The following is a 108,610-nucleotide window of genomic DNA, read 5'->3' on the forward strand; positions in this document are numbered from 1 at the left end:
AAAGTGGAAGTTACCATACAAACTGTAAGAGGCTAATTAATTAAGATGAGCTATTATCAGCAGGAGAAAAAAAACTTTTGTAGTGATCATCAGGATGGCCCATTTAGACAGTTGACAAGAAGGTGTGAGAATACTGAACATGGGGAAATAGATTCAATACGTATAATGACCCAACCACTCCCAGTCTCTATTCAAATCCAAGTTAATGGTATCTAGTTTGCATATTAATTCAAGCTCAGCAGTTTCTCGTTGGAGTCTGTTTTTGAAGCTTTTCTGTTGCAGAATTGCCACCCTTAAGTCTTTTACTGAGTGGCCAGAGTGGTTGAAGTGTTCTCCTATCTGTTTTTGAATGTTATGATTTGTGTCCATTTATTCTTTTATGTAGAGACTGTCCGGTTTGACCAATGTACATGGCAGAGGGGCATTGCTGGCACATGATGGCATATATCACATTGGTAGATGTGCAGGTAAGTGTAGGTCCTGGTTCGTGTTTTATATTGCAACCATTTGTTTCCATCACCCTCTTTTGTTTCTAGTGGAACCTCAATCCCTTCTAAAATAAAACTTCCTTTTGTTTTATCGTAAGTGCTCACAAGTGGCATGTGAGAGACAGGAGCAGGGATTTAAGGTCAAACCAGTAAACTGGGGTACACTGCACCTATGGGTTCAGAGGATCTGGTATTTCTCTGAGTAGCCAGGGCTGGATATTGCAGGGGAACGATTCAAAGGGGCTCAGGGACTGGGGTTCACCAATTGTTAACTTGCAAGTCAAAGTCAGGGCTGGCATAGCCCAGAGGAGAGTGCCTGAAAGGCTGCTGGTAGCAAGGTACTGACACTCAGTTACCACAGATACCACTCCCTCCAGTGTGAGGGAGTCCTAACAAAGTGACTCTCAGTCCTGGCTACCCGGAGAACTATCTGGCACAAGTTAAACTGGCAGAAACACTTTTTTGCTGGTATAAGATGTGTCTCTATTAGGAGGGTTTGCTGGTATAAAGTGTGGTGTATTAAAAATTACAAGCTATCACTTTAAGTCAAGGGGGTTTCCTAGTTCTGCTTGCAGGCTAGGCAAGTATGCATGCTGTGTCTTCAACAGTCAGTCTGCAAAGAGCCAGCCCAGAGCAAGGTAGGGGGAGTTATAACTTGCTGCCTTAGGGAGCAGCCTGCTTTGTCTCTCTCTGTTTTTAGTTCTTCTGTGTTAAGATTCTGGATTCTAAGAAGTAGAGTATTTTTTACTTAACTGGTCTGAATGTACACTGTGAACAAAAAGGACCAGCAAACCTTTTCTAGCATAGACTAAGGCTATGAAAGTCTCCAGTTTAGCCTGGCATAATTCCATTCCTGTGAAGCAGACACTAAAGGTCCCAGCTCAGCTGCCAGTGAGGGGGTTGCTTGTGTGAGGAGAGAGCCCTGAAGTTCCCTTCTGAGCACTGCATCATATTTAAAGACACACACACACAGATTACAAACCAAAGAAGCCAGTGAACCATTTCTCTCTTCACCTCCAGTGGGTTGATTTAATCAACCTTCAATCTGACATTTAAATCGGTTAAGAGCTGAGAACAGCCTCAGTCTCTCTCCCCGTCACACTCACATGACAATGTTGTAGGTGGACAGCTGGGTAATGAACTCAGCAGGGGTGCCTTTATCAGCCCTGCCAGCCTCCTAGGTGGCCCCTCCTGGACAGATTGCATTTGATAAGGCAGAGGAACAGAATTAGAAACATGTTATTAAAGCTGTCTCCACTCAGACAGAGCATGGTGGCTCAAATCCATTAACCACTCAGATGAGCATTGTGATTCATCACAGTGGTGCTACCGGGCCATTAACATCATGCTTGGGAGTGGAAAGCTTCTGAGAGCATCAGATCACAGGGCACCTGCCTAGTGACAAGGAAACTGGAACACCCAACCACTAATGCACAAAAACACCTTTGCAGTGAGGCCTTAAGGGTTGCTATACACACAACATACCTGACACAAAGGCAAGGAAATGAAAAGATAATGCACCCAGCAGTACATATCCTCTGCTCCTCCATCTGCCTTCACATGACCACATACGTAACCCCACAGACCGCCCATCGCAACCTGAACCCTGCCCCCACCCCTTTACTGAAGTTGTGGGCGCTTGGCAGAGTAGTTTGTGCTGGGAGAGGGTAGTCTGGGAAAGGGTTGTGTGTGCAAGAGTGGAGAAAGAGGATGCTGGGATCTTTAGTGGGGCAAAGGATTGCCGCATATGATCTGGGGTGCATGGTAGTGGAGGGCAATGGATTGCAAAGTCTCATACAGAGAGGTGCGCGTACTGTGTGTGAAATACACTGGCGTAGTATGTGTAATCATGTTGCCCTCTAGTGGCTGGCCCCGTGATGCAACAGCCTGCTGCTTACCCATGGTTCAAGGAATTCTCCTTTAGCTCAAGGAGTGGAGGCCTGTGTTTTTGCCCCTGAAGATCCCAGGTTCTGTCCTCATTGCTAACCATGGTATCCGCACATATGGGGTCATGGTTTAGGACAGCTGGGTGTTGCGCTATCAAGAAGGAGCCATGCTCAAAGACAGGAGATCGTACTAGACTGACAGTTAATCAGTGCTGATGCCGCAATTCTTAACTTACCAGAAAACAACTGGCCAACCAAGATACTTTGTCTGTGCGCATTTCCCTGGCTTTCAGCATACCATCGTTATCCATATTGTGGCAAAGCCCGCAATGTGCTAGGTGCTGTACAGACATATCAAGGAAGACAGTCCCTGCTCCAAAGACTCTGAAAGACAAAGAACAGATGATGCAGCACAGGGAGCAGGCACGAGCAGAGAGCTTGTGAGACCATCTCCGTGGGGCTGATTTGACTAGTCATAGCCCCACAGAAACCTGTGCTCCTGCTCTCTGCCTGTTCCCTCCACTGCCTGCAGCCCCCTGCTGGCAGCCACGCAGCTGCAGCCTCTAGTGGCTGGAGCAGCTCCCCTGCACAAGGAGACCTTCAGTGGTAGTTGACAAGAACGGCTGGAAATGGCCCACCTTGATCATCACTACAAAAGGTCCACCTCCCCTCTCCCCACCCCGCTCTCCTGCTGGTAATAGCTCACCTTCCCTGATCACGCTCCTTACAGTGTGTATGGTAACACCCATTGTTTCATGATCTCTGTGTATATAAATCTCCCCACTGTATTTTCCACTGCATGCATCCAATGAAGTGAGCTGTAGCTCACGAAAGCTTATGCTCAAATAAATTGGTTAGTCTCTAAGGTGCCACAAGTCCTCCTGTTCTTTTTGCGGATACAGACGAACACGGTTGCTACTCTGAAACCTTCCTTGTGAAGAATTCCCTTTAACACGACAATTAGGCAGCCTGACAAGTCCTCTCCTTGGCACATGAGGGGATGAGCTCAGGTCCTCTGAAGGGGTCATGGCTATTTTTGCTGCAAGAGGACCGCTCTTGTAATGACATAAGCATTTCTATAATTCAGGGGTACACACTTTCATTTGTGCAAGACACAATATATCCAACATCAACAGGCTTCTGGGGTTTGTTTGTTTGCTTAACCTGTGGCCAATAAGTATTTTGGTTTCAGGTCAGCCGCTCCAGTTGTCATTCCCAGTCTGCAGGATATGATCTGCTTCATTACCTTACTGCACTCTGAAGGAGTTCAGACTAAGGGAAATGCAAACCCAGGAGGATACAAGAAAGCATTCCCTCCTATAAGCCGTAACACAAGTGTTTCAGATCTCAGGGTACCACAGTTAAAAACACACACAGAAAGCAGAATAAGGAGCTATGAAGTGACAGGTGATCTTTGTAACAACAATGTGTCCATGGGCCAGCTGCCTCCCAAACGTGGCTTCATGTCCCAAGGCTACACTGCAGCCACCCTGCCTCAGTTTTCCCCCTTTTCAGGGTTCTCTCAAAAGGGACTCCCAAAACAAACTCTTCTCTGCTTCAGCCTCCTAGGGGCTGGATTTATTAACATAACAAAAATCAACCCCCCCCCCCCCCCATTTCTCACCTCTTCAGAGAGTCCATACACCCAGTCTTTCCTTTTGAGGCCTCCCAGGCCTTTCCTGCTTGCAATCTTTTCTCTGAAGACTCAGGTTCCCTTGCTGAACTCCTAGCAGTCTCTGTGGTCATTCTAAATTCCTACCTGGTTCCTCATGGTTCCCTGCTGAAGCCTACTCACTCCCAGCACCCATTCTCTACCTTAATGCATCTCTGCTGAAGTCTCTCACTCCAACTTCCCACCACTTGTTTCTCCCTGCTGCTCTTTATAGCATAATCAGCTTCTCCACACTCAGCTGGTTCTCCTAATTAAACCCCACACCCCATCCCAGGTGTGGCAGGCAGGGTTAATCGTAGGGGGCTGGCCAGCTCCAGGCCACCAGCCCTTACACAATGACTTATACTTCCAAAGTACCTGGATCTCAAAAGCATCCAAAGCACTTTACCAATGATAGGCGTACAGAACTAACTTCACCCCTGCTGGAATGCGCCCACCTCTGGGGTGAGACACGACAATGCACAGCAAACTAGAGAACAACTGACTGTAAGAAATACAGAATGCTTTATGAAATGAAAGCGAAGGGAGAATTTTAAGTAAGCAGACTGAGATGACCTCTGACAAAGTGTGGGGAGCAGAAAGGGCTAATACGCTTGCAAAAAAATAAAAAAAGGATCTTTGATCACGAAGCGCTCGGGATCTCTGCTTTTACATCTCATACAAAAGGCAAAGCCTCCGACAGCATGGGGCTTTGCAGCACCATGCCAGGGCATTGCTTCATTATGAAATCAGAGGGAAGAGCAACCCCTACGGAGCCACCAGCACTGTTGCCTGCAGCCCCCTCTGTCTCCTTGGCAGTCTCCCATCCTGGCACCTTCCTAACCCGGCTTTGCTTGCAGCAGTTAACAGGAGGAGCTGGAGTGGCTGCAGACACTGCTCAGGGGCTCAAAAGTTTTCTTTAACTTCGGCATCAAGCTGATCCGGCAGCACCCTTGGGCAGCAACGAGCAGCGACAGGACAGCCGGCATGTTTGGGAGGGAGGCCTATCTGGGGCTAATGCGTGCGCCGTAACTGTCGGCTTTGTGATATCTGCTGATCATGTCACAAGCTTGGCTCAGCGCCGCAGGGGCTCAGGATGGCAAGGTGCCTTCTCTAACTAGAAAGCTCAGTCCCCATATCATCACCCCACATTGTGCATTTAGCATGCAAGTGTTATTGTGCAGAATGGCTCCTAGCGCTGTTAAAGCTACAGCCTCCATGCTAGGTACAAGGGGAACACGCAGCAGGATGAAATGGAGAGGTATATTATTAGGGTCAGGCTGGGGGAACAAAAGGGCTGGTACTCAGGCTCCGCCCATTATCCTAAATACCACCCGCAGTGTCATCGCAGCTGGATGCTGCTGCAAACATGCTTGGTAGTGAAGCAGTTGAAGTTGACATTGAAAAAAAAATCCATTATTAGGATCCAGAGTTAACATGATTAAGCTGAATGGAGGTAATACACAGGGCCGTCCTTACCCACATGCAAACTACGCAGCCGCGTAGGGCACCAGGAAATTTGGGGCAATAAATTTCCTGGTGCCCTACACAGCTGCATGCTGCTCCAGCGGCCAGCCCAATCCCCGCCTCTGCTCCGCCTCTTCCCCAAAGCCCCTGCCCCTGCTCCACCTCTTTCCACCCCCACTCCACGCCTTCCCCAAAGCCCCTGCCCCGGCCCCAGCCCCATCTCTTCCCACCCCTGCTCCGCTCCAGCCCTGCCCCCACATCACCCCTTCCCCTGAGCTACATCCCGGGGGACTGCAGCAGGGGTCAGGCCTGACCCTGCACTCACGGGGTGGCGGGAAGTGGAGCGACCAGGCCCCAGTCTGCTCTGCTCCGCCAGCTCCCAGCCGTGCCGCCGGTGAGTGCTGGGGGGCAGTTCCCCCTTGCCCCCCGAGTCCCAAGGCTGGGAGCCAGGGGAGCAGAGCGGAGCGGGCTGGGGCCAGGTCGCTCCACTTCCCGCCACCCCGTGAGTGCGGGGTCGGGCCCGCCCTACAATCACCGGGCAGCAGGAAGTGGAGTGACCCGGCCCCAACCTGCTCCACTCCGCTGGCTCGTGCTGGGGGGCGGTTTCCCCCCTGCCCCCCAAGCCTGCTCCTGGCCCCCTGCGGAGCCGAGGGGGGGGGCGCTGCGTAGGGCACCAAAATGTCTAGGGACAGCCCTGGTAATAATCCCTCTTTTAGGACCAAATGCTGTCCCTAGCACAATCTCTGAGTGTAGAGGCTTTCCACAAAGGCTCTAAGAGACAGTGTAGAGGGGAAAAAGAATCTTTTTCTTCCTCCAACCCAGCAACTTGCTGCAGAGCAGTTATGTACCAGCTTCACTATCATTACTATGGTCTATGGGCTGCAGTAGCAGCTGGGAACCCTGTTTGTCCCTCCATAGGGGTATGAAGCCTCAAATCTGCCCTGCCACTTCAACAAACCCCTCCTCCATGCCCAGTCCCCCGGCAAAACCGTAACAGCTCTGCTACCTGCGGGGGCTTGGTGCCTGGGCCGGGGAGGGGAAGCAGCATTTGCCCCTTAAACCAGGTGTCGGTCTGTGTAATCAGTACTGCATTGCGTCACGGCCTGACTCACCTCTTCACCAGCCTAAGGGCTAGGGATGGATTTTTAAAAGGTATTCAGGTGGTGAGGAGCTTTACGTTTCTTAATACCTTGACGTTTAGATTCTGGAGACGCTGTTGGGGCCCTGAGAGGGGTGCTGGTCTGGTGCACCTCCCCGGATTGCCTCCCTCCAACCCCTCGAATGTTATGGAGCATGTTCATCCACAAGGCACCCGGTTTTCTTTCCATACCCTCATGCATGCTTCTCTCATCATAAAGAAACTCAGAGGCCCAAGGCCTAACAAATGTGAGATCTGGACGAAGGTCTTGTAACTCTCACGAACAGTTGCGGCCAGTTCACCTATGGCGTGAACTGAAACCGATGTAGTTAAACAGGTGCAAACCCCTGCATGGATGCTCCGATTTCCGTTTCAGAGGAGGGGCTTTTTCCGGTTCAGTGTAAGTCCTTTGGGAGCAAGTTTCAGCTACATCAAAATCAGACCTTGTCTACACTCAGAAGTTGCACAGGTTTAATTTAATCAGTTCACAGAATATCAGGGTTGGAAGGGACCTCAGGAGGTCATCTAGTCCAACCCCCTGCTCAAAGCAGGGCCAATCCCCAACTAAATCAAGTTCAGTTGTAATGACTACTGTGGATGGACTGTCTGAGGGCTTGGCTACACTTGCAAGTTACAGCGCATTAAAGCAGCCCCGGGCGCCCTAACTCCTGATGTGTCCACACTGGCAAGGCACGTAGAGTGCCTGGACTCTGCAGCTGGAGTGCTCCTGGTAATCCACCTCCACGAGAAGCATAACGCTTGATGTGCCCTGGCAGAAATGCCTGGGTGTTAGTGTGAACGAGGTGTTGCATTACTGCACTGTGATTGGCCTCCGGAAACGTCCCATAGTCCCCTGAAGTCAAATGGCCACTCTTGTCATTGTTTTGAACTCGGCTGCAGGAATGCGGATATGCCCTTTCAAAGCTCCGTGTCTGACAGCTGGCATGCTTATCTGCTCTGGGACAAAGCAGCCATTAGTGCGGAATGCTGTTGTTGTGAGTGTGTGTGACAAAGGGGGGCTGGGGAGGGGGGGTCTGCTCCTGTCTGAATTTACAAGACATCATGCTGACACAGTCTCTCCCCCCACATACACACAACACATTCCCTGTCACACTCCCCCCCCCCATTTGAAAAGCACGTTGCAGCCACTTGCACACTGGCATAGCTACCACAATGCACTGCTCTTTGTGGCGTTGCAAGAGTGGCTAATGTGGCCACACCAGTGCGCTTGCAGCTGTCAGTGTAAACACACAGCAGCGTTTTCCCTGCTGCGGTCTCTGAAGGCCGGTCTATCTCCCAGCGCTCTACATTTGCAAGTGTAGCCATGCCCTTAGACTGGTTTAAAATTGGTTGTAGGAGTTTAGCTTGCACATTACACTGACGCAACCAACTTTATACTGATACCAGAGTCCACATAAAAGTTGTACCAGGTTAACTAAATTGGTATAAAATCCCAGCATTAGTTGTAGCGGTACAGGTGTGGGTCTAGACCAGACCTGAGTCACTTTGATAGCAAAACGCAGCCTGATGTTTACACAAAAGTTATGCTTCTTTAACTGAACTGATAGAATTAAAGCGGAACAAGCCTCTAGTATGGACACAATTATCCTGGAATAAAAGTTCTTACACAAGCATAGCTATTCCCATATGGGAAGGGGAATAGGCTATATTGGTATTAGACACCTTTCTAACGGTATAACCGAGTCCACACTAGAGGTTGTACCAGTATAACTGGATCGCTACAGAGGCACCGATATGGGCCTGCAGCAATGCTGCTGTAGCAGTATAGTGTAGACCAGAGGTCCCCAAACTGTGGACCGCCCCCCTCTAGGGCATCACAGAGGAATGTTTGGGGGCGGGGCCGAACACCAACAAGCATAGCAATCAATTGCTTAATTATCTTCTCTATCACTCAGGCTGATGGTGCACAGCAATTTGAAAAAAAGTCATTCACTGACTGTTATTTGTAAACTTCCTCACAGCCGTTGACACCCTCCCCCCCCCGCCCCCCGCAACCCTCTCTTTTAATTGACTTCCTGGAGTATTCAGACCTCCAACGGCCAAGACAAAGGATGAGTTTTAATTATCTACCAAATTTTTGGAGACCTAGAATGTCTTTCCTGCGTCGTGCCAAGCACATAAAGATAATTAGCTTCTAAAATCACTTTAACACATGGGGATGGGGGGGACCTTCTTTCACCTTTCTATTGTCATTCTTGAACTGATTTCACACACCTGCTCCCTGTACACTGCCATCCTTTTCTTTGTTTAGTTAACTCCTGCAGCAGTTTGACCAGTTATCTTTCATGCGATTGTTTTTATTATTATCCCTCTAATGGTTTTCTCTACACCAAGATGATACACTCTTTGGGGAAGGCGTTGTCTTTGCTATGCATCAACACAGTCTGTTCTGCAAAGCAAATAATAATTCTCTTCCAACTGCTACTTATCGTTGCTCAAGATGCACAGATGGAACGGTGCCTCTGTGCATGGGGTTCCTCTGCCCTTATCTATGGATTCACAAATCTTCTTAAACAGCAGACATTTATTATAGACACAAATAAAATAGGCTTCCACACAGAGTGGGTCCCAGCTTTGTCTCCCTTGTTTACCAGGGACCACACCCAGCGTGGAACTGTACGCAGCACCGAGAGACATCTACTGGCTGAATAATGTACCGTGGGGGTCCTAGTGGATCACACACTAAATATGAGCCAACAGTGTAACACTGTTGCAAAAAAAGCAGACATCAATCTGGGATGGGTATTAGCAGGAGTGTTGTAAGCAAGACACAAGACGTAATTCTTCCTCTGCGGAAAAGGACCTAGGGGTGACAGTGGACGAGAAGCTGGATATGAGTCAGCAGTGTGCCCTTGTTGCCAAGAAGGCCAAAGGCATTTTGGGATGTATAAGTAGGGGCATAGCGAGCAGATCGAGGGATGTGATCGTTCCCCTCTATTCGACATTGGTGAGGCCTCATCTGGAGTACTGTGTCCAGTTCTGGGCCCCACACTACAAGAAGGATGTGGATAAATTGGAGAGAGTCCAGCGAAGGGCAACAAAAATGATTAGGGGTCTAGAACACATAACTTATGAGGAGAGGCTGAGGGAACTGGGATTGTTTAGCCTGCAGAAGAGAAGAATGAGGGGGGATTTGATAGCTGCTTTCAACTACCTGAAAGGGGGTTCCAAAGAGGATGGCTCTAGACTGTTCTCAATGGTAGCAGATGACAGAACGAGGAGTAATGGTCTCAAGTTGCAGTGGGGGAGGTTTAGATTGGATATTAGGAAAAACTTTTTCACTAAGAGGGTGGTGAAACACTGGAATGCGTTACCTAGGGAGGTGGTAGAATCTCCTTCCTTAGAGGTTTTTAAGGTCAGGCTTGACAAAGCCCTGGCTGGGATGATTTAACTGGGAATTGGTCCTGCTTCGAGCAGGGGGTTGGACTAGATGACCTTCTGGGGTCCCTTCCAACCCTGATATTCTATGATTCGAGGATTCTCTCTACTCAGCACTGATAAAACCTCAGCTGGAGTGTTTTGTCCTGTTCTGGGCACCACACCTCAGGAAAGATGTGGACAAATTGGAGAAAGTCCAGAGAAGAGCAACAAAAATGATTAAAGGTCTAGAAAACATGACCTATGAGGGAAGATTGAAAAAAAATTAGGTTAGTTTACTGCAAAGAAGAGAAGTCTGAGGGGGGACACAATAACAAGTTCAAGTGCACAAAAGATTTTTATAAAAGGGAGGGTGATCAATTGGTCACCTTAACGACAAGTACAGGACAAGAAGCAATGGGTTTAAATTGCAACAAGGGAGATTTAGGTTAGACATGAGGAAGAACTTCCTAACCATGAGGGTGGTTAAACACTGGAATAAATTACTTAGGGAGATAGTGGAATCTCCGTCACTGGAGATTTTTAAAGAGCAGGATAGACAAACACCTGTCAGGGATGGTCTAAATAATACTTAGTCCTGTCTCAGTGCAGGGAACTAGTAGATGACCTATTGAGGTCCCTTCCAGTCCTAGTTTTCTATGATTCTATGTCAGAGAGACAGGCAGAGGTTTTAGTTTGGACAGGAGACAGGTCTGGAGTAGAGAGGTAGAACTGGGAGTCCCCACTGCCCTACCAGGAGAAAGAAAGTGTTCTTAGTGTTCTGAAAAGCAAGTTGCTCTCTCCCCTGATGGCATTCCAGCCCCCGCACTCAAGTGTGAAAAGCCAGAACCTCTTGCCTTTATTTTTAGTCTTTACCCATGGCAGTTTTGCCACCTAGAAGCAAACACACTGGGTTTGCTGCCGCTCACCAGACAGATGATGAACCTTCCGCTGCAAGCAAGAGGCCGTAATCTGCCTTTCCAGCCAAGCGTTTCCACAGTAAGGGAACGACCACTGGGCAAACACATTTCATGGCAAGATACGTCCTCTCCCCTATGGTTAGCTTGGTTTCCTACTCATTAACTCCAGGACAGCTGATCCTTCATCCTCAGGCCTCCCTTGCCGGCATACGAGTTCAGGATCCTATTGCAGCTTCTCTGTTATTCAGAAGAGCCCTTCAGTATCTGAATTAAACTCTGAATACCATGTCGCCCACACGCCAGTTGATAAAGTTCGCAAATAAAATGAATTTGTCCTCCTTTCTCCTTGGCTAAAAAGAAATGGGAAGCATCATTCCTTATTCTTGCGAAGTGATAGAAATTAGAAATGCAGACGATCTGTGAGTTCATCTAGGCACTCTTCCAACCAACACAGGATTGTTCCCTGTGGAAATATATCCTAGTGGTTTTTCCCAGTGTAGTTTTAAATACCCTAAGAGGCAGGGATTCCACCATTTCTTTTGGGAGGCTATTTCACATGTTTATACTCTGCTGAGCTAGGGATTAATCTGCAGCCACTTTATTAATGTGTACACTGAGTTACAGGGCAGTTAAGTGACTAGCCCAAGGTGTCACACACTTCCCAGTGGCAAAGCAAGGAAGAAAACTCAGGAATCTTAATAGATTCATACTTTCAAAGGCCAGAGGGGACCATCATAACCATCTAGTCTGACCTCCTGCTTAACTCAGGCCAGAGAATTTCATCCAGTAATTCCTGTTTTGAGTCCAATATCTTGTGGTTGAACTTGAACATCTCATTTAGAAAGGCATCTGATTTTGATTTGAAAGCTTCAAGTGGAGAATACACCATATCCCTTGATGTGTTGGTTCACTGGCCAATTACCCTCACTGTTAAAAGACCCGCATTGTATTTCAGCTTGAATGTTTCTAACTTCAATATACATTCACCGGAGCTTATTATACCTTTGTCTCCTGGATTAAAGGGCAGAACTAGGAACAGACACCAAGTTTCCAGATTCCCAGTCCAATTTTCTAGCCATTGGATTAAGCTGGCTACTATTCCAGAAACTTTACTAAGGCCTTGTCTACACTACCAAGTTTTGTCACCAAAACTGTCATTTGTCGACCCAAACAGTGAGTGCGTATACACTGCAAGGCGACTTTTGTTGGGGAAAATGCTTGGTTTTGGCGACAAAATACATCCACCCTCACGAGAGATTTACATCTTTTTCCTCTACATTTTTCTTGAGAAAGTGCAAGTGTAGACACCACGCTTCATTTCATCGCTTTAATGGCCTCCAGGAGGTATCCCACAGTGCTGTTCCTGACCGCTCTGGTCAGCAGTTTGAACTCCACTGCCCTGCAGCCAGGTAAACAACCATCTGACCCTCCCCATTAGAAGCCCCAGGAATGTTTGAAATTCCATTTCCTGCTGACTCGGCATGGAGAGGTCTCATCGCATCTTCCCAGGTGACCATGGCGGGTTATCGCAGCAAACGCTCTTCCGCTTGGACCACTGCAGAGCTGTTGGATCTTCTCAGTATATGGGGAGAGGAGGCTCTGCAGTCCCAGCTGCGCTTGAGCCGTAGGAATTGGGATACCAACGGGCAGATTTCTCGAGGCTTGTGTGAAAAGGGCTATGATCGGGACACACTGCAGTGCAGAGCAAAGATAAAGGAGCTGAGGCCGGCGTACCATAAGGCGAGGGAGGCAAACCGTCGCTCTGGCGCTTCACTTAAGACTTGCCGGTTCTACAAGGAGCTGGATGCTATCCTCGGTGGCGACCCCAGCTCCATCACGAACAGCCCTGTGGATACTTCGGAGGGCACAGAGGTGGCGGAAAGAGGACCTAGCCCAGAGGAAGAAGTTTTGGATGAAGAGGTGGAGTTAGACGACGATGTGCAGCTCCCAGCGGAGTCACCCGGTGGGTCGGGCAGGCAGCCAGGAACTGTTCCGCACTTAAGAGGTGGCTCGCCAGCCTCAGCAGTCGCTCTCCGGGGAGCAAGAAGCAGGAGATGAGAAGCCTGGTAAGTGTCTGTGACTTGCGTAGTGCTGAGATAGGTTTAGGGCATAGAAATGTGGGAGGCTGTCTGTGTTTCTGTGAGCCGGACATTTCCCTGTTTAGCTAATCAGTACGGTGGAACAGGGTGTTGATGCATGCCGAGATCTCATGGGAATCCTCCCGAGAGATCTCCAGGAAAGGTTCCTGGAGGTACTTGGTAATCCGCTGCTGAAGGTTCTGTGGCAGAGCAGCTTTGTTCCTTCCCCCATTGTAGGAAACTTTCCACGCCATTCGGCAATCACTTCTGCAGAGATCAAAGCGGCACACAGGCGAGCAGCATAGGGATCAGGGCAGAAGCCACAAGCATGGAGTCGATGTAGCCTCATTTCCCCACTTACCCTTAGTAGTGAGATGTCTGCTAGAATGACCCCCACCTGTGGAAAAGTGTGGGAGAATTTTAGAATTTGTTCCCTAGAATGCTGCACCACAACCCTTGCAAAGAGCGTGTGTTCTTTTACCCATGTGAAGCACCACCACCATCCCCTGCCAACACTCACCATGCTTTGGGTGTTCACAGAGATGCGTGCCTGGCTAGGCTCAGCAAGAAAGTGATGGCAATGTTGCAAAAGAAATGGTTCAGTGCTGTGTGTCAGTTTAACAATCCTGCTTCTGTGCATTGTCCCCTGTGCTTCACCAGATCTGGCCTTCAGGAACACCACACGTACCCTGGCCGAGCATCTCCTCCAGATAAGAAAGCGCCCAAGACGCAGCAAAGACGACAAGTTCCAGGAGGTCCTGCAGTGCTCCAATGCAGAAAAAAAAGAGAAGGAAAGGAGTGCTGAGAAGCCGAAAGGCAGGACAGAAAAGAGAATCACATGTTTGTTAAAAGGAGGACTTGGGGCACCTTAGAGGCTAACCAATTTATTTGAGCATAAGCTTTCGTGAGCTACAGCTCACTTCATCGGATGCATCCAATTAGTTTCTAAGGTGCCACAAGTACTCCTTTTCTTTTTGCGAATACAGACTAACACGGCTGTTACTCTGAAACATGTTTGTTAGGGATGCTACTGAGCGGATGCTTAAAGTAATGGAGGAGCAAACACAGATGCTAAAGTCCTTAATAATGATGCAGAATCAGCTGATCAGTGATCAACCTCCACTGCAGCACATTCAGAACCCTTTTCCCTGCTCTCCTCCCAAACTCCGTCCGCACGTTCCTTCCCACCTTCCAGGACTTCTCGGTTTCCCCTTCACTCCACCCCCTCGGACAACTTTCACAATGATAGCTGGACCTACATACAGCTGTGAGAATCTGCCCTTCCCTGGTTCCTCCTTGCTCACCAAGCAACTGTATGTTTGTTTGTGCTGTTTCTTGTGCAATAAAAGCAAACTTTCATAACGGTAAATCATCTTGATTTTTTTTCTACATGGCGAGATTACAGGCACTATCAATACGGGCAAAGGCATTTTAATCACTTTATTACAGGAATATAAGGTCCCAAATGTCACCATTGCCCCCTAGGAAAACTACATGCATGTAACATTGAAGCAATTCAGACACAGATATATGTTACTGAAGGTCACTGTCAAACTGCTGCCTCAAAGCCTCCCTGGTTCGAATAGCTCCCCTCTGGGCTCCTCTGACAATCCTGGTATCTGGCTGCTCAAAATCAGCGGCCAAGTGGTCTGCCTCAGCACTCCACCCCTGAGCAAACCTTTCACCCTTAGCTTCACAGAGATTATGCAACGTACAGCATGCAGCTATGACCATAGGAATATTATCCTCAGTGAGGTCCAACCTGCCATAAAGGCATCACCAGCGCACCTTTAATCTGCCAAACATTAAACTGTCATCCGGCACCTACTGAGCCTGTTGTTGAACCACTCCTTACTGCTGCCCAGGTGTCCCGTGTAAGGTCTCATGAGCCACGGCTAACGGGGTATACAGGGTTCCCAAGGATCACTATGGGCATTTCAACACCCCGACTGTAATCTTGTGGTTAGGAAAGAAAGTCCCTGCTTGCAACTTTCTATAGAGGCCGGTGGTCCTGAAGATGAATGCGTCATGCACCTTCCGAGACCACCCCACGTTGATGTCAGTGAAACATCCAGGATGATCCACAAGCACCTGCAACACCATGGAGAAATCCCCTTCCTACTAATGTATTCTGTTGCAAGGTGGTCTGGTGCCAAAATTGGAATGTGTGTGCCATCTATCGCCCCCTCCAGAGTTAGGGAAATCCATTTCTGCAAAGCTGTCCACTATTTCAAGCACATTTCCCAGATTCGTGGTCCTTCATAGCAGGATACGATTTATGGCCCTGCACACTTGCATTAACTCAGCCCCTATGGTTGAGTTCCCCACTCCAAATTGATTCGCGACCAACTGGTAGCAGTCTGGAGTTGCAAGCTTCCACATAGCAATTGCCACATGCTTCTCTAACCAAGGGGGCAGCTTTCATTCTGATGTCCTTGCGCTGCAAGTCTGGGGTGAGCTCCTCCCACAGTTCCAGGAAGGTGGCTTTCCGCATCCGAAAGTTCTGTAGCCACTGCTCATCATCCCACACCTGCATGACGATATGATCCCACCATTCAGTTCTTGTTTCACGAGCCCAAAACTGATGGTTTACCTTATGCAGCTGCTCCATGAAATCCAAAAACAATCTAAAGTTCCTCCTATCCATGTCATGCAGAACGTTGGGTGCCTGCATGTTGTCTTCATTTAGGAACTTCATGATTAACTGCACTGCCATCCATGATGTCTTCATGACAGTTAACAGAGCATAGGAGATCAGTGAGGGATCCATCCCTTCCCACAAAGATTCCGGGGTGCACAGCAAAGGAGAACCATTGAAAAGATGCCACAAAAGAAAGCTGGAAGCCCAGGGAGTGCTGGGACAGAAAGCAATGTATCATGGGACATTTAGCACTGTCCCAAGATGCGCCGTGATCTGCTCCGTCATCCCGCAACACCTAGCAACAGAAGGACTGTGATATAGGTACCCACAGTGCATTGCTCACACTGTTGATGATGGTGCCCCCACTGTGCATCAGATCTGCTGACAAAGGGAGCAAGCACGAACAGGAAATTGCAATTTTTATTATGTCACTTTTGTCGACACAAATTGGTATTGTGGACATGGCCTTAGTCATATTCCCCTTCTCTCCTGTCTCATGCACACACAGCCCCACAACTGCTTCATCACAGAAATGTAGGGCTGGAAGGAAGTTTGAGAGGTCATCAAGTCCAGCCTCTTGTGCTGAGGCAGGACCAAGTAAACCTAGACCATCCCTGACCGGTGTTTGTCCAACCTGTTCTTAAAAACCTCCAATGACAGGGATTCCACAACCTGCCTTGGAAGCCTGTTCCAGAGTTTAACTACGCATATAGCTAGAAAGTTTTTCCTAATATCCAAACTAAAACACCCTTGCTGCAGATGAAGCTGTTTACTTCTCCTACCTTCCATGGACACAGAGAACAATCTAAACAATCTATCCCCATCCTCTTCATAACAGTCCCTAACATACTTGAAGACTATTATCAGGTCTCCCCACATTCGTCTTGTCTCAAGACTAAATATGCCATTTTTTTAACCTTTCCTCATAGATCAGGTTTTCTCAACTTTCATTTTTGTTGTTTTTTTGCTCCCCTCTGGACTCTAGTCATTTCCCAAATGATTACAGTCCCTCATCTGATCACTACACTCTGCTCCCACGAGTGTGTTAAAGTGGTTTTCTGAGGTGGGCTTCCCTCCCCAGTAACGTAATGTACCACAGGTTCTGGGATCCTGTGAAGCTCTACAACAGAACTGAGACCGGAATTATTCTTTCTAACCATCCCCCTGACTGTAGCCTTGAGGGAATCAATCATAGAATATCAGGGTTGGAAGGGACCTCAGGGGGTCATCTAGTCCAATCCCCTGCTCAAAGCAGGACCAATCCCCAACTAAATCATCCCAGCCAGGGCTTCGTCAAGCCAGACCTTAAAAATCTCAAAGGAAGGAGATTCCACCACCTCCCTAGGTAACGCATTCCAGTGCTTCACCACCCTCCTAGTGAAAAAGTGTTTCCTAATATCCACCCTAAACCTCCCCCGCCGCAACTTGAGACCGTTACTCCTTGTGCTGTCATCTATTACCACTGAGGACGGTCTAGATCCATCCTCTTTGGAACCCCCTTTCAGGTAGTTGAAAGCAACTGTCAAATCCCCCCTCATTCTTCTCTTCCGCAGACTAAATAATCCCAATTCCCTCAGCCTCTCCTCATAAGTCATGTGCTCCAGCCCCCTAATCATTTTTGTTGCCCTCCGCTGGACTCTTTCCTATTTTTCCACATCCTTCTTGTAATGTGGGGCCCAGAACTGGACACAGTACTCCAGATGAGGCCTCACCAATGCCAAATAGAGGGGAACGATCATGTCCCTTGATCTGCTGGCAATGCTCCTACTTATACAGCCCGAAATGTCGTTAGCTTTCTTGGCAATAAAGGCACACTGTTGACTCATATCCAGCTTCTCATCCACTGTAACCCCTACGTCCTTTTCTGCAGAACTGCTGCCTAGCCATTCAGTCCCTAGTCTGTAGCAGTGCATGGGATTCTTCCGTCCTAAGTGCAGGACTCTGCACTTGTCCTTGTTGAACCTCATCAGATTTCTTTTGGCCCAATCCTCTAATTTGTCTAGGTCCCTCTGTATCCTATCCCTACCCTCCAGCGTATCTATCACTCCTCCCAGTTTAGTGTCATCTGCAAACTTGCTGAGGGTGCAATCCACACCATCTTCCAGATCATTAGTGAAAATATTGAACAAAACCAGCCCCAGGACCGACCCTTGGGGCACTCCGCTTGATACTGGCTGCCAACTAGACATGGAGCCATTTATCATAGAATCATAGAATATCAGGGTTGGAAGGGACCCCAGAAGGTCATCTAGTCCAACCCCCTGCTCGAAGCAGGACCAATTCCCAGTTAAATCATCCCAGCCAGGGCTTTGTCAAGCCTGACCTTAAAAACCTCTAAGGAAAGAGATTCTACCACCTCCCTAGGTAACGCATTCCAGTGTTTCACCACCCTCCTAGTGAAAAAGTTTTTCCTAATATCCAATCTAAATCTCCCCCACTGCAACTTGAGACCATTACTCCTCGTTCTGTCATCTGCTATCATTGAGAACAGTCTAGAGCCATCCTCTTTGGAACCCCCTTTCAGGTAGTTGAAAGCAGCTATCAAATCCCCCCTCATTCTTCTCTTCTGCAGACTAAACAATCCCAGCTCCCTCAGCCTCTCCTCATAACTCATGTGTTCCAGTCCCCTAATCATTTTTGTTGCCCTTCGCTGGACTCTCTCCAATTTATCCACATCCTTCTTGTAGTGTGGGGCCCAAAACTGGACACAGTACTCCAGATGAGGCCTCACCAATGTCGAATAGAGGGGAACGATCACGTCCCTCGATCTGCTCGCTATGCCCCTACTTATACATCCCAAAATGCCATTGGCCTTCTTGGCAACAAGGGCACACTGCTGACTCATATCCAGCTTCTCGTCCACTGTCACCCCTAGGTCCTTTTCCGCAGAACTGCTGCCTAGCCATTCGGCCCCTAGTATGTAGCGGTGCACTGGATTCTTCCGTCTTAAGTGCAGGACCCTGCACTTATCCTTCTTGAACCTCATCAGATTTCTTTTGGCCCAATCCTCCAATTTGTCTAGGTCCTTCTGTATCCTATCCCTCCCCTCCAGCGTATCTACCACTCCTCCCAGTTTAGTATCATCCGCAAATTTGCTGAGAGTGCAATCTACACCATCCTCCAGATCATTTATGAAGATATTGAACAAAACCGGCCCCAGGACCGACCCTTGGAGTACTCCACTTGACACCGGCTGCCAACTAGAGATGGAGCCATTGATCGCTACCTGTTTACAACGGAACATTGACTTAATATAGCTTTGAAACTTTAGTATGCAGAAGAAAAATGCTACTTTCCCTTTTTTTTTTGAGTAGTTTACGTTTAACACAGCACTGTACTGTATTTGCTTTTTTTTTTTTTTTTTGGTCTCTGCTGCTGCCTGATTGTGGAAGTCCACTTCCAAATGAGGTGTGTGGTTGACTGGTCAGTTCATGACTCTGGTGTTCGTAACTCTGAGGTTCCTCTGTAATCATGATTTATGTGTGAGCCCCACACCCTTTCTTTGCCAGCCACACAAGTGGCTCAGCGCACACTCTCTTCTTTGCCTTCCTCCTTGTGCTTTCCTATTTATTTATTTAGATGGCTATTGAGCTCAGGAATGATGCTTCCAAGTCTAGTTTGACTCCTTGATCAATTTGGATCAGCCTTCATCCCTATCATTAATCTACGCTTGCTTCCAGCCATTGTGTATGGCTCATCGATCATTGTTCCTTTATAATCAAATGTGTCAGTCCCCTCAAATCCCAGCCTGTGAAATAGCCAGCTGCTCATGTGACTGCTTCAGATAATCTCTGGTCTTTTTGGAAAACCAGAATGGAGATACATCATCCTTCTGCGTGGCCAACGACTGTGGCAGGTGTAAGGTAGATTGCTGCAATAGATGAACAGACATAAAGGACACAAACCCAGAGAAGTCAGTCTGCTTCGTGCTCAAGGGAAACAAACAGAATACCAAATATATTCTCCCCACAGAACTATGAATGACCAGGCTATTGCCCTGCTGTTCAGTGGGAGTAAGATTGGGCCCTAAAGTGGATCGAGCACTTGGCTGGGATTCGGGTGATCTGGGTTTTAGTCCCAGTTCTGCCACTGGCCTGTTGGGTGGCCTTGGGCAAGTCACTTCCCCTCTCCGTGCTACAGCTGGGGATAACAATACTGACCTCCTTTGCATAGTGCTTTGAGATCTGTGGCTGAACAGTGCTATGTAAGAGGTAGGTATTATCATAACTCACATTGAATAGTACCTTACTACACCCACACCTGCCACATTGATGTACATCACAACTCACCGCGAGTGAGGGCGGCACAACTGGGGGCTAGGGTTGAGATGCACTCCCATACGGGGGGAGGGGGGCTACCCAAAGACCAACACAACACCTCATTTCCATTCAGTCGCAACGTCATCTCACCTTTGCCCCATCCGTCTTCTGACTCTTTCCCTGGCCCTCTCTCCATATATGGAACCCAAGACCCTCTGAAGGGGGCTGTGCAGTTCAGGGCAAAAGGGGATGGGTGGGTCAATACTGCGAAGAATGCAGATTTCTTGTGCCTACAGGGGAGTGAGAGCTACGTGCAGGTCTAGAATGAGTCTACCCCCCGCCTGCAATTAACAGGGCTTGTACCTTTAGAGCACCTGTCCTGGGAGTAAAAAACTGGTTAAGAAACTGGAGACAAAGAGGAGAAATAAGCGACTCTACGTGGAATGGGGTTAATATTGGGGCATGCTGGGGCTTGAACTACACATCATGGTGGTTAGGGTTTCTGGCCTGGCTCCCCAGCCCAGGAAAGACTGACACTGGGCTCACACTCTGTTCAGCCCTTTCCTTCGGGGCACAGCTTATTCTTCAGACACAGTAAAACAGTTCAGTGTAAACTCCACATATAAACTTAGTCTCCCCCACCCCATTGACCTGAGGTCTTCTGCAGGAGCCCAGAGACCTGTCCCCTTGCATGTCTCTGTCCCTGCTCCAAGGCCAGGCACAGGAGCAATCTTCCTCCTGCAATTCTCCCTCACCTGAGCCACTTTCTGGCTTTTACAATCCCTTGATCCGTCTCAGCTGAGATGCAGCTGATCAGCCACCAGTGAGGCTAGGCTCCATTCTCCATAAAGGGCCAGCCACCTTGGCACACAGTGTTCAGTACCTACACTAATGAGGTAAAAGAGGATTGACTAACAAGGAAGCGACGCGGAATTGCGAGGAAGCCCAGGAGCTCCTTCAGAACACAGAAATGGTTCGCCTTGTGTTAGCCATGCCTGCTCGGTTTGGCACTCTGTCCCCCTCTAGTGGTGACTAGGCCAACCAGAGATTAATGAGCTTGCTCAGTTTGGCACTCTGTCCCCCTCTAGTGGTGACTAGACCAACCAGAGATTAATGAGCCTGCTACAGCTTTGGCTAACAGAGCAGGGTCTTTTAGCTCAGGCAGTAGAGGCTTGTGCATTCAGATCCAGAGGGTCCAGGTTTGAGCCCCGTTGCCGACAATCCACCCAGGGGCATCAGCATTATAGTTGATGATTAGTTGTCGCTTGTATTACGATAGTGCCTGGAGATCCCAAGCAAGATGGGAGACCCATTGGGGCTAAGCATGGCGACAGATTCAGCTGAACATAGGGTAACATGAACTGAAAGGAACAATTTAGGCTATTTGTACACGCTGATGATTTCTGAATTAGTCCCAACCTGTCTGGGAAAATGATCTAGCTGTCATCACAGAGAGCTCAGTGAAGACATCAGCTAAATGTGCGGGAGTTTTCAGGGAAGCGACTAACCAGCTGAGAAAGTACAGCATCCCTGGGCAAATGGATAGGGTAGCATTACCTTGAGCAATGCGTTCAGTTTGGGTCACTGCATGTCAGAAAGACCAGCCATAGCAGGCCCGGAAAGGGCTCACCCAGGACGATGATTGTTAGAGGAGCAGGGGATGGGCAGAAGGGCTCTACCAGACAATAAGATTACCAGCTTTGGCCTATCAAATTGGACATTAGGAGGAGGAGATCAGATGCAACCCTGATGTAAGTGGCTGATGCCGACGGAAGTTGCATTTGCTCAAGCCCTGTTCCAGCAAAACACTTAAGCACATGCTTAACTTTAAGCACATGGTGCAATCCTATTGACTTCATATGCTTAAGTGCTTGCTGGATTAGAATATTACGGCAGGGCTCAATTTGGCATCAGATGAGCACAGGACTGGGAGCCAGGATCCCTGGGTACTGTTGAGAGCTCTGACACAGACTCACTGTTTGTCCTTTGTCATGTCACTTTCCCTCTCTGTCCCCCAACCTCTGGAATGGGGGTAATGACACTGCACAGCTTTAATCACACAGCAGTTCCTGCAAGAGCAGGGGTCTTGGCTCTGGGGTTACAGGGTAGTTATGTTCTGCCTGTTTGCGCTGAAGCTCCAGTTAGGAATTGCATTCTTCTCATGTCCTGTCTTAAGTGTTATGTGGTAACAAGAGAGGCAGATTATTTCAGTAGTGGGTGCAATGATACCCCTTGGATGAAAGGTGCCATGCCAATACCAGCTACTATGCCAGCTATCCCCGCATTGTGTGTGTACTTATCTGTTTGTTCTTACTGTACAAGAGGGAATGACTACATGGAAATACACCAGGACGGACACCTGAGGCAGAGAGACAGAAAGATGTAAGATGCTTTGAATCTAACAAGCTTATGTAGCTCAATCATAGATTCATAGAATATCAGGGTTGGAAGGGACCTCAGGAGGTCATCTAGTCCAACCCTCTGCTGAAAGCAGTACCAATCCCCAAATAAATGTGTAAGTCAATCCCATTCCTGGACGTAAAGTCAGCAATGATCCATCCAGTGAGCTCTGCTTAGATATTGTATTAAACTGCAGCCAGTAATGCGCACATCAACACTGACCAGATCTAAGTATCTAGTAACGGGTTAATTAATCAAATCTCACTTAAAGGAGACCAGAAACAGAGTCTGGCTCTCTGTGCTTAGCTATCTAATTCATTTCAGGTGAAATGTGTTCAGAAAGTCAGAGGAGGCTAGGTGGATCATAGCTTCAAATGACTCCTTTCCATTCAATGGGAAGTTAATTCATAGTAGGAGTGATTGCCTCGCTAAAACCTACAGGGGAGTTCACTGGATTATTCATCTTAAAATATTCATTGCAAATGCATTTTTCATTTCCAGGCTTTAAAACTGAGAAGCGACAAGGCTGCTGCTAGTGCCGAAGCCCCGCACCTCGAAGCCAAAACAAAATGTAGCAGCCTTGCCCTTAATGAGAACAACAGCACGTTCAGAGAGAGACTGTGCCACAGTGATTTGCAGCAAGGGCCCCTAAAGCAGAACATGCTACAAATTAACACCCACAGCACTTGGTGGGTTGGCTTCGAGTGAACGGCCGAGAGGCTCTTACGTAACCCCCTTCATCCGTAATGCATGAGGCTCATCAAAATTCAATGGCAGCCACTGGGGTATTTCTGGTGCCTCGCCTCAAAGTTCTCCAGGGGCCTGTCTACTTCCATTTCAGCATTTCAAGTCCATTTGGAAGACACCTAGTCGCTCACTCTCTGATGCTTGCTGCTGAGTGAGTTCCGGTTCTTAGAGGTCTTCAATTGCAATCTTTTTTTTTTTTTAAACATGTGCAGGCTTCCACTGCAGTGCAGCCCCAAGTCCAAGCTTTCCCAAACTCGTGGCTAAGTGTGCATTTTCTGATCAGACTGCTATAGTATAGGTGAGACAAACAGCATCCCCTATGGTTAAGAGTGCTCAACATTTCCCATTATTTAACCTTGTTTTCAGTTGCTTGACAATATTGCCAAACTTAAAACCCATTTAGGCTGACGTTTCCCACGCCGGCTGTCTGCCTCAGGATGAATTCTTCTGAGAAGTTTCAGCTAAAACAAAGTTAGAGGAAAATATGTTTTGCCCAAGTTAAAAAAACAAAAAACCTCTTACCATTTTACTGAGAACCTCTAACATCTCCATGCTTTAGAACAGGGACTTGGAATTTGGCAGGGGGGCACCCTGGGATCCGCCTTTATTGTCCCCATGAAAATTTACATAAGTGTGGCCACATGATCAGCCTCTGAAAACAAAACAACAACAACAAAAACCCCTCTCAGTTCGCACATGCTCAGTAGAGAATTGTTGGCGTTTGGCTGCTAAATTCACTGAAGATGCCAGCTGCACTGAGCATGCTTCAGCATCTCTCAGCTCCTAGGTGTGACTAGGCGGCACCTGAGCATGCTCCAGCCCAGGGATACAGGAGATCAGTGGGAATTTCCCTGCAGTTGCTGCTCCCAGCCCTAGGGGACAACTGTGGGACCAGGCACAGGGAGACTGACTGGTGCTCTCAGTGCTCTGCAGTGGGTGCAAAGGCAGAAGGGCAGGGAAGGAGCCAGAGATGGGGGTGGGAGGGAGGCGAGGATGAAATGGGGACACTGGCAGGAGCAGGAGCACAAGTGTTCAGATGTTAGGAGATATCAGAAATTAAGCTGGCTCTGAGAAACACTCCCAGGTTGCATATAGAATCATAGAATATTAGGGTTGGAAGAGACCTCAGGAGGTCATCTAGTCCAATCCCCTGCTCAAAGCAGGACCAGCACCAACTAAATCATCCCAGCCAGGGCTTTGTCAAGCCAGGCCTTAAAAACCTCTAAGGATGGAGATTCTACCACCTCCTTAGGTAACCCATTCCAGTGCTTCACCACCCTCCTAGTGAAATAGTTTTTCCTAATATCCAACCTAGTCCTCCTTCACTGTAACTTGAGACCATTGCTCTTTGTTCTGTCATCTGCCACCACTGAGAACAGCCGAGCTCCATCCTCTTTGGAACCCCCCTTCAGGTAACTGAAGGCTGCAATCAAATCCCACCTCACTCTTCTCTTCTGCAGACTAAATAACCCCAGTTCCCTCAGCCTCTCCTGATAAATCATGTGCCCCAGCCCCCTAATCATTTTCGTTGCCCTCCGCTGGACTCTCTCCTCTTTGTCCACATCCCTTCTATAATGGGGGGACCAAAACTGGACACAATACTCCAGGTGTGGCCTCACCAGTGCCGAACAGAGCGGAACAATCACTTCCCTCCATCTGCTGGCAATGCTCCTACTAATACAGCCCAATATGCCATTGGCCTTCTTGGCTAAGTCTACACTGCAATTAGACACAGCGCTCAGCTGCGGGGCTGTTTCACTGCAGTGTAGACTTCTGGGCTTGGGCTGGATGTCAGACTGTAGGACCCTATGAGGCGAGAGTCCTAGAGCTCGGGCCACAGACAGGGAAGGGAAGTCTACACTGCAATGAAACAGCCTCGCAGCCCGGGGCAGCTAGCAGGGGGCAGCTGCAGGTTTTTATTTGCAGTGTAGACATATCCTAAGTGTGTAGCAGGTTTATACCATGGCTTGCTGCGAACTGTTTGGATAGACCAGCCCGTGTCGTCAGATGTTCAGCTGTGTGCATGTGTTCTCTCTGTGTGCTGCACTGGCTCTGACCAGATAGATTGAAGCCTGCTGTACGGGCTAACTGCCCAGCGAGCACAAGCCTTGGTTTAATAGCGAAAGTGCCCGGCCAGGTTTACTGCCGACGAAGCACAGTCCTAGCTCCCCGGATCAATGTCTACAGTTACACTAGTACACGTATGTCCATGACAATGGATGCAGCTCAGTCAGTGGCGGGAGTTTCCACTGCCCCCTAAGGCCAGACGGAGGGTTAAGGCGAGGTAGCCCAACATTTATAGACTGAGACAAACAATCTGGGATAAACAATTTATGTCTCACCTTACGCGTTTTGGGACATGTTTGATACCTCTTCCTTGGACTTTCCGCCTGATATTTCAGACAAAACATCCTTATTCACCACCTCTCTTTGTCCTTTCACTCCTGATGTTTCAGACAAAATATCACCATTCATCACTTTTGTCAAACCATTTTATCGTGTGCTAGGCTGGGGGGTTCTTATGCTGTGTTGACATATTCAGTGTGTTTTAGCAATGCAAGTGCCGCGTTCGTGTACCGGACATTGGCTTGCAGGGGAGCATCTGCTCTTGACAGGGCCTGTCTGTGCGCAGAGCGTAACTTTGGCTGACTTTGGTTCAGGCTTCAGGCCTTGCACCAGGCCCATGCTTCAGGCTCTTTCTTTCTACTACAACCCGGAGTGTCCCTGGGTGGACAAGCCCTCGGAGAGCGCTGTAATGTTTTCATTTTTAATTCCACAATTTTTCATTATACATAATTTTTAAGACCGTACATCATCCCAGGGAGGCCCTTCAGCACTGTGTTTTGGTGAGGGATGTCAGAGGCTGTCTCATTGCTGAGTCTTCTGCTTTTCATCATCTCATTATTATTATAGCAGTGCCCCAGGGGTGCATCTACACTGCAAATCCAGGTGTGATTGTGTACCCATGCTAACCTCAACCTAGCTAGTGCAGGTAACAATAGCAGTGCAGATGAGGTAGCACAGACTTCAGCATGGGTACATGCCGGTCAGGGACCCTGGGCACGTGCTCTGGTTGCTAGCCCATGCCGCAGCCCATACTGTCATGGGTTAATTGCTACTGTAACCCATGACAGCTAGATTAAAACTAGTAATGGATATGCCAACCGGTGCTACAATCGTACCTTCAGTTGCAGTGTAGACAGACCGAAGGCGCAAGGTGCTGTCCACTTACACACAGTCCCCATCTTGAAAAGCTCACGATGTATTCTGATGTGTGGTGTTGCCCGATTTCTCTAAGTGGTGACTGATTCTGTTACTGATTTCCAATTAATGACTGGGCTCTATGGGCTACGGTGGTCAGGCCAGATACCGTCACTTGTGTTAAAAGAGCGTAAGTGCGATACAATAAAACTCACTTGCCCCTCTTTGCAAGTGTTCAACCCTCACAGCACCCCCGTGAGGTCCAGTCTATAAGTACTATAGCACTTGGTTTACAGGTGGGGAAACGGGGGCACAGAGCAGTTACAGGGATCAGACGTCAAGAATTATAGCATTCAAAAACCAGTCAGAGAACACTTCAATCTCTCTGGTCACTCGATTACAGACCTAAAAGTCGCAATATTACAACAAAAAAACTTCAAAAACAGACTCCAACGAGAGACTGCTGAATTGGAATTAATTTGCAAACTGGACACCATTACATTAGGCTTGAATAAAGACTGGGAGTGGATGGGTCATTACACAGAGTAAAACTATTTCCCCATGTTTATTTTTCCCCCCTACTGTTCCTCACACGTTCTTGTCAACTGCTGGAAATGGCCCACCTTGATTATCACTACAAAAGGTTTTTTTTCTCTCCTGCTGGTAATAGCTCACCTTACCTGATCATTCTCCTTACAGGGTGTATGGTAACACCCATTGTTTCATGTTCTCTGTGTATACAAAATCCTCCTCCTGTATTTTCCACTGCATGCATCCGATGAAGTGAGCTGTAGCTCACGAACGCTTATGCTCAAATAAATTTGGTAGTCTCTAAGGTGCCATGAGTCCTCCTTTTCTTTTTGTGGACACAGACTAACACGGCTGCTACTCTGAAACCAGACAGCAGTAGAGCCAAAAATAGAACCCAGGAATCCTGTCTCTATTTTTAAGGTTGCCCATCACCAGGGTGTCTGAGTTGTTCTTAAGACCTGGAGAGCTCTTGTTTGGTTGTTATTTTTATTTCAACATTGTGTGGGACAGCAACAAAAATCTACAGTAAAAACTGCCGCCTACGACAATGTTCTGCCCCCTGCAGTCCAGAGCTAGTATCGCCAACTCCAGCTGTTGAAAAATCACGAGTCAGGGCCCCCCCAGATCATGAGAAATTTAATTTAATTTAATTTTTTCTTGCCTGGTTCTGATTTTTGAACTTTGAGGATACACTGGGTGGTCACATTTTCAACCCTTTCTTCACAATCAGGAGGGCTAGAAACGTTAACATTCTCTCAAAATAACATGCCTCCGGGAGCAGGGGCTTTAAAAAACCTGCCAGTTATCACAAGAAAAATCATAAGAGTTGGCAACCGTGACCCCACCTTCCCTCCAAAATGGCAGATGACCTTTGGTCTCTGCAGCTACACATCCTTACATAGCAGCCACCGCTCCTGCATAGCATCTGAATACCTAGGCACTAAACCATCTGGGATCACAACTTCCCTTTTTCTTGCCCAGCTGTTTGCTTTCTATAAGTGAGCTGAATAAGTGAGGCATTTACACAGAGCTCCCCAAATGTGTCTGCTAAACAAACTGGATTCATGCCTCAAATATATGCAATGTGGATTTTTAGAACACTTAGGAGTCAATCTTTAAACAGAAAGCTGGTCTAAACCTAAGTTCTAGTAGACCTATTGGTCCACCATCATAAAGAGCTTCCGGAGGCGCTGCAGATGCAGGGGGAGATCAGAACCCACCTACCTGTGAGAACTTGCACGAGTTCCCTCGGACCCGAGGGAAGACTGACTATCACATCAGAGATGCACGTGTTCGCTGAAACGTTCCTTGCTGCAAACACAAGTGGCGAGAACTGGACGTGGGTTGTCGTGGGAACAGCATTGCTAAGTATCCCCCATCAGCCTGCAAATGGAGCAGGGAAATAACATTAGCATTCTGAAGCATGCCGATTATGTTTACATGATGAGCAAGAGCAGGTCACGGTCAGCTTCTAGGCGGAGCAACTGGCAAGTCAGAAGTGCCGCTGGCATCTTGCCCTTGCTATTGCTCGCACCCTGTATTCGGGGAAACATTCTCTATAGAAGCTGTGCCTTGCTTCACTTTCTGCTCACGCTGTCTCCATCTTCTTTCCTCTGCCATAAAACCAAGGTCCTGGCTGTTTGTTATCCATAAAGATCCCTAGGCACTTCTCTCAGGAGATGGAGTATTGAAACGCAGTTTCTTGGACAACTCCCTTGAGAGGTATAGCAACTGCTATCCTGGATTGGAGTAGGAGTCCGTGAAGCCCGGCATCCCACCTCCAGCGCCAGCCGAGTCACAGGACGGTGTCAGACACCTCAAAATGGGCGGTTCTGACTTGGATAAAGCTGTTCTACCTGACTACATTTCCTGTGCCATTTCATTTGGCAACAGCAGTCTAACCCACAGCCGCATCCTACCCCAGAGGTGGCTGCTTTTCTCTGGCACAAGACATGATTCCAATGTCGAATCTGCAAAAAAGCCAGGTTTTGTCCTGCTTTATACCCTCGTTGCACATAAATCAGGATGCAAATTTGACCCAGTCTGGGAGTTTGGCTGACGTGCTTTGGGATGGCAACGGTTACATTATTATAATTTGACATCGGTGTGCACGACACCTTCCAGAGAGTGTACAATCTAATCCCTGCCCTGAGGAGTTCACCAGCCAATGTAAATAGAAAAAAAAACCCCTATGGTGAAAGATTATTATTAAAGTTGCATGGGGGAGCACTTTTCACAGGTGGTCACTAATGACATATTCCTGGCTACCAGCCTTGAGACCTTGAGGTCTGATTTGTAGAAGGGCTGAGCATTCACAGCTGCACCCAAAGTCAATGGGAGCTGCGCTTTGAAAGTCTAAAGTGCTATGGACTGCTAAGGACTGTGAAAAATCAGGTGTGAGGCATCGCACATTGGGCACCCAAAATGAGGGGGATACTTTTCACCTTAATCTCGCTGGGCCTCATTTTCCTACCCGTAAAATGGGGCAACACCAGCTAATGCCGCCAGCCCTGCCTGGAACACAGAAGGTGTCCGTGTGGCCCAGTGACTAGTCAGACAACCTGGGTTCTATTCCCAGCTCTGCTACTGCTGTGACACCTTAGGCAAATCACGGACACGCTATGTCCCCCTCCATCCTTTATCTATTTAGATCGTAAGATCTTCAGGACATAGGTGCTCTGCAAACACCTTATTAGAGACAATCTAACACAGTGGAGCTCCCAAGGTGAGTTGGGGCTTCTACATGCTATTGTAATATAGATGACAGCATATCGCAAACATGCTACTGTTTGATGATCGTGCATGAGTTCTTAGAGACATATATTATTATTTAGGTAGAGATGGCATAGTGGAGGGAGGTAGCGTTACCTAGGGGATAGAGCACTGCACTGACACTCAGGGAACAGAGGCTATATTCCCAGCTTGGGCACGAGCCTGCTGGGTGACTTTGGGGCAAATCACTTCCAGCAATCTGTGCCTCAGTTTTCCGATCTGTAAAATGGAGATGACGCTTCCCTCCTTTGTAAAGTGCTGATAAAAAGCACTATATATGACCTAGATGTTACATAGATCTCTGTCAAGTCTATTGACCTTGTGGGACTACTTAGTATCATCCCAAAGAGAAAGCGGTGACATTTCATAAAACAATTAGTGATGGAGGTGATAGCTGTAAACCCATCTTGTCATTAGTAACAAATGCCATCTCAGCCTTTTCCAGAATTTGCTGGGGAGACTCATGTTTTCATCGTTAGTTACCACATGACAATGTTGGGCAAACATCCTCTCTCATCTGCTGTATTTACATTCAGCAACAACGTAGCAGGCTACAGCCTGTCACTTGTAGTTTGTGATTAGAAGCAAACTCTGTAATTATGCTGCCTTTTATTTCTGTGGTTAAAAACGATGCTGATTAAAAAGTTAGCGTTAATATTGATGTGCGGGCCTGACAATATCCAAGCTTCAGGGAACAGCTCTCCCTATTACTCTGGAGATGTGGAAATTAACCCACCGGAGTAAGTCTTGTCCTGCTCTCTCTAAATCATTTTATGTGCTGTTTTCTATACAGTCCATATCACAACCATAGGTAAAGGGTTTATTGGAGAGGTGTTTGCTGCAGGAGACAGAGCTGAGCAGGTATGGGACAGTATTGGGAACTGGACACACATTTTGCATTTCAGTTTTGAGTATCATGTAGGATCATATAATTTATCCCAACTCGGAGCAATGGTTCATTTAATCTCTGACAGTGGTTAGGATCAGAAAATTTGTGGGGAAAAATGTGTGTGCACCTGCATCCACCCCACTTTCCTCTCACTTTCCAAAGGTTTTATGAAATTCGCCTCCTCCCTCAATGTGGAGGGAGATATGCACAACTTTTTGCCCCCCGCCCCCAGGTTAGAAATTACATAAACTGGGTTATATTATAAACAAGCAATACATTTATTAACTACAAAAGGTGAATTTTAAGTGAATATAAGAGATAACAGATAGGACAAAGCAGATTACTGACCAAATAAAACAAAGTATGCAAGCTAAACTCAATATACTTAAGAAATGGGTTAAAAATGTATTTTCTTACCCTAAATATTATTTTAGGCAGGTTGCAAAGTTTCTGTGGTTCAGAGTTCCAGTTATATATCTTTTCAGACTGGACCCTGTCTCAGTCTGGACACCTCTCTGCCTTCCCTTCCGGTGGCTTTAGAAGTCTTTTTTCTTGGGCAGACAGGCCATGGAGAGGAGGAGTCTGTTTACCTTCCTCTCCACCGTTAAATAGGATTTACATAAGGTGGGAATCTTTTCTTTCCCAAACTAGAAAATAGGGTCGGTCCTGGGGCCGGTTTTGTTCAATATCTTCATAAATGATCTGGAGGATGGTGTGGATTGCACTCTCAGCAAATTTGCGGATGATACTAAACTGGGAGGAGTGGTAGATATGCTGGAGGGGAGGGATAGGATACAGAAGGACCTAGACAAATTGGAGGATTGGGCCAAAAGAAATCTGATGAGGTTTAATAAGGATAAGTGCAGGGTCCTGCACTTAGGATGGAAGAACCCAATGCACAGCTACAGACTAGGGACCGAATGGCTAGGCAGCAGTTCTGCGGAAAAGGACCTAGGGGTGACAGTGGACGAGAAGCTGGATATGAGTCAGCAGTGTGCCCTTGTTGCCAAGAAGGCCAATGGCATTTTGGGATGTATAAGTAGGGGCATAGCGAGCAGATCGAGGGACGTGATCGTTCCCCTCTATTCGACATTGGTGAGGTCTCATCTGGAGTACTGTGTCCAGTTTTGGGCCCCACACTACAAGAAGGATGTGGATAAATTGGAGAGAGTCCAGCGAAGGGCAACAAAAATGATTAGGGGTCTAGAACACATGACTTATGAGGAGAGGCTGAGGGAGCTGGGATTGTTTAGTCTGCAGAAGAGAAGAATGAGGGGGGATTTGATAGCTGCTTTCAACTACCTGAAAGGGGGTTCCAAAGAGGATGGCTCTAGACTGTTCTCAATGATAGCAGATGACAGAACGAGGAGTAATGGTCTCAAGTTGCAGTGGGGGAGATTTAGATTGGATATTAGGAAAAAACTTTTTCACTAGGAGGGTGGTGAAACACTAGAATGCGTTACCTAGGGAGGTGGTAGAATCTCCTTCCTTAGAGGTTTTTAAGGTCAGGCTTGACAAAGCCCTGGCTGGGATGATTTAACTGGGAATTGGTCCTGCTTCGAGCAGGGGGTTGGACTAGATGACCTTCTGGGGTCCCTTCCAACCCTGATATTCTATGATTCTAGACCCTCCCTTCCCTTCCAGTGGGAAGTTACAAGAAGCCCCAGGTAATTAGGTGACAAGACCACATGACTCTGTAGTATCACAGAGTCCATAAGTCAGTGGCAGTTTGGAGCATTCACAGTCCATTGTCCTTACTGATGGGTCATCAGCCCTGTCAGGCTTTTCCATTGTTGTACCTGAAGTGTTAGCAGTGGGAGTCACCCAAAGTTGCACAGTTGAAATACAGATACATAGTCAATATCCCTAACTTCAGATACAGAAATGATACAGGCATGTAAATTGGATAATCACATTCAGTAAATTATAACCTTTCCAATGATATTTTACAAGACCCATCTCGCATAAAGTACACCTCAGCGATGTCATAATCATATCATAAGCATATTTTCATAAAGAATATAGAGTGAAATGTCACAATCACAATGATCCCTTCTGGCTTTAAAATACATGAATTCCTTAATTCTACATTGTAGTGTATAGAAATCAGGTAGAATCCTTTAAGGAGTTTGTGAGCCCTCCACTGATGCTCACTGTGTTCTGTTTCTAGAAGCCTTCAGCAACCAATCAGAGAAGCAGTATCTATGTGACTAGGCCATTTATGATTGTGTACAGTTAGTAAATACAGATGTTTGGGACCCAACTTTGCATGTGTTGTTTCTTCATACCATTTTGTTATGTAAAGAACAATAGACACAATATAGACACTACCTGGTCCCATTTGGGGCTCAGGAACTAGTGCCCTGAAGCATCCTATTGTTGTTTACGTGAGCACTTCCCTCCAGCTTCACGCTAAGAATGGAGTCCCTCCAGCTCATACTGGTGAAGGTCTAATGAAATCCAGGGAGTCTCTCCCGATTTTCAGCAGGGTAACAGAGCAGAATTTGGCTCATTTCCACTGCAGAGAGAGGATAAAGCAGAGTATCTTTAACATCTGTACATAAAGGAAAGAGAAAATGTACTGCCTAGATTAGAAAGTTCCCTCTCATTCCAGAGACTTGGGCCACAGTATTTGTTTGCATTGATGGCCAAGTAGTTGCTTTCTATTGTGGTTTGGAAATTCTTTTTGTCACTCACATTCCAAAGCACATTGCAGCAGTATCTAGCCGTTCTGATACAATCTCTGTCCAGTGTGTTTCAGTTGTGATTCAAGCGGTCTCAATGGTCAAAAGAAAAAAAAATCTTGTTGCTCTCTTTCCCTGGCTCCAAGCAGATACCCCAGCCAAAGTTCAGACTTGAAATAACTGATTTCAGTTGAAAGGAACCTACATTTATGTTGTCTGAATTTATGCCTCCACCCCACATGGGACATAATTCTTCTCTCAGCCACACTGATGTACTGCTGAAGTTAGTGAAGTGAATGGAATCATTCAGATTTACCCTGATATGACTGAGCGCAGAATCTGACCCTCTCTCTAAGACAGAAAATCTCATATTGCCTCTATATGAATCCATGGTACTCCCACATCTTGAATACTGCGTGCAGATGTGGTTGCCCCATCTCAAAAAAGATATATTGGAATTGGAAAAGGTTTCAGAAAAAGGCAACAAAAATGATTGGGGTATGGAATAGCTTCCACATAAGGAGAGAACAACAACACAGGGATTTTTCAGCTTGGAAAAGAGACAACTAAGGGGGGATATGATAGAGGTCTATAAAATTACTTTCTCCACACCAGTCATGAATAAGGAAGTGTTATTTATTCCTTCTTGTAACACAAGAACTTAGGGTCACTCAATGAAATTAAAAGGCAACGGGTATTAAAAATAAACAAAAGGAAATATTTCTTCACACAACGCACAGTCAACCTGTGGAACTCTTTGCCAGAGGATGTTGTGAAGGCCAAGACTATAACACAGTTCAAAAAAAGAACAAGATAAATTCATGGAGGATAGGTCCATCAATGGCTATTAGCCAGGATGGGCAGGGATGGTGTCCCTCGCCTCTGACTCCCTGACACTGGGAATGGGCAACAGGGGACGGATCACTTGATGATAACCTATTCTGTTCGTTTCCTCTGGGGCACCTGGCATTGGTCACTGTCAGAAGACAGGATACTGGACTAGATGGACATTTGGTCTGACCCAGTATGGCCATTCTTATGATCAATAAGATATAGGGTGGTCTCCCACAGAGAGAAAGCCTCTTTCCCTCTTGTATCCAGTGGAATGGTGCATGAACACACAGAAGGTGATTGGAGAACACTGGTGCAGTGAGTCCTTGCTAGAAATATATAGGGTACCTTCTGATTGTATTAGCATAGTCACTCCCATCACTGCAGCATGATACCTATCTACCCAGGAGTCCCTAGATCTGAGTATTCACAGGTTCATAGAGATTATGGCCAGAAAGGATCATTAGATCACCTAATGTGGCCTCCAGCATATCACGGGCCATTAAATTTCACCAAGTTACCTCTGTATTGAGCCTAATACTTGTGTTTGGTTGAAGTATAACACCCAAAAAAGGCAGACAGTCTTGAACCGAAGATATCAAGAGTTGGAGAATCTGTGGCCTGGGGGAAGGTCTTTCTCAACGAAGCACCCTCAGGTTTGGAATTTGCATTCCTGCTGCACCAACAGAATTGGAGTCAACCTTACCATTGGTGTAAAGAGGTGCACCTCCATTCGTGTTAGCACGCTGGCACCTGCTTACCCTAGCACTGAATTTGGCTGGAATACAGTCAGTCAACCAGTGGGGCACGGTATAAGGCCTCTTTTCTCTCAGACTTCTCCCTGAAGAAGCAGGAATTAGTCATTGCTCAATGACACTCAGGCACTGGTTTTAAATATAGAACATCATGGCCTATGGACCATGAGATCGGCATGTTTTGTATATTAAAAATTCAGCAGTTAAGGCTTTAAGGCCTGTGGTGATGTGCAAAATGGCATTTTGACCCCTTACCTGAACTTTCCCTGAGTTTTTTGCTGAATGTTCAAGCTGGTTTCCTCAGACCTACAGGCTAATGGCAGGGAAGCATCATAAGGTTCAGTAGCTTAGTTAAATGCTCAGAAGTTTGGATGCTTGTCTGAACTATCTAAGTTCCTTGGATCTGCCCTGTTAAGATGGAAGCCTTGCAAGAACAGGCTCTCTCCTGGGATTTCTGATACTTTCTGCTTCCCCATCAGTCCCAATCCACTGAGAACTCACGTCATCCTGGCACATCAGCTTCCAGCTGCTATTATTTCTTAAGTGCAAGGCAAAGTAGAAGATAGGACAGCTGTCCCGATGCATTTTCAATGTAACTAGACAGATGACACCAATCAGACATGATGGGAAAGCAGAGGGTGGGTCAAAGCTTCAGCATTTATTACAGTGCGTGGGAGAAGGCACTTTTTGGAAGTGGTTGGCGCTGACAGTCTACAAGGAAGAGGCAAGGTCTCAGAAGGGGTCTGAAGTAGGAAGGTAGGGCAGCCACACCAGGATGGGGAGGGCATTTCGGGAATAAGGGAGAGCATGAAAGGAAGTGGGGAGTTGAGAGTAGGACAAGGGGATGGAAGTGTAACTGGAACAGAGAAAGGGGTGGCAGCATTATGCTTATAAGAAGCACACGGGATCTTTTTCAGGGGGAAAGGCAATATGCTACGTTTACTGAAGATACAACAATTAGCATATGCATTCAATCACATCACATCACATCCACACACACAGTCCCGCCAGTCGATGTTAGAGTTACCAGTCCAGAGTCCGGATCAATCTAGTGGCCAGCTAGGTTGATCATGGGTAGGTAGGAGTCGGGTTCTGTGGGTCACGACACGATGCTCCAGGGAAGTCTTGGCAGGACAACCCAAAGTTTCATGGCAAGGCACTCTGTTTATATAGTGATTTTTTTTTTATTGGGACCAATGAGTTTTGCACCATCATGCTGTAATTACTCGTTGTTTGATGAGTGTTTGTTTTTTTAAATTCTTTTAAAATTAATTTTGGTTTTTTTAATTAAGTTTTTTAGGGAGTTACCTCATGCTCATTTTGGTTAAAGCTATTTTGTCCCCATTGATAGGTACCGGTCTCACTTTTAGAGTTGTTAATCTGCCCTCCTCTGACATTTGAACATTGAAGGTGTTGCAACCTTCTGGCACCTTTGTGTCGGTCTTCGGTTCCTTCCTAGAACATTTGGTCCGGTAATGGCCTTTAGACTTATCTTTTAACACACACATTTCTCATTTACACACAACACAGAACTGATTTACACAGAGCATTTGAACAGGAACATTAAATCGCAATGCAAGAGAAAACAATCATGGCATTCTTTTACTTATTTTAAAATACTAAACCTACAACAAAGTGGTGACCCTAAAAGGCCTGTTACTGCCTTGAAATCAGCTCAGATAAAGAATTATACAAATACAGACATAAAATCCTACTACTACAGCAGGACATGAGATCAGAGATGTAGGTGAACTTGTCCAAGACAACAGGAAGCCCGTGGAGGAAACTGAAATGAAAGCAGGTAGATTGATGGCCTCAGAGGCGATAATTTGGACACAGGGTAGCCAAATGGGAACTGACCCTGGCAGACACAGACAAGGCTACAGGCAGGAGATAGTGAGGTGCCTCCCAAATCAGGGGACCCCCAGGAAGCATCATAGTGGACAATTACCTAACTAGGTCAGAGCAATTTGAGTTTGGGGCAATGACCTGGAGGTTTTTGTTTTATCTGAACCAATATGCCAAAACAATATGTAGACTGGGGCCTAGTACAAAACAATTCAGTAAAGTAGACTGGCAAAGCTAATGAACAGCACTGTTCTAAGAGATCAAACTGCATGCTGCAGTTTGATCAGTTAACCAGTGACTAGCTAACAAGATTCCCATAGAGGGGTGCGTATTCCATTCGTACGGGTAGCAGCTGAATTCATCCTGACCAATGCTATGACACAGCAACGTATGGCAAAGGAACCCTCACCATCTGTTCCATTAGAATACCAATGGCATTTTTAATACTTAGCCATGTAGTATGAACTGCTGTCCAAATCATCATTTTGTTATCATGCCGCTGGGTTTAACCCAGTAGCTAGCTGATAAACTAGCTAACAAGCCCTGTCTGGCAGGGACTTAAGGATCAATACAGGGAGGCACTCGGAACATGTTCATTGACATTAGGAGAATGTAATCACTGGGATATCAAGCTCCTGAGGGGAATGAGGATCATGTATTTAAAATTATAAAGGCTCCGTGCTTAAGCTGTTATACCACACAACTGATCAGTAAAGTGTACAAAATACAGCATGCAGCATATCCAACCATGGTCAGCTCACAGATTGGGGTGTTACAATATTTGTTCTAATTCTACCCCACCCTCCTTTTTTCTTGGTTAGATTCAGTCTAAAATTGCATGAAACAGGCCCCATCTGGTCTCTTGTGCATGTGAGCCACTCCGTTTTCAATGGAATTGGTTTTCAAGAGTAGTTAAACAGCCAAGCAAAGGCCCTTTTCATCCCAGACAGAACCACCATTGTCTTTATTTTGACATGTGCGAGGGAAGGCGTATCCATGATTCTAACCCCCAATCCCAAATATGAGCCCTCCACACGTGGGGATAGTCCAGATTTGAGCCAAACTTTGTCTGGGGCCTATTGCATGGCATAGCAAAGGGTTAAGAGTAAAACAAGTTTGATTTTTAAAAATTTTAGATCTTGTCCAATCCCAATTCACTTACCACCTGATGGTTGAAGATCCCCGTTCACTCCCTGCTGATGACTGTGGTGTTTCCATGGAGTGGTCTTGGGTGGTTATTGAGAGATGGATCAAGGTTGGAAAAAAATCTGGATCCCCCAGATATGGGTTGTTTGGATCCAGATTCAGGAGTGATGGGATCAGGTCTTGAACCCACATCTACTAAAAATCCCAGCAGAGGGGAAAATACAGCTACTGACTATTAATTTGTTGAGTTCCGGAAGACAGCAGCTGTGGTAATTGCAGTGTCTAAGAAGTGTGAAATTGGATTGTTTTATTTAAACTTGAAATGTCATGTCCTGGTTTGGGGGAGGATGGACGCAGGGGTCTGTGACCAGAAAAGACTTATGAGAACCTAGCTGAACCAGTGAGTCCTTAAAAGGATTACCACTTTCTTTCAGAGAAATGTAAGGGGAAGAGATTCACTTTCCTTTAAATTCTTCTTGGCCGGCAGGAAGTTTGCATGGTGCATACACACCCACCTCCCCCACCCTCTTCAGATCAGAAGGCAAACACAATAACGGATTAAGCTTAAAGATACAGGGCTGCATATGATGTGATTGTTTTTCCACTAGTCTATTCAGCTGATGGGGATTAAGATTCTGAACTGGCCCCAGTCACACATGAAACAACTCACCTGGTTTCAATTTATGGTAGTCTCATAGCTCATCATGGCAAAAGTGGCTGATTATTAAGAGGACAAGGAGCAGGATTGGGAGAAGGTAAACTTTGTTCTTCGTTTGTAGAGCACCAAGCATAATAGGTTCCTGGGCCATGACTGGCACTCCCTTGTGATTCTTAATAAATATTATCAGAATGAGAAGATGAAAAATCAGGGATTGTAACCTCTGGCGGAGTCACAGACAAAAATGGATCCCTTCTTGGGTACTAAAGAGTTCAAACTGTCAGTCTTCCCCTCACCATGGCCTTTAGCCCTATCTCTGGGCCCTATAAGTCCAGCTCTTCACTTGAGTTTCTCTGATTGGCTGTTTCCACAAGGCCCCTTTATGTAGGCCTGGAAGACCCACCTCTGCTGCTCCTTTCTGGGGTAGGGTGTGGTAGTACTGTGGGGCCTCCAGCAGAGGGCCACGAAGGGCCAGGTTCACCCCATCACAGGGATACTGAGGCACAGTGAAACATTGAGGTGCAAAGCAAATTTTGCAGTCTGGCACTACAACTCGAGGTTTGCACAAATGTTTTCAGTTAAAAAGGAGAAGGAAGTTGTGTGGTAGAACCAAGCTGCAGTGATATGTGACATTCAGCCAACATCCTGGATGCCTCACAATTATGTTTCATAGAATCATAGAATACCAGGGTTGGAAGGGACCCCAGAAGGTCATCTAGTCCAACCCCCTGCTCGAAGCAGGACCAATTCCCAGTTAAATCATCCCAGCCAGGGCTTTGTCAAGCCTGACCTTAAAAACCTCTAAGGAAGGAGATTCCACCACCTCCCCAGGTAACGCATTCCAGTGTTTCACCACCCTCTTAGTGAAAAAGTTTTTCCTAATATCCAATCTAAACCTCCCCCACTGCAACTTGAGACCATTACTCCTCGTTCTGTCATCTGCTACCATTGAGAACAGTCTAGAGCCATCCTCTTTGGAACCCCCTTTCAGGTAGTTGAAAGCAGCTATCAAATCCCCCCTCATTCTTCTCTTCTGCAGGCTAAACAATCCCAGCTCCCTCAGCCTCTCCTCATAAGTCATGTGTTCTAGACCCCTAATCATTTTCAGACCAGGGCTCAGCACAGAGAAGGTTCTAGTGGCACTAAAACCAACTACCTTGTGGCCATGGATGCAGATAAGATCTCCATGCTCACACTGCTGGGCCTCTCTGCAGCCTTTGGCACAGTGGACCACACCGTATTAACCAATCCACCTACGTGACACAGCAGTAGATGGCCTAGCAGTGCAGTGGGGCCAGTCACTTCTCTCCAGTAGAACTTGGAGTGGTGCTGGGTAACATCTCCTCTGAGAGCCCTCCCGGGTCCTGCAGGGATCCATACTATCCCTGTTTCTCTACACTATCTACAGGAGACCCCTGGGAGAGTAAGTGAGAGGCCATGGGCTCTGCTGCTGACAGGATGGTGATGATACTCTGCTATGTAATTCACTCTCAGCAGATGCAGCCGCTGCCTCTGCTAACATGTCAATGCATCTACAGGAAGTGAGCTCTTGGATGAAGAGCGGCTGACTCAAACTGAATCCAGGCAAGTCCAAAGTGATGCTGAAAGGAGATACACTTCAAAGAATTTGCCAAGATGTCTCCCACCTCCCATCATAGGCATAGATTCCATTCATCAACATGGGTCAAAGGCTCCAGGTCTGGTTTGACTTCTCGCTTAGCTTGGAGAACCGGTAGCCTTTTGTCCCCCCAAAAAGACCTTCTTTCATCTCCCGCTCACTAGGAATCCTCCTCCCAACAAAGATCTGGCCCAGTAATCCAGGCATTTGTCACCTTCCGTTTGGAACACTGTAATTCACAGCATCTCAAGCCGAAAGTGAAGACGATGCACAGGCTCCAGCTGGTACAGAACGCAGCTACTCACCCTCCTCCATGGCTCAGGCCGCCATGAGTACATCAAGCCTGGCCTCAAGTCCCTCCACTGGCTCCCAGTCAGCTACAGGCCTTGGTCCTAACTTTCAAAGCAGCTAATGGATCACGCCCCAGCTACACCACAGGTGCAGTTTCAATGTATGAATCACTCCGACAGCAGCGCTGCTCTGGGTGAGTATAGATCTCAGAGCCTAGGGTGACGTATTCTCCGGCAATGTTCTGGCAGTTGTGTAGAAGGGACTTGTTGTAGGGGAGGTGCCTGCTGATCCCTCCCTGTTTCTCCTCATCCACACCTTACCAGCCACATACCCCCTCCCGATCCCCAACTTCCTAGGTCCTGTCAGTACCTCCCCCAACTTCCCAGGTCTGGTCAGTCCTTGAAGTGGTAAGTGCCAAAATACATCAGCAGAGGCTACTCAAGAGGCATTCTCCAGAAGCAGGAATCTCTGAGGAGTGGCCCCTTCTCACCAGTTTTTGGAGCATTCAAAGATGCGTTGAAACTTGTGGGTGCTCACCTGATGTACTGGACAATTGGAAGCTCCCCGGCTCCTCCTCTTGCCCCATGTGCCTGGAATACCAGGCAACACCAAAGAGGTCACCAGAGAGACACAAAATTGGAAGAACCAGCTCCATTGACTTTGCAGCTTTATTATTATTTTCAGTCCTCAGAGGGGGACTTTGTGCTGTGGCAAGCAAAATCCAGCTGACAGGTTGTGATGCTGTGGGGTTCAACTCAGACCAGTAAGGGGTTGTGTCATCACCTGCCGTGCAGCTCTGCAACCCTTACGCGCTATGTGGTCAAGGCTATGAGCTACAGCATCAACAGCCAGCTGACAAGCATCCAAGTCACACCCTGACTTCCCCCGCCCACTTACTTTTTGCTGAGTGACCCCAACACCCTCCCAGTCCCACTTTTCCCCAGAATTGTCTGCCAGTTTGACAATCTATTGGGGTTCTCAAAATTGTGAGGTAGGGTGTTATCCCTCCCAGCCCCAGGAAATGAGAGTTTTGCTACTCCTAAACGGTGTGACAACTCCCTGACACACCAGCTTGTCTGCCCTGCCAACAAACTCTTCAGGGCTCTGCCAGTCCAAACCTTGCCTTGCAGGTAACAAACAGCACACTGCAACTCCCAAGTTCCCCAGAGAAGTCTCCCTGAAGTATGCAGCCCTCTTCTGCAACACTCATAGAAGCTATTATTAATTCGTTGCTTCTTTAAAGGGACAATAAATTACAGCTAATTAATTTAACTGGGGTATGGCAAATGCTCATTTCAGTCACCACACTAAATCACAGGAGATTAGGGCTGGAAGAGACCGCATTGGAAAACATAATCCCAACTATACTTACAAAATGATGGGCTCTAAATTAGCTGTTACCACTCAAGAAAGGTTTTGGAGTCATCATGGATAGTTCTGTGAAAACATCCACTCAATGTGCAGCAGCAAAGAAGCTAGCAGAATGTTAGGAGCCAGTAGGACAGGGATAGATAATAAGACAGAAAATACCATAAAGCCACTATATAACTCCCTGGTACGCCCACACCTTGAACACTGCAGGCAGTTCTGGTCACCCCATCTCAAAAAAGATCTTTTAGAATAGGAAAAAGTACAGAGAAGGGCAACAAAAATGATTGAGGGTAGGGTACAGCTTCCATTTGAGGAGAGATCTAATAGACTGGGACTGTTCCATTTAGAAAAGAGACGACTAAGGGGGAGAAAGATATGAAAGAGAATCAAATAATGAATGGTTTGGAGAAAGTGAAAGTGTTATTTAGCCCTTCACATAATGCAAAAACCAGGGGTCAACCAACAACGTTAATAGGCAACAAGGTTTGAAATATACATAAGGAAGTACTTCTTCACACAACACACAGTGCACAGTGGAATTAGTTGATCGGGGAAGTTGTGAAGGCCAAAACTATAACTGGATTAAAAAAAAGAATTAGAGAAGTTCATGAAGGATAGACTCATCAATGGCTATTAGCCAAGATGGTCAGGGACAACCCCACGCTCTGGGTGTCCCTAAACCTCCAACTGCTAGAAGCAGGGAATGGATGGCAAGGAATGGATCACTTGCTGATTGCCCTGTTCTGTTCATTCCTTCTGAAGCATCTGGCACCAGCCACTGTCCAAAGACAGGATATTGGGCTAGATGGACCATTTTTCTAGAATCATAGAAGATTAGGGTTGGAAGAGACCTCAGGAGGTCATCTAGTCCAACCCCCTGCTCAAAGCAGCACCAACCCCAACTAAATCATCCCAGCCAGGACTTTGTCAAGCCGGGCCTTAAAAACCTCTAAGGATGGAGATTCCACCACCTCCCTAGGTAACCCATTCCAGTGCTTCACCACCCTCCTAACAAAATAGTGTTTCCTAATATCCAACCTAGACCTCCCCCACTGCAACTTGAGACCATTGCTTCTTGTTCTGTCATCTGCCACCACTGAGAACAGCCTAGCTCCATCCTCTTTGGAACCCCCCTTCAGGTAGTTGAAGGCTGCTATCAAATCCCTCCTCACTCTTCTCTTCTGCAGACTAAATAAGCCCACTTCCCTCAGCATCTCCTCATAATTCATGTGCCCCAGCCCCCTAATCATTTTCATTGCCTTCCACTGGACTCTCTCCAATTTGTCCGCATCCTTTCTGTAGTGGGGGCCCAGTATAGCCATTCTTATTATGTTCTTCAGCATCAAAAGCACAAGCTTCTACTCCTTGAGTTAAAGGAGGAAATCAATTAGTCAGTACTCAGTTATAGGCATTTATCTTTGCTCTGGCTAGCCAGGCACTAAAGAGAGACATGATCACATGTGCTCAATCAGGGTAAACTTTCCAGAACAGATATGATCTGGACAAGCTTTTCATGAATTTTAAAGGCCCAAATGTGTGATCATCTAGTCTGACCACCTACATAATACCGGCCATAGAACCTTACTCAGTACTTTCTACATCAAGCTCATAACTTCTAGGTGAGCTAGAGCAAATCTTTTAGAAAAATAGCAGTCTTGATTTAAAGACTTCAAATGACACAGACCCCATCACATCCCTGGTAAGTTGTTCCAACGATTAATTACTCTCACTGTTAAAAATGTCTGCCTTTATTTATAACCTGAATGTGTCTAGCTTCAGTTTCCAGCCACTGGATCTTGTTATGCCTCTGTTTGCTAGACTGAAGAGCCCTCTCCTTCTCTCCATAGAGGTATTTTCCCTAGGCATCTCTGTCAAATGGACAATTGCAAATATTGCCCAGAGAATGAAAACAAGGATGTAGCAGGGATCATACTATTATGCCAATGGTGCTAGGGTCTATCAGCAAGCATGGCCTTGGTCTCCAGCCTTGCTAACATGAGTGGGCATGGCATCAACCTTTATTCAAGATACATGTAAGAAGCAGTTAAGCTCCTTTTGAAGTAAAATAGCTCTGTCAAACCTGCAGCTAAGAGTCACAGAGGAGTTTGTAGTCAAGTTCCAGGCCAGGGTCAATATGAAGGACCAGAGTCCAAGACAGGTTTCAGGGTCTGGGTCAGAAGGCAAGGTCCAAATCAAGCTGAGGTCAATACCAGGAGCTCAAGAACAGGAACAGTCATGGCCACTACACCAAAAAAAAATCCACTCTCTTACCTGGACACTTCCTAGAATGCCCCTTGGTTTTATATAGAGCAGAGAGCCAATCAGGAGCAATGAGGCTGCTGCCTGTCAGACGCCTTGAGGCGGGACTTCCTGTGGGTTATGTCCTCACCAGGTTGCAGAGAGTGGAGTGCAAACTAGCTGTAGCAGCATGGAGATGTCTGCTGCCTACCATGTCTGCAGGCCACAGTTTGAGACCTGCTGGGCCTTACAGATGCCAGAGACCTGCATCTAACTCCTCTCCCATCCTTGGTATGATTTCAGCCTGTCCCTAGCCCAGGCAGTATGTTCCTTCTTTCCCAGATCTGACACTGCAATCTGAAGTAGTACAATAGAAAATCAAGCAACCATTGTCTGCTTTCTCTTTCATGGGCAGGTTAGCTATCAGATAATTATCCTTTCTTGCTTTTTTCTGTCCTCAAAACGACAGAAATGTTTCTTTTGTGGAGCTGCTGCTATCTGATAAGCAATATAAATAACTGCCCTGGGCACCTCCTTATTCTCACTTGTCTCTCTTCCCTCTGTTCTATGAAAGATGGCAGTTTTTCAAAGAGACATTATTAAGGGCACAAAAGGAAACTATCCCACTGCGTAGGAAAGATAGGAAGTATGGCAAGAGACCACCCTGGCTTATCCAGGAGGTCTTCAATGATCTGAAACAAAAAACAAAAAGAGTCCTCCAAAAAGGTGGAAACTCAGTGAAATTACAAAGGATGAATATAAACAAATAACACACATATGTAGGGACAAAATCAGAAAGGCCAAGGCACAAAACGAGATTAAATGAGCTAGAGACATAAAGGGTAACAAGAAACATTCTACAAATACATTAGAAGCAAGAGGAAGACCAAGAACAGGGTAGACCCGTTATTCAGCGTGGGAGGAAAAACAATAACAGGAAATGTGGAAATGGCACAAGTGCTAAATGACCTTTTTGTTTCAGTTTTCACCAAAAAGGTTAGTAGCGATTGGACGTCTAACATAGTGAATGCCAGTGAAAATGAGGTAGGATCAGAGGCTAAAATGCAGAAAGAACAAGTTAAAAATTACTTAGACCAGTTAGATGTCTTCAAGTCACCAGGGCCTAATGAAATACATCCTAGAATACTCAAGGATCTGACTGAGGAGATATTGGAGCCATTAGTGATTATCTTCTAAAAGTAATGGAAAATAGAAGAGATTCTAGAAACTGGAAAAGGGAAAATATAGTGCACATCTATAAAAAGGGAAATAAGGACAACCTGGGGAATTACAGACCAGTTAGTTTAACTTCAGTGCCTGGAAAGATAATGGAGCAAATAATTACGGTAAGCAATCAATGTTTTTAGGGGGGCGGGGGGGGGGAAGCAAACATCACTCTGGAATGTATTAGGAGGAGTGTTGTAAATAAGACATGAGAAGTAATTCTTCCACTCTACTCCCCGCTGATTAGGCCTCAAATGGAGTATTGGGTCCAGTTCTGGGTGCCACATTTCAGGAAAGATGTGGACAAATTGGAAAAGTCCAGAGAAGAACAACAAAAAGGATGAAAGGTCTAGAAAACATGATCTATGAGGGAAGATTGAAAAAATTGGGTTTGTTTAGTCTGGAGAAGAGAAGACAGAGGGGACATGATAACAGTTTTCAAGTACATAAAAGGTTGTTGCAAGGAGGAGGGAGAAACATTCTCCATAACCTCTGAGGATAGGACAAAAAGCAATGGGCTTAAATTGCAGCCAGGGTGGCTTAGGTTGGACATTAGGAAAAACTTCCTAACTATCAGGGTGGCTAAGCACGGGAATAAATTGGCTAGGGAGGTTGTGGAATCTGGAGTTTTTAAGAGTAGATTAGACAAACACCTATCAGGGATGGTCTAGATAATACTTAGTCCTGCCTTAAGTGTAGGAGACTGGACTAGATGACCTCGAGGTCCCTTCCAGTTCTACAATTCTATGATTCTTCTGCCAACATAGCTGTGTCTACACTTGGGGTTAAACTGACATAGCTACAGCGCTCAGGAGGGTGGATTTTTCACCCCTCTCAATGCCATAGTTACGCTGACCTAAATTTAAGTGTAGACCAGGCCTGAGTCTCATCTGTATGCAGATCTCCCCATTTCTGCATTAAAAAGGGCAGTGGCCAGCCCGTACTATGGTACATGCACCCCATACTGTTTTTTGTAAGTGTGTCCAGCCAGGCTAAAATACAGACCATTTTCCAGACAGGCCAAAATGATTCCAGGTTCCCAAGCACCCTGGGACAGTCCTGTGGTTAAATCCCCCACACCTGGCATTCTCCCTGTGTCTGCTCAGAACACTTCATTCAATGCAGCTGGGAAGGTTGCCATTAAGTGACAAGCCCATCTGAGTGCTGGGAAGGGCAGGGAGACAACCTAAAGATTAACACAATGGAGCATTTTCTGGAGGTGAAGGCTCAAGCCTAGATATTCCTGCAGACCCTGACGTTGCTGCTTAAATTGAAAGGGATGAGGGGAGGGTAATGCTGGTTCAAGAGGAGAGGTGACTAAGACAGAAGGAATTGTCTGATGGGGAATTCTAGCAGCCCTAGAGCTGCCCTTCAGCATGCTGGCCTGGACATGGCGGGCACACAGGCCTAGCCATATGTCTTAAATATAAGAGGGGAGAGGAACAACTCCTCTTTGACTGGGGCTTTCAGCGTAGCTTTTGATTGCCTACAGGGGGGAACTGCTCGGCTGAACAGCTGTGGTGAGAGATGTCCTCGATTCATGGGAGCAGCTTTAGTGTCTTCTGCACTTCTGACTTCTTCTTGAGAGCGTCAGCTGATGTGCTTCTCCCCCAGCCTCTCAACGGGTACCCATTACCTCTCTGCTGAGATGCCCAGTGACAATGTTTTGTATGATGTGGGCACTTGCTCAGTGGGAACTAGGCTAAGAATCCCTGAACTCATTGCACAAAAGCCTACACGCATTGTGCAAGTGGTAATAGTCCGCATTCAATAACTTTTTCTTTAATACAGGCTTTCAGGGTTTTTCTTTGGCTAATGAGAATAATGATTGGAAACTAGACTAGGGACCAGACAAGCCCACTCTGATAGCAATATTTACATACAGGATGTCCCACGTGCCCGTAAATAATTTTTGCTCGGAAAGGGACCCAACACTTGTTCTGCGGCTAGCACACACTGGGGTTTTATCCTATGCCTGTTGGAGGTGCTGCTTTCCAGCTGGGATTTAAAATCTAAGCCAAGATTTTCAAAAGTGACCTAGTGATTTTGGGTGCCCTACTTGGGACACCATAAAATCTCCCAACGCGCAACAAAATCACATGCTGCAAACAGACCTAATTAAGGTAGATAAATCAGATCCACACATATAACTGGGGAGTCAGCATTAGAACTGGGGTCCTTCAGCACCAAACACACAGGCTTTTATCGCTTGAGCTAAATGAATTCTTTTAAAGCAAGTAGGTTTTAGGGCTGTCCCCATAATGAATCTCTACTTTGCTACTTGCAAAGTTGTGTAGAAAAAAATAAATTTCACTAGATGCCACTATATTGCTCGCTACTTCTGACGTGGAAGAAACCAGTCTGAACTCTCACTACTCTTCTCCTAAGAAAGCTTTTACTGGGAAAGTTCCCAAACTGATCTCTCTTATCTCACAGTTCTGTACTGCTGCCCATCACCACAGGACCTGATACCTCTTTTCCAGGCCAAAGGGTTTCAGCTAGGGATCTGAACTTCTAGTCAGCCTCTTGAAATTCACCCATTGCTAGCTCCTGATCTGGCTAAGCCATGAAAATGTTATTGCTCTCTTCCTTTGGGGTGGAGGCAGATCAGCCAGCCCAGATCTTTACGCACTACTGTCAGCGGGCTTATTCCTTCACCCGCTTACTTCTCGCATGAACAGAGAGCAACAATACCTGAAGTCCAAAGGTGCAAACAATTCAATGTTTATTGGGGTGAACTTCCAGCAAGCATGATTCCAGTTTCCTTCCTTAGTGTCCCCCTTCCCAGCTCTAACACCACAGAGCCTTACCTGTGACCCTGTTCCCATTCCCCCCCTTAGCAAAACAGGATTCCATTCCCCGCCCCCCCCAAACACACTTCCTGATTGACTGCAGACTATATAGTAAAATTTGAGTTCTGCTTAGTTATACCTTAACCAGTCATTTTCCTGAAATTTAACTAACTAATCCTAACCTATTGTAACATGATTATTTAACCAATTATATCCCACCACCTTAATTAGTTTACACCCAGCAAAATTAATTATACAGCAGACAGAAACAATCACAGAACTAGACAGAGACCATGCAAATAAAGAATAGCAAAGTGGGAACTATAATAACAAAACAATACAGAAGTGAGGATTTCACAACTACATCTATAAAGACATAAGGGTTTCCCAGCTGTGTCTATTGATAAGTGACTTCTTATCGAACAGAAAACTATCAAACTAAACTTCCTTTTACATCCTCTAGGCTCTTCCCTTTCTCTGGAGGGGATAGATCAGCTCACCTTTCTAACAGCCCCAGATTGCCTTATTTCAATGTGACTAGTTAGGAATGTGAGGATGTGACCCGTAGCTTCCCAGCTTACGGCTGCCTCTGCTGCTTAGCCAGAGATCTTAGCCTAAGCACAGGGCCTCAGGCTGTCACAGTAAGAGAAGGCCCTTACACCAGCAGACGGTGATTTTGATTCTTTCTTTTATACCTCTGTAACTAGCTAAGTGATAAGAATACACCTAAATTCTTAGCGTATAGGCCTTCACAGACAGGCTGGAATATCTATATCCTAACAACTACCAATAGGCATCGGAACAGCCTTATGTTTCCAGTTAGGCACTTCAGGATAAATTGTCTATTCCTCTGTGATACTCACACAGGAGATAATGTTAAGGAAATGTGATGAGATTTATTCATACAGGCAATAAGTATTGACATTATCATTCTAACTTACTCCTTAGACCATCTCCAGATGTAACTGAGCGCAATTACTTGAGCATAATTTCCCCTCACTTGCACTCTAGGGGGGAGTTCTCAAATTCTTTAGCTGACAGCGTGATCAGCTGACGACAACTTAAGCTTCTTGGTGTGACAAAAACAGTCTCATATTTGGTGTGCTGGTGCGGCGGGGCTGTAGAATGCAAATATTCCCTGGCTGCAGAGCCGACAGTCCCCGATGCTCAGAGAAATGTGCTTCTGGAACAGGCTCTCACAGTAACAATACATACATTTACTACCCAGGTCATGTCACATCCCAAAGTGTAATGCAAATGAGTAACAATGATAATAAATCACAATTACACCAAAAGAAAGTATCGAAGCACTTTGCAGACATGAATGGGGTATTTTTCATAAACACATATATACTGCTGCATATTGACAGGTTACTTTGCAGCCACCGATCCGATATATACCCAAGAACTTAAATTGGGTAGAAGCTACTAAGCACCATCAGCTCCCACTGATCTCAGCGTAAGACTCAGCAACTCACAGGATTGGGCTCTAACAACCCCTGGCCTCACCCTGGTGAAATGAATAAGCAGCATTGATCCCATTTTATAGAGAGGGGAAACTGAGGAAACCAAAAGGTGGAGTGATTTGCCCAGCATCACACGGAGTCACTTAGGATACGTCTACACAGCAGCTGCGAGGTGAAGCCAGACACGTGCCAGGGCTGCTCGAGCTAACCCGAGAAATGGCAGCGGGATGCAGTGGCGTGAGTGCCGATGCAGGCTAGCTGCCCAAGTATGTACCCAGAGACTTGGGTGGGATTGTACTGGCACAGCTAGCCCACGCTATTGCCTGGGCCACCATGGCCACGCTGCTATTTTTAGCTGGATCAAGCAAGCACGCATCTCTCTACCCGTACTGGGAATCGCACCTCCCAGGTGCTCCGTAGATAGTCTCTTACAAGATGAGTTCCTGGCTGCCCATCCCATGCTCAGGCTTCTGGACTACAGTGTCTCTGAAACATCCATTAAATGCCCTTCTTTTTTCACATCCAGCCATCTTGCCTGCTTCCCCTTATGTTTTACGCTGCCTGCTGCCTCTGCAAAGCCAGCCCTGGTTACTGAATCCTTCAAGGAGCCCTCCAACCTGTTTCTGTATTAGCATGCAAACGTTTCCTAGGTTTCCCATCCCCAGGCTGAAGTTTGGGGAAATCACACACTGCTTGCCATGGTTCCCCTACGACAGGGGTTCTCAAACTGGGGGTCAGAACCCCTCAGGGGGTCATGAGGTTATTCCTTGGGGGGTCATGAGCTGTCAACCTCCATCCCAAACCCCGCTTTGCCTCCAGCATTTATAATGGTGTTAAATATACAAAACAGTGTTCTTAATTTATAAGGGGGGTCGCTCTGAGAGGTTTGCTATGTGAAAGGGGTCACCAGTAAAAAAAGTTTGAGAGCCACTGCCCTAAGGGATATTAGCATGGCAAGAAAGGCCCAGGAGGAGGCCAAGAGTTAGATTTACACAGTGTGTAAAACATTCAGGTCAAAAGATCTGGCGACAGATCTCTTCCCTTGGTTTTGCTATTCTATCCTGTTTAGGACAGGGCACCTACCCAAGCCCACTGCTTTGGTTCCTCAACATCTAATGAAGATTAAGAGCTAGCATCACTGACCTCTGCAAAGGGGACTCTGTATTCTTCACTTCGTGTCCCCAGCTGTCGGGCAGCGCTGCGGTGGCCAACTCAGCAACTAGCAAAGCTACCGGAAAAATTTCACTAGCCCTCAGGGAAGGCTGATATGTGGCACCATTTGAGGCCCAGGAGAATCCAAGAATTTTCTCAAGCTCTTCAACTTGACAGCCTGGGGACTGGTTTTCAGAGCATCTGCAGAGGCTGCTGAAGTCAGCAGGAGATGCTGGCATTCAGCACTTGGGATGCCTTACATGGGCCAGATTTTCACAAGCTGAGCACGCAAAAACGAGGCCACCAAAATCAGAGCCCGCTTTTGAAGATTGGGACCATTCTCCTTTGATATTACTTTTAGTCTCTCACATTATCATATTCACATGACTGATGGTGCACAAAGATACTTTATCTCCCGTGGGGCAAATGAACACACGTTTCTTATTTTCACAGTGGTGCAGCAAACACCAGGGTGTGGTCCCCTGAGAGTCTTTTCGGCCACAGTGATTGACTCCGCCACAACTCCCTGTGGTCTTAATCACCCCTGTGCTTTATTATATCCCACAGCCTGGAGTGTTATTTACATACTACTTACAGCCAGCCAGCCAGCCAGCCAGCCAGCCGCTGCTGCTTCTTCTTCCCCCCCACAGTACTTCTGGGGAAAGCAGCCAGTATACTCTCCTCCCTAGCACCTCCTTCCTGTCTGCTTATATAGTTCCAGCTGCTGGGGTTCCTTCCGTCCAATTAGCTCCTCAGCTGCAACTCTATGTAGTTAATTGGCATCCGCTGCCTGTCTTGCAAACAGGTCTCCGTTGATGGATACTGAGGGGATTTGAATGACGGGGTGCTAAACCAGCTTCTGCCCCAGCACACCCTCGTATAGATGGATTTATAAGACACCCCAGGAAAAAATAAACGCCAGACTCAAAAGGACCTAGAGAGATTTCAGGAGGGCTGCCTTGTTTTGGCTGGTACTGGCAAAGTTCCAAGGAAAAAATCTTCTCTTTGGTCAGAGCAATCACAAAAGGCAAATCCATCTTAGCTTGTGATTTCTTTGGGGGTACCCTGCTCAGTTTCGGTGCATTTGCAAGACACAAATACTACTGAAAAGAAGAAAATATGATTGATGTGTGCACCACTGATTAGCATGTACAAATTGCCATGACCTTTCTCCAAACAATCATTTGTACAAAGAGGTTTTTTTCCTCTTTCATATCTGAAAAAAACCCGAAACAATTACTAAGCAGATGATTGACTTTCCATAGGTCACTGAGTTAATCCCACTGTTCTAGCCAAACCCAAGACCATGTGCAGTCAGTAGCCATGGAATCCACCCCTTGCCTCTGAATTGTCCTCCAGGATCCAAGCTTACTTAAAAAAAAAATCTTTACTTATGGCTGTGAATAATGTTTGAAAATCTAACCCTCATGTTACTAATGCAGTGTTGTCTTCCTGAGTCTGTAAAGAGCCTGAAACAATAGCTTTTGCAAAAGAGAACTGTATTATTTATCTGAATGGTTTGATAACTCTGGAACCTAAGGATGGTAGCTCAAATGTCAACACCATTGACTATTTCACCACTGATCATTTTTACAGAAACATTTAGCCACGGTGCTTTAGTCCACAATCCCCATTTGTCTCCAATCCCTTCCTAGGAGCTGAAATCCATCCCTAATCCAGCTATTAAATCCTGTAGCTTTCACCTCCTGACAACTTCTAAGAAGCATTTATGCACCAATACAAAATTGAAACTGTGAGGATACGGTAAAATAAATTGAATTCAACAGCAAACAAGATCCAGGGCCTTCTATGCTTTGTGCATTATTCATTTTCCCCTTAAAACCCAGGCTCACACGGGGTGACTCTCAATCCTGCTCTTGCAGCTCGACCATACAGAGGTTTGTGATTGGCCTTCTGCCTGAATTTAAGAGAGGTGATGGTTTTAGCTCAGGTAGTGGAGGCTCATGCTTTTAAATCTACGGCTCTGGGATTCAATTCTTTCTGCCACCAACCCAGCCGGGGGAGTCAAACTATATATAGGTTTGTCAGAATTCAATTCTTATTTCAGTGGAGAAGATCACTGTTTATTTTTAAACGTTTTTATTTTTATCAATTTATATTTTCACAGGAAATTCTGGGGGGCAGACAATGGAGGAGGTCAGACAATTATTTTAATGACAGTAGGCAATGAGATTCGAAAAGTGAAGGCTTTATAATCGTTAAAACAAACTGTCAACATCACCTGTCAAAATACACAAAGTAAATCTCTTCAAATCAAACGAATACGCAATTTTTTCTTCCTTTCCCTACTGTAAATTTGGATTATTATTGACGGAAACATTTTTCAGTCAGGTCTGTGTGACATTTACTGCTAAAAAGCTCATCCTTTCAAACCTAGTTATATCCACGTCCTCAATGAAAACCTCAATTTTTAACAGACAGAAGCTGCTGCTTCAGAATCTTGCTGCAGAATTCAGGTGCAATCTGCCACAGAGTAGGCAGACATCCTCCTCCTGTGAGCATCAACGAATTTTTGCCCTTGCCCTCTAACTCCAATACTGTTCAGCCCCATGCTGCCCCATTCGGTACACACCGAGCGTCCCCCTGTGATGAGTTGGGTGGGTTTGGTGCTCAGCTGTCAATCTTTTGAATAAAATATTTTGTTGTTGCAAAGTATCTTTTCCTCCTGTCGTCCTCCACCCAAAACCCAGATTTTTTTTTACCATTAAAAACTCTGCTTTCTCAACTTTTTTTTTTTGCAGGGGGGAGGGGTTCCACATTTTTTTTAGATTGGAAACCATTCCCCAATTTTTTCTATGACTCAGTTTTTTGGTAGATGAAAAATCTTGGTGTAATCCCATAGCATAGACACTTCCTATGTAGATAGGTGGCTGTTGCGGTTGTTGGGGTTTTTGTTGTTTGTTTTTTGGCTCTGGTTGATATAGTTAACACACCTCTCTGAGAAACAGTAGCTAGGTGATGAAAGAATTCTCCCATCGACCTAGCCATGTCTAGGGGTTACGTTGACCTGATCATGGCGCTCGGAGGGGAAGAGGGGATTTTGCACAGCCATGAGTGACGTAGCTAGGTTGATCTTGTTTTTAAGTGTAGAACAGGTCTTAGTCTCTCTATGCCTCAGTTCTCCATCTGTAAAATGGGGATACTAATATAGGTTTCCTCCCATCTTTTTCTCTCTCCTGTCTGTGTCCATTGTTAACTCTCCCAGGCAGCGACGGTCTGTTACTATGGGCATGTACAGTGCCTAGCACAATAGGTGCTACGGCAATATAAATAATAGGGGTCATGCCATAGAGAAAAGGGCCTACAATGTGCAAATTAGAAGCCCCCACCACTGAAAGCCAGGACCTGAGGATCAGCAGCTCATTGGGACACTACAGTTTCCACAGGGACTAACTAATACCGGGGCCACTCAGGTCCAGAGGCCCGTGTGAAAGGCATGTGATGACACAGCCTGCTCCAGGCAAGCTGGCTCTGCTTAGCCGCAGCCTTTCCCCGTTGGGCTCCAATGTCTCCTAGTCCCCTGTGATGACCTATTTATAACAGATCCAGCTACTCAGCCTACAAGAGTGGCCCGTCTGCAGAGGCAAGGGCGTGGAGGGGCCTCCAGAGGGCAGGACAGGCGTTGTCTAGTTACAGGTAGCTGCTGACAATAAGAGCCCCAGACAATGTGGGGCCAGAGGTAGCTGCCCAACTGCCTTTCCCTTGGGATAGATCTGGAGCCAGGTGCATTTTGCTACAGATCCGCTAGGAAGCACTGAAGCAGGCCGGGGCTGAAATCCTGGCCCTACTGAAGCCAATGGAAGTTTTGCCAGTGATAGCCAGAATGTCACCCCAGGCATTTCACACTCATTGGTTTCGACCCCACAACCGCAGCACTTTGTAAAACATCCCACCCACGTTTCATCGGCTTCCGGAGCGGTAGCAGCAGCCTCTTAACTCAGTTTACAAATGCCAAACTGGTTTCCGGCTACAGCCTTAATGAATGCCTCTCACACTGGGATAAATACATAATTCTCTTTTAAGTCTGAGGCCCTTTTCCCTTGACAGACTCTGCCTCGCTGCGTGAAGGGGGCATGGAGCGTTTGTCTCAGAGGGGAAGCTGGCGAGGGCATGTCCCTCCATGCGGCATTAACACATTTAAACCCCAGAGCTATCCACGGCCTGGAAACTTCACGGCTGGAGTTGATTTCATAGCTTCTTAAGTGGTACTCCTCGCAGATATTTTCCCCTCCTCGTCTATTTTCTTGAGGCTAAAACAAATAACGAGTACGAGCAATCTGTTCTTTTGCCCCACATTCTGAGTAATAAAAATCTTCCATTGATCTGAGGATTATAGAGTGCTGTTCATCCAATGATCTCAAAGCACTTCTCTAAATAAATAGTAGAGCTTCCCAAGTGCTAAGAAATTCAAAAGCCATTAGCCATCTTTGGGATACACGAATAACTACTCTGTTCTGTAATTAACAGTCAGATTGCTGCTTAATTGAGTTTGTTCCAGCTTCCGCCCCGTCAATTATACTCAGAGTGGAGGGAGCTGCAGCCAGCCTGAGGCTAGGTCTGCTGGCCCCCGAGAGGAGACCCCCATTTGCTACTGGAAGAGTGGTCAGTGAACCAGCTGGCATTGGTCACCAGGGAAGCTTTGGCTCCGGGACTGAAAAAAACAGAGGGATTTCCCCCATGAGGAGCCATTACGTTCTGCTGACATGGGAGGTTGCGTCAGTGAAGGGAGCACTAGCAGCTGTTACCGTGCTATGCCTGGCTCCAGCCAACGTCACTCTCCTCCTCTCCCCGCATCTACACCAAAGCCACTTCGAGAAATCCTGAGTAAAGGTTACCCCTGACGAGCAACGAACAACGTGCTGTGCTTATTCCGTTTGTCCATCGGCTCTAGCACGAACGCCGAGGGTGCTACACTGACAACTGCTTCTCTTGTCTAACGTTGGCTTTTGCGTCAGAACCACAGCCCCCAGGACTCCACTCTCTCTCTTGCCAAAACCTTTAGAGATTTTAGAGGAGAGAATCTGAAGCCAACTGTGCTCGGGGTGGAGAGCTGCATCTGAGTTTTCATTGGTCATCCTCAGCGAGCTGTGGGGTAAAACCTCACAATTGTAACTTCGGGGACATTTGGCCCCTACTTCCAAAACTAAAAAGAGGAAAATCGGAATTGAGCAGAGTGGACTGGTTGGGTGAGTAAATGGTCCTCCAATGGCACTGTACAAATGGTATAGCTACCCAGAGGCAACATCCGGAGAAAATCACCACCCACTGTAACCAGCTAGCCATTTTGAACACAATAAATGATCCATTCAGTTAAGAAATAAATGAATATTTTATATATATATATAATGTCTGGTCTGAGTCCTGCTCTCAGCTACATCTATGGAACATTTGTCATTGCCTCAAATGAGAGCAGGATCAGGCCCTTTTTGATTAGCTGGTTATAAAAAGCAGAATTTCATATTTGCTCAGTGAATAAGCCTATTTTGTCAGTGGGAAAATCCAGAAACTTATTGAAAAGGTGACCTTTAAAAATATATACAAATTGCTTTCCTCTATTATGCCTCCTACTAGTTCAATCAGAATACACCTTTATTAGCCCTGTTATCTGGTGATGAGTCCCACTTAGCAGTATGACAAGCACACTTCTGCATTGCCAACTTCATTTCAGTCTCTGTTCTGTCTCCCTTTGCTCCACTTAAATGCTTCTCTGTTCTCCAGATGTACAATTACATAGGGTAGGTAACAGAAAAAGCACAAATTTATACTATTGGATTTCCACTGGGCCACCTTCATCCCTGGTGAAATTCCATTGACTGAAGCGGAGTATGCCAGAGATTAATTTGCTTGTAGTGTTCACTGGTGGTTGCACAACAAAGGGCTCTATTACAGCAGGGCAGGAACTGGACTTTCCGTTTTGTGGGAATCATAGAATCATAGAATATCAGGGTTGGAAGGGAACTCAGGAGGTCATCTAGTCCAACCCCCTGCTCAAAGCAGGACCAATCCCCAATTAAATCATCCCAGCCAGGGCTTTGTCAAGCCTGACCTTAAAAAGTTCTAAGGAAGGAGATTCTACCACCTCCCTAGGTAATGCATTCCAGTGTTTCACCACCCTCCTAGTGAAGAAGTTTTTCCTAATATCCAACCTAAACCTCCCCCACTGCAACTTGAGACCATTACTCCTTGTCCTGTCCTCTTCTACCACTGAGAATAGTCTAGAACCATCCTCTCTGGAACCACCTCTCAGGTAGTTGAAAGCAGCTATCAAATCCCCTCTCATTCTTCTCTTCTGCAGACTAAACAATCCCAGTTCCCTCAGCCTCTCCTCATAAGTCATGTGTTCCAGACCCCTAATCATTTTTGTTGCCCTTCGCTGGACTCTCTCCAATTTATCCACATCCTTCTTGTAGTGTGGGGCCCAAAACTGGACACAGTACTCCAGATGAGGCCTCACCAATGTCCAATAGAGGGGAACGATCACGTCCCTCGATCTGCTCGCTAAGCCCCTACTTATACATCCCAAAATGCCATTGGCCTTCTTGGCAACAAGGGCACACTGCTGACTCATATCCAGCTTCTCGTCCACTGTCACCCCTAGGTCCTTTTCCACAGAACTGCTGCCTAGCCATTCGGTCCCTAGTCTGTAGCTGTGCATTGGGTTCTTCCATCCTAAGTGCAGGACGCTGCACTTATCCTTATTGAACCTCATCAGATTTCTTTTGGCCCAATCCTCCAATTTGTCTAGGTCCCTCTGTATCCTATCCCTGCCCTCCAGCGTATCAACCACTCCTTCCAGTTTAGTATCATCCGCAAATTTGCTGAGAGTGCAATCCACACCATCCTCCAGATCATTTATGAAGATATTGAACAAAACCGGCCCCAGGACCGACCCCTGGGGCACTCCACTTGACACCGGCTGCCAACTAGACATGGAGCCATTGATCACTACCCGTTGAGCCCAACAATCTAGCCAACTTTCTACCCACCTTATAGTGCATTCATCTAGCCCGTACTTCTTTAACTTGCTGACAAGAATACTGTGGGAGACAGTGTCAAAAGCTTTGCTAAAGTCAAGAAACAATACCATCCACTGCTTTCCCTTCAGCCACAGAACCAGTAATCTCATCATAGAAGGCGATTAGATTAGTCAGGCATGACCTTCCCTTGGTGAATCCATGCTGACTGTTCCTGATCACTTTCCTCTCATGCAAGTGCTTCAGGATTGATTCCTTGAGGACCTGCTCCATGATTTTTCCAGGGACTGAGGTGAGGCTGACTGGCCTGTAGTTCCCAGGATCCTCCTTCTTCCCTTTTTTAAAGATTGGCACTACATTAGCCTTTTTCCAGTCATCTGGGACTTCCCCCGTTCGCCACGGGTTTTCAAAGATAATGGCCAATGGCTCTGCAATCACAGCTGCCAATTCCTTTAGCACTCTCGGATGCAACTCGTCCGGCCCCATGGATTTGTGCACGACCAGCTTTTCTAAATAGTCCCTAACCACCTCTTTCTCCACAGAGGGCTGGCCATCTCTTCCCCATTTTGTGATGCCCAGCGCAGCAGTCTGGGAGCTGTCCTTGTTAGTGAAGACAGAGGCAAAAAAAGCATTGAGCACATTAGCTTTTTCCACATCCTCTGTCACTAGGTTGCCTCCCTCATTCAGCAAGGGGCCCACACTTTCCTTGGCTTTCTTCTTGAAATTTCACAATTGCAAAAACTTGTATGTTCAGAAAGGGAAAATCTAAAGAACAAATTTCCCATGAAACAAAGTTCTGGGGAAAAACATTTTTTCATGTTTCATTTTGATAAAATGGCAATTTTTCATGCCATTTTTTACTTAAATTTTTACATTATATACCCTATAATAGAAAATAGAAATAAAACTTGAAACAAAAGGACTCTCTGAAATGGAAAAATTAAAACATTCGGCTCTGAAAAGGCCTGTTCCCTTTCCCCCTCCAAAAAAAGTTATCAAAATGGACACGGATGTCCTCAAAACATTTTGCTTTTGACAAATCGACATGTTCTGATGGAAAATATTCTGTACAAGCATTCCTGACCAGCTCTAGTCCCTATGAAACTGCTGTCCTAGAGCCTTCCTGCCCTCCAGGAAAGTAGTTCCTTTTTGTTACAGGAATGCATTTTTCGTCTGTGGAATGCACTCTGCCAGACAGCTGGAAATTCAAGGTATCCAACGTAAGGAGAGGAAGGTTGGTCCAGAGGTCAGGGTGCAGGCTAGGACTCAGAAGACCTCCGGCAATTCACTTAATCTCTCTGTGTCTGTAAAATGGGGATAACAGCACTGCCTTAACTCACAGGGATGTTGTGGGGATAAATACATTAAAGATCATCACATGCTTAGATACTATGTGTAAGAATCAAATATTGTTCCTAGTGATGAGCCTCAAACTCAAAAATATGCGGCGGTTCAATCCAGGTGCTTGCATGAGCCTCTGTTGTGGATGAAATGACTAGGCTGCTCCTGCTGCTGCCCGGGTTCGACATACCATGAGAGTTGCGTCTCTCGCTGTGATCGGTTCCTACGGCTTCTTGGTGAACTCAGAAATGCAGAGGGGCAGGAATAAGAAAGAAAAACTTAACAAGACTCTGATTAATGCGAACAAAAGGCAGGAAGCTGCAAGTCCTACCATCAACAACTAGAATGCACGCAAGGTGGAAGTGTCTATTCCACAGTTCAGACCACGGGGAGAGGAACTCAGAACAAGGATGATTTAGGAGTGTCACTGAAGGGAACCCACTAGTAGCCTGGACCGATCAAAACAGCATGCTTCCCATGATCCCAAATGGGTGTAAAACCACCCATTATGATGTGCACACAATTTGTCACTAGTGTCAATACCAGACACTTGTCTGAAACCCCAGGAGCATCCGCTCCCCACTGCCCTCCATTGGCAGGCATCAGATCTGCTTGTGTGTTTAGGATTATGCCCCCTCTACTGGCTGGTCACCAGAAACCATACAAAAATCCGATTATTTCTGACAGCTAATGGAGACTTTCCTTTGGTTCAAGTGGTAGAGATCAGCAAACTTTTAGCAGAAGGTAATTCTGCCCGCCGGCCTGCACACTTGCAGATAAGTTGAGCACAGCAACAGCATGTATAGTTGGCCAATGATTTGTTACATCATAGCTAAGCTTGGAAGGTTTAGATTTTTCTCAGTAAGTGTCAATTTCACCATATGCATGCAAATTGACGGGAAAATATTTCCTTTGGAAATCATCAGAATTTACAGATAGGGAAAGTATGACAAATGCTGCTTGAGAAAACATATTAGAGTTTGTTTTAAAGATATTTACTTTGTTTGTTTTGACATGTGACATCAACAATTTGTGTTTTATCAGTTATAAATCTTTAACCTTTTGAATCTCAATGTCTGCTGTCATTAAAGTATAGTCTGCCCCACCCACCCAATTTCCCACGATGGTGGAAAGGTAACTTTGATGAAAATAAAAAAAAATGCTTAAAAACAAACATTGATATCTGTCAAAATTATAAAAAAATAAAAATCGAATTCTGCCAAGCCAAACAATAACTACCGTAGCGTTGAGCAGTGCTAGGCTTGCTTTGTACGAAGCCCAAAAGGACTGGCCTCATTTAAAAGCCCGCCCCAATGAGCTGCAAGCGGATACTAATCTTTCTGCAATATTTAATCCTTCTCCATGGATCTTGTGGTAAATCTGCCCAGTTGATCACGAATAATAATGTGTTGCCGGGGACACAGTCTTGACTAAATGCTTTTAATTGTTAACGAATTGAACCCTTAGGTTTAGTACAGCCTATTCCCTCTATGTTAATTAGCAACACACGGTCTCTCATTGTGTCAGAGAGATTAAAAAAGCCTGGCTACGGTGCTTGGAAAATGGCATTCGAGCTGGGTCATTTCTGTGCACTCTAAACTGGGATCCTAAATGAAGGGTGTTTCATCTGACTGACTACAATGATAGGAACGTGTGTGACATGGTGATAACCTGAGGTTATAAGCTCCTTAAGCCATTATTCTTTACAAATCGGAGATTATTGCTATAATGTGATTCCCGCTATGATTCTATGATGGCCAGGAATAATATGTTTGTAGCTGTCTGAATGATTAAGTTTTTGCATATAGTATTTTTCCCCTCTTTCCGCCCCAACGTTTCTGGGCTTTGTACTTGAATTTATTTTGTGTGCTGCTTTCCTAGGCACTCCAGCTGAAATTTAATCAAGCAAAAACAGTTTATTGCATAAACTATAAATAGTTTATCGCATCGAGCAATAGATTGCTATGATGCAGATTTGCTCTAGATCAGGAGCAGCCCCTAAATGTAGAAGGCAAGGATCACTTCCACAGGCTTGTAGATGGCTCCAAAATCTCAAAGATGTTCTCAGCAGCATGGAAATCCAGGAAGGAATCAGGATAGTTTGATGGAATTTGGCTGCCTTTCAAAGAGTATGACGTAGAGAACAGCTTGGACATCAGTCTACAATACGTAAAACAAAAACAAAAACAAAACCACCCCTCCTGACTCTGTGACTTTTTACTGACATCTCTGAGAACTCCGTCATCTGCGTTAATCGGGGACAGCCTGGCACTGCGGCATTACCAACGCTTACGATTTTGTGGCGAGTCTCATGATCGTTTGTGTTTTTCTTAAAGCCCCCCTTCTGGATTCTGCTGATAACATGAGACTATCAGCCTTGATTTAAAAAAGTATGTTTCTAGCCCTCATGGTTGCATAGAAAAAGCTTGAAAATGTGACAAGTGGGCACTAAAGGCTCAGAAAGCAGAAGACAAATAAATCTGACTGGAAATGGGGCACAGGTTTTCAACGGGGAGGGTAATTAACCACAAGAACAACTTACCAAGGGTTGTTGTGGAGTCTCCATCACCCACACTTTTTAAATCAAGACTGGATGTTTTTCTAAGAGATCTGCTCGTGTTCAAACTATGGCCAGTGTTATACAGGAAGTTACGCCTGGATAATCACAGTGGTCCTTTCTGACGCTATAATCGATGACCTGGCCTTTAATGGTCCCAGGTCAAATGGGTAAGCGGATGGGTTGGTGAGTGGGCATACACTGGCAACGAAGAGCATGTTTCATACACACGATTTGCTCCAGCCAAACATTTTCATGCACTGTCGCCGAGCCCCTGGATAACGCTTTCATATACAGTGCAAGCCCTTCAGATTTAGAATTACATGGCTCACAAAAGCACACAGCATCAAATGTCAGGGTGGTGGCCTTGAGAGAGAACTGCTGACTTGCACATCAAAAGCAACAGCAGGTGCATCCAAAATTCTCTGCGGCAAAGTTCCCAAATTCCCCGACATGCAAGAGTCCCTGGTGGGGGGATGGGAGCCTATGTAGGAAAAAGTAATATGACTGGTATTGTGTAATTCTCTCAGGGCCTGTTTTTTGTTAACACGTTTTCCCCGTGGCACAGTCTCCAGAAAATTGTTGTCTTATTTAGTACAAGGTCTTCACCAGCAAAAAAGCAGCAATGCTCTTGGGATACCACGTGAGGAGTGGTTGCCAGAAGCTATTAGGCCTGCAGGTTATTCACAGTGCCTGGGACAAACACTTTGGTAAGGGAGGGTTTCAGCAACTGGAGAAAAGCTCCCCCCCCATCCCATCACCAGTATTGCCAACCCCAAATGGTCAAACATCATGAGCCAGGCTCCCCAAAAATCATGAGATTATGTAAAAATAATAGATTTGGGATTTTTATTTGCCTTCTGCTTTTTGAGCTTTTAGGGGGTCACATGTTGAAGCTTTCTCCACAGCCACAAGGGCTAGAAACTTACTTTTTCTTTAAAAATGAAGGCTGAAAGCATCCCATCTCCACTTGACTCCAGGAGCTAGGGATTTAAGAAAAACAATAATTATCATGAGACTTATCACAAAAGCATGAGAGTCGGCAACACTGGGAACTAGGAACAGAGCTATTCCTTGGGAAATCTGAAAAAAAATAACCTCGTTCCGAATCCGAATGAAAACCCAATGTTTTTAAATTTCCTGCAGAATTAAGGGTCTGAAAAATTCCTATTTGGAATCATTGAAATAGTGTGATAATGTTGAACCATTATCACAGTATATAAAATATTAAATAGGACATATACGCTAAATTAGTAGACATGCAAATGTAATTGACTATTAACATTAATATTTTAATATAATATAAAAGTTGAAATGAAATGAATTGTATTGATAAAGTCAAAAGAACATGTTTTTTCTTATAGAAACGATCATCTAAACATTTCATTTTGACTTCTTCCCATCAAAAATGTGGTCATTGAAACATTCCTGCAAAACGTTTAGATTTCTCTGAAACTCTATTTTCTGATAAAAAACGGTTCCATCGTGCATGACATCAAAATTGTTTGTATCCAGCTCTAGCTACTAAGCATGAAAAGCCGAACATCATGCAGAACGGTATGCAAGATACTGTACGCAGGGGAATAGATACAGCAGGATCACGATACAGGGCATGTGCTGCATAATTAGAAGCAAGTGTATCTAGCGTTGAACCCAGTCCTGTGAGGTGCTGAGCAGCTTCAAGTGCCAACACAGCACAGGATGAAGCCCCTTGGCTGTCCTGATAGCAGCTGTCTGTGTTATGTGTCCCCAGATATTATGTATAGGGCACCTGGGCTACATGTCTGTCTGCCACTTTCTGTAGTGGGAACTGATCAGGAGTGTAATAAGGTATCAAATAGCCTCTCGTCTTTCTACAGATATCAGCCTGTCAGAGCAAAGATCGCAAGATTAATCAAGGCCCATCACTACCTATGTAACCCGAGTTTTATGTCTTGCAGCTAACGCAAACAAGCAGACTACCTTTTGATTCTGTGACAGGCCTGCAGCTCATGCAGGGGCGGTGATGTGCTGTTTAAAGATGAATTATTATTAAATAGGCATGTTACAAAGCTGCATGTCATTTACCTTTTGGTATTTTTTTTATTGTTTCTTTATGAAAATTAATAACAAAAAATGGGCGTGTTGCTTAGATGGAGAGGAAAACAAATGCTTTCCCCCTTGATCTGGAAGTATCACTTGCACCGTTCTTTTCCTATGAGGGTTGATAATGGGAGTTCTGGAAATATCAGTGGGAAGATCACCGTAACAACGTAAGAATGGCCATACTGGGTCAGCCCAATGATCATCTAGCCCAGTATCCGGTCTTCTGACAGTGGCCAATGGTAGGTGCTTTAGAAGGAGTAAACAGAAAAGGCAATAACTGAGTGATCCATCCCCTGTCATCCATTACCAGCTTCTAGCAAACAGAGGCTAGGGACACAGAGCATGGGGTGCATCCCTGCCCATCTTGGCTAATAGCCATGGTTGGACGTATCCTCCGTGAACTTATCTAGTTCTTTTTTGAATTCTGTTACTGTTTTGCCCTTCACAACATCCCCTGGCAATGAGTTCCACAAGTTGACTGTGCGTTGTCTGAAGAAGTACTTCCTTTTGTTTGTTTTAAACCTGCTGCCTATTAATTTCATTGGGTTCCTGTGTTATGGGAAGGGATAAGATAACACTTCCTTAATCACTTTCTCCACCCCAGTCAAGATTTTATAGGCAATGCGTGGGGCCCACGGGAATCACATGCCCCTCCAGATTTCTGCCAGGGTGGGAATTAGGCTGAGCGTGGCTGAAGGGACATGCCTGAGAAAGGCGCCAGTAGGTGCTGCCCAGAGCAGGGAAGCGACACTGGGTTGGCAGCACAGCTCTGCGCCAGAAGGGGCCCAGGGAAACCTGCTAGGTCACATGTCTACCTTGCCGACTGGCAGCCACAGCTACCTGCTCGAGTATGGGTCTTGACTAGCCTGCCTGGAGCTCGGGGAGTCAGTAGGGAAAATGGGGGGAGGCAGCAGGAGCTGGGGGTTGGGTGGGGAGCCCAGGGAAACAGCGCGGGCCAGGAGCGATGGGGGGTGGGTCAGGAGTCTGGGGAGGCAGTGGGGGGGGGGCAGGGACATTGGTTGGGGGAAGCAGTGGTGGCCAGGGAGCCAAAATACTTGAATCCCCATCCTTTGTTGAATAAACTTTTACTTGTTTTCACTATCAACATATCTAAGTGCTGTGTGTTAAGCAGAGTGGTGATCTGAGATAGAACTAGTAAGCCGAGATGTTACGGCTTCTTTAGAAGCAACAAATCTGTGAATAGGACAAGTGTCCCATGGACCAGGGGCTGGATACTCCAGGGAGATGCTTGGTGAGCTTATGGGCAGAACTGCGCCTATTGCTAACCTGTAGAGAGAGAGGGAAGCCTGTGTAGGCCTGGTGGGGAAATGTTTGTGTTGTCCAGGGTGTCAGGGAATTGAAATTGGGCAGGCACAGACAAGGCTCCCTCACACTAAGGGTAGGTGGTAGCAAGGTGCCTCCAAGCCCTGGATACCCCGGGAGCATCACAATGGCTAAATGTAAATGTACACATCTAGGCACAAAGAATACAGGCCACACTTACAGGATGGAGGACACTATCCTGGTAAGTGGTGACTCTGAAAAAGATTGGGGGGTTGTGATGGATAATCAGCTGAACATTTGCTCCCGGTGCAACACTGTAGCCAAAAGGGCTAATGTAATCCTGTGTGTATAAATTTGGGGAATTTCGAGTAGGAGTAAGGTGGTTATATTACCTCTGTATTTGACACTGGTGCGACCACTGCTGGAATCCTGTGCCCAGTTCTGATGTCCACAATTCAAGAAGGACGTTGCTAGATTGAAGACGGTTCAGAGAAGAGCCACAAGACATCATTAAGGGATTAGAAAACATGCCTTTATAGTGATAGACTCAAGGAGCTCAGTCTATTTAGCGTAACAAAGACAAGGTTCAAGGGTGACTTGATTATAGTCTATAAGTACCTACATGAGAAAAATATTTGATAATGGTCTCTTCAGTCTAGCAGAGAAAGTCTAATATGATCCAATGACTGGAAGTTGAAGCTAGATAAATTCAGATTGGAAATAGGATGTAATTTTTTAACAGCGAGGGTAATTAACCATTAGGACAACTTCCCAAGGGTTGAGGTGGATTTTTCATTACTGACCATTTTAAAATCAAGATTGGATATTTTTTCTAAAAGATCTGCTGTAGGAATTATTTGGGGAAGTTCTCCGGCTTGTGTTATGCAGGAGGTCAGACTAGATGATCACAACGGTCTCTTCTAGGCTTGGAATCTATGAACTTTTGTAGTCACTATGAACTGAAGACAACACCTGGATGGAGGATTCCCAGTGCAGTGTTTGTATAGAATACACGCGAGTCCAGTGGATCATCCCTGCTCAGTGCTCAGAAGAGAGATACAAGCTAAGGGTGAAATTCACTTCTTCCATCCAAAACCCCAGGCCAAACTTTTCAAACTTGGGGAACTACAGGTAGGAACTTAAAACACAAGTCACCTGATTTTTCAGAAGTGCTCCCATTAAAATAAGTGGAGGTAAATGTAGACAGAAATAAGTGGAATTGGAAACTGGCCTTTCCAATTTTTAAAAAATATTTGCTAGATGTTGCTTATACTGCAGCCTCAGCTAAGGAGAGCTCATAAGTGGGTTTGTGAATGCTAAGGATATGAGGGATAGCTTAAAAAAACCCTTCAAGATAAGATGAAAACCAGAATCAAATCAGAATCAAAAGAAAAAAAAATCCCCAAATGGAGAGATATCATTGCCAAATCTAGGTCAAACAAACGGATTTCAGGAAATGGTCTCACAGAAGCCAGTCTCCAAGCCAAGCTCTAAAGCAAAAGGGATCTGATCCTGCAACCCTGACTCCTGAAAGTGGTCCTTACTCATGAAAGTAGCCTCCATGATTGCAGTGGAAACATGCACATAAACAAGGGTTGCAGTTATTACTGGGTGAATAGTACATTTATCAATTCATTAGCTATTTTGAAAAGTCAAGTAAATGTATGTGCTTGTTTCATGGCAGACTGGAAACTAAAATTTTCCACATTTTTTGGCAGACCAGAAAGTTAAAAAAAAAAAAAAATTGGCTTTGGGTCAAATGAAACATTTTGTTTCAACAAATTGAAACGTTTTTAAACGTTGGATTTCAAATGGTAAACATTTATTTCTTAAAAAAACTAAAACAAAAAGCAATTTTGAACGGAAAGATAGTTTCCAACTAAAATATCAATGTTTCTTTTCGAAAATGTCAAGACAAAAGGTTTATGACTTTGATTTCTTAGGATTTTCTTTCTTCAAAAATTTGGGAGAACCAACATGAATTTACAAAACCTCCCAGTGTTACCATATCTGCATTTTGTCAACCCACCCTAGTTGCAGGATCAAGTCCAAACTGTTTTAGCACTCTGACGTGGAAACAAGCCTTCTCAGAGGCTATGTGGAGAACAGCTAGTCTCTGCCCCTCTCTGTCTACCAGGGAACTTTTTTGTAAAGTCACACTGTTTGCTCCTCACTGAGTCCCATCTCACTAGCCCGACCCTGTTCAGCCAGGAGCCCTGGCCTGTGAAACTCTAGCCCTTTGTTCAAGTGCAGATAGATCTAATTCCACTGATTCCTCCTGGTTCTAGGGTAAAGTCTCTGCCCCAAGTCTGAGTCAAGCCTGTGGCTCTGTCTTTACTGCAGAATTAAATCAGCCTCTTACTCAGATGTTGCCCCTAACCCTACTCCCATCCACACACCAAGCTTGCTCACCCAAGTCTAGTGGTACTTTAAACGTGGGCTAACTGGCTGGCTGGCTGGGCTAAAGCCTGAGTGTGGCTATGACTTGGGCTGGTAGCCTACCCACTTTGCTGTGAGGATGCAAGCTAAATCACTTGTGTGGTGATAGCCCTCCAACGCCTTCCCACAGTCCCGCCCACCTGCCCCAGAAGGACAGACAAGGTCTCCCACAATTCACTGGAAAAGAATGATAGAGCGGCTCAGCTTCCCGCAGCAAAGAATCATGGGATGTGCCCCCAGAAGTCCTCGTGCATCACATGGTAAATGGTGCAGCAGCACGTGGAGGCAGTTGAGTGGACACGCTCCAGTATGGCTGTGCAACACGGCCGCTCTCACATGAGCTGGGCCAAGCCAAGTCCTTAGACCTGGGTTCCAATCGCCCAAGTTAGCTCTGCAGTAAGGACTTTTCTTAGCAGGAGGTTCAAAAGCTGGTTCACGTGCTGAGACATAGGTTGCAAAGCACTGCAGTATTTGTAAATTGCTACTGAAGGTAGAAGAAATTTCACAACAGTGAAAGGGAGGGAAAATGTAAGCTAAGGGCTCGAGAGAAAATCTCTCTGAATATCCATATACAGTGGTGGTGTGGCCCAGTGGACAGTGCACTGGGTTCTATTCTCAGCTCTTCTATTGACTGTCTGTGTGACCTTGGGCAAGTCATATCCTCTTTGTTTCCCTCTCCCACCATTTGTCTACTTATCATGCAAGTTCTTCACATCAGGGAATGTGTCGTGCAACGAGTCTGCACAGTGCCTAGCGCAAAGGGGCCCTGATCTTGCTTAGGGCATCCAGGTTCTACTGTAAAATGTTAAATACTAATTAGTGGGAAAGGATGTTGAATTTTAAAATCACCTCTGAAAACCTCAAGCACATGAATATGCATGATGCTCATTTTCTTTGCTACCAAAAGAGGTAGGGCTGAGTCAGCCTTGCTGGGAATTTGAAACTGGTTTCAACCAAGGAGGCTAGATGTTTCAAAACTGAAGCGTAGGCCGCAGACGCTCCTGTGAACTATCTAACACTTCTGATATGATAGTGTTGGAAATCCCAAGAGAGCAGGTGTTCTGATGGTATGTCAGTGCTCTTGCTTTCAGAGCAGACAAGAATTCAGTGGTGCATGAAATGCCAGGAGGGGAGTCTGGTTTTCAGGATCCTCTAAAGATTTGGGTTGGTTTAGATTCAAGTTTTAGGTGAAAATGAAGCCTGAGTCTTATTATATCTGAACGGATTTATCCCACTGTTGCACTAAAAGGCAGAGAGAAACAACTTGCAAACGTGATCCAGTCTTTCCTATGTTAATTTATGTATTCTCCATAGAACTTCTTTAATATGATCCATTATGTTGGATCATATTAAAGAAGTTCTGTATTAAAATCACAAACGAGTTTGATTCCCCATAGTTTAAATTCCAGGGTATTACTAATTAAGAGGTCTCTTGGTTTTTGGTACTGTTTCTCTCCCTCTCTGTGTGAAACTTGCAAGCTGCTAACTGTGTTAGTACATTCTAAGAGAGAGTCTGTTCTCAAAGCAATTCTTTGTGACATCTACTCACACAGAGAGAGACTCAAAGCAATACTTTGTAACAACAGAAACAGCACCCAGAGAATCCCTGCCCTTTTGTTGTATTCATCTCGCTTTGTTAACAATTGTGATTAAAACAGAGATAGAGGATGTATGTGGATGGATGCTTGGTGTGGATAATAACTGAATGATCAGGGAGGTGCCAGCCTAAGAATCCAGTCTCCATCGGCTGAAGACATCAAGTGGAAATAACCAGAGGACCCCTGGAGAGCAGACTGGAACCCACCCAACAGCCTCAAGGATGGGAGAACCAAAGAACAAGATAACATCTGGCAGCATGGAGCCGTCAGGAATGTGCCATCTGCTGACTGATTCAGTAACAGCATGATGAAGCAATTCCCATAGACTGGCATAGGAAGAAATTCCTATAAAAATGGACTCTAGAAAGTGAGAACTTTGGGTTCTGATTCTGCAAACCAACTTCCAGGAGCATCAGATGAGCATCTGACAAGGCCCTGCTCCCTCCTCATGTCCAGGCCACCTGGCCAGTGGCTTGGCATGAGCAACTCTACGGCTGGTAACTACGATAACAACCTTGCAGAACGTACGTACGTACGTGTGTGTGTATAAATATTAAATTGAATGGAATGTTATAGCTATAACTAACTAACTGCTTACTAGGATTCTTTCTGTATTCACAATAAATGTGGCATTCTGCCTTTTCCCCTTTAATAAGATCCTGCTGGTTTTTAGTTTATTGGTATAATAGTTAGCAAAGCAGTGCTTGCAGGGACTGTCATGCTCCTTACAATGAATTTGCTGCAGTGGCTGCTTTTGAAAATAACTTCCTACAGCCAGAGTTAGAACAGGCCACTTCCAGCCAGTTCATCTTGCCTGCCAAATTCTACACAGCTGAAGTTTTGCTTTGCTCTCGTTATTTTGAGCGATCATAAAAAAATACAGAAATTAGAGATGGAGGAGACCTACTGGGTCATTTAGCCAATACCTCTGCCAATGCTGGATTGCAGTTTCAATTGTTTGGCCCAGTCTAGTTTTAGGGTCCAATCCTACAATCTTTGCATAAGTTTTAAGGCCCATTCTTGCAGAGGCCTAAATTTCTAATTACTTCAGTGGGAGTTTTTGCCCAAGGCAGGATTTTCAGGGGCTCTATTCAACCAGCAGAGGATCATAGTAAATCCTAGTAAATATGCTTGGGGAGGAGGGGAAGAATCAGACTCAGGAATGGGCCCTTTAAATGTCTATACTCGGGGTCCCCATACCTGTGGGACTGGGGGTTTTGCATGTTGTTTCTGAGGTGTGGAAGAATGGTTTGATTTTGTGAACTTTACACAAGTATGCTGAGCTCACCGTACAACTAATACACTTTGTTTATTCATGAACTTCCCACAAAGCCTGTACATCAACTCCTACTGTTGGGGCATCATCTGACTGTACACATCATTCTTAGATGTTTAATGTCGTCTCAGGAGAATGGGGTGGTCTGGGACACCCACCCAGCAAGGAAAGCCCTGCCACGGAACTGGAGTGGAGGTAAGGATTCTGGAGAGAGATCTCCCTAAGGATTGGCCTTTGTCTCCAGCTTTTCTCCTTATATCTGTGAGCTGATCTGCTGATCTCAGGAGGGGTGTGATGGGAATTTCACTTTCCTTTACAGCAAGATTTGCATGACTGCAATGAAGGGCAACTTACAGAGTCCTAGGCTTCCCTCCTACATCTTTCTTCAGAGGAGAATGGATGGTCCACTGGTTAGGCTGACAGCTTGGGACTCAGGAAACCAGGTTCAATTACCCGCTCTGGTACAGGCTTCCTGTGTGACCTTAGGCAACTCACTCTCTCTAGCTCTCACTTCCCCATCTGTAAAATGGGGATAATAGGACTGCCCTACCTAACAGGGATGCAGTGAGGCTAAACAGTAAAGATTGTCTGTCTCTGTGGCAAAGGAGGGTACATAGGACTAGGGACATGATTCTCCTGCTTGAAATAGCAGTGGGTGTAGCGGCGGTGTGGCTGAGCCATGCCCAGTACAAAGGGTCAGCCCTCGCCTCAGGCATGCGTGGCTTGAGGAGAGCTAGCATGAGTGTGTGACTCTACACGAGCAAAGGAATCACAGCCCCAGCTCGCAGTGTAGACGGGAGGAAGAGGTAACTCCAGCAGAACACATACCTAGTCTGGGTTTTGACTCCACCGTTAAAAGTGGGCTCAAAAACAGGCAAAATCATCCCCCCCATACCCCGAAGCAATGCGGCTTCCCTCACTCCCCTTGGATGGCTGTTCTGCACTCAGGTAGCTCTTACTGTCCATGTGATGCTCCTGATCCACATCCTAAATGTTCCCGGTCTGAATTCCACTCCATTTCACATTACGCCCCCTTTGGCTAGAGCTCTTTAAACAGTGCTTCTCCCTTGCATGTTATTTACACAGTCAAGCTATGTAGACAGCACCTCATACCCTCTTCCTCACTTGTTTTCCCAGACTGAACATATCCGTCCTTTTCATCTCTCCTCATGCCGTACTTCAATCCTTCCATCCCCTTAATTATTGTAATTGTTTTCCTCTGTATCCTTCTTTATATATTTTTTTTTTCCAAAGCAGCAAAAGAGCCATTTTCAGTGTCCTTGGCTTTGAAGTATCACACAAAGATCTAGGTTATTTCTTCCCTGCCTTTCATTTTTTCAGACACATTTTTTGGAAGAAGTTTGAAAAAAAAATTATTAGCTAATGACTGCTCCAGCTCCATTGATTAACAGACACAGATAAAGTTCCACAGTGCTTTAGTACATATCCGGAAATGGGGGCAGGAGAATTACTACCTGTTCTCAGCTGCAGGAGGAGATCAAAGATCAAATTCATCGCAGGAGTAACTCCCATGGGGCTCAAAGTGCAAACAAGAGAAGAAATAATGCCAACCTACATATTTATTAATATTATTACTGTAGATCAGTACCGCTAAGCACTAAGTACAAACACGTAGGAAGAGACCATCCCTTCCAATCTAAATAGAACAAACTGGGAGGAGAAACAGAGTCCCAGAGAGATGATTAAGTGATTTTACTAAGTTCATCCAGCGGGTCTGAACGGGGAATAGAACTCCTGTCTCCTGATTCCCCATCCCATGCCTTTCCCACACCAACCGATCCTGGAACTTTACATGGAGTTCTAGTCAGTGCATTTTAGGAGCAATATACAAAATACAAACAGGCCTGGTCTACTTAAAAGTTAGGTTGACTTAACTGCGGTGCTGAGGGCTGTAGTTAGGTCGTCCTAACCCTGCTGTAGACACAGCTCGGGCAATGGAGGAATTCTTCTGTCATCCTAGCTGCTGTCGCTTGGAGAGGTGGATTACCTACGTGGGCGGACAAACCCTTGGGAAGAGTCTACACTACGGCATGACAGTGGCAGTGTTGTGCCCTGGAGCAGCGTTCCCACGCCCTGCTCGTACGCCTCCTCATGCTTTCGCAGCATCTCGGTAGCTCTCTGCTCACTCGGCAATTGTCTCTCTTCTGGTAACTTGGCCCCCCTGGCCAGGTCACCGTTTAGTGCACCTTTCTGGGGTTACAAAGGCCAACAGGACACTGTCCAAATGCCTTCTCTGGACATTGTTACAGCCACCACTCTGGGCTTGGTGCCACCATACCAGGGGCTGACAGGGGAACCCGGGCTTTCCCACTACACCAGGTTCTGGCCCTGCAACCCTACAACCTGAAATCCAGCTCTTCTCTGTCCCGTTGCTGTTTCCATGGGCTCCTTCATACCCAGCCTCTCTCTCTCTTTGCCTTCCTGTTTCTGGATTTACTACAGGAGCCTGCTCTGCTCCCCATGGCTACTTCACCCCCTCTTATCCTTTTGCTAGACTCCTTACTCCAGGGCAGGATTGCAGGGCTTACTCTGCACCGGACTTTCTCCTTGTCCCTGACATCCTCTCTCCTCCCAAGGAGTGACTCCAGCCCCCTTCCCCTGCAGCCTTCTTCTGCTGTCAGCCTCCTGGCTTTATAGTGCTGGCCCTGCCCTTCCCCAGCTGGGCTTTACTCTCAGTTAACCCGGGCCCTCCCTCTCTCAGATGACTCCATGTAACCCAACTGGCCTCTCAGCCCTTGTTAATCCTATCCGGGCTGGAGTGGGATGCACACCCCATCACACACTCATAGTGTAGATGTGCCAACTAGGGCCACAGAAATGACCCAAGGATTGGAGGATATGGCACAGGAGCAAGAGAGGTAGCTCAGTCACTGGGCTGTATATGCTGGGACCGGCAGAGAGGCAGCCTCCTCCCAGGCAGGGGTGCAGCTGTAGAGCTGCCTTGTGGCCATTATAACAGAATGAGGACTGCCGTGCTCTCCACAATGCTGGAGTCCACTTAGTGCCACCCTATTTGTGTGCCAATAGCTGGCAGATCCCCTGATCCTACCTGTGATGAGTTCCGTCTCAGAGACCCCCTTGGGACAGTCACCTGATGTGCTGAATTTGCCTCTGAGCCATTTTCCCTGCCAGCTTGGGACTCCAGAACCCTGCCTTGTTGAGCCAGACATGCTAGCCTGCTTCAAACACAGACCCAGGTCTGGTCCACGACCCCCAAAGCTGCAAACTTTAACCAAAAACTGCTCAGCAGATCACCTATCTCCAGCACCCAAACACCCAGTTCCCAGTGGGATCCAAACCCCAAATAAATCCGTTTTACTCTGTATAAAGTTTATACAAGGTAAACTCATAAATTGTCCACCCTCTATAACACTGATAGAGAGATATGGACACCTGTTTGCTCCTCCAGGTATTGATCACTTACTCTAGGTTAATTAATAAACAAAAAGTATAAAAAGTAGAGTTACCAAGCAAAATAAAAAACAAAACACACAAGTCTGAGCCTAATACATTAAGAAACTGAGTACAGGTAAATCTCACCCTCAGAGATGTTCCAATAAGCTTCTTTCACAGACTAGACTCCTTCCTAGTCTGGGCCCAATCCTTTCCCCCGGTACAGCCCTTGTTAGTTTCAGCTCAGATGGTAACTTGGGGATTTCTCATGACTGGCAGCCCCCTTTGTTCTGTTCCACCCCCTTTTATATCTTTTGCACAAGGCAGGAATCCTGTGTCTTTCTCTGGGTTCCCACCCTTCCTTCTGAATGGAAAAGCACCAGGTTTAAGATGGATTCCAGTATCATGTGACATGTTCACATGTCTTGGGAGACTTCATTACCCACTCGCTGGCACACATGTGTACAGGAAGGCTTACAAGTAAACAGAGCCATCTACAACCAATTGTTCTAGTCAATGGGAGCCATCAAGATTCTAAACCACCATTAATGGCCCACAGTTTGCATAATTACAATAGGACCTCAGAATTATGCTACATATTCCTACTTTCAGATACAAGAATGATACATTCATACAAATAGGATGAACACACTAAGTAGATTATAAGCTTTGCAATGATACCTTACAAGAGATCTTTTGCTTAAAGCATATTCCAGTTACATCATATTTACACTCATTAGCATATTTCCATAAAACGTATGGAGTGCAACGTCACACTACCTTCACCCAGTCCCCTGTCAGTCTGGGTGCAAAACACACCACTGTTGCATGTGAATGCCAAGGAAACTCTGTCAGAGCTGGACTCTTCATAATCCTCGAGAAATCCTATGGCTGTGTGAAAAGGCCCCCATGCCCAGAGACGAGGCAGGACTTGGGACTGAGAGAAGTAGTCAGCAGGGGTGTGTTACCACTATAGACATTTCTCAAGGAAATAAAAGAAGGATTGCATAAGATCACAGAGAAAGAAGCAATGGTCCAAAGCTAGAGAGAGAGAATAGGTTAGAGTGGATCTTAGAAAACAGCTTTTAATATTAAGCACCACTGGAATAGAATCTCCAAGAGAAGCATTTCAGATCACTGCAGAGATTCGAGAACAGATAGAATGAGCCCTTTGAGAGGATGATCAGTGATCAAATCTGCAGAAAGGCCCCACCTTCCATGATTCTATCTAGAGATCACAACAGAGTTACTGCCCTCTTCTTTGTGCTTGATGCAATGGCCACAGTTATTAAAGAACATTTCCACAGCGTCTTGGCCCCGCAAGTCCAAGCGAAGTCTTGCCTGGTAGCATGTCGGAGAGCAAGTGATGTTTCAGAATTTAGGATTAGAGATGGCAGCTTTCTAAAACTCTGTCCATGCCACTCAGCCTGAGGAAGAGCTTTGAGGAGCTTGAAAGCTTGTCTCTTTCACCAACAGAAATTGTGCCAATGAAAGATGCTACTGCCCAGGATTTTAACAAGTGACAAGATGAGGTTAGGTCCTGTCAACGCAAAAACTTTTAGCCATGTGGCAAGCAGCTCAAGGGGCAACTGTGCTGTTAATGGGTTCCCTGATTTGACAATAGTTGTGCTGTAGCTGTGGTGTTAAAGACGAATTAAACTCCTCCAGCTACATTAGTATCCAGTTTTAAGAAATGCTATCGGCTCCGAACTTTTCAGATAGAAAACGGTCATAAATATAAAGGGAAGGGTAAACCCCTTTGAAATCCCTCCTGGCCAGGGGAAAGCTCCTCTCACCTGTAAAGGGTTAAGAAGCTAAAGGTAACCTCGCTGGCACCTGACCAAAATGACCAATGAGGAGACAAGATACTTTCAAAAGCTGGGAGGAGGGAGAGAAACAAAGGGTCTGGGTCTGTCTGTATGCTGGTTTCTGCCAGGGATAGACCAGGAATGGAGCCTTAGAACTTTTAGTAAGTAATCTAGCTAGGTATGTGTTAGATTATGATTTCTTTAAATGGCTGAGAAAAGAATTGTGCTGAATAGAATAACTATTTCTGTCTGTGTATCTTTTTTGTAACTTAAGGTTTTGCCTAGAGGGGTTCTCTATGTTTTTGAATCTAATTACCCTGTAAGATATCTACCATCCTGATTTTACAGGGGGGATTTCTTTATTTCTATTTACTTCTATTTTTTATTAAAAGTCTTCTTGTAAAAAACTGAATGCTTTTTCATTGTTCTCAGATCCAAGGGTTTGGGTCTGTGGTCACCTATGCAAATTGGTGAGGCTTTTTATCCAACATTTCCCAGGAAAGGGGGGGTGCAAGTGTTGGGAGGATTGTTCATTGTTCTTAAGATCCAAGGGTCTGGGTCTGTAGTCACCTAGGCAAATTGGTGAGGCTTTTTACCAAACCTTGTCCAGGAAGTGGGGTGCAAGGTTTTGGGAAGTATTTGGGGGGGAAGGACGCGTCCAAACAGCTCTTCCCCAGTAACCAGTATTAGTTTGGTGGTGGTAGCGGCCAGTCCAAGGACAACAGGTGGAATATTTTGTACCTTGGGAAAGTTTTGACCTAAGCTGGTAAAGATAAGCTTAGGAGGTTTTTCATGCAGGTCCCCACATCTGTACCCTAGAGTTCAGAGTGGGGGAGGAACCTTGACAAAAACCTAACCCCCTCACTTAGAAAAACAATGGCTCATGAAAGGCAGAACAATAGATCATAAGAGACAGCTTGTTGGATCCACTGTTACTTTGAGTGTGGCCTAAATTCAGGTTTTATAGATTCATAGATACTAAGGTCAGAAGGGACCATTATGATCATCTAGTCTGACCTCCTGCACAACACAGGCCACAGAATTTCACCCACCACTCCTGCAAAAAACCTCTCACCTATGTCTGTGCTATTGAAGTCCTCAAATCGTGGTTTAAAGACTTCAAGGAGCAGAGAATCCTCCAGCAAGTGACCCATGCCTCATGCTACAGAGGAAGGCGAAAAACCTCCAGGGTCTCTTCCAATCTTCTCTGGAGGAAAATTCCTTCCCGACCCCAAATATGGCAATCAGCTAAACCCTGAGCATATGGGCAAGATTCACCAGCCAGATACTACAGAAAATTCTTTCCTGGGTAACTCAGAACCCACCCCATCTAATATCCCATCACAGGCCATTGGGCCTATTTACCATGAATATTTAATTACCAAAACCATGTTATCCCATCATACCATCTCCTCCATAAACTTATCGAGTTTAATCTTAAAGCCAGATAGATCTTTTGCCCCCACTGCTTCCCTTGGAAGGCTATTCAAAACTTCACTCCTCTGATGGTCAGAAACCTTCGTCTAATTTCAAATCTAAATTTCCTGATGGCCAGTTTATATCCATTTGTTCTTGTGTCCACATTGGTACTGAGCTTAAATAATTCCTCTCCCATCTAGAGAAATTAGGGATATTGGAAGGGATTAATAAAATGAGATTCAGCTGGTAAACATATAATTCCATTCGCTGGGGGGGAAATGATCAGACCTGTTGATATTCAAAAGGGGCTGGGGAGTGCGGGACACTTAAGGACAAGTCAGATATCAGTGTCAGAATGCCCACTGACTTCAGTGGGCACTGGAATCTGGCTCTTAGAAAGCATGTAATGCTGTCCGGTGACTGCGAACACCGAGGTGGATAGGAGTTTGTAGTGTAAATACAGGAGCCAAAAAAGCCAACGCAGTTTGGGGCTGAACACACAGAGGCATTATGTCACACAGAAGAGATGCCCTCTTAATACATCTCTGGTAAGACCACATGTGATCAGTTCAGGGCACCAAAAATACTTAGACAATGGGAGGGGATTTAGAGAAGAGCAACAAAAGCAGCTTGAGAAGCTGGAGAGACTGAACTATGAAGGGGCTGGAGAGGGATAGAATACATGTGCACAGGCAGAAAGTTATATGGGCCCATGGTGCCTGTGCTCCACCAATATTCAGGAACATGGGCCTGGCTCCACCAGTGTTTGGGCTTATATTTTCAGAGCCGTCCCCTCCATAGGACAGAGGGACATGGGGTCCAGGGAGGTCTGGGAGGTTAGTGGGAGGCCTGGTGCCAACAGCAGCGAGCAACCCAGCCCCAGCCTGCCCTGCTCTGCCCCGCCCCACCTCTTCCTGCCCCTTCCCCCAAGCCCCCCCCTCGCCTCTTCCCGCCCCTGCTCTGCCCCCATCCCGCCCCACCCTTTCCCCAAGCCCCCGCCTCGCCTCTTCCCGCCCCTGCCCTGCCCCCACTCCAGCCCTTCCCCCAAGCCCCCCTCACCTCTTCCCGCCCCCGCTCCGCCCCCGCTCCAGCCCTTCCCCCAAGCCCCCCTCGCCTCTTCCCGCCCCCGCTCCAGCCCTTCCCCCCAAGTCCCCGCCCCACCTCTTCCCGCCCCTGCTCCGCCCCCACTCCAGCCCTGCCCCCAAGTCCCCGCCCCGCCTCTTCCCAACCCTGCTCCACTCCCGCCCTATCCCCACTCCACCCCTTCCCCGAGACCCCGCCTCGTCTCTTCCTGCCCCTGCTCCACCCCCCTCCCACCCCTTCCCCCAAACCCCCACCCTGCTTCTTTCCAGCTTCGACCCCCTCCCCTGAGCAATGCCAGGAGCCAGAGGGGTGGAGTGGGGTGGGCTGGAGCCAGGTCACTTGCTGCTGCTGGTGCCAGGCCCCCCACTAATCCCCCAGGCCGCCCTGGACCCCATGTCCCCCTGAAGAGCGGGGCCTCCCAAAGCGCGGGGCCTGGGGTGGTTGTTCCAGTCCGTCCTATGGGCAGGACGGCTCTGCTTGGACCCGTTCTGGGCAGCACCAACAAGTATACAAACCCGGTGCCCCTGTAAATGTGTCTTGTTTGTCTCTATATTGTCTCACCGCTTCCCTGTACTCCCCTGTTGGTCTGTCTATATCCATCTGCTGTCTCTTGTCTTATAGTTAGAGTATAAGCTCTTTGGGGCAGGGACTGTCTTTGTACAGCGCCTAGTGCAATGGAGTCCTGGTCCTTACTGGGGCTTCTACGCGCTATGATAATACACATACATACTCACAGGATGTGACCACCACGGAGAAACAGGAACTTGGGGTACTCTAGGGGGTCAGTAAATAAGAACTAAAATTGAGAGAAAAACAATTTAGATAATGTTCATGTCCTTCTACCTTCTTTTCTGGAGCATGGGATTTAAGTCACGCAACTCCCTTTTAAAACGTAGCGGAATTGTTGAGACTGACTTACCCACCGTGGGTGGGACTATTGACTCTTAAGGTCTGGTATTTCCCAAAGCAACTTTGCAACAAGAACTGATGCCATCCGCAACACTGGAAAGAGGAACCGCAGCTTCCTCGTGATAGCCAGCTATTCCTTCTCGCTCTTGTAATTTACAAGGTCTCAGTCCTCCTCATATCGTACTGATATAAGGTGTACAAAAAAAATTTAACAGTGAGGGAAATTAACTATTGGAACAATTTACCAAGGGTCATGGCGAATTCTCCATCAATGACCATTTTAAAATCCAGACTGGATGTTTTTCTAAAAGATCTGCTCTAGGAATAATTTTGGGGAAGTTCCATAGCCGGTGTATACAGGCTAAGTCAGTCTAGATGATCACAGTGGGCCTGTCTGGCCTTGGAATCTATGAACATATGATTTTCATCATGTGCCTCCTTCCTCTTTCTTCCCTTCATCCACCTGCTTTTGTATCCCCACAGACTGGTTCCAACCTGAATTCAGTGGCTGCTATTTACTGTTAGAGCTGTAACCAATGTTGAGCAGTAATGGATGTTGTATTATGTCACTGACATCTGTCATGAAGTGTTTTGTAGTCTAAATAGCTTTTATGGTTTAGTGCATCACAATATAGTCTGTTAAAGTCAGTATCTAATGAAACATCTACACTAATACCCACAGCTTTTCATCTTATACTTCGATCGGAAAGTCATTCAGGAAAGGGGCATCATTTCATTTTCTATTTGTAAAGCACCTATCGCAATGGGGATCAGGCATTTAGGTACCACCGTAATATTAATAAATAATAACTTCCAGAAGCACTCAGCATTGGTCTAACTTTGCTTCCACTGATGTCAATGGTAAAAATGCCCATTGATTTCAATGGGCAGAGTGGGACCAGCTTCTGAAATTCTCACCCAAAATATACTGTACTCCAATGCAATAATTATTGAGCAGAAAGTCAATGTGGAAACTTCTCATAGAACTTTGTTTTAGAGTAGCAGCCGTGTTAGTCTGTATCCGCAAAAAGAAAAGGAGTACTTGTGGCACCTTAGAGACTAATCAATTTATTTGAGCATAAGCTTTTGTGAGCTACAGCTCACTTCATTGGATGCAGCCGATGTTTATGCTCAAATAAATTGGTTAGTCTCTAAGGTGCCACAAGTCTTCTTATGCAAAAAGAAAAGTACTTTGACATCAATAGTCCAGAGTCATCCCCTGGTAGAATTCCATTGGCTTCAATCGATTTACACTAAGTGTTAATCTAATTTGATAACGGAATATAGATGACAATCCTCTTCAATCGCCTTTTGAAAATACCCTACCATGGAGGTCCTATTAAAATAAAAGACCCTGATTCTAACACAGATCAGAATGTTTTGTGATACATTCGTACAGGAAGGCTTTGTAGACTACAAAAGATCTTAGAAAAGATTGATCTTCTGAGTTGTCAGAAAGATTGTTGGAAACCTGGAGCAATGAAAGAGTTATTAATTTAGATTATCCTGGTACATTAAAATGACCACATTGTAGTAAGCTCAGAATGACATTATACCCTTGCATGCACCTGCTGAGAGGGCGTTATGGAAAAAACAAAGAAAGAAAAAGAGAGAAAGAAAGATAGAAATATATACACGCGAACACACAATTTTCTGCAATCAGTGACAAAAAAGAGAACTCACAATTTTTAGATCTGACTCTCCCCAGGAACAAAGGCTGCCAAAGTGAGTCTAGTTCACTTTTTAGTAGTCATGACAACACCACCTCACATTTTAGGGTAGAAGAAAAGGAAGTACTGAGATGAGAGACAAAGCAATCCATTATGGCTCATGCATATCCGTAACCATCTGGATAGCACCAAGGTAGCATATTCACATTCACTGGCATCCTGCAGGGTGAATGGCAGCATATATTATAACACACACACACACACAAAACCTGAGAAAGAAAAGATTTCTGAAAGGTACGGGCTCACCTAGTTCAGGAAATTTTACTCTCTGTATCTACGGTGGTAGAGTGGTCTAATGGTTAGAGCAGAGCACTCCAAGTCAGCACAGGGCTCCAAATGCTTGCCTTACTGTGTAACTTTGGCTAAGTCACCTTCCCTGCCCTACAGCTATAACCGTTCCCGTTATTTTCCACCAGAGACTTCAATACCATTTTGTTCCTTAATTTTAAAAGGAAGGTTTCTGGTAAAAGGTGGTGGCCTTCTTATATCCTGGGGGGGTGGAGGGGGTGAGCAGAGCCTACTCCAATGAAAGGCCCACTCCCCTCGGATAAGGGAGGGGCCACAGAGCCCAGAACTCAACTCATTATGTGGGACACCCGGAGAACTACTGTCTCTTTTTACACCCGCTCCCTCCCCGAACAAGGGCAGCAGGGCTGTGGTAGGGCAAGCTGCCTCCACACTGCCCTGCTAACATGCCTCACTTCTGACAACGAGGCAGGGCTGAGAAGGGACCCATCATCCACGGCCCCCTCAATCCTTGGCCTCCCTGCTGAGCCTGTCAGCCGTGGGGCCAACTGGTGCTGAAGTGCTGGGGGGCTTTTGGTGAGCTGTGGCTGCTTGTCTCTGCTAAGGACTGCACTGAGAGAGCCCACTCAGTCCACAGAGACCATCACATGGCTGCTAGATGATAACATTCAGTTGCCAGTGAATTGGGAACTGAGCCAGTAACACAGCAGTGAAAGGCTTTACAATCTGTGAGCAAAGCTGGAGACAGACAGAGGAAGGATGGCCCTGTGGTTAAGGCATTGAGCTAGAACTTAGTAATTTAATTCCCCTCTCTGCCACAGACTTCCTGTGTGACCCTGGGCACGTCACTTCATCTCTGTTCTCCGTCTGAAAATGGGGCCAGCGCTCCCTCCACACTTTGTCCGCCTTGTCTATTCATGTAGAAAGAGACAGCCCCTGCCCCAAAGAGCTTACGATGTGTCTGTACTGTCTTGTCTATGCCGATTGTAAGCTCTTTGGGGCAGAGGCGGTCTCTTGCAGCTTGACTGTACAGGTCCCCTTTGTGCTAGGTACTGATCTCTGTTGGGGCATCTAAGCTGGGCTGTAACTCAAATAGACACTAGTAATAATTTTCTACTTCTAGCAAACATTTGCAAACTGTAATGTCCCCCCCCCTCCCCCGGTGCCACAAATCCATTCCCGATTTCACTGCATGCTTCTTTGCCGAGCACACACCATTGAAACGTACCCTGAGCAATATGCTACAGCAGGCTGAGCGGGAGGCAGAAAATGACTCGCTTCTCAGGGTTCTGTGCACACCGCTCACGAGCAGATGGGATTTTTGACAAACTTCGTCAGCAAACGCTTCCCTTCTCAGCTCGCGCAGCCCGCCTCTCTCCGCATGGGCCGTCACACATGGGAGGAGGAGAAGAGAATGTTGCCCAAGCAGTTCCTAGGGCAACGTTCTCGCTTCTTCCCTGTCAGCTAGGTTCAAGTCGCAGGGAAAATACTTTCCAATTCTAAGGGGAGTTCTGAATCATTTGACCCTTCCAACCACATCTTCGCGATGTACAGAAAATCCCGCTGACATGGGAAGACGTCAATATTAATAAGTTTAGGAGATCTTAAAGGGACACTGCCAAGGTCGTAGGCCCTAATTTGATAGACCTTTCCTCCCCATACCACCACATTTGTTTGCAAAAGCCTACATAAAACAGGGGAATACTGAAAAGGAGCAGGGAAGTTCTAGCACTCTCTATATTAGACACTGGTGTGACTGCTATTCGGATACCACGTCCAGTTCTGATGTCCATGCTTCAAGCGGGCTGTTGATACATTGGAGATGGTTCAGAGAAGAGCCACGAGAAGGATTAAAGGATTGGAAAACCTGCCTCAAATAGTGATTGAGCTCCTGGAATCTATTTATCTTCCCAAAGTTAAGAGGGGCGGGGGGTGACTTGATTACAGTCTGTAAGTACTTGCACGGGAACAGGAACAGGCTCTTCTGTCTAGCAGAGAATGACAGAACGCGAGTCAATGGCTGGACGCTGAAGCTGGGCAAGTTCACACTGGAAATAAGGTATAAGTTTTTACCAGTGAAGGTAATTAGCCATTGGAACAATTTACCAAGGATTCTAGTGGATTTTTCATCAGTGACTATTTTAAAATCAAGACTGGGTGTTTTGCAAGGAGATCTGCTCTCGGAATTATTTGGGAGCAGTTCTGTGGCCTGTATTATGCAGGAGATCAGGCGAGATAATCCTAGTGGTCCCTAGTGGCACCTGCATACACGTTACTTGTCATGCCCTGCCCGCCAGTGGCTCCTCAAGGTTGTCTGGCTGAGATCCCTGGGCAGACGTAGGCTGCCCTCTTAGCTTTGGTCTGTGGCCCCTTCCATCATGATGGGGGGAGTGGTGTGGTGGGGCAAAAACTGAGTTGTACGGTGACCCCTGTGCAGTGCCACTCACCTGATTTTTGGTTGCAGAGCATCCCTGTCAGTGATTTGAGGCTGTTGCTTCTCTAGACACTGGAAAGCAGGATGGCCCTGAGGCTCACCAACAGGGCAGGGTAAGGAGTGGGGACCAAGGGTGAGGGGAAATGAGGGCTTCTGGGAGGGACCAGTAGAGGAGCTCCCTGGACTGAGGCTCCTGGGAGGGAGTGGGGAGAGAGGTTCATGGGCAGAGGGGCCAGGGTGGTGGGAGGTGCATACCTACATGAAAAATGTCTTGGGGGTGACCTGATGGTCCCTTCTGGCCTCCCACTCTTTGACAGTCTTACAAAGAAATAGTAATGTCTTATTCGGCAGGGTCACCTAGTGGGTAGAGCACTGGACTGGCAATCAGGTCGGGCACTGGCCTGCCGGGTAGCCTTGGGCAAGTCCCTTCACCACTCTGTGCCTCAATTTCACCAGCTGTAAAATGGAAATAATGGCACATCCCCTCCTTTGTAAAGTACTGTAAGATCTATGGATGCAAAGTGTGGTATGAGACATATTCCATTATTATTACATATATTCAGCATATCCTAAAGAATTCTGAAGTGCTTGAGAATGTATAGACCAGTGTTTACCTAGTCCTTACTCGGGAAAACTCTCACTGGGAGCCTATTAGAGAGTGGCTTGTGGGTGGAAAGTCTGAATAGTAATTTCAGGTTCTGAAGTCGTTCTCATCAGTGGGAGACCTGCGGTGGGCTGAGGGGAGCATATATTGCTAACAAGAGCTGTGCGGGGAGCCAGGATTTCTGTTTTGCAGAAATTGTGTCATTTCAAAATTTGTTTTCATTCCAAACTGGAACACAACATCATAAGAACGGCCATCCTAGGTCAGACCAATGGTCCATCTAGCCCAGTATGAGGTCTTCTGATAGTGGCCAGTGCCCGATGCTTCAAGGGGAATGAACAGAACAGGGCAATTTCAAGTGATTCATTCCCTGTTGTCCACTCCCAGCTCCTGGCAGTCAGGTGTTTAGGGACAACCCCTGAGTGGGCTGCATCCCTGACCATCTTGGCTAATAGCCATTGATGGACCAATCTTCCATGAATTTCTCTAATTCTTTTTGGAACCCAGTTATACTTTTGGCCTTCACAACATCCCCTGGCATCAAGTTCCACAGAGTGATGGTGTATGGTGTGAAGAAGTACTATGTTTCTTTTAAACCTGTTGCCTCTTAATTTCATTGGGTGATCCCTGGTTCCTATGTTATGTGAAGGGGTAAACAACACTTCCTTTTATTCACTTTATCCACACTACTTATGATTTGATAGACCTCTATCATATTCCTCCTCTGTCATCTCATTTCGAATTTCAAAATTTTTCACAAAAAATATATATGTTGGGTTAACAGAAACATTTCATCTCATAAAACAGAAATATTTTCTTTCAATTCAGACTTTTTAGAATAGAAATGTCTTTTGAAACAAAAAAAATCTAAAGTTCCATTCTGAAAACCATTTTGTTATTATCAAAACACTTTGTCTTCCCCTCCCCCCTCACCCCCCAAATGTAATTTCACTGATACTGACAGGTTCCCGTGGAAAGTTTTCATTTAGACAAAACAGCATTTCCCCATGGATCAACGTCCCATCAGAAAATGTACAATCTGCTCTTCTGCTAACTTTGTTGTACGGGCCCATGGACCATAAACAAACATTCAATTCGGTCCTTTCCACAGAAAGGATCTGATAACCCTGCTGTAGAGTTTAATTGGCTTGGTTGGGATTCCAACGTTTGGCCCTAAAGGTACAACAAATTAATATATGTGAATACAATGGAATAAAATACACTACAATAGATTTCAAGTTTCACACTTCCATGGGATTCAGCAGAGTTTACAGCAGTAAGAAAAATAGCCCTGTGAAGGATGTGGAAGATTTCTGCACTACTTTTATGAAATATTATGCATTACGCTGTTATCTATTTAATTGTGCGTGCCTTGTTACTTGATCTCAAGGCATAAACTACTTTCCAGAGACACTAGGAGTGGGAAACAGGCAGCCAATGGGTAGTGTGTGTGTCATGTGGCCTTGTCTTGCTTGGTTGAGTGGAATATCCAGACTCATTGACATTTGAATAGGTCTACCTGGGCAATACAATGGATATGCTAAAGAAGGTGGCCAAATCAAGAAATCTGGTTCTGCCCAAGTGGGCTGGTAACTGATCATGAGAGGGAAACAGACACTCTATGATTTGGAGGAGAAGCCATGTGAGGGGGGCAGATACTGCACACCTTATGGGATTCTGACCAAATCCCAAAGGACATTCAAGGGTGCTAAAGAAACTGAATCAAGCAATGGCATATCGGTCCTCTACTATTTTTAAAGTTGATCAAAGCCCTTCTAAAGAGTGGACTTAGCCAGCAATAGGGTCCTGTTTATGCTTTTTTATTTTACACTATATTGCACCAGTGTTTCGTGTACCATGTGCTGGGTAATAACGTAAGAGGACATATGGAGGTTCTGCATCTGCACCTGTCATTCCAACCATGTGCACACAGACTGACATCCCCATGCCTCCTCCAGACTCTTCCCTCCTGAAACCTGTGCCCCACCTTCCAAGTTCCATGCCGGTTGCTATAATCAGTGCAATCCCCCCAGGAAAGATGTGATACACTGGTGAAAGACACCACGTGCACAGGTAAATTGTACTAGTGCAAGCCCCATTTTGCACTGGACCAGTGTGTCTAGCATTTGCACTGATGTAACTACTTGATGTATGTTTTCCGAGCCCCAATAAGCCTTAGATCTTTTTCCAGGCAGCCTAAGAGAAGGCCCCCAATTGTGCTCTGACAAAGAAAAACCCATACAAGCATGAAAAAATTTGGTGTGAATCTAATCTAGAGATTCCTCTTAATTCTTCCAGCTAAGGGCAAGGTTCCCACCCCAAGGCTGCCTGTCCCTCTTCAAAAATCTGATTCTGAGACAGAAATGTTTCATAATTGCCTCTCCTGGATTCTATGGGAGTGTTGTGAATGTCAAGACAGAATAAAATTAGCAATTGCTCTTTCGAGCTTTTAATGTCAGTTGTGATCGGCTAAGAACACTGGAGGTCTATAAATAAAACATGAAAACTAAGCGCAGCAGTTCCAAGTGGGATCAAGGTGGTTGTTATATCTGCAGGCATGTTGGCAATTGCTTCAATAAAGGGATCCTAACATGCCCAGAAGCTGTTTGGAAGAGGACATTTGCATCAGGGGAATTCATATAAGAGGCACAATTAATAACGTCTATTGCGTATATAGCACTTCACAATCTTTAGTGTAGGTTTCAGAGTAACAGCCGTGTTAGTCTGTATTCGCAAAAAGAAAAGGAGTACTTGTGGCCTTACAACACCCTGTGAGGTAGAGAAGTGTTGTTATCCTCATTTTACAGACTGGGATCTGAGGCAGAGAGGTTAGGTGACTTGCCCAAGGTCACACAGGAAGTCCATGGCAGGGCAGGGAGTTGAGCACAGGTCTCCCCCATCCTATGCCAGAACACTAATCACTGGACTTTCCTTCCCCTTTTGCAAGCTGACAACTTCCCATCTCTGCCTCAGATTCTTACTTCTTCCCTCCTCCCATGTCAGCCTCTCACAATTTTGATTATTAACACACGTTAATGAATCATGATATGGAAAGGTAGGCTCCAGTTGTATAGGTCCAGAAGGGTGTCTAGGATGTACTTGACTAGGCCCTGCACCTCCATGATATAGGTGAGAATTACTACTACCCTGGTTTTGCAGATGGGGAAACTGAGGTATAAAGAGGGGATGTGCCCTGCCCTAAATCACACAGTGAGTCATTGGGAGAGTCCAGAACAGAACCCAGGAATTGTGACCCCCTAGTCATGTGTTTTACCCATTAGACCACATGGCATCCCCTTTCACCTGTAAGCATGGAATTTTCTCTCCCCCATCCTTGACACTTCTGTTTCTCAGAGAGAAACAAAAAAGATCTTGTTTAAACATTCCTGGCATTTCTCCTTGGCATCTGAAATTAGCAACATTATGAGCAGAAATAAGAGAACAGGCACAGCAAGGAGATAAAGGCACTTGTAAAATAAGCCAAGTGAGACATTCTCAGTTAACGGTCTATCAAGTTCCCATTGCCCCTTCATTGCAGCATTAGCAGAAGACGAACGCCACTTCATCGCTTGGAAGATATGTATTCTAAACATCAGGATGCAAGAGACTGGGGCGCCAGGAGCCACCTCTGGGCCGAGAGCAGAGAAGAAGGGAGATAAAGCCAAGCTGTGTTTGATCTTGTCTATTTCGCTTTCAGTAAACGAGCAATTAAATAGAAATAAGAGGCCACTTTGAAATCTTCCGTTTCCTGTGGGTTGTGTGAAAGCAAAAAAGATCAGACCCCACAAGCTCTTAGCACAAATATATATTTATTAAACGGTGAAGGTGCTTTTGCAAAACTAGTAATACAAAGAATAGGTGAAGTGAATGGGGATGGGTCAAAATTTTCCCATCGAAACTGTTTTTGATTGAAAATTGGGTTTTCCACTCAACAGATTTTTGGGGGGGAAAGTGTCTGCTTTCCTCAGAAATGTTCCATTTTTCATAAAAATGGCCAACGCCTGAAAACCTAAATATTTTGTTCAATTTGGATATGCTGCTTCAGTGCCTCCTGGGAGTTATAGTTTGGTTGCCTTGTGTCTCCAATCTCCTCCATGGGCTGGATTCCCCAGACAGACTACATCTCCCATGATGCACAATGGTCAGTGACTCCCAGGATGCACCACTTCCCATCTCCAAGACCAGAGATCATGGTACATCATAGGAGATATTAATTATTATCTGTATTACACTTTGCACCTAGGAGTTGTTAAGCATGGACCAAGCCACAATTTGATAGGTGCTGTACAAACTGAACGTTGCTGTCCCAAGGAGTTTGCAATCTAAGAATAAGACAAGAGACAGATAGATGGGGGAGCGCAAGGAAACAATGTGACAATATTGGTCAGCAAAACAGCCAGTGCTCTCAGCTCTTAACCGTTGTCAAGTTTTTTGCACCCATCACAGCAAGAGAGAGTTTTGTGGAGGGATTTGAAGGACGATAATGAACTAGTTTTATGGACATTTACAGGGAGCTCCTCCCAAGCGTGAGGGGCAGCATGGGAGAAAGCACAAAGGTGCTTGTTTGAAAATGTAACACGTAGGTGGTGGAGGCTGGGACTGTGGGCTGACCGGAGGTGGGAGCCGACCTTTCAGTACTGAATGAGAGCTGATAGGTGGGGAGGGAATAGGCCATAAAGGGCCTCAAAAGTGAAGACAAGAAGCTTATGTTTAATGAGATTGAGAAAGGGTAGCCAGAGGAAGGATTCAAAGGGAAGGGTGACATGGTCAAAGCCATGGAAAATGATCTTTGCAGCAGCATTCTGGATGGTTACGAGTGGGGCAAGATGGCGTTTGTCAAGGCCAGACAGAAAGATTGTTTCGATAATGAGGGGATGAGAGCATGGGCAGGCGTTTTAGCTGTGGGGATGAGCGTGGACAAGAGGGAGATGGGATGGAGTCCCTGGGGCACGTGAAGGATTTAGATGAGGAGACCAGATGAGAAATGTCTGCATCTGTGACCGAGGAGGAGAGTCGTAGGGAGGGAAGGGAAGGTCACCTTGTATTTTGTCAGTTTTCTCTTGGAAGAAATCAGTGAGATCCTGTGCGGAGATAAAAGAGGAGGCAGGAGCAGGGGAAGATTTGAGGAGAAAGTCATAGGTGGCGGACAGGCAGCTGAGAACGAAGCCCACCTGATGACGGGATTTCTGTCGGAGACATGTGGCAGTGTGAGAAGAGAGAGGAAGATTTGCTGAACCGGGGCTGGGGGAGGATTGGCAGGGTGAACCTTGCGATGAGGAAGAGGGGCAATGCAAAGAGTCACAGGTGGAGGAGAGTGAAACATGGAGAGAATCAACTGCCATCTTGAAGGAAGACAGGGAAGAGAAAAGAGGGGTGAGAGCAGATGAGAAGTCACCAGTGCTGGTGGACAGGAAGTCATGGAAAGGCTGAGCAATGAGGCATGGGGCGCTGATGGGCAATGCTAAAGAGACCAGGTGATGGCTGGAGAGGGGGAACTCCGCAACAGAGAGACCAGAAAGGCAGCAGTGTTTAGTGCAGACTATTTCGCATGAACGACCCATTTGACGAGTGGGGCAGTTGAACCAGGGCGGCATGTCGAAAGAAGAGGAGAGGGCAAGGGAACATGAGTGAAGGGGTTGGCCGGGTCATGAACGTGGAAGGTGAAGTCACCAAGGATGTTGGGGGGAGACAGTGAGAAGACAGAGGCGTAGAGTCAGACGCAGTGATGGCCAGAAGAGTTGTAGATGCTCAGGATTTCTGCCAATACATCACTTGTGCCTTAATGTGGATTTAGACGCTTCACTTTAGGTACCTGAGTTTGAACATTTTGAGCTAAGATGTCAACAGCAACATGATCTAGGCCACTCTTTTCCATCTGTAATGATTGCAGTTACAGATCAGGATGTTCAATAGCTTGCTGTCCTCTGTGATCCAAGGTTGTCCCTGGTGGTTCTAAATGGAACCAGGTACATGGAAGACAAACCCCATTTGCTAAAGTGAACCTTAATGGAATGCTTTCCCGGTAAGGACGCTGTCTGAGAAGGGTGAACTGCTCCTGGTTACCAGGTGGCATCTCCAGGCTAAGAGGCACGCAGGGATTTTATCCCACTGTGCTGCTTTCCTAGATAGCGGGAGGAAGCCTTAGAAAGAGAAATAGTACCTCTGTTAACAGGTGTAACGTCAGACTGCAAACAAATGGACTCCTAGAAAGCTAGGTTAGTCTGATGTCTGTGTTTTCGACCAATAAAGTGAGCGTACAGATCTCCCTACTAGGCCCCATTCTCTCTCATATTGAGCTTCTTCAGTGCTAGCATGTGTATAAACACCACCTGATACAACTCTATTTACAGCCCTGTTGTGAGACCTCAGAGAACTGCCAGCTGATCGAGCACACAGAATGCTGTGCAATGTCACTTAATTACAGCCTACCGTTTGACACTCTCCAAAGATTCGGGCTGACCGAAGGATCAATCCCTTCTCCTCATCCATTACCTCGAAAAGATCACTAACTAACGACAGGTTTCAGAGTAACAGCCGTGTTAGTCTATATTCGCAAAAAGAAAAGGAGTACTTGTGGCACCTTAGAGACTAACCAATTTATTAGAGCATAAGCTTTCGTGAGCTACAGCTCACTTCCTCAGATGCATCTGAGGAAGTGAGCTGTAGCTCACGAAAGCTTATGCTCTAATAAATTGGTTAGTCTCTAAGGTGCCACAAGTACTCCTTTTCTTTTCACTAACTAACGGTAATTGCTAATCTAGTTACAGGCATCTAGTAGCTTGCTTCCTTGACATCAGTACCCCACTCTGATCAACCCTATGCTGGCTGTGAGGGGCTTTTGAGGTTGCAAAATTAGTGTGCTTGGAATGTGTCTGATCAGCGAGAATTGAAGCAAGGTCTGTTCTGTATAAATATTGGAATGAACTCATGTTTGTGTGTGTGTGCACACATGCCACTGCCCTCTCCTGGATACAGTCAGAACTACACTCCATGTCACTGAAATCAATGGGAGCTGTCAGTGCTCAGCACACTCTCAGGAACTGGCTCTCCAGGACTTGGTTTTTTTCATAGGGCCTTTCCTGTGAAGAAGCCAATGTCTCATATAAACACCTGATTAAATATGGCTCTGTGAGTTGGCACTGACTCCAATTTACAGATGGGGAAACTGAGGCACCGACAGGCAAAGTGAATTTCTCAAGATCAAATGACACAGCAAGACAGAGAAAGCAGGAAAAGAAACAGGTCTCCAGGTGTTCAGTCTCATGTTCTTAAAAATATTTTATACTAACTCCTGAGGGTTTGTAAGTTTTTTTTAAAAAAACCAAAGCTTAAAGCTACTTGGCAGCATCCCTTTAACGTATTGAAGAGAGGTTCCATTCAGCTAGGTATTGAACACACACCTCGTAAGACTGGCCTGACCTGAAGAGCTGTGACTTAGCCAAGATCGCGTGTGCCAGAGCTAGAGACTGAACCCAGATTTCTCCTGAGTCCTACTCCAGAGCTTTAACCACAAGCCCTTCCTTCCTGTCTTGTGCTGGACTTGGAACATTCCCAAACAGGCTCCACAGATTGGAAGGAGAACGTTCTCCTTCCCGAGTTCTCAGCAGGCATTCCCAAACGCTCTTTGTAGAAGCAAAGACTCAAGATGAGATGTGTGGTTATAACCATGACAGCTAATCTGCTGTTAAAGCCTGGGCTTTATAAGCAAAATCCATCCATGATATGCAGTCAGGTAAAAGGCTGTAGTAGGTTTTTGACCAACAAAAAATTCCCAGCAGCAAAAACACTGCAAAGCGCAGTGTTTAAGAAAAATAACACTATCTTTAAAAAAAAAAAAAAAAGAGACTAACTTTTCAACCAACCAAGCAGCTCTTGTCGGGGATAACCAGAGAAATACAACCTGTTCCTGTCACACAATCCTTAGTGGATCAATATAGAGCAGACAAGCAGGGACTTGGAGCACTTAATTCAGTTCTAGCATAATGGAGCACAACTGCCATTGACTTCAATGGGAACACTACCCGCTCACACAAGAACTAGGTCTGTTGACTCTTGCTAAAAGTCATCTGACGATGTTAGCAAATGCAACTCCAGTGGAGTTTCTCCCACTTTTAACAGGTCTGCATTCGGCCCTTTGAGATCAAAAATAATTTCATGCCTGCAACGTTATACAATCTATTCCAGGACAGGTATAAGCAGAAAAGCACCTCTAGACAGAACACCGGAAGGTTTCCTATCTCAGTGACACCCAAAACACTCACAAGCCAAGGAGATCCTGGGCCGAATTCAGGCCTGGTGTAAGCAGGCCCAGATCTGTTGACATCGGGTCTGAACTGGGGTGTATTTTTCTAACTGCCTGCAGTGCAAAGTCAACCGCAGATTAACATTAAAAAAGAAACCAAAAAGCTATTTTGTTTTTTCTTCCAACATCATCCCCAGTTAAAAAGAAGAGAGAGAGAGGGACACACAAACTCTGCTATCAGATCATGGCTGATGAACACATATGTAGAAGTCCGGAAGACAGCTTGCTCTCTGTATTGGCTCTGTAGTGCTACAAGGAGCAAAGCAAGAGAATACAAAGACTCGTAGGGGACAGATACACCAGGTAAGGGGGAGTCATTTCCACTGCCCTTTTCCAGAACAGAACAGCAAGCACTTTTATCCACTAAGTCTCAAAACTTCTCCTAAACTAAGAATCTCTTTTCCAACGTCTGACAAGTTCCCTGACAATGGCACGTTTGCAAGTACGTAGATTTCACAGGAAGCGCCCACCTATTTGTCTACCCATGTAGACTAAAGTGTTTTAAGGCAGTGGTTCTCAACCAGGGGTACGCATACCCCTGGGGACACGCATAGGTCTTCCAGGGGGTACCTCAACTCATCTAGATATTTGCCTATTTTTATAACGAGCTACATAAAAAGCACCAGGGAAGTCAGTACAAATCAAAATGCCATACAATGACTTGTTTATACTGCACTATATACTACACATTGACATGCAAGTACAATATTTATAGTCCAGTGATTTCCTGTATATTTATATGGTAAAAATGAGACTGTCGGCCATTTTTCAGTACTAGTGTGCTGTGACACTTCTGTATTTTGAGGTCTGATTTTGTAAGCCAGTAGTTTTTCAGTGAGGTGAAACTTGGGGGTACGCAAGACAGATCAGACTCCTGAAAGGGGTAGAGTAGTCTGGAAAGGTTGAGAACCAGGCAGGGCCATCCCTAGCTATTCTGGGGCCCTACGCAGCTCCCCCCCGCCCCATGGGAGGGGTGTGTGGGGCCCCAGGCCTGCACGGGGGGGCGGGGGAGGAAGCTCCCCAGGCCTCCACCTCCGCGGGGGGGGGAGAGGCGCTGGCTTGGGGGGCGGGGGGAACCACACCCCAGCACTCACCAGCAGCGTGGAGCAGGCTGGGGCCGGGTCGCTGCACTTCCCGTCACCGGTGCGTGCAGCCCCGACCATACTGCAGAGCTGTGGGGAGTGGGGACAGAGCAAGGGCAGGAAGAGGTGGTGCCCCAAATTTCCTGGTGCCCTACGCAGCTGCATACTTTGCGTATGGGTCAGGACGGCCCTGGAACCAGGGATGCTGCAGAGTCTCTGCTTTAGTAAATCAATACCATACAGCTGAGCTGTGACTTACAGATTTTGGCTGGAAGTCTCTGACATCAGGAATGGCCAAGGAAATGCAGTACATTAGAATCCATTCATTAGTCAAATATGCTGAATGGGGCGTTTCCGTTCCTGGCAGGGTATTGTAGCCTTTTGGTTATGCTTGATGCCAGATACTTCCAATCTGGAATTACAAGCCACAGCTCAGCTATATTGAAATGACCCATTAATGGATTACAACAGGTTGCATCTGCTCGGTTAGGACGACAGATTTTGAGACAGAAAATTGAAAGCCACTACTTGACTGCAGGTTTCAGAGTAACAGCCGTGTTAGTCTGTATTCGCAAAAAGAAAAGGAGGACTTGTGGCACTTTAGAGACTAACCAATTTATTTGAGCATAAGCTTTCATGAGCTACAGCTCATTTCATCGGACTGCACTATATTGATCCATTAAGGGCTTGTGGCTTAGATTCTGCTCTCATTTACAATGGGATAAGTGGTGAGGCATTCCAGTGAAGTCAGAGTCACTTGGGATTTACACTGTGTAGCGAGCCTGAGACTCACCAGTGTGGCGCCTCCCGCTGGTCGTCCCGGGAATTAGCTCTCCAGCCTCCGGAGCGCCCTCTGCAGGCTGGTGTCCCACTTGCCTCAGGCCCCCATGTCCCTCCCAGACCCAGTGCCCCTTCCCTTGGGATTGTGTCCTCTGCGGTGGGTCTCCTCGCCCCGGGGAATCCCCTCCCTCTATCCCCACCTTGCTTCAGCGGCTACTGCCAGTCCTCATCTAGCCCCCATACACTGGGGCAGACTGCAGTCTGTACCACTCATCATCGGCAAGGAGGGTTAGGACCTGCTGCCTTTGCCTAACCTTGGTCTGCCCCTCTGCAGCCCCAGTACCTGCTTTAGGCCTTCAGCAAGGCCTGCAGGCTATGGATTTTCCAGCCTGGAGCTTCCCCAGCTCCTCTGGCCTTTCCCCAGCCCTGGTTCACTCTAAGTCACCCTGGTGAACCACCAGGCCCAACTCTCTCCATAACGAGAGAGAGACTGCCTGAGTGCCTGGTTCACAGCCTTTTATAGGGCCAGCTGTGGCCTGATTGGGGCATGACCACAGCTGCGGCTGCTTCCCCATCAGCCTAGCCCTTGGCTCACAGCCCCAGCCCTCTCTCAGGGCTGTAACCCTTTCAGGCCTGGAGTGGGCGACCACGCTGCTACACAGTGGTATAACACATGAGAATTTGACGCTGTATTATCAAGAAACATGTCTCTCTGGTTCTCTCTTGTTTGTGTATAGGCCTGTTTGTTAGCCTGAGATAGAATTTTGGGTTTGATTTTTGGTACACTTATGTCCTTACTAATATGTGTGAACAAAGACATTGTCTGTTGCTTCTGCCTAGCCACATGAGTTTGTTAGTATAATGGGAACAGAAAACAGTTAAAGTGTTACTGGACATGGTGATAATATACAAGTGCACACTTGAAGAACTGCCCCAACTCCTATCTCAAGGCAAGGTCAAACAACCAGTCGTGAGGGGCAAGGGGGGATAGAGGCGGGGAAGGTAAAAGAAACACTAAGGCCAAAGAAATGCCTCTCCCTCACCGAAATACAACCTCACTCTTTACCCCTCTCATGGAATACAAAAAAGGTGGAACAAAGCCCCCAGACTCACAATCCCCCAAAATGGAACATGACCATAAATTGTAAGGGGTGAGACCAAGCGTGTGTATTGCAGATATATTTGGGCCTGCTAAACAGGAGGAGCGGGGAATAGGAAAACGGGGACATCAGTAAAGGCTCTGCGGCGTCAGAGCTGGGAACGGGGACACGGGGTAAAGGCTCTGCGGTATCAGAGCTATGAATATGTTTGCTTGAAACTAACCCCAATAAACATGGCATTGCCTGCATTTCCAACTTCTGGTCTTCTGCTTTCTGTCTGCGTGACAAGAACCAGGGGTGGGGATGAAGGGAAAGCCCCATAACATCTCTGAGGAACATGGCTTGCTCAGTTATTCTTGCAACCCCATTGCTCCCCTCAAATATTTAGTATGTTTTGGACACACTTCATAACACAGTCAGATTTATTATCCCACTTAAAATGTTTGGGGGTTTTTGCTGCAAACTGCGTGTTTAGTGAAAATGGTGTAACAAAGCACAATTAAGTCTCTAAGATCAACTTGTTTACATGATGTATTTAGCTATAGAACGATTAGGTCTTGGCCTTCAGCATACTGTGCCTTGAAATCTTCTCTAAAGACTTTGCTCTCCACGACTGCATAGCCATGTCTACATGGTTAAGAAAAAATGTGACCTAGATTTGCAACAAGAGGCAAAGGAATGAGTAGTTCCAAAATGTATTTCCAGTGTCAAGCCTGCCTAGAGAGCCTGAACGCTGGTGGTGCTCTGAGCCGCCTTCACCCATAACCCAAGTTTGACTAAATTCCTCTTTCTCACGTCCGCATTCAGCAACTACCATTTTCCTTCTGGATCTCTGGTATACTCCAAACATTTTTTTATGTGCTGTATGAAATCCCATGAAACATCCTTGAGGCACAAACTGAGATCAGAACCCCTTTGTCCTAGGCACTATACAAACACACAGGGCTATGTTCACAAAGGGCCCTTGGTGTCTACATCCAACATTTAAGTGCTGCTGGCATTCACAAAACCCTGCTCTGTTGCCGCCTAACCTTGAAGCATCTAAGGTTCCACCCTTAAAATCCCTAAGGCCCCTACATTTCGGCAGCTGAGGATGCACACAGTCCTGACGCTGCCCAGCCCCCAACTCATGCCAGTACTTCAGAGCACTGAGGGCCAAACCCAGCCAAATATGCTGCAGGAGGAACCCTTATAACCTTTAGCCCAGTGATTAGGGCACTGCCCCAGGTTCAATTCCCCCTCTGCCTGAAGTGGAGCTGGGATTTGAACTTGGATCTCCCACCATTTGGGTGAGGACCTCAACTGATTGGCTCGGTGGTATTCTGGGGCAGGACTCCCTCACTCCCTCCTGATGAAGCTGTTCCACTTTGTATAGCTCCTTAACTCCTACTGAATGCCCAAACCACTGGGCTATGAAGTCATGCTCACTCTCTGCACCTCAATGGTGATTTAAGTTCTTATACACAGTAGAACAGCTTCACCGGGAGAGCCTGAGAAAGCTCTGACCCAAAATACCCCATCACTAAGGCTACGTTTTAGTCACGGGTATGTTAGTAAAAGGCATGGACAGGTCCTGGGCAACAAACAGTAAATCACGGCCCCATGACCTGTCCATGACTTTTACTAGAAATATCTGTGACTAAATCTTACCTGCTGGGAGGGGGGCACTCCTGAAGTCTGCTGCTGGGGGGGGCAGTGCGGGGCAACACTTCTGCTGGGGGAGTGTCAGCCCAGGGCCCTGCTGCAGCTGGGGGTGGCCCGGGGCCCCCTGCCAATGCTGGGGGGAGGGGACGGGGAGGATGGCCGGCGGCCCCACTGCCACTGGTCCGGGAAGGGGCGGCCCAGGACCCCGCCGCCGGTCCCGGACCACGGCTTCAGGGCAGCGCCGTGGACCAGCTGCCTGGGGCTGCCAGAGCAGCGGCTGATGCAGCTGGCCCCTGGGCTTCCCCAGCTGCTAGGGTGGTCCTGGGATCAGCCGCACCAGCACTGCAAAATTCACAGAGGTCATGGAAAGTCACGGAAGCCATGATCTCCGTGAATGATTCGCAGCCTTACCCATCACCCAGTGGTTACGGCACGTGGAGAGGCGGGAGGCCCAAGTTCAAATCCCTGCTCCATGTCAGGCAGAGGAGGGAACTGAACCTGGCGTTTGCATATCCCAGGTGTGTGCTAAAAAGTTATTAGCCGGGGGGGAGGGGGGAGAGGGGTACCATTATTTTTCTTGAAAAATGGCTGACCTGGCATAGGCACCTAACTCCTGGAGCGGGTTTATCATGGCTGAGACTCTCTAGTGGATGCAGGCACCTAGGCTGAGACTTCGGCCTCACCCCTCTCCTGGCATTGCCAGATAACTTGTTTAGGCAGCCCCCCCGCTCAGGATGCTGGCTTTTGTGAATCCCATTCTTAGGTGCTTAACCCTCCTCATGTAGCACACAGGGAGCTTGGGCACCCAACTCAAGTTTGCGAATGCCACTTGGCAGCAGGGTGTTAGGCTTTGCACAGCTCCGCCTACGCCCAAAGCCCCTCCTCCACATCCTGTACAGTAGGTAAGACAAACAGAAAGGAGCATTATCATCTCCATTGTATGGAGAACTGAAGCACAAAGAGACTAAGTGACTAGCCCAAGCTCACATGGGGAATTGGATCTATATCTCCTGAGTCCTGGGGCAGTACCTTACCCGCAAGGTCATCCTTCTTCTCTTAAGAGTGGCTGAGATTTGGGTTCCACAAACATGCAAGTAGTGGGGAGGGGGAGGAATATTCCAAATGAAAAATTTTGGCCTGGGCCCTTCTAGCCCTATTGACACTCCTGCACACTGAACCAAGCCACCTAAGATTTCATTGTTCTCACTGTGCTGTATACAATGTCTGCACAGCAGCAATAGAAACAGAACTAGAGCCCTCAGGGTCTACTCACAGACCCTCTACCATTGCACTAAAGGAGAATCTCTGTTAGTCACATGGGGTATGTCTATATGGCAATTAAACACCTGTGGCTGGCCCCGGGTCAGCTGACTCAGGCTTGCGGCCCTTGGGGCTGTTAAACTGCTGTGTAGACATTTGGGTTCAGGCTGGAGCTTTGGCTCTGGGACCACGTGAGGGGGAAGGGTCTCATATCCCAGGCTCCAGCCTGAGCCCAAACATCTACCCAGCAATTTTTAGCCCCACAGCCTGAGCCCCGTGGGCCGAAGTCAGCTGATCTGGGCCAGCTTCAGCCATGTTCTAGGTCTTTCATTCTAGTGTAGATGTACCCATAGGGCCCAATACACAACTGTACAGTTCTGTGTCCATCCAGTAGAGGGCAGAAACAGATGTACTTACTAGCCAGTTGATTTGAATACTCTACGATTCTTGCTTCCGAGATCTCATAGAAATCAAAGTTTGGAACGTTCAGTATATCATTTAATTCCTTCCCATCCGCAATACATCTCTATTCCCACAACCCTCGTGCTAGTTTCTACATAGTGCTTCATTAATATGCGCTTCCCTGCTGGAAATCCTTTTTCTAAATAAAGGATCAAACAAGGAAATAAGATTAGGCCCTATTAACCTAAAAACTTTATTTTAAAAGGGCCTTTGCCTTAGTCCTTTTTGGGGTTTTAATGCTGGCTCCCAAACGAGTATTCATTATTGCTGGTTTTTTCCCTTGAGTATGGCAGGAAGCCTGACGCTTAATAAGAATGATGAAATGTCAAGCACCGCAAGTTGTGCAATATAATTAGAAATCACCATGCCAGGGTGAATGGAAAGCCTTGGAAGAAAACTACTGGATAAATATAAGCCTTCAGGACTTTATCAACGAGATAGCACCTGCACTTTGAGACATGGGGGGAGATTAACTTTAATAGTTGTGGCTATTCCTCCCTACTGAGGCATAGGGAAAGCTTGGAATAGGAGGCATCCATCTGCTGACTTCTCTGTTCAATTAAATTATGAGATGGGAAAAGGAAACACATTCACATGGTGTTCATTGATCTGGAAAAGGCCTCTGACCAAATTCCAAGGGACGTCATCTGGTGAGATATGAGGGAGAAAAAACGGCACCAGAACTTAATGTGCGGTTTCATAGAATCATAGAATATCAGGGTTGGAAGAGGCCTCAGGAGGTCATCTAGCCCAACCCTCTGCTCAAAACAGGCCCAACCCCAACTAAATCAAGCCATGTATGTAGAGGTTCAAGCCATGGATGTAGATGAAGCATCAGTAGTCAGAACTTCTAGGGGTGAAACAGATGAACCACTCGTAAAGATGGGAGTGCATTGGTGATCTGCACTGACCCTTTTCTTGTTTAGCCTCGTCCTGGATTCCCTCACAAGGAACATACAGGAGGAAGCACTTTGGAGCATGTTGTTGGCAGATGATACCATTCTGTGCAGTGAGGAGAAAGCTAACCTAGAAAAGGATCTTGATAAATGGGGAGATGTGTTGGAGAGATATGGGCTCAAAATAAGCAAAGGAAAAACAAAGTATATGGTATGTAATTTCAGTAATGTGAACACTGAAGAATTATCCTTGAAACTAGATAGGCAGACATTATTGAAAATGCAGAGTTTCGGGTATCTGGGCTCCAGAATCCAGGAAAATGGGGAAACAGAGCATGAAATTGGAGCTAGGGCAATAAATGGAGTGAGATAGTATACTATGTGACAGGAAGATACCTTTAAGACTTAAAGGGAAAGTCTATAAACAGAGGTCCGTCCAGTTCAAATGTCTGGGTAACAAACAAGAAACATGAGCAAACGAAAAGCTCCCCAGAAATGCGAATGTTGAAATGGATGAATGGTGTAAGCAAGAAAGATCATGTGAGGCATGTGCATGTTAGAGACATGCTCAAAGTAACACCCATAAATAGAAAAAAATGAGGGCATGCAGGGTCAGATAGTTTGGTCAATATAAAGCACAATGCTGACAGCTATGTGGATGAGAATCCAATCGATCAAGACTGAAGGGGAAAGACAGAGAGGCTGACCCAAGAAGTAGTTGTGGTGGGAAGTCATAAAGAAAGACATGCAATACAAGATGTGGCATCGAAGAGAGCACTTTGGAGGGAGAGGACTCGGAAAGCATCCCCGGTTTGATGGAATTCATGCAAGGAAGCAGAAGCGTTGGTGCTATCATTCTAAATAAACGTAGGCGGGTTATGGCACCAATAAATATCTTGCAGGGTGGGGTGGTTGTATTTTTGTTGTGAAGGTCTTTTGCACACCGCGACTTTTCCAAACTAAGACTCCGATCCTGCAAACTCTTGCTGGTAGGCTTGTGCTTCACTTTATGTGCCTGAGAAGTCCCACTGAATTTGGTGGAGCTGCTTATGGGCTCAAGTATTTCTACAGTTGGGGCTAAATGGCATAGGCCAAGATTTTCAAAAGTAACTAGCTGTTTTGGGAAGCTTCAAGATTTTGGGTGACTCAAAAGGTGCCACCCTTGAAAGGGCCTGCTTTTCAGAGGGTGGGCACTCAGCAAATTTCTGAAAATTAGATCCTGTTAAGGATTCTCAAATTGGGCACCAAAATCACTAGGCACTTTCTGAAAGTGGGATCAGGATATATTCTCTGCAACACCAGTGTAAATCAAGAGAAACGCCATTAAAATCAATGAATTTACACCAGTATGACTGGGCTCAGAACCTTGCCCAAATTTTTGGCTGGAGTTTTCTTTTCTTTTGGGCTTGGAGGGAGTCTAAAATCCTTCGCTGAGCTCGGGGAGCAGTGGACATTTCTGGAAAAAGCTTCAGTGGAAGTCAGAAAGCAACAGACCAGCTGCACTCATTAGACCCGTAGTCCCCAAAACGTGGGGCACACCCCGCTAGTGGGGGCACAGAAGAATGTCTGGAGGGGCAGCGGGGCCCAGGCCAGCCCTAACAAGGAGGGAGCACCACCGAGCCCCATTCTGTCCCTATCTCCGCCCCGGCCCCAGCTGCAGCTGTGGTCCCTGCTCCTGGCCCCTGCTCCTGGTCGCAGCCCCCCCGCGACTTCACTCCACAGCCCGTGGGGGGACCAAACACATTCTATTACTGGTAAGGGGGGACACAAGAGGAAACGTTTGGGGACCACCACATTAGACTAAGTGATTGAGCATGTGCAAAGATTTAGGCTGAGAAAGCTTGAAACGCTGTCCTATGGCTGCCTGAACCACAGAACCTAACTATAGTTTGTAAGGCTGCATCTTTGCTTAACTATGATCTATGTTAAGATTTTAAACAGAGATTATTCTCAGACAAAGCCCTTTTAAAAGAGAGAGATAAGGTTATAAATACATACAGCACCAATTGCTCCAGGAAAAATATAATTAGAACATAGCAATTTAAAGTCAAACACAAATGTTTGAAAAACCTGGATTTTTAAATTTTTTTATAAAACCATAGCTATGAAAGTCTGCCAATTCAGAGTTAAGAGTGTACAAACAACCTTGAGGCTGATCCCATGTCCCTACCAATGTGGGGATCAGGATAAAAATATATTCTTCACAACCATCAGCGCCTTGAATCGAAAGACCTCATACTCCTCTAGTCCAGAATCACATCAATTATTGGACACACACAGTTGCGGTAACCGAATAAGAGGAATGAATTGGACAGGATGCAGCCATCAGTTTGAAATCATATAACTACCCTTTAGACAGCCCACAAGGGCTTAAATAAAACCCATGTAAATTACTAGGAGATATCTGTGAGAATGTACCATCTCCTCAACAGTAAGAAAGGGAAAACATAACAAGGACTTACCATCTGGAAGAGACGAGAGAGAGCCAACAACTGCTGCTTGCAAAATGGCCACTTTAGGGCAGCAGCTGTTTGGCACTGTCAAATTTAAAGGGACAGACCCAGCAAGGCATTCTGGGAGATTGGGGGGGAATGCTTATCTTTGTACTGGAAAGAGTACACAGGGACCTAAAACTCCCCAACAAAGATGTTTTGGGCAGGAGGTTCCTTTGCTGTTGGGCTTAGCAGCATTATAGTTATATACTGACTATGGTCCAGATCCACAAAGGGACTTAAGACACCCAAACCCCAGATTTAGACACCGCTGTGATCCATAAAACCACCACTTGGCTGATACCTAACCCTATAGGTGCCTAAACTCATTAGTGCCTAAATTTTCACTATAAAAGTCCCCTAGATGCCTAAATTTCTGCCTCTGGGTGTGCACACTTCTTTTACTAGTTCCTATCTAGCTATCAATCTGGTGCTCAACATGTGGCATGGAAGTACCCGTCAGGCAGGGATGCAGCTAAAAATCCACATAGTGCTGTATCTGAGCCAGAGGAGATGGTAAATGATGGAAGCTGAATGGGGTATATGACAGCTACTCTGTATGTTCAAGCGTGGATTGTGTAGATTGAACTGCTGGGCTCATGACGGATTATCCGGATTCTCCAACCCATGTTTCCATTTTAAACGGTGGCTGGGAACTTTAAGGATTTATGCACAAGGACTTAATGGTTAATTTATTCATGGCTGAACTGAAGAGCTTAGAGTTATTGCGGCATGAAATTGTGCCAGGCAATTAACACATCAGTCACTGCAAGCTTCAATCAAGGGAGCAGTTTTAATCACAAAACAGAGAGGTTCTCTTTCACCTAGCCCCAGACAACACATTCACTTGCATCTGGTTTGAGGGATGTAGCCTTTCTTCATTTGCTATATGACTATTATAAAATGTTTTTTCTTTCTTCTTGTTTTATTCTGTTCGGCACTGGTGAGGCCACACCAGGGGTATTGCATCCAGTTTTGGGCCCCCCACTACAGAAGGGATGTGAACAAATTGGAGAGAGTCCATTGGAGGGCAACGAAAATGATTAGGGGGCTGAGGCACATGACTTACGAGGAGCGGCTGAGGGAACTGGGCTTGTTTAGTCTGCAAAAGAGAAGAGTGAGGGGGGATTTGATAGCAGCCTTCAATTACCTGAAGGGGGGTTCCAAAGAGGATGGAGCTCGGCTGTTCTCAGTGGTGGCAGATGACAGAACAAGAATCAATAGTCTCAAGTTGCAGTGGGGGAGGTCTCAGTTGGATATTAGGAAACACTATTTCACTAGGAGGTTGGTGAAGCGTTGGAATGGGTTACCTAGGGAGGTGGTGGAATCTACATCCTTAGAGGTTTTTAAGGCCCAGCTTGACAAAGCCCTGGCTGGGATGATTTAGTTGGGGATTGGTCCTGCTTTGAGCAGGGGGTTGGACTAGCTGACCTCCTGAGTTCTCTTCCAACCCTAATATTCTATGATTCTATGATACAGCAAAGTAAACGAATGCATGCAAAAATCTGGCCATACAGAACTACATCTAGGCTGGGTGATGCTGAGCTTTGCCTTTGCGGTGTCTTGCTCTCTTAAGAGTGTATAATTTTTCTATTATTTTTTTTAACTAGTTAGCAAAACCATTAGATTATTCTGCTTACCAATTAACGTAACCCTTGTTCTTCATCTATCTTTCAGCTTGAATCTCAGCATGTCATCTGCATATAGCGATATGTTATAAAAAGTAATGATTCTGTCCCCCATGTCCCAACTATAACATAACTAATAGGCCAAAGGAGGGTACCCGGGCTGGTGATCACGAGGAATGCTTAGATGGGGGTGTGGGAAAAAGCATCCTTGAGGTAACTTTATTAGCTTTGGCTGTAACTCCATTAATGTACACAAGGGATGAATTTGGAACTTTGTGTTTTAGGGTTTTAGAAAAGCTGGACGTGCACAAGTCCATGGGGCCGGACGAGTTGCATCCGAGAGTGCTGAAGGAATTGGCGGCTGTGATTGCAGAGCCACTGGCCATTATCTTTGAAAACTCGTGGCGAACCGGGGAAGTCCCGGATGACTGGAAAAAGGCTAATGTAGTGCCAATCTTTAAAAAAGGGAAGAAGGAAGATCCTGGGAACTACAGGCCAGTCAGCCTCACCTCAGTCCCTGGAAAAATCATGGAGCAGGTCCTCAAAGAATCAATCCTGAAGCACTTGCATGAGAGGAAAGTGATCAGGAACAGCCAGCATGGATTCACCAAGGGAAGGTCATGCCTGACTAATCTAATCGCCTTTTATGATGAGATTACTGGTTCTGTGGATGAAGGGAAAGCAGTGGATGTATTGTTTCTTGACTTTAGCAAAGCTTTTGACACGGTCTCCCATAGTATTCTTGTCAGCAAGTTAAGGAAGTATGGGCTGGATGAATGCACCATAAGGTGGGTAGAAAGCTGGCTAAATTGTCGGGCTCAACGGGTAGTGATCAATGGCTCCATGTCTAGTTGGCAGCCGGTATCAAGTGGAGTGCCCCAGGGGTCGGTCCTGGGGCCGGTTTTATTCAATATCTTCATAAATGATCTGGAGGATGGTGTGGATTGCACTCTCAGCAAATTTGCGGATGATACTAAACTGGGAGGAGTGGTAGATACGCTGGAGGGGAGGGATAGGATACAGAAGGACCTAGACCAATTGGAAGATTGGGCCAAAAGGAATCTGATGAGGTTCAATAAGGATAAGTGCAGGGTCCTGCACTTAGGACGGAAGAACCCAATGCACAGCTACAGACTAGGGACCGAATGGCTAGGCAGCAGTTCTGCAGAAAAGGACCTAGGGGTGACAGTGGACGAGAAGCTGGATATGAGTCAGCAGTGTGCCCTTGTTGCCAAGAAGGCCAATGGCATTTTGGGATGTATAAGTAGGGGCATAGCGAGCAGATCGAGGGATGGGATCGTTCCCCTCTATTCAACATTGGTGAGGCCTCATCTGGAGTACTGTGTCCAGTTTTGGGCCCCACACTTCAAGAAGGATGTGGATAAATTGGAGAGAGTCCAGCGAAGGGCAACAAAAATGATTAGGGGACTGGAACACATGAGTTATGAGGAGAGGCTGAGGGAGCTGGGATTGTTTAGCCTGCAGAAGAGAAGAATGAGGGGGGATTTGATAGCTGCTTTCAACTACCTGAAAGGGGGTTCCAAAGAGGATGGCTCTAGACTGTTCTCAATGGTAGCAGATGACAGAACGAGGAGTAATGGTCTCAAGTTGCAGTGGGGGAGGTTTAGATTGGATATTAGGAAAAACTTTTTCACTAAGAGGGTGGTGAAACACTGGAATGCGTTACCTAGGGAGGTGGTAGAATCTCCTTCCTTAGAGGTTTTTAAGGTCAGGCTTGACAAAGCCCTGGCTGGGATGATTTAACTGGGAATTGGTCCTGCTTTGAGCAGGGGGTTGGACTAGATGACCTTCTGGGGTCCCTTCCAACCCTGATATTCTATGATTCTATGATTCTATGGGTCTGATCCTGATTCCTTTTGGTCCCCAAACTCCCATCTAATCACACATTATTTTGTCCATGTCAATAGCACCTTGGGATCCGTTGTGCAAGGCACTGTACAAGCACAGTCTCTGAACTGGAAAGCTGATAGTGTAAATAGAAAAGACAGATAAAGGGTGCAAGGGGAAACAGAGGAAGAAGGGACTGGCCCCCACCCTGTATAGTAAGTTGGTGGCAGAACCAGGACTAGAACCCAGCTGTCTTGAGTTGCGGCTCTCTGACCTAGCCACTGGCCCACACACTAGTTTGATGGCACTTTATTTAGTAACTAGGCTTATTAGTTTTAATTGTCTATTTCTCCGCTCTGTAAGAGGTGTTCTTTTCACAGCACAGATGGGAGTGAGCGCTAGAGACCCAGCATCACAGAACAGGGTGAGCTGTTCATTTGCATATCGATGAAACTCTCCCTAAAAGGTGTTAATTACATGTTAATCTTCAGTGAGGCAAAGGGTTTTAGTTGGAAATTAGGCATGTTTTCCTGCAGTTCTCCTGGTTGAAAAAACACACTAGGAAAGGAAGATGCTTTACACGGGATACTGTTTAAATGAAAAGTCTGTGAGCATCTTAAAATGAAAGGATGACCTTGCATCCAAATCTATGTACTCGAACACCAGCCTTGGGAACTAATCCAGTTGTGCCACCTTCCAATCCAAGCCAAAGTAGGTGATGACAGATGACAGCTGGTCTGGACAAAACAGGCTCCTTGAGCTCAGGAAACAGTCCTGTTTTCTACTGTGTGAGGAGGAAGCATAGTTCAGCCTTTAGGACAGTAGCTTAGGACTCGTAAAACCTAGCTTCAATTCCCCCCTCTACCCCAGGCCTTATGTATGACTAGTAGCAAATCGCTTAGGACTAGATCCACAAAGGCCTTGTCCACACTTGCAGTGGTATGTAGGGTAGGGGTAGCTACACACTGCAGTGAAAGGCAGGCTGCATCCATGGTCCCTATGGTGTGGCATTACACCCAGCAGTGAAAGGCTCTGATGGAGGGGAAAGGCTCTGGCAGCTGCCCACCACTGGAGCCTTTCACTCTCACAAGGAAAGGGACTAGCAGCTGGACACGACACTCCTAAAAATAGCAGCGTAGATATAGGAGGAACTGCTTGGGTGTATAGAGAACCACGTCGGCTATATACTCTGGGGGAGTTCAGGTGTGTAGGGCACCTTGCCTAAGCCATGCCTCACCATCTATGATGCTATTTATACCTGTGCAAGCTGAGTGTGCAATATCTGTCCTCTACAGGCTGCCCTAAGTGTTGCCCTCCCCAAAGGGAGTGAGACATTGCAAGTGTTGAACCCTCTCCGGGAGTTAGGCCCCGAAGCCAGATCAGCCCTTTCTTATAACATTATCATTAGCGGCAGCTTAGCTGTGGTGGTATGTTTTCTTGATTTATTTTTGTTTAATAGCTTTAATAAAATGTATAAAAAGCTACAGAATCACCCCTCTTCCAATAAGCAATGTGGGTCCAGATCCCCTGAGGGCCTGGGTGAATATGAGCCAGTCACCATAAAAGCCTGACCAGCGTCCCGTAATTTGGTTCTCACAATACTGAACTTCATTGTCATTTCGGGTTTACTTCCAGTCAATAACAACTAATCTGAATATGGTCTGTAGGTTCTACTTGGAAAAGGCACAGTTGGGCCCTTTCACCTAGAACATCACCCGCTGTGCCATTAAGGTAAGTGGCGAAAGTAATGGCCGAATACCTGGGTAGATATCTGTCTGTCTGTCTGTCTCTCTATGGTATTTATGAGCAATCCAGTGGTGTACTGTGACATTTTTAGTAGGTGTGCAATTCTACCCTTGCCTGGTACATGTGAGGGGACGCTGGGAGGAGGAGGCCATTTTGTAGAACCAAAGGGTGTCCTCCATGCGGCATGACCTTGCACATACAGTGACTGCGGGATCATGCTGTGGGGAGGATGCTATTTTGTTCTACAGAATAGTGTCCTCCCTATGTGATCAGGGGCTACATGCAATCTTCCCCTGGATACAGCCTGTTAGGAAGAGTGAATGTGTTGCATGCATAGATGGCACACTGCTGGAGAAATCTGTCACTTTGGCATCAAAACACCAATACAGGTTGAGGGATGAGGGAGAATAAGGGCTGTACTCACCAGGGGCCAAATTCACGGCTGGTGTAACTCTGCTTCAAGGGAGCTTACTGGGGACAATTTTTCTCCAGAGGTGCATGGACCATGCATGGCAACAAGAGATCAAAATTGTCTGAAGGTATTGGGCAGTGTCATGCTCATTTTAAGGTCATTCCTTGATCTGTTCTTGTGGTTATTATTCGTATTGCTGTAGCACTTAGGAGCCGCAGTCACAGACCAGGAATCACAGTGCCCCCCCCATCTCAAATGCAGACACTTCTGGGGGTGGCATGCTGCAGCCATTTAACAGTGCACTGTAATGACACACAACAGGGCTTTGTTAGAAGGGGAACTGGCGTGATCTCCTTCGTCTGAAAGTACAACGGGGATTTCTTGGTGGTCAGAACACATTATTATTTGCATTATGGGAGGGGCTAGAGGCCACCGTCAGGACTGCGCCCGTTCTCCCCTTGTGCTAAACACTGTACAAAGAGGAATTTAGCCAGCTTACTGGGATGAGGCCCTTTAGGCCCTTGTGGCAAATGCCAGGGGATTTTAAAGACTGACCGTGCTCAGAGTTACCTCTCTGCCCGTGAGGCATAGCGATGCTGGAAGGACATGCCGTGGGGGTGGGGATGGGCTGCAGAAACAATGAGGACTGGTCAACACAGAAAAGTGACATTGATTTAGTGACTGACGTTGCTCAGCAATGTGAAATATCCACACCCCCGAGAGACGGAGTGAAGCCAACCTAACCCCTGGTGTAGACAGTGCTAGGTTGACGGCAGAATTCTTCCCTCAACCTAGTTACTGTTTCCCAGGAAAGTGGATTATCCAAGAAGAAGAAGAATGAGGTGGAATTTGATAGCTGCTTTCAACTACCTGAAAGGGGGTTCCAAAGAGGATGGATCTAGACTGTTCTCAGTGGTGGCAGATGACAGAACAAGGAGTAATGGACTCAAGTTGGGGGAGGTTTAGGTTGGATCTTAGGAAAAACTTTTTCACTCGGAGGGTGGTGAAGCACTGGAATGGGTTACGTAGGGAGGTGGTGGAATCTCCTTCCTTAGAAGTTTTTAAGGTCAGGCTTGACAAAGCCCTGGCTGGGATGATTTAATTGGGCTTGGTCCTGCTTTGAGCAGGGGGTTGGACTAGATGACCTCCTGAGGTCCCTTCCAACCCCGATAGCCTATGATTCTATGATCTGCAGGGGAAGGGAGAATCCCTCCCA

The 108,610-nt window shown here is 46.3% G+C and overlaps 1 long non-coding RNA gene across 1 annotated transcript; it reads right to left on the reverse strand.

The window, feature by feature from the left end:
• Positions 1 to 2,616: 2,616 nt before the first annotated feature.
• On the reverse strand, positions 2,617 to 80,569 carry LOC140910046 (uncharacterized). The gene is made up of 3 exons (XR_012158406.2): positions 80,412 to 80,569; positions 28,010 to 28,168; positions 2,617 to 2,758 (listed from the first exon to the last, which is right to left on the reverse strand). It is a non-coding gene; the product is annotated as an uncharacterized LOC140910046 (long non-coding RNA).
• Positions 80,570 to 108,610: the final 28,041 nt, after the last annotated feature.

The sequence above is a fragment of the Lepidochelys kempii genome, chromosome 4, assembly GCF_965140285.1.
Source record: "Lepidochelys kempii isolate rLepKem1 chromosome 4, rLepKem1.hap1, whole genome shotgun sequence".
In the NCBI taxonomy this organism is placed as follows: Eukaryota; Metazoa; Chordata; order Testudines; family Cheloniidae; genus Lepidochelys; species Lepidochelys kempii.